This window comes from Melozone crissalis, unplaced genomic scaffold, assembly GCF_028551555.1.
Source record: "Melozone crissalis strain CALT ecotype California unplaced genomic scaffold, PUWL_Pcris_2 ptg000060l_1, whole genome shotgun sequence".
Taxonomy (NCBI): domain Eukaryota; kingdom Metazoa; phylum Chordata; class Aves; order Passeriformes; family Passerellidae; genus Melozone; species Melozone crissalis.
In genome coordinates this window covers 660,171-782,066 of record NW_026535838.1, presented here as the reverse complement: position 1 = coordinate 782,066, position 121,896 = coordinate 660,171, and the positions used below count along the sequence as shown (strand labels likewise).

The 121,896-nt window shown below is 43.7% G+C and overlaps 3 protein-coding genes across 3 annotated transcripts; 2 read left to right on the top strand and 1 right to left on the bottom strand.

The window, feature by feature from the left end:
- Positions 1 to 226: 226 nt before the first annotated feature.
- On the bottom strand, positions 227 to 91,728 carry MSH3 (mutS homolog 3). Its single transcript, XM_054287602.1, has 24 exons — positions 91,627 to 91,728; positions 89,725 to 89,848; positions 88,871 to 89,079; positions 86,267 to 86,479; positions 84,828 to 84,944; positions 83,967 to 84,084; positions 83,300 to 83,445; positions 82,146 to 82,312; positions 60,789 to 60,901; positions 59,063 to 59,177; positions 52,291 to 52,375; positions 51,614 to 51,723; positions 41,599 to 41,731; positions 32,598 to 32,785; positions 29,970 to 30,138; positions 27,324 to 27,388; positions 25,267 to 25,383; positions 23,256 to 23,363; positions 21,882 to 21,996; positions 19,353 to 19,510; positions 5,554 to 5,740; positions 4,033 to 4,162; positions 2,077 to 2,251; positions 227 to 626 (listed from the first exon to the last, which is right to left on the bottom strand). The coding sequence occupies exons 1-24, from the start codon at positions 91,726 to 91,728 to the stop codon at positions 518 to 520; spliced, it is 3,273 nt and encodes a 1,090-aa protein (XP_054143577.1). The 3' UTR covers positions 227 to 517.
- An 86-nt stretch (positions 91,729 to 91,814) lies between these two features.
- Positions 91,815 to 104,079, top strand: DHFR (dihydrofolate reductase). Its single transcript, XM_054287616.1, has 6 exons — positions 91,815 to 91,935; positions 92,373 to 92,422; positions 93,881 to 93,986; positions 94,910 to 95,036; positions 101,576 to 101,691; positions 103,316 to 104,079. The coding sequence occupies exons 1-6, from the start codon at positions 91,850 to 91,852 to the stop codon at positions 103,401 to 103,403; spliced, it is 573 nt and encodes a 190-aa protein (XP_054143591.1). The 5' UTR covers positions 91,815 to 91,849; the 3' UTR covers positions 103,404 to 104,079.
- Positions 104,080 to 117,504: 13,425 nt separating this feature from the next.
- On the top strand, positions 117,505 to 118,989 carry ANKRD34B (ankyrin repeat domain 34B). Its single transcript, XM_054287608.1, has one exon. It carries the CDS (start codon positions 117,505 to 117,507, stop codon positions 118,987 to 118,989), a length of 1,485 nt encoding a protein of 494 aa, XP_054143583.1.
- Positions 118,990 to 121,896: the final 2,907 nt, after the last annotated feature.

The following is a 121,896-nucleotide window of genomic DNA, read 5'->3' as shown; positions in this document are numbered from 1 at the left end:
TTTTGGATTCAAGTCTTTCTCCAGACTGTGCCAGACAGGGGAAAGATCAGGAAGAAAGGGTGCTGTAAAAAAACAGTGAATTTTTAATGCATTATTATGGGAACAAGGGAAAAAGTCTCTCTATAGTAACCACTGTCAGCAGTTGCTGGCTGTATAGCAGTGTTGAGACTCAACTACATTTTCCCAACACACACAAATATATCTTTAGAAATAAATACAATAAAGGTGAAACACACTGTTTTATTTATAAAAAGTTACCTTATAATTTATCAATAATTTTTCATGGTTTTTAAACAAATTAGAACCAATCCCCATTAGGCAGTTTGCATTTAAGGAAAAGGGTGAAAAGGAAGGGATGTGGAGAGAGAAAATTACACATGATGCAGCATTTGTGATCTCTCAGAAAGCAAAAAAGTCAACTCAGTGCACCTGGAACTACACCCTGATAAAATCCATTAAGCTCCAGACATGTATTTTGCACCTCCAGTATCTTCCATCTTTAACCATGATTTGAGGATTAAAAACTGTCCTTTCTTTCATCCGCAGGCTCATACATATTTTTCCATTTCTGTAGTTCCTGAGAATCATTTATCTTCCACGCTTCAGCAAAGGACTTCATTTTTTTCCTGTGGGAGAAAAAAGAAAAAAAACCCTAATCAAAATACAGACACATTTTTAAGTGAAGCACATCAAACCCTGAAAGTCCTACAGTCATCTGCAAAATTTTATACGCCGTCCAAAATAGCACAGCTCAAAATGTTATGTGATCTTCAAACAGCCAGTTAATATTTTCTAAGATTCATGTTCCTGCTGTAGGTCAGCCACTAAATTAATTTCATAACTAACTTACAGCACCAGCAGCACTGACAAAATGATATAAACAAATGGAAGAACTACTTGTTAAAGGAAATCAGCCCTGTTTAATTTTGATCATTCCGTTTGTACAAATTTGTATTTGTAGGACCATAACAGGAAAACACATTTTCAATACAAATGAGTGCACACATCCTTCCCGTTTCTTCTCAGCACTTTTTGATTTGTAAGAGCTGTGACAAATTACAAGACATTTAAAATGGGTTAAAGCACATTGCCCGATGACAATGTCAACTGTCAAATGTCAAAACTGGATGAAGTTACCCAGTGGATTTTCTTAAATAATATGAGGGTGATTTGAAAAAACAAGACAAGGCATCTGGCCCGTGGGTGCTGTGACAAGGGCAGTGCCACCAGCAGGTCCAGGTGTGGTTCCCCTGGTCTCCTGTTCCCACCTCACAGACCAGACCCATTCTCTGAACAGCACAGTTAGGACCCTGCTCCAGATTTGGTTTTTTTTAACTTTTGCCAATTACAGACTGATATCTCCAATTAGCATAAGCCACTGCATTATTTTTCCTATAAACTGTCAAGTTCCTTCTAAAGTTTCTCTTTTGCTTTATTAAGAGGGGATAAAAAAGCGTCGTTAAGCGCCGAGCGCTGCTGAGTTCCAAAGTTTGCACCTATAAATAATTAGTAGTCAAAATGTTCTCATATAAAATTATCCTGTCAGGATTAGGTACAGCCATCAGACAACTAAGATCTTGATTCATTATGTTCCTATAGGGCTATTTGAATTTTGCTCATAGGACTGCCACGGAAAATAACAGCAGAAGAAAAAAAAAAGAAACTGTGAAAACAGTTATGAATATCTAAACTGTGCACACAGTGTTACAGGATTTACAAATCCATTACGCCACTTGATACACACAGGAATTTTCATAACTACTCTAATATATAAGGTACAAACACCCCTGAATGAAAATTGGATATCAGGGAAATATTAAAATCCCAAGACGTTTCAATAAAATTCTGAGTGTTTGTGGGGGCAATCAAAATAATTCACAAATATTTATTTTCAAGTTAAACCAGAAGAAGAATGTCCTTCTACACTTTGGTATGCAAAGACCATTTCTAGTTCCAAAGTAAGTAATAAATACTTTCTAAATTAAAGTCATTAGTATTTTCACTATCACTGATGAGAACATAAGTAGGTATTATGGAAGGAAATAATGAAAGAAAAAAAATCACATTTGTTCTGACCTTTTCATGTTCACTATTCTCTCCAACTCCTTTGATTTGGAAGCTGCTTTCTTCAAGATTTCTTCAGGAATATCTGCCAGTTTGGCAACATTTAGCCCATAACTCCTTGCAGAGACTCCTTTGGTTATTTGATAAAGGAAAGTGATAAATTCAGGATTCTCTTCCACTTCAGATCCTAGAAACATAAAACCAAAATCAAAACCTCCTCTTTGTGGCAAATACATAAGTCCCCTGTCCTGATCAGCTTACAAGGTAAGCAGATAATACAATATGAAGAATTATTTAGGGGAAAGGTTAATGGCAAAAAGCAATGGGAAGTCATTAAAGAAACACATTAAAATTTTTGCAATTATTCCATGAATAGGCCTTTATGATGCCTCTTATAATTCAAGAACTGGGGCCATCACGTTTCAAAAGTTTCAAAACAATCAGATGCATTTTTTCACTCCATAGAGTGCTAAATTTTGGAGCTGCTTGACACAGTAGGACGAGGGCACTGAAAGTACACGATATTAAATTATGGAGCCCAGCTGAAATGAAATCCATGGGAGCTACAAAACACATTGTGCTCGTGAAGCCCCATAAATAGCAGGTGTTTCCAGACAGTGAGATCTTTCAGAGAAGGAGCTGCCATATGTTTGATCCCTAATCCCTCCTCCCTAATCCTTTGTGTTTGGCTGCTGTGGGAAGTTGGATGCTGGGATAGGTGAATCTTTCCCTACCCCAGCTCAGATATCCTCCTGAAACACATGAAGGAATGCATGTCCACTTTTCAACACCCCCAAATGTGTGACTGGAGTGTATCACATTCAGGTGAGGTGTAAATCGTCACACTGACATCCTAGGATTTTAGCTTTTATAATTTCCATGTATTTGTGATCCTGCTGTTCTTTAGTGTACAACTCCAAACTCCACATTCAGTGTCAGCTGCTGCTGTCCCATTTTGGGCAGGCACAACAATTCCTCTCCAGGCCTGCCAACCAAGGGCACCTCACTGCCCCAGGGCCCAGAAATGCAAACAAAAGTGAGTTGGGTGGGCAAACTTGGGGTAAATGACTTCATTAGCTGAAGCTGGAATTGTTAGATTAACCCAAATATGCAAATGGACCAAACATAAAAGTGTGAAAACCCATGGCCTGTTGTCCATTTTTGGGTGTAGCCCCTGAGGGAGGGTTTGCCTGCCCAACATGTACATGAAGGCCCTTTAATGAATATTACTGCTTTTTATTCCCTTAACTTTGTCTGGCCCCTGTTTTTAGGTAGCCCAAAAAGCATCAACAGAACGGAGGGATCCCTCAAACTGCTGGCAGCAGCCACTGGGGACTGCTCCCGTTGGTAGGCCGGGAGGCAGGAAAAAGCATTTGGCAAGGCCTGAGTAGGAAAATGGCTATGGACAGCTTTTTAGAAGTCTGGCTAGTTAGTCTGAAAAGGCATGAACATCAGAGTTACTTTGTGGCTGATGAGAGGAATGAGAAATTTGTCTTTACAAACAAGTTGTGGGTCTGCTGGTGGATAAAACCAGCACTGGGAGAGAAAAGAAACAACAGGGAGGATTTCACTGATTGATGAATGGGAAAAGATATTTGCTTTTACAAATTAACTTTAGGTTGGCTGATAAATGAAATTAGGCATTGAAAGGTGAAAGAAACAGTGGGGAAGAAAAACCCCTGAATTCCATGAGAATTAAAAATGACAAGGGAGGATTGTACATTAGAGGGAAATTTTTGGGATCAGGTGTTCTGGGAAGTCTGAACCTCTCAAGTGCCTCAGCCAAGGGGAAAGAGAGATGGGAAATGTGGCTGGGAAATTGGGATAAAAAGGAGGCTGCATCCTCTAAAAATGTGAGACACCCCAGGGGAATGGGGTCTCCCTTTATTCCAATAAAGTAAAGGACTCCTCTGTCTCCTTTTTGGGCATAAACCTCTGGTGTTTGTGGGTTATTTTCCTGGCACTGACCTGTGTGCTGTGTGCTGTCCTCCTCGCTGAGCAGGAAGGCCATGTGGTAGTTGCCCACGGCGCGGGGGTACAGCCGCTGCAGCTCGCACACCGACGGGTAATGGGTGACAAACAGCGTCAGGGCCTGCACCTGCAGCACACACACAGCACGCCTGGGCCTCACCCGTGTGCCCTGGGCTCAGCCTCGCCGAGCTGCTGTCCTCTCCCCACACCCCTGAGGGGAAATGGCGCCTCTCTCCATGGCTGCGGCCAGCACGGCCTACCCGCGCCACAGTGTGCCTCGGGTGTTGCGGTGTGACTTCAGGATTTACCTCACAAACCCGGTCCCTCCCATGATGATTCCCAGCCAGGTGTGTCAGCCTCTCCTTTCCCCTCCCAGCACTGTCTGTCCCTCCTGGCATTCCAGAAGGGCGTTGAATTCCAAAGATGCCCTCCACCCCTGGAGGACATTGGGCCATCCAGGTGTCCTTTGGCCCTTTGTCCCTCCCCTCCTGTCCCCGCTTGGTGGCTCCCTGCCCCTTCCCTGCCCCTCTCCCCGGGGTTAAAGGAGCAGCAACCACGGGCCCAGGGAGTTCTGTTGGAGCTGGTGCTGCATTCAGAGGCCTGTGGGCCAGAATAAAGCTCTGGATCCAAACCCTCCCTCAGAACCGGCTCCTTTCCTTCACCATCGCCTCAAAGCTTCTCCACCAAGGGAAACCTGAGCTCCTCAAGCCTGGACTTGTCTCCACGTGCTCAGCTGCAGCATCCAGCCAGCCAAAGGTGTCTGTGGGGTGAAACACCACACACAGACCAGGCCAAAGGTGTCTGTGGGGTGAAACACCACACACCCACCAGCCAAAGGTGTCTGTGGGGTGAAACACCACACACCCACCAGCCAAAGGTGTCTGTGGGGTGAAACACCACACACCCACCAGCCAAAGGTGTCTGTGGGGTGAAACACCACACACCCACCAGCCAAAGGTGTCTGTGGGGTGAAACACCACACATTGCACAGCCAAAGGTGTCTGTGGGGTGAACCACCACACATTGCACAGCCAAAGGTGTCTGTGGGGTGAAACACCTCACACCCAGCCAGCCAAAGGTGTCTGTGGGGTGAAACACCACACACAGACCAGGCCAAAGGTGCCTGTGGGGTGAAACACCACACACCCACCAGCCAAAGGTGTCTGTGGGGTGAAACACCACACACCCAGCCAGCCAAAGGTGTCTGTGGGGTGAAACACCACACAGCCAGCCAGCCAAAGGTGTCTGTGGGGTGAAACACCACACACCCACCAGCCAAAGGTGTCTGTGGGGTGAAACACCACACATTGCACAGCCAAAGGTGTCTGTGGGGTGAAACACCACACACCCACCAGCCAAAGGTGTCTGTGGGGTGAAACACCACACACCCACCAGCCAAAGGTGTCTGTGGGGTGAAACACCACAGTGTTACTGTTTGGTTCAGCAGCAAGGGCCAGACAAGCCAAGGCACGTCCCGTCTGGCTATATTGATAATTATTCCCATACTCAGGCACTTACATCTCTGATGAAATGCTCCAGGGTGGCATAAGCAATGGCAATGCCATCGTGTGTGCTCGTCCCTCGGCCCAGCTCGTCCAGGATCACCAGTGACCTCGAGGTGGCTTTTCTGATGATCTCAGCAGTGTCTGTCAGCTCCTCCATGAAGGTGCTCCGGCCTTTGTAGATGTTGTCTGCAGCACCCATTCTGCACCGGCACACAGAACACAAAAACTCATCACAAATGTCAGCTAATGCTGGAAAAATAATCATGGGCATGAAACCATTCTGTTCTAATCTCTGGTTGCTGCTACAAACAGAGGAGAAGAATTCAGGCAGAACATTCACCTTCCAGAACAGTCTCCCAGCTCACACCTGTCCCACCTTCACAAACAGCACAAGGCAGCCTTCTTTTCCCCCCAAAGAGCAGGGAACCCCGGCACTTCAGACCAGTCAGCTCACAAGAATTCCATCAGAGGTAGCTGTGAAGGTGAATTTTACTCCTTTGGTTTAGTTCAGCCCTCTGTTCATAGGGGTTTCTAATGCTAACTATACCCAAAGGGATCCAATATGGCATTCCCACACAGAGTGGAAGCTCCTGTGAACCAGGTGTTAGTGCCTCCAAACAGCAGAGCAGCCACCTCCTTCGGGCACTAACAAAATAGCCATTAGCTCCCCTAATTGCACAGGTACACAATCCTAACCAGCGTACTTAAACAAGATTTAAAGGTATTTTAAGAGTTCTCTCCTCATTCTGTTGAAATACAACTCTTAGCAGCCTGCAGGCAGGTGAGCTCCACACACAAAATCCTCCAAATTCCTCTAGCTGTGATTCAGATCCATGCAGCCCTCAAACCCTATCTTAAATTGTGAATTTGTGGTCTACATGTGAGAAACCTGTTGTTAGTCCACCCTGGTTTTCCCTTTTCCTGCAGCTTTCCTTACCTGGGCAAGTAATACCCATTCTATACTGAAGAAAAAGCATTTCTTTTTTGCATTTCTGCTTTTGAATTACATTAATCACATTAGAGCATCCCTTCTGAGACAGGTCATCACGAGCATGCCACTGAGGAGAGACGTAAAACTGGATTTATTCACGCTTATCAGCCAATATATAATTACATACAAGCCACACTGATTTAAGGAAAACTAACTCATGGGTTTAGTATATTATATTTCCAAATTTAACAGCTGGCCACAACAGTAGTTAGAGCCAATCAGAACCTTTAAAGAGAAGCCAAATATAGTGGTTTCTTTCTCTCTCTTTTGCTGGATTTATCTCTATTATAATTGCTTCTGTGACTTCCTGAGGCACCACCAAGATACAAATAATTTTATGAGGATGACTAAGAGCATTTGACTAAAACCAAGTAGGCTGGACCCAGTATAATTATGATTTGTATATATTCTCTGGTCCCTGCCCTGAAAATCTGTCGTGGTATCATGCATAACTGCACAATAAGCAAATCTTCAGTTATAAATTAACTACTTTGGTTGGAGATGGGCATATGAGAAAACTGAGTTTTTATTTTTTTTGAGTGTGTGCTGAAACACACACAAATTACATTCCCACATATCCCAAAAACCAGGTGATTCTGGCCATAAGCTAATTCAACTGTACATGATTTTTCTCTGAATTAAGTGTATCACTCAGGATAATGAGATTTTGTAAAATTAACATTTCATTAAGCCACTTACTGCTGTAATCCTTTCAAATGCTGGGTTAGCAATGATTTTAGTGAATTTCTCGCAGTGCCCCCCACCACCCCTGTGCCCCTTTCCCAGCTTGGGTCAGGCACCAGGCCCTGCTGTAAAATCAAACAATCCCCCTTACTGCACAGATCCACAGAGAACAGGATAACTTAGACCTTCTTTATACATTAATACATTAATCAGAATGACAAATACTTTTTATGTTTGAACAATCTCTGGCTCCTTAATGAACAACTTCAGTGTTAGCCTCCAACCTTACAATTAGTGGCGTTATTATTTTCTCACTTCTTGCTTGGCTTTTCCTTACAGGGACAGCATCTCACAGGCTGTCTGTTGTGTGCCCGTGATGATTACACACAGAGCTTCCATTTTTCTCTGGGATTGCATCATTTCCACAGAGCCCACAAAATATTTTAGCCTGCTTTGTATCTAATTTGCATTCACAAAAATAATTTCCTGAACTTCCTCACTAAATGCTCAAGATACAAAGAGAAATTAGTATTATCTTTCCCTTGTTGTTAGAGACAGCTGGAGAAGAAGTCTTTCTTTCCAGCATTTTAAAATATTCAAATCCAACTCGGGCTTAACTACAGATTAAAAAACCAGGGCATTTTTAAATGACATAAAACCTCTTAAATGTTATCCTTTGAAAATTGATAAAATTGTTCTTTCTGCCTCTATCCTTCACAGTAGAATAATTATACTTGTTTTTTGAACATACATACTGAGCAGTGCTATCCCAGAAATAAGCAGGAATAACTGTTTTAGTGTGGATGATTGCATTTATAAAAGTAACAGATAATTTGCAGCAAGGCATTGCTCCCTAACTTTATGCTCTGTTATTCCTGATACAGTAAAGTTGTTGAGTCACAAAACCTACTGCTTAAAGATCCCTTTTTTGGGTTTTTTTTCACATTTAAAACAGCCACCAAACTTCTCCAGAACTCCTCAGTGCCTTGGAATCCACATTTTAATGCAGATCTCCTCCTAAATGTTTTTATACATGAAAACATTAAATTTTTCTTCTCCAGTCCTGCCCACAAGGAACGTGCAGACAGGCAGCATGAGCGGCATCTCTTTGGATCCATCACTCCTCAACAGATGCAATTTGGCTGGAAAACACTTGTTTTAATGTCTCTTTGACAGCCAACCAAATCCTGCAAAATTAAAAGCTCTTCATCTTACGGTGTTCAACCCATTTATTATGCAAACTTAAAAAAAAAAAAGAAGAGGATGGATTTTCTGTTTTCAGTGCTCAGTTCAAGTAGCAAAGATTCCTGTCAAAGGCCTCAGAAAAAAACAGCAGAGAGGCAATGTTCTGTAATTTAATTTGCAGAGGGTAAGTTGGAGGATATAACTGCACTGCCTCTCCAAAGAAGTTATCCCACATGCTCTTAGAGCTGGCTTGGGTTTGAGATCACAGTGAGGGCCCCAGGAAGTTCACTCCTCTTTAATTTCACTGTGCATCTCCCTCTCGGTTTGTGGAAATGAACAGGCAGCCCAGGAGCTCACAGTGGGAACATTCCACCGCGTGAATCCCAGAAAACAAGACTGCAAAGCCATTCTCTAGAGCCTTATTTTGAAACATCTGCCAACAGCCCAGTGCTACTTACTTATTCCTACTCTGTAGAATACTTAACGCTGGGGAAAACCCCCAAACTTTAACTATGTTTTCCCATTGATTTTAGTAATATTCATCTGAGTTTAGAAGCTCACCTAAAATACTCACTGCAAAAATTGAACCTTTTGCAGAAGAATAAACCTAATTCAAGAACAATTAACATGAAAAGAAAATTACTCTTTTCTCCAGGAGTAAGATGTAGAACACTCTCAGCACCAACAAAAATCCCTTTCTGTGATTCAAAGATAACACTGAGAACCCCATGAATAAAATAAATTTATAATGTAACTTTACAATTCCACTCACTCCCTCACACAAACCCCTCTGAAATGTCATTTCAAAGATCACTGCATTTGCACAGGAGTAATTTAAATTAAAATACCCAGTTTACACGAAGGGAGGTCTAGACGTGCTGCTGCCTTGCATCCCACCCTTTTCCTGGCAGGGGCCTGCCCTCCACAGCCTGTCTGTGGCCAGCAGAGCAGTGTGGCCAGGGCAGTGGGCACAGGCAGCCCACCAGGGATGGGCAGGACACTGCAGATGTATTAAGTAATTCCTCAGGAGATTGCATGTGCAAATTTGTAACAGCTCACTGGCAAGAAAATAATGCTTCACACTCCCCCACAACCTATGGGTACATCATCCTCTTCGTTTCCATCAAGATCTCACTGATGCAGACCAAAAACTGACAGAAAGAAAAATAATTTACAGAGGCTGTAATTACAGAATTAGGGAAAAAAAACCCAAAGAAGTGTGATGGGAAGCATGGCTATCAGGATAGTTATTATTTTTGCATTATTCATGGGTGACTTCTAAGAAGCGTGCCAAGTTACATGGATGATGACAGGGAATCAAAGGATGCTCATCACATAAACCTGTTTTCAGTCTACATCCACACGTGCTCAACCATCTCTACAAATGCTTATCTGCAAATTTAAATGAAGAAATACCAATGGTATGTTACATAATTAAGGAGAACAGCTGTTGAGAAGCCTGACAGAATGAATTCAATGTAAAATACATTTTTCTTTTGCACGTTATTGTAGATATGTGATGCTCTCAGTCACTGAGACATTAATGAAGATATTAAATGACTCTGAGGGATAAAAACTTTGTACTATCCTAGAAAGAAAAGCGAGTCCAAAGTGATTTCAATGCTCAGTTTCATAGTGGTTTCTAAATCTTGTTTTCCTCCTTCTCAGTATCAGTAGGTAACTGAAGCAGCCAGAATAAATAATCACTGAAATCCTCCTTTCCTTCTAGGGCTGGCCCACAGGGGAATGCTGCACACACCAGCATGCCTGCCTTTTAAAAGAAACATTTCTAACAGGATTAACTTTCAAGATGTGAAGTGCATTGATTTTATTTTTTTTTCCTGAAAGCCAGAGGGAAGAAGAACACCCACTCTATCTTTTCAAAAGCCTCAGCTGGACTGATAGGACAGGGAGGACAGAATCCCTGTGAGTCAATGCAGGCCCTGAGGGACCAGAAGCTACCAGCACCCCTCATCCCTACACTTCATGGACTAACAGAAAAACTCAGGTACTACAAAAGTTTTCGTCACGTTACCTAGGGAGGAACACCCAGTAAATCTGCTTCCTGAAATTCAGCAATGATACTCTCAGTAACATTTGAACTCCTTAAAAATACTTGTTACATTGCTTAGGGCAAATACGTCACTGACTTTGAAATTATCAGTGAAAATGTCACTGGTGGTCAAGAGAAAGACCAGCTTGTGAGGGCAAACATTTTGCTGAAGGATAAATTATAGAACAGATACTCAAATTAAGGTGTTTCTTTGAGAGTCATCACTATTAGCTTAAAGAAGGTGAAAAAACAGAGACAAATCAACACCTTCAAATACGCACAGGTTTGCACTCACTGCTTGGGACACCAGGGAGGGAACTCAAGGTAATTAAGTTAATGTGCATTTGTATCTGAAGGATTGAGGCCAGGGGGGATTAAAGGGCAGGAACTATAGCGACAGAGTAGAGACAACGGCTGAAGCACTCAGCAGAAGTGAACTTTTCCCCTTTAGACCTGTGGGCAGCAAGGACAATCCAATTCCACCTGTGACTGGGTCAAGTCATAGGATGGAAGAGTTTCGGAAAGGTCGATATAACCCCACAGTGAGCAGCTGGTCAGCTCTGCAGGCACATTTCCTCGTGCCCTGGGCCCATCAGGGCAGCAGGAGGAGCCCTGTGAGCGCCCTGGGTGTGAACAGCGCCCTGCTCTGCCTCAGATGGGGCTCCAGGGCACACCTGAGCCCCTGCACACACACGGGCTGCCCGCAGTCGCGCTTCACCCAGCAGCACGCAGGCACCCCAAAGGCCGTCTGGTGAACACGGCAGTGCTCCGTGTGGAAAAGATGCAAACCTCACACTGCAGATGCATGTTTCTGTGAAATGAGCAGAGACACGCAACCAAATTAGCTACAGATACATGCACAGCCTGCCTTAACTTGTTCCTACAGAGCCACAGAACACTGTCAGAAGCAATTACAGCTCAAATGCACTGTGATACGTCCAAGACACAACTTTTCTAGAAAAAACAGAACAAAATAATTCTTCAGTTTAACAACACTAACTACAATTGTAGCTTATTCTTTTTTTTTTTTAATCCAAACCAAAGCTATCTCCACATGATAAAAAATGGTGCAATGTACTTAATACAGCACCCTGTTCTTCCCCGAAAGATGGGAACAATTTACCCCAGAGGTGCAATTACATGATTGATTGTGAGCATAAATGAAAGGCTTAAGTAATTCTTGTTACTCTGGCAGTAAACAAAAATACAATTAAGGAGGAACAAAATGAAGCAAATTACTGTGCCATAAAGAAGTAACATTTCTGAAAATTACTTTGGGGTTATTGACAGCTAAAAGTTCTGTTGGTCTGACTCATTGTGCTTTCAATACAAACAATACTTTCTTGGCATGTCAGTATATAAAATTCTCATGTGGACTTGCCAGTCACTTGGGATTGCTTTGTGAGAACAGCTCTCTTCTTTTCTGCACAATAAATAAATCAATGTGCATGGCAGAACCACTAAGCTTCACCACATATATATAAAATAAACAAAGACCTGGAAAAGTACCTTTGATTTTTTAATTTTCTGACCATTATCTTTCAGAGTCTAACTGCTCAGGCAAATTGAGAGACTTTCTTCTATTTGTTCTAATTTTTTTTTTTCCAAAGGAAGATCTGAATGATTTAAACATTTATTTTCAGGTTTAAAGAACTTTTAAAAAATCCCCAAAGTTCTGGTCAAAACCAGGCTCTGTACAAACAAGTTGTTCAGCTGAGATAAACTCCTCCACAGTTTTGACTCAGCGATCAATCTCCTGGTGCTTTCTGTACACACCTGCAAAACCTGCCAAACACTGCTGTCACCTCCCCACTGGTTTCACAGCCTAGATTTCTCTGATTATGAAGAAGCAGTCTAGATGAAAGCCTTCATTTGTCTGAGGTGTTGTGATTTTAACTGGCATTTCTAGGAAAAATTATCTTCATTATCTTGCCCTGTAAGCTTCAAATAAATCATTAAAGCTTAATAAAGAAATAAATGGAAACAAGGATTTTTTTAAAATGTAGACTCTGGTCTTTAGAGTTAAAACCAGAAAAATTCACAGGTGGTATAAAAATGAGAAGCAATATTTGCCTATTCCTATGCAATTAGGACGATTTCTAATAATGGAGCTTGTTATTTATTTATTATTTTAAATACAACTATTTCCCCCTCTGTGCTTGTCCTGTGCAGCTCCCTTCTGATAAGCCAATGAAACTGGCTGAATGAAATTAAGTGTAACGTGGTTTGCCTAGCTACAAAAAGTTGAGAATTCCTTTTCCCTGAGAGGTTGCATCAATGGAACAGTCACATCCATTAACACTTAGGAGTATTATTTTGCTTTTGTTCTCACATGATGTGCCTCAATGTGTTGCAAAAGCCACTTGGAGAACATCTTCCACACAGTTTCCAGTTTGACAGAACGTTCTTTTCCCTGCTTCACGTACCGACTCCATCCTGTGCTTTCTGATTTTCTCAGGAATTCTTACAAAATATACTCTTAGCAAGCCCTGAAACATTTTAACCTGAAAGTAAATCTAAAAGTAATCTAAAGTAAGCCATTTTTAAGCACCTTTCAGACTTGAATGAAGAAAAGAAAAAAGAAAAAAATAAAAGAAAAAATAAAATACAAGCATCCCAAGTCAGCTTGCAGGTATTCATACAATATTTGCTTTCCATCATGATTTCAAACCTTACTGAAATTTGTGATAATGCCATAGGTATGTACATTTCATCCAGTTAAAATGAAATGTTTGTCTACTTGTTTCTTTCAGCTCCACACACTTGTGAAACAGTAATATGACTTTGTCAAGTTGTCAGAATTAAATAGCTGTAAATGCATTCAGGGAGGTAACACTCACAATACATCTATCATAAGGCCTGACCTTTTTGAGAGTAATTCCACCACTTACAGATCAGAAAAACAGGCATTTTAATAAACCATAAAGAAGAAAGTACTGTGGCTTGTTTGGTACATGGCCTCTCCAGAAGTCTGGAGTAATGAGGACTGAATTTCCTTGGGTTCTTTTCAGTTTCCTTTGAAGAAATCCTCCATCTCTAAACTGTCCTCTAAGCTCTAACAGCAATTCTTTCCAGCTATGGGGAAGAGGGTAAGGGCTCCATTCACCCTGCACAATCCTACAGGGACACAGCCACAAACACTCCCTTCGTTTCTGCCCCATGAATCTCTTTCAGGTGACAACAGTCAAGGCACAGGAAAAAATTGTGAGAGGATCCACAATGCCTGTAGGCAAATCATGCCAGAAATGTCACTTTGGGACACAAATGCCCCTTCCCCTTCCATCTCTGAGCCCAAATGCATGTGACTGTTGAGCCTCTCTGCTCACAGGATGATGGAGATGAGCAGTGCCAGGCACACCACTCGAGCCGGCACTCAAACACTGATTGCGTTTTTAATGCCATCATGCTGTCTTCCACGTGGGTGTTGTGAGGCTTTTACCCCGTGAGGTTTGTGCAGCACTCACAAACCTCGGTGGAACGGGCCACACCTGGTCTGAGCGGGTTTGAGATCAGCTGGAGATCCCACCTGAGCAGTGGCACAGCAAGGGAAGCACAGCCCCCAGCTGGCAGAACAAAACCGAGTTCCCTCCTAGAGGGACTCTGAGGAAATGTCCTGGATGCTCCAGCAGCTTCCTAAAGATAAAAAGAGACTGGATCTCATCAGGGTCACCATGTTCAGCCAGGTGTATGTATCAGTAATACTGTGGGAATCCACAAAACCAGAGGGATTTGGGAAAGCTGCAAAAGGCAGCCCCAGAGACAGCAGAACTGTGATGGGAGCCAAGCAGCAGCCATGAGATTGGGCAGCAGAAAAATTATTGAAACTGTAGAAAAGCAAGGACAAATAGAACAATGGTCTGTGTATTAATGCTTGTCTAGAATAACTCCCTAAGCTACAGAAAAGTTTATCTAGCAAGATATTAGGAAGGTTGAAGCTTAATAACGGAGCTCTGTGCATTGTGTTTGAGGGCTCACAAGCAGGTATTGCATTTGAAATAAGCCAGCATTGTTTAACCAAAGGTACCTGTGCTCACAGTGGTTGGACAGAACTACTGTCAATATAGAATATACACTGTACAGATAGAAATACTGTCAGTGTGCTTTTGCTTTGTGTGATTGGTCACAAAGCTCATAAAGTGAGTTGTGACATTGAGTTCTGTGTCTGCTGCCTGGGATGTGAGCTGCTGGCACCTTCCCATTGCCATAGCCATGGACTGAGAGTGATGCTGGGAAATCAAACAGCTCCAGGCAGTTCCCAACAGCCCTGTCCTGTTTGTGGTCTGTAAATACCCCCGGCTGGCGATAGTGGTTTCCTCATTTTCAACAGGACTTTCACTTGGAAAGGCTCTCAGTTCTGTTGTTCCTTGAAGTGATCAAAATCCCCTCCCTGGACTGAACCCATCAACCAACTCAGAAAAGCCACTCCAAGGCACAAGGTGGGACTGGCCCTTGGTGGCTGGAATTTATGTGACCCAACTAAGGCCATTGGTGAGGGGGATGAAACTCCTCCACCATTTCAGTGCTCAGCTGCCCAAAGATTTCTGTGCTCTGGTTTTAATTGAACAGACTGCTTTTACACATGTTCCACATCATTATACAAGAACAACGGATTATAAAATACCAAAACAGTGATGTAACTTCAGAGCTGGGACAGACAGACCCAGGATTCCATCGTGGCCATGTCTGTCTGAGGGACTCTGTATGCAGACATGTAATACAAGCTACAATTAAAAAACATCCCTCCCTAGCCAAGGTGAGCAATCACCATCTCCTTTCACAACTTTTTCATATATATAAAGGAATCTGAAACAAGCGAGTACCTCCATTGCAGACTCAGCAATTAAAGACGTCCCTCCAAGCTAAAAATACATCTAAATCATCTGTTACAAGGAGAAAATGCAGAGGAAAGTTCTTTACACCTGAATACAGATCCTGTGATGTGACGGAACTATCCTGCACTGTCAGCCCCCTCCATCCCTGCCTTCTCTACATACACTACAGACAATTCCAGGTGTGTTGGATACCATGAGGATTAAAGCCAATGCTTTAACAGCATTTCCAGCCTGGCGGGGATGAAACCTCACTGCAAGGTGTGGGTCACTGTAGTGACTGTGCCAGCTCCCTGGAATAAGTGAAAATAGTTCTTATTTCAACACAGGAAGAGAAATCCAGGCAGGTAAGTGCTCTAGGAAGGAAATTGCTCTGTCCCTGTACCATCACCTGGCACTGGCAGGGGTTGTTCTCCTTGACACGATTCTTTCTGATGGCAGCCTGCAATGTCCAAAAATTGATTCTCAAAGTCTGGAAGGCACTTGGTAACCTGAACTGCTAATTATCTGGTTTATTTGAAGATGTTTTGCCTTCAAAGTGCTGTAGCATTCTCCCTCTCCCTCCCAGTTTTGAACATGGACTCCCATGAACAGCTACTGTTGGCCCACAGAAAATAGGATAAAGCCTCCTAGCAGTGGGAAATTCTATCAATAATTGATTAGAAGAGGGACCTCTGCAGAGGTCAGCTTTATTCAACCACCCCTCCCCAGGGCGTGATTAGGCCAGCAGAACTCTTGTCATTAATTCCTCCATACATGGATGTCCACCCTGCTCACACACACACACAAACAGCATAATAACTCCAGTGTCTGACTGACTGTATTAGAGCTAACAAAAACTGAGGGTTGGTTGTAGAGTGGAAAACAAGCCTGTTTACTGCAAGTAGAAACTTGGATGGGAATTTTCAAACTTCAGAGAATCAAATATCCAAATCCCATTAAAGTCAATATAGATGGGATGTCAACCTCTTCCAAACCCTTCTAAATTTTTTACATATAATGCCACTGATTAGGTTGAAATTCTTTAAGAAAAGATTACAAGAAAACATTATCCCTCATTGGAGAAGAGAAAAAAAAAAAGAAAATACTAACCAGCCAACATCCTCAAAATCCTGGTTCCTCCCCCTAATTTGGGCTAGGCTCAGCCCTGTCCCTGTCTTACCTACCCAGTAGTGAAGAAAGATCCACTCTACCTGTAAGCAATTCCTCTTGCATCTTTCAAAACATTTGGTGTAATCCAGTACGTAAAGTCAATTTAGAGATGCTATCCTATATAAGCACAATATATCACAAGGAATAACCATAGTAGCAACCTTTCAATTTCCATGGAAACCCTACTTGGAAAACAAGACACAAATCCCTAAAACCTATATAAATTCACTCTTGGAAGATGCAGTCCACAAACCAAAAAAGGGACTGCAAAAAGGTTTATCGTGAACTCTTGGTCACCCTGGTGCAAAGAATCCCTCACAGAGCCAGCCTGTACAGCATCACTGGCTGATCCCTCCCTGCATCCTTCCCTGCATCCCTGAGCATCCCTCACTCTCTCTCCTGCAGGGGTACCACACTAACAGCATCCCCCAAAACATCACCACAGCAGGGGTGCAAGTACCTTGGAGACTGACACCTTCCCATGGTAAGTTTCTGAAGTATTAAAAATGCAGTTTTAAAATGAAGTATTAAAATGCAGTATTAAAAATGAAGTTATCAGCCACAAAATGGAAATTCGCACTTTTTTTCAGCAAGACCTTGTGGTCCGGGGTGGCAGTGCAGAAAGGAGGTCTACATAGCTGTTATCATAAAAAATAATTAAAGCATAACAATAAAAAAAATCCAAACAAAATTAACCTGCAAAACAAAGCACAGGAGGAGAAACCAAAAAACCAAAACCCCAGAACTGGGTGGGAGTTAAGAGAAAGTCTCTGATCTCTTCCAGGTCATTCTCTACCAGAGGAGAGGACAGAGCAAAAGCTGAGGCTTTACAAAAAAGCATCAAACCTCAAGCTTTTTGTGGCAGCTGGTTTATTGATTCTTTCCTTAAACCAGGCATTAAAAACTATTTCAAGGGTAACTTCATATGGCTGAGAAATTCCCTGAATGCAACACCACATTAACCTGCCTGACAGACTTAGATAGCTTAGGACCTCCGCCAGAACCCTGAAAAAAACCAAAACCTACCCCAAAAAAAACCCCAAACCAACCAAAAGTGAGGCGCCTCCTTGAATGATCTCTGTATACCTTGAGCAGAATCTTCTAACCCATTCCTTTTCTCCTTTTTTTTCCCTGTTACCTTTTAACTGATGCACGACTACTTCTATCTTAAAAATTATTATCAATTTTTTCCTGATTAATATTTAGTCAATTAGTTTACTCTTAATTGCTGGTGTAATTACAAGAATTTCAGTAATTCTTCCACATATTTATCTGGTGTTTGACACATACCACATTAAATGGGGAATGGCACATCCAGCTGAACTTCCAAAAGTAATATAGACGAGGGGAAAAAAAATCCATCCCTTGTGTTAATATGTGACTGGGCTACAAATTAAATGGTCTGAAACCTCACAGAGTAAAAAACACTCTGTGACTGCTTGGCTGTAAGCCTGAAAGCAGAAGTTTTGCCTTTGCCCATACTATGAGAAAAGTACTTGGGTTTTATTCTAATACAGAGAGAAGTTAAGCAGAATCAGGCAAATACACTGGGGAACAAGTGGAACACAGATAAAAATCCAATTTATTCTCTTTCAAGGAGGCCCAAAACAAAACACCTCTCCCAATGACTGTGTCATATTTCTTTGTATTCTTTGCAGAAATCATCCTTTTGCAATGACAGTGTAGGAAAAGCAGAGGAAAGCAGATGCTCAGCTTGAGTGTGTGCATGATTAGAATTTAAGGCAGTGAGAATCCAAGTGAAGTACTCCATGTCCAGCTACAAACCCCAGAGGAAGACAAAAATAATGTCCAAATGCTCAGTGGTGCTGTAATGCCCCTCCTGTATCACAAACCAGGTCCTGTGTATCTCTGTGTCCACACAAGAAATGCTCACCCCACCAACCAGCTCATTACTTCCAACACAGGGAGGGGAAAAAAGTGAAGCATTTTCAATTTTCATCTCGAGTTACTCCTGGCAAGAGGATACAAATTGTTTGCTGCTGTGCTTGGCACTGACCTGCACCAAGGTGGGATCTTCACTTGCTTTTGTCGTGACACAGCGGAAAGTACAAACACAACACTTTTACAGCATGAAGCAATTGCAGGTGAGTAGCACCTCAGGTTCTTGATTAAAAGTTACCTCTGGAATGCACACTGGCATCACAGAACAGGAATTTCCAGAAATTCCAGCTTAGGCACCTGATTGCTGTGAAACTTATAGCCACACATGATAATCCACCTCAAATACCACTGGTAACACAAGACTTTGACTAATTAATTACTGAAGAAAAAGGGGGGAAATCAGGCAATAAACCCTAGCAATATTAGATTCTAATATACAGAGTTTTGACTCTACAGATAATTTTTACAAATTACTCAGCAATGTCTCAAGAATGAGATAGTGAAATAAACTGTCATTATTCATTCCTAAAAGGACATCAAGTGAGGAGTAAGTGTGTTTAGGACTGATAGTACAGGAAGGAGATTAGGTGTGAAATATATGCAGCTCAAAATTTTCAGTCTGTAATATTGTGAGTGTATACAACAGAGCTTCAGAGCAGAAATTGTGACACGATTTTAAAAGCTGACAACATTCATTGTAGGGGAAACATTTGGCCACCGCCCAGCAGCATAAATTTGGCTGAAATATCCATTCAGGCAGGTAAGCTAGATACCTGGTTGTTAATCAAGACAGACACATTAAAATTCTTGCCCCTTGAAGATTCAAAGGTTACAAAACAAGTACCATAGCTCACCAAAAAACTGAAATCAAAACCTAGCAATGAACCTAAGGTACCTCTAAAATGAAAAAAAAGGGAACTTCAGGCATACATTTTCAAGTTGTAAATGAAAAATTAAGTTATACTTTGATACACACACCCACTGCCACAGTAGCATTTCCAGTTTTGAGAGGTTACCTGGTAAAAATTCCATCCACAATGCCAATTGTGGCCTCTTCTGCAGGAACAAAAGAGCCAATCTGTGCCATGACTGTGATCAGTGCCACTTGCTTGATGTAGGAGCTCTTCCCTCCCATGTTGGGCCCAGTTATTATCATGACCCTTTCACCATCTCCCTGGAAACACAAAACAGTGGTGAAATACATTGCCCTGCACATGGTGCCTCTATCAGGAAGTATGGTGTGCTTAGAAGGATACAGGAAAAGTCTGCAGGGCTAAATTATTATTTCTAGGTGAACAGCTTTCCACAGATGCTGTGAGCAGACCATGCCCAAACTCCATCAGCGTCTCTCATCATTAAAACCAGACCCAAGCAAATGAGATCAGATGCAAGAACTCAGCTGTGAGACTCCCCACAGTACTGCTATGTGTCTGCAGCTCCACAATAAAACTGTGTTCCTCAAGTGCAAGACAACTGCTGATACAAAATTAAAACTTGTCAATGAACCTATAAAGCTTTCTCACAGCCTGAGTCGAGACCAAGAGCTTGAGTTATGCAAGGACACCAAGCAGCTAGAGTATCCCAGGGGTGCATGTGATGAAATGCACCAAGAGATGATCTGAAGAGAAGCCAGCAGTCTCCACTGCCCCGTGGGAGAGGCAAGGAGACAGGACAAGCTGTGCACAATGACATTAGTCACACCACGTGGGGAGCTTGGCACTGATCAGGCACTGTGGTTACAGCAACCAACAGATCTCCATGCAGCAGGTCTCAGAATCCTCACAGACTTGGGTTTCAGACTGGGCTCTCATTCTGTTCACAGGAACACACACAAAACGCAGCCAGCACTGTCATTTATGTTATAAATCAGGTATCGGAGAAGACACAGGACATCACTACTAATATCATGCAAAAAGCTGATCAGATTTTGCAAAAAAACCCCTCAACCATACAGAAGTCCAACCATACAATGCAGTAAAAATCTAAACAATGCCGTTATTGGGAATAAAAGATTGCATGTAATGAAGTGCACATGACTACATGAGAACAAATTTCAAAACATTCCAGCCTCCAAAGTGTAACTCAGAACTGCTACCAAGACTTTGCCAGGGCTCAGCACACAGAATTTACAGATACTCCAACCCAGAACGTTAGGATCCATGAATTTTTTGCATGTGTCTGGAGTCTGTCCGGGCTCCCTCCAGCCGTGCTGTGGGACTGATGCTGCTCTGCTTCTCAGAATCTGCTGCAGCACCAGACCACAGAACCCCTCTGTCCTCACAGCCGATGCAGCCATGAGCCAAAATCCCATCGGAATCCACGGCTGAAGAAAGCAATTCCAAAACAGCCCCCAAATGTTTGAGGAGAACGGGGGGAATGGAAAAATAAGCTGTTGATTTCAGGGGATTAAGGAAAAAAAAAAAAAGCTTTTCCTCAAGTTAGATATTTGACAACATTTCAGCTGACAACGTGACAGGAGATGTATTTTCCTGCTGATTCAAACACATCAGTTGAAAACTGGAGATGCTTTAATAAACTGGTTCCCACCCACCTCTCTCAAGAAAAAGAGAACTCAAAGAACTGTAGAAGCAAAAGTGATTCTGCCATGATCACTTGGTTTTGTAATATTCAGTATTTAGAAAGCCAGCATAAGAATGGGACTAAAGAGGGAAAAGTGCATGATGATTCCTGAATGACATGCTGAATTTTTTTGGAAGTGCCATCTGTCACTTGTTTGGAGTTGACAAATAATTTTGAAAACATTCTCTGATGTATTGCAAAATATCTGCAGCATTGTTCAGTACAGAACACCACTTTAAAATGTTCCCCAAGAAATACACACAAATCTGAATGCTGTTTTTACAGCAATGTCCCACTCTGGCAGCTGTTTCATACCTTTCCTGCATTTACTGCATAAAGAGGAAGAGAGAAGTTGTGAGGATATCTTTTATATTCATTAAGAACAGCTATTTAATATTTATAAAAGTATATGGAGAGATAAATATTTAACAAAAAGCTTCAAACAGGCATGTAATTTAAAAGACAGATTTTAGTTTATCAGGGAAAAAAGACTGTATGACACTAATATTTCCATAGAGAAAGGAAACTGTAGAAAAATACATTTAAAAATACAAGCAATCTTAGAATTAATCTGAAAAATTGAACCTATAGTTTGTATTTTGCATATTAAAAGATACCAAAAACTAGACAAGAGTTTGTCAAAATGCAGACTCCCTACACTGACACTGTTAAAAACCCTGTAATTATTCACTTGTTTTTTGAAAATAACCATTTGATTGAAACCCTCATTTTCCTAATTTTGAGATTACCTTCCTTTTCTTCATGCCTTGAGACTGAGCAAGGCTGTGAGGAATCAGCAGAGGGACAGAACAGACGTGGTGACATCTAGCAACACCTCTCTGAAATGCAGCCCAGCAGGCTGCATGGTTCAAACCACCCATTCCCCCTCCCTGCCCCAGAAGCTCAGCCCAGCCTTCACTCCTGCCCTGCAAGGTTTGGGAGCTCAGTCAGTTCTGGGTACTCACTGAAAGGCTGGTGGTGTTTGGGACGTACTGGTCCTGCTCTCCCAGCAGAACATCAATCACAGGGTGCCTCCCATTTTTTATGGTTATTTCACGACCACTGTCTTGCACAGTTGGCCTGCAAAAGAGGAAAGGTATTAATCTCAGTGTTCTTTGTAACTGTATGTAATAATATAATATAATATAATATAATATAATATAATATAATATAATATAATATAATATAATATTATAATATAATATAATATTATAATATAATATAATATAATATAATATAATATAATATAATATAATGTAATATAATGTAATATAATGTAATGTAATATCATATCATATCATATATGTAAAACTACTGTAACTGAAGCCTGCAGGACTGACACCTGTGATGTAAGTTTTTGTGGAAAAAAGATACAAATTATAAAAATTAATTACTGCCATCAAGTATTGCTAAGGAAAATACTTTCTGAAGAATACTTTCTCTGAGAAAAATGAAGCCACAGAATTTTAGGACTGAAATCCCCACAAACCACACAACATCCCTCCAAAGTAACACTAAAGTCCAGTCTTTCCTTCAGCAGCCCTCCAGAATTAATTATTGACGCCTTCCCTGCAGCTGAGGTTTCACTGAGAAGTCTCCTTCCTGCTAGTTTATGAAGCCACTCTGAAATTCAGTGAATTATTTACATTCTGCACAGTGAATTAATCAGATTTCGGTTTGTTTTCCCATCTCAGTACACCGAAATAAGTGAGCAATTATTTTCAAAGAGATTTTGATAGAGAGACACACAAGATCCCCAGAGCCCAGAAGTGATCAATATTATCTTTAATGATGTATCAAAGCAGAAGTATTTGCAAGTGTATTTCTGTTCACCCCGCTACCTGTCTGTGGTCTGGGGCAGAAGCAGCAGCTCAGCTCTTACACATGAGCCCAGCTGAGGCATCACCACTGCTCTGCTAATATTTACTATTAATTACCTGAGATACACCTTTCAAACACACCTCAGATACCACAGATTCTAAGGTATTAGAAAGATAGCATAAAATCAGAGCTCTCTGAGAATAAAAAAACAGTAATTTTTTACAGAAAGACATAAAAAAAGTCAGGAATTTGTTTACGTGTAAGTAAGATATAACCTACTAGACTTAGGTCAAACAACAAATATTAGGATGTCAAATTGGAACTGCAATATTTACAGATTTGCATTAAGTCCAGAAGGGCTGTTCTGCAAAATCAGATTAATTTGAAACTACTGTAAACAATTTTACTAGTGATTTTTATCACGGCCTACATATTAAAACACAATTTATTTTAAGTACGCTCTTATAATTCCGTATGCAATCCTACGTAAAAAAAATTAAAAATTAAGAATTGATTACCTGCAGTAGTCTCCTTGTTTGGCCACCTGGGCCAGTGAGAACAGGCAGTCCACAGTTGCTAGGTGACAAATGGCTTTAGACACGGGGTGATAATGTTCACTGAAACGGCTGCATAAAACGGGGAAAAGTTACACAAGAACAGGGAAAGAAACAATTCCGCACAAACACAAAAGGATTGTCAAAATGCACCCCATGCAAGCTCCTCACAGGGCTCCTGTGCTCTTTAAGTCACTCTGAATCCAAATCTCCCAGCAGAGCATCAGACAGAACATGAGGACCAAGGTGGACTTCACCTCCCATTCTAACAGTGAATTATTTTTCAAGCACAGAAAATCAGGCACAATTAAATTCATTAGATAGCTGATAAAGGGTCAGCAGTTGATCCCTGCTGCCTAAATGAGGTGTACAAAAATGCCACAATTTATCAGAATTTATACAGAATACCAGCAGCTGGATCCAGCTGTTGATTCAACCTCAGCTGTTGATTCAGCTGTAAGTTACAGTCAAAGAAGAACCAAACTAAGAGTCTCTGAACACAAGAGTTGTCTAAAATTTCAATGAATTATGGTATCTACAACAGAAAATTCAAGAATTCATTTTCAATTTATGGTGCTGCTTCCCCAGCACAATAAGGCCATTATCAGGAGAACAGAGTTTTCAGTGGAGTTCATTCTCTTAGTCCTCTGGAATTTCTTTTTTCCTCCCTCCTAGTCTCAAAGCTACAATATGGAATATAAAACCAGCAGGGGAGCAAAATTTAATAAACAAAGACATAAATAAATGGAGGGGTGGGAAAGAAGGGCACTTTCCTACACACAGGTCTTTCCTTTTTGTCTGCTGCTCTCCTACAGCACTGCAGAGAACAGACAAGTGGACATGGAGACAACTCTTTTATAGCACTGCAAAGGAAACACAACTGGAGAAGTGTCAATTGGAATGACTTTCCAGTTTCTACTCCGTTTTCAGAATTTCTGGGCTCCTAATGGGAAGCAAATCCAGCGAGACAATTTGAGCAGGGACTTGTTAAGGTCTTGCAAGCTGTCACTGCATGACAGGAGGAACAATTTCAGCAGTTCTGCAATTCATGCAAGTAAAAAATACCAGAGGCATTCAGAAGTTCAGGAAGTATTTTTAAACTCCCATTTTGAAGATCCTTTGGCTACACAGGCAAATAACCCCACTGAAAACTGTGATCTCAGACAAACACACATGCCAGACGTGAGGGACAATGAAACTCCCACCACCTTCTAACAAACTCTCATGGTCAAGGTAGCATACAAGATACAAAAAACAATAAAACTACTGTGTAATATTAATAAGTAATATAATAAAACAAATGAAACCCACTGGGCTCAGTTTCACTTAGAGTCGGCTGTACTTTCAGACTTTTAACGCTGTGGTGTTGAAAGCGAAGGGAGACGACCCATCCTTGTTGATCAGCATCGAACTCCAATTTATTGATCTCACTTACACACTTTTATAGTGGTGTTAATTAAGCTCATGCATATTGCAAAATCCAAGCTCATCATAGGTCACAGATTATACATTAACCCCTCCTTTTGTTTTCAATACCTGTGGTTTGTTATTGAATCCAAGATTTATTTTCTCACCCTGTTATTAAAGTTCTCAAGGCCTCCATGTTATTGAAGACAGGCTTGAGAACTTAGCTGTTTACAGAAACAGGCTGCGAGAATTTGCTCCTCACAGCTGCCTTTTAAGCCATTTCTGAGCAAAATTCTCCAACACTGTGGTATTATTTCTCAGAGTCTGGGAAACATCTTGCATACTTAACGGTGTGTTTTCACCACAATTTTAAAAGGCAGAGACACCACTGCTGGTCTCAGCACTGGGGCTCAGTCCTGAACCAGTTTAAATGGTTTAAAGGAAGAACAGCACCGAACTGACTGGTGGCCAGGTTGCCCTGTATACACCTGTTACCGCCTCTATTCACGACACAAGCGTTTTCGTGTCCCTGCTGTCCCCAGAGCAGGGCACAGGGTGGAACACTCACTCCAGGAAGCAGAGCCAGCCCGAGGTGCAGAGAAGGGCCAGCTGCTCGCGGAGCTGCTGCAGGACCCTGTAGCTCTCCGTGACCAGCGGCGAGTGGAAGCGGCTCACGGCTTTGGTGCTGCATGGGGAGACAGAGACACACAGTGTGAAAAATGCATGTCCTTTATGACCGGCTTTTCGCAAATATTCATATTGTAGTCACATTAATGTTCAAATGAATATTATCTGTGTTGTGGTAGAAAGTGATGCTGTCTTAATTCTCTTAAGTAGTGTGTTAAATATAGTTCTAGCTTATAACATAATATTAAAATAGAAACTATGCTATGCAAGATATTTTTTATAAAGAAAGGGCTTGCAGTGAGACAGCAGCCACAGGACACCTGAATCTTTCAGAGAAAGGGAATTTATTGCTCCATTATCAGAAGAAAGGAACTTCTTCCCACCTCAAAGGCGCTGCTAGGATTCAGAAGAAGTTGACGATGACCAGACAGAATCCTGTGTTTGAATGGGATTTATGCACCATGGATGAGGTGTATGAATATGCAACAGGCTGTTGCTTTTAAGGGTTAATCCTTTGTTAACGTGGGTCCTTTTTCGGGCTTATTTTGCCCAGAAAAGGTACCCAGATCATCCGTAACTCTTTGTTTCTATTGTCTCATATTGTCCTAATTCAAATTGTCCAATTATTAACACTCTAATAGTATTACTATTTTTATAACCATTTTATTACTATTAAACTTTTAAAATTTTAAAAACTTTAACCTTTTCAAATTTTAAAAACAAGCGACTGGCGTTTCTCACACCCAGCAATCACCTGCACCGTCCGCATGCCAAATTGCCAAATTGGACTCATTTCCTTCGTGTGCGCCAGCCCCCAGAATGGGTGCGTGCGCTGGAGGAAGGCTCTCCCGGCGGTGGCAGTGACCTCCATCGGGAGTGGAGCGGCGCTGCTGCCCACTCAGAAGGCTCTGGAATGCTCTGCACAGCGTGCCATCACCACCCCAGAGCACACTCTCCACAAAGCTGCTCAGCAACAGCGGCCCGAGCGCGTGGCTGGCTGATACACACCCAGCCAGACAAAAACAAATTCACTGTCAAGAGGAAAACTCCATCATAAGCCTGAAATAAACACAGTTCATACAGGCTTCCTTGCTAGTTTTCACTTGCTATTTATTTGTGTGTTTTTATTAAGGACTCAATTTGGCACATCCAGGCATTCTTTTACAGAATCCAGATTAGCTGTAATTTGTTCACCATGTTAATTCTGTCTGATCTGTGCACTTCTCAGTATTAAAGGAAGTTTAATTAAAAGAGAATTGAGTGTTAATTCTTGCATAACTGAATAGAGCATCACAACAGAGTTCAGCTTAGGGAGAGATGTTTGTGCTCACACATTACACTTTGGGGCTTGTAGAGAATTCAGTTTTTGCATGGACATTTTAAGTTTCAGGTATTCAAACCATAAATTCAAATCACAAATCAAATTACTGAAAAGAAAGAAAGCCAACTACATAAATCAGTCCATCTCTGTTTCACCTGCTGGAAAATTATCCAAAATCAAGCTTACATTAGAACAAGTGCCAAAGCAAAAAGAACTGGTCTGTATGAGTAAATAAAATTATATTTTAAATGCACTGAATTTACCAAGATGTATAAGCAGATGTTGCCACAGCTACTTTAATCTTTCTGAATAGAACAAGAACAATCAAAACTGTATGACAGATTTGCATGTGCAAGCTACAAGCACAACTGAATCAAGGCCATAGATCTGACACCAGCACATGCACCTTGAAGGACTGAATGAGTAATTCTGTGCTTTGAGGATGCACTATGTGAAAACAAATGTTGTAACAAATCAATTTTTCTTGGTTTTGTTTGGTTTTTTTTTCTTTTAAGCAATAGATTTACAGTTTGGTTGGGTTTTCAGCTTTAAAAACCCCCAACAAACCTTAATACATGGGACCATGAGAATAGGTATGTGACGAATTGTAATACCAAAATATCTTGTTTTTTCCTCTAAATTAAACCAGAACCAAACTTCAAAGACATTTTACATACCTACTAACCATCACCCAGTCAGATGGCACAGATGATTTACGGGAATTCTTGACTTCTATCAAAAACTGAAACAACAGAAATGTGATGTTACACACCATGGGAAGTCCGGAAGACCAGGGAAACAGAATCATCATTTCTCCAGAAACTGCAAGCACCAGAGGAAAACTGTGGCATTTACATTCTCTGAAAAAAATCCCTGCATCCAGGATTTTTCTCCTGGGAGGCTGAGAAGCCTCAGAGAAAAGGAAAACAATTCTGATCTCATTTGCTTCTCCTGTGTTTTGCCCCTTGGGAATGTGTTTGGAGATTGTTCACCCACGGGCGATTGTTCCATTGGACTCTGCTGGGAGTTGCTTTCACTCTTTGGCCAGTCAGGGCCAAGCTGTGTCGGGGCTCTGGAAAGAGTCAGGGGTTTTCATTGTTATCTTTTTAGCCTTCTGTCTGCATCCTTTCTGTATTCTTTAGTATAGTTAGTATAGTATTCTTTAATATAATATCATATTTTAAAGCAATAAATCAGCCTTCTGAGAACATGGAGTCAGATCCATCTTTCCTGCCTGTGCTGGGACCTTCCCTGCAAATACAATGGAAAACCACGCTCAGCCTGAAGAGCAGGAGCAGCCCAGGAGGGAAAGCTCTTCTCTGCCCAGGAGCAGCTGGGGTTATGACACACACATCCCCCTGGTGCACCTGCACAAGCTTGCTGCAGGTTGGAGTGGGCTCGGGGTCAGACAGGGACCAGCAGCAGCAGTGCCGGGGTGCTCAGAGCACTGAGATCTGCATGCTCATTTCACACGATTCATGTCAGTTATCTCTGAAAGCACTGCCTGAGGCCCTGGGTGTCAGGGAGTTGAGGCACTCTCACGTCACAGAATTCAGCTGGAAAACAGATTTCCTGCAGAGATTAGGTTAACACAGAACCTGGCCACATTTACGGAAAGCCGCAGGAGCCATGTCTGGCAAAACTTCTCCATTGTGGCTAATGGGATTTAGATAGAAACTTCCAGAGGAGACAGCAGTCATCCCCAAGAACAAACAAGGATAACAATCCTAACACAGGAATAGAGCAAGGACAGGGTGCACTAAATGTTGATTCACCCAAAGCACTTCCAGGGTTTTTCTCTGTAGTGAAAGAGCATTTGGATTTCACATCTATCAGGGTGTTACAAGAACACAGGAAGAATAAAACACACAGATCTGAGGAAGAAAGAGCTCAAATCGAATAAATTCCTATTCTAGTCCTATGTTCTATTCCTCCAGTACAACTTTGTTTAAATTACTTGTACTCCTCTGGCATCTCTCTTTTTCCCACTGACCATATTCTCTGACCCCCCTCTGCTGCCTCTTTTGGTGTCTGTTGAACACTCACACCAGATGTCATGAAATAAGAGCAACCCCCAGGCTCTGCAGCTCCTTTCATCAAGGCACCCAGACATATCTCTGTCTGCAGAGGTTTGTGCCCTGCTGCAAAGGCCTCCTCTCTGAAATGTGTGCAGTGACTGCTGCCTCTGGAACCACTTTTCAGTACCTCCTCTGATGCCCTCCTCTCTTTGATCAGCTCCTCTCTTTTCCTTTACTTCACACACATGGCAGCTATTAACCCAGCTTCCCTGAGAGAAACCTTTCAGATCCCGCTCTTCCCCGCCTCAGACAATACTCAAACACACTTTTCCACTTTTCCTTTGGATTTCAGCCTCTGACAGCCCACCCAACTCCTGGGCCGTGTGTTCCCCGTTCTCAGCTTCACCCTCAACAGGAACATCCAACTTCAGGTCTCTATCAAAGGCTGCTGCCTCTAATTCATCTCTTCCCTCATTCTCAGCAGTGTCTATTTCCTCCCTCCTGTGTCTTCTGGATCTTTCTCAGCTTCCGAAGTGCCCCACAGGCCAATTCCAGCCCCTTCCCTCCCTGTCCTCACCCACTCCTCTCTTCTGCTCATTCTGTTTCCTGACTCCTTCCTTTCCCCAATTTTTTGTTTCAGAGCTTTTCCCAGCTTCCTGCTCTCAGTTCCAGAGGAGAACGCTGAGCAGTGCTACCTGACTGCTCCCTTCAGTTTCCCCACAAACGTGGCAGGGTCTGCTGTCTCTGTTTTTCACCACGGACCCTCTCAGCGGGCTGGATCACATCCTGCCCACACTCGTGCAGCATCCACGAGGAAAAGTTCCAGTCCAGAACACCATTTCTGAGAATTGGAACTAAAACAACACTTATCACTCTTTAATGCTGTTCCCTCTCCTCTCCCATCTTTCAAATTACAGTCTGACTCAGTACTCAGAAATCCTTTCACCGTTCTTCAAATTAACCAAATGCTGTGCTTCCTGCTTCTCTGAGAGTATTCCAGTACTTAATAGCCATACAATTAACCTTGGAAGTATGTGTTTTTACACAGACAGAAAAGCAAAGCATTACTGAACCAAATTCAACTGCACTAATGTGCTTCTATTTTTTAAGTCACTAAAGTGATTGACTTAACAAATAAAGGAGTCACACGGCAAGAAAGCCGCTCTTCAAAGTTATACAAAAGATTATAGTCAAATGCCCTGATGAAGCACCACACTCAGGGAACAGAGTTCCAGCTAGGTCCCGCTTTTAAGCTATTTTCCAGGCAAGGATGGGTACAGTCATACATAACAAACCCCACAGTACCTCTTGACCCGAAACTGCAACATACTCTGCAGAAGGGTTCTTAATCTGTTTACGAATATCCGGCAGATGCAATTGGATTTTAGACAGCACATCCTGGATCTCCTCCTTCTTCTTTCGGATGGCAGGGAAGTCTGTCAGGTCCTTGAACAACTGGGTTTTGTCTCCAGTCCTACCCGTAAGAAACGCAAGGTAAAATAATGGTAAAAAGGGAGAGATGTTCCTCAGTTCTACCAGCTGCATCCTTATTTTGTTTGTTGGAACATTGGCTCAATTCCCTTCTGAGTACAGATTTTCAGGTGCTTGGTCATAGCAGAGCCCATTTACTGAAAGATGCTGTGCTCAGGACAGGAGCAGAAAGGCACCCCAACAACACCTGTGCTGCAGTTAAACATGAAACTTCGGGTGATTTCTGCATGCCACGAACACAGATTTTCAACACATTTAGAATCTGGCCAAATTTGGGCACATTTTTGTAAGGATTGCATGGAAAAAACCTCCCCTCAAGGCCCTCATGGAAGCAGAATGCCATCAGCACTTTCCCAGAGCAGCTTCCTTCTTTTGTCCAGAAAAGATTACCCAGAATACTGGTAAGCACATGCAAAACAATGCCCTTTTCTAATTGCAGTGCCAGAAAAAATGACAGAACTGTTTTGGCAGCACTAGCTCGGGTCAGGATTGAAACCTGAAACAAGCAATGCCATTCAAATGGTTAAAACTGGGAAGCTGAACTAGCAATTAAAATTACAGCTGTCAACAAAAATAACAAAAACTTTAACTTGCCCTAGTAAGTATCAGGCAAACAATAAAAAAAACACTGTGATCAGCCCCAAGTTAATTGCAATATAACTTTGCATTCTAGAGCCAATACAGAACCCTGCAAGTTAATTATATAATTACCTTGAAAACTAATATGTGGAGAGCAAGCAATTATCCAACTGAAAGTACCACAACATGGAAGCAATAAAAAAATCTAATATTCTACTTACTCCACTGCCCCTTGGCCTGCAAATGGAGCTACAGCTGGAGCCAGTGGCAAGGCAGGTGGCACAGAGCAGAGCTTGGGCTGTGCACTCCTTCCTCACTGGGATTACATAAGTGACAGTGAAGATGCCATTTTAAAGTACAATACTAATTTTTAGAAACGAATTCGTGCTAATTAGACCAGTTTCCATGGGAATGCAAGGCAAAAAAAAAAAAAAAAAAAAAGATCCCTAGTAGCCAGCAGCTGATTGTGAAGACTGTCACTGCTATGTGATGGCTACAAAAAATCGTAATGTTGACAGTTTCAAAAATACAAATCCCAAAATCTTAATCTCCTTGCTAAAAAACTCCAAAACCTGGAGAAAGGGATACTTTTCAGAACAATTACAGGATTTTATCCACACCTCATTACAAAAATAACATGTGATGTAGTCTGTGCTCAACTGTGTTGAGCATGGATAGATGTGAGCAGAAGCCAAGATTTTGATGAAAGAAATGTTTTTGAGTAAAAATAATACCACGACATACATTTGAGATATATAAAGGCCAGAAAGTAAATTGGCTTAATCATTCTGAATAAATGTAAATACAATATACCCATTCTACAGATCATTTATATCTCGTATACTATTCTAGCCATTGTTAGTACAGTGACAGAAGAAAACACCCCATGTTTTGAAACTACCTACACTAAATCTGGTGTAATTTAGCTTGGTATGATTTAGATACAGTCTGCTTTGGCACAAACTGTCACAACTATAATTGGGCACCAGGCATCAGCAGAAATCTCATAATCCCACCTTGCCATTGGGCAGAGGAAATCCTTCTGCCCCTCTCAACTTCTAAATTTAAACTCCTTGGGTCCACCTCTAAATCAGAAGCAAATAAAATAAAGTTCTAGGCTTTGATTCTCAGATTTATTTTTCAATCTCAGTTTGGAAAATATAAAAGGTGTTTTATAAATAAAGTGGATTTTTTTTTTAGTCTGTTCTCAATGTAAAAGTTAAGACTGTGCTGCCCCCATATAACAACACACTAAACTTTCTGCCACAACCTCAGCAAAGAATCCAGGGATGACAGTGGAGGCAGCAGGGCTTCAGAACAAACAGTACACAGCAAATTATTTACACATATTCTCCAATTTAATGTGTATTAATTCCAACCCAGCATCTTCCTTCTCTGTCTTGTTTTCCTCATGGACCAACAGTGGACATAAACAAGACAAAAAAAGTGCAGACAGCTTTGATGAATTCTCACAAAAACAGTGGAAAGCATATTGCTGACAGCAGAGCTGCCCCTCTGCTGAAGGTCAAGCCTCTCTTCAAAAGGAGTAGCTCCTCTTAAAAAACAATTAATTAAAAAGCTGTTAAACCAATTAACATAATGCAAAACATATTTTCCTGTAAATTCATCTCCCAAAACAGGTGAGAAACTTTCCAAAACTCATTCAGCCTGAGGCAGACCCCCTCTAGGCAAAATCCTGCCTCACCTAGTTTAACTTTACAAAAGGAACTGTACCCACATGAATAAGAAATAAAAATATAAAACTGAGGTGTATTAAACCAAGAGGCATAATTTGCATAACTGAACACATTTACTCAGAAAGGCTATGAGGCATAGAAGAATCATGTTATTTTCTCTACTTACTTGGCTGCTTCTTCATTAAGGATCTTTAAATACTGTTTTACTGGGGAGAGAAGGTCTGGGATTTCCAACAGTGCATCTTTTAACAGAGGAGATCTCACATGGGACTGTATGACTGGGACAAAAGCTTGAATTTCCAAGTCCAGACGAGACAGGGTGCTGACTATCAAGAAGAACTCCTGGGTAGAGCACTGAGAAGGGAAGGAATGTCTGAATCATTACAGTCCACTGCATTTTCACTTACAGGTTCTTCTGCTTTTTCACAATGTGACAGCATGCAAATAAAATGTATGGACAGTAACAGAGCTGCACCATCTTGCCCCACTGATTAGGGCGGTTAATTAACCATACCAACTGCCCCAATCCCTTGTCCTCGGGATTGTGTCAAGAGCTGATCTCCAGTGCTTCTGTTGCTGGGGGCAAAAAGGCAGGAAAAGGAGCAATAAGGTGCAAACAGCAAAAACATGCAGGTTGGGTGATGTCAGGAGCACCACAACTTGTCCCCATGGCCCTGTGCACCCCAGGGCTGCCCTGGCAGGGCAGGGTCTGAAAGGCACGATCAGGCACAGGCAGGGAGAGACTGGGCAAAAGAACAAAGGGAGGAGAAGAAAAAACACAGAGAAAGGGAAACCCAGCACCCTGTTTGAAGTGCTTGAAGCTACTGACAGCTTGGGCTCTGCCAGCCCTGCCTGGAGGGACAGGGGACACACCAGCCCACTCCTCATCCTCTCCTCGGCACAAGGGAAGATTCTCCCACCTCGGCCAGGCACCCATCCAGGGCATCCTGCAGAAGGGAGCATCCCACCCTGGGGCCAAGCACACACAGCCCTGCCAGAGCCTCCTGTGGCACCCACAGGGCAGGAGCTGCCTCCCTAAAGCAGCTCCTCACCTGCAGCACCAGCTCTGCAATAGAGCCTCCTCTCCCTTCCTGAGCCACCTGTGCTGCCTGTGCTCTGGCTCAGCACTTTGCTGCAGGGTTCTGGGTGCTCCCCAGAGCCAGCACAGTTTGTCACCTTCAGATCCTGTTCAGGTGTGGGAACCCACAAAATCAGAGGGTTTTGGGAAAGCTGCAAAAGGCAGCCTCAGAGACAGCAGAACTGTGATGGGAGCCAAGCAGCAGCCATGAGATTGGGCAGCAGAAAAATTATTGAAACTGTAGAAAAGCAAGGACAAATAGAACAATGGTCTGTGTATTAATGCTTGTCTAGAATAACTCCCTAAGCTGCAGAAAAGTTTATCTAGCAAGATATTAGGAAGGTTGAAGCTTAATAATGGAGCTCTGTGCATTGTGTTTGAGGGCTCACAAGCAGGTATTGCATTTGAAATAAGCAAGCACTGTTTAACCAAAGGTACCTGTGCTCACAGTGGTTGGACAGAACTACTGTCAATATAGAATATACACTGTACAGATATAAATACTGTCAGTGTGCTTTTGCTTTGTGTGATTGGTCACAAAGCTCATAAAGTGAGTTGTGACATTGAGTTCTGTGTCTGCTGCCTGGGATGTGAGCTGCTGGCACCTTCCCATTGCCACAGCCATGGACTGAGAGTGATGCTGGGAAATCAAACAGCTCCAGGCAGTTCCACAGCAGCCTGTCCTGTTTGTGGTCTGTAAACACCCCCTGGCTGGGCAGCACTGTTCAGGAAGGGCTTTTTGGGCAGAGCCACCCCTGCTGCACACTGCCCATGCCCCCAGGGGCAGTGCTGGCTCTGCAGTGCTCCTGGGTTTGCACTTGTGCTGCACACCCAGCCCCGTGAGCACCAGGGCTCCCAAACCTCGCTGCACCCAGTCACGCTCCCAGGACACTCCAGTCTCAGAAAGTTTGAAAAAGGCTGTCTATAAATAAGTAGGCTGGTATTTCTTCATATTTTACTGATTGGTATAAACATTCTTCCTTTAGCCTTCTGAAATTCTCCCATCAGGCAACAGACAACACTGAAAGAAAACCAGTTTACTTTCCTCACCTGGGGAGATGAGGCAAGGAAGGCAGTACGATATATAATATATTTTGTCTGCCATATCTTACTGTTCCAACTTTTTTTTTTTCCTCTTCTACCACAGCAATGTAGAATTTAATTTCTGGACAGGGCTGTATGGTGACCAGCACAACACTGCTCACAGAAGAGGCAGGCTACAGTGAATCACTATTTCATAGCACACATCTACAATTTTATTTTGTCATCCTTTGTCTTTCAATTTCTTCCCTAAAGTAAATGTTTCTTTATCATCCTTCCCACACTCAAATGCAAGAACTACAGCAATTCTCTCATTTATGACACTGCAGTAATTCCCAAGGAATGTCTGTACCCAAATGCAGAATCAAGTATTAGTCAAAATGCAATTTAACCACATTTAGGAATTGAGGAGGGCCACAGACACTGCACTCTGAATAAGCTCCTCTATTTTGCAGAACCACAGAGTTCTGTGGGACAAAGGACACCCATTAGGAGGTTTTCCTGCAAATGCTCCAGTTTTCCTGTGTTATTTTCTTTTTCCCTGCTCTCAGGCCTATATATTTGTGTGCTTACCACTAACCCATAATGCAACAATATCATCATGTAAAAGTGTTACCAGACAGCACAATTTTCCTTTCCATTAAATTATTCCAAATATCTCCAGTTATACTCCTTTGTATTACACTAACTGCAGTGTTTCTTTGCTGTTAACACCCTTCAAACACCTCTAAGCCTTCTGTTCTCCTTTAATCATCAATTTAACAAAAAAATAAAAAAGTCTTTTAGTCTTGCTTCATAAACGATCCATTGTTCTTCCTCATGAAAACTTTGGGTCTCCTCTGCACTGGCTGCAATCTATCATCATCTTTCTGATAATCTGGGACTCTACCTTATAACAAAATTAAACAAAATAATAAAGGAGTAAATATATCAACCAACGGTGTTTGAAGTCAAAGAACAGAGGAAAGGCCCAAACCTGTAAACAAATGGTAAATCCCAGCTTGGACTCCAAGTCAAATGAAACACTTTCTGCCTGAGTGCACCACCATCCCCATGCACACCCATGAGGATGAGGGATCAAATCCTGCCAGGATTTGATCCAGAGTGTGCCCAGGAGGTCCCTGCAGGCAGCAGGGTGATGCACAGCACGGGAGAATGGGCAGATGTGCACACCCAGAAATGCATCAAATCCTCAGCGGAGCCATCAGGGTGGGGACTGTAGTTGTTCTTTTTTTAAAGAAGGAAATAAAGGGCCTTGATCAGTGCACACCTGTAGGAGTGTTGGGAAAGGCAGATGTTGGTGAGAACATCTGGCTGAGGTGTCTGCAACAAGGCTGGTGTTGAAGATTGCAATGCAAGGTGTTTGCCATTCCCATCTGTACGGCAGATTACCTTTGTCAGGTGGGCAGTTTGCCTTATCTCTCTCTTTGAGTGACCACATTCACACCTCCCTCGGGAGGGGACATTGCTGATAACAGACTATTGAATGTCACTGCATGGCTGATAAGAACTATAACATCCCATTGTGAGATGCTCCGCCCAGGGGGAGGAGCCAAGCATTGCTGCCCAGATATAATCCAGGGGGAGGAGCCAAGCATTGCTACCCAGATATAATCCAGAGGGAGGAGCCAAGCATTGCTACCCAGATACAATCCAGAGGGAGGAGCCAAGCATTGCTACCCAGATATAATCCAGAGGGAGGAGCCAAGCATTGCTACCCAGATATAATCCAGAGGGAGGAGCCAAGCATTGCTGCCCAGATACAATCCAGAGGGAGGAGCCAAGCATTGCTACCCAGATATAATCCAGAGGTTTTTGAGACACCAGCACGGCTTTCTCCACGGGATTCCCCAGAGGAACAGCAGCTGTCTCTCCTCCCACTGGATCTTCAGAGGAAGAACACATCCTTCTCTACAGATCCCCCTGCTCCAACAGAACCACCCCTGACACTGCAGGAGGGCTCAGCCACATTTCCAATGGGACTGCCACCAACACCCTGACCCACAGGGTGTCAGGCTGGGTTCTGACTCTGTCACTGTTGTTCTAGTGTACTGCATTGTTCATTTTATCCTTTTATTTGTTTCCTTTCCCTATTAAAGAACAGTTATTTCCTGCTCCCATATTTTTGCCTGAGAGCCCCTTAATTTAAAATTTATAGCAATTGGGAGGGGTGGGGAGGGTTTACAGTCTCCATTTCAGGGCAGGCTCCTGCCTTCCTAAGCAGACTCCTGCCTTTCCAAACCAAGGCAGCTGGTGAGGCTGCTGAAGCTCAGGCTTCACTAAGAGGAGAAAGCTGCATTTCAAGGTACCTAAAACAACTCTTAAAGTTATGAGGTTTGTCAGAAGATGCTTAGTAAACACTCTCAAGTTCATCACAGCAACTCTGAAGGCCCACAGGACACTGTAGGAGTCACCCAATGAGTTAAAACCCATTTGATTCTGTGACTACAGACCTTTAGAGAAAGGGAAATTCACCATGCTTTACTGCATGCTTTACTGCAGTGTCCCCAAGAATGGGGTGAACACAGCTCTTCTGTGCTTATTCAGTGTCCCTGTTCCCCCTGGCTCCATGCTAGGAGCACTGCAGGACTTTGCGTGTAAAATTTAATGTCTCCCCAGCAGAAATCATTCACTAAGCAAACAGACAACTTGGAACAGACACATTCAAATAACTCTGACAATCTGGGCCCCATTGCAGTGGCACTGATTCCATTCAAATCCAAGGTAACCTCACAAAGATACACACTGTGTTATAAATTAGAAGCTTTAAAATACAGTAAAAATTGCTTAGATGAAGCAGGATTGACTGTCTTGAATTCACAAAAGATTCTCACGAACTGATCCAATGCTATTTTTGAAGCCTGCTTTTGAGAGGACAGCAATGATAGCCATAACTTCTCTGGCACTGGAGAAATAACCTCAGAGTTGACAGTGATGCCAAACAATAGTTTCAACCAGCAGTTTATCAAACTGTCCTGAAAATGGATGCAGGAAAGATCACAGAGATCTATCACCCTCTCAGCAACACTGACAGCAATTCAGCCCTGTTTGCATTACTGAAATTGTTTCCAACAGAGACCCACAGCCAGCAGCCACTAACCACTTTTAACTCCAAGTTAAAAGCATTTCAAATTAAAAAAAATATGGGCGTCTAAATGCACTATACACTTATCACTCCTTTAAATTGTAATTCCCACCTTTATCTCTTTAGCGTAGGGAGCAGACTTTGGTTTGGGAGAAATAAGGTATTTAATTTTAAGATTATTAAGTCCCCTTGTTATGACTTTATATTAATCAGCTTAACAGGGAACAGTTTGCTCAAATCAGCATTTAGCACTGCAAACCCAAAAATATCTGTGATGCAGACTCTTTAAAAGATTAAAAGTGTAGTATAAGCAAGATGTGCATGATATTGCCATAGTAAGAAAAAGTAAAAGTTCAAGGTATGTTTAAGCTGAAGTCATGTCACTGTCATATTTTCTGGAAAATTCCCCTTGCCCAGGATTTCTTCTCCTGGGAAGCTTAGAAGCCTTAGAGAGAAATGATAACAATATTATCTCAATGGCTTCTCCTGTGTTTGCTGCTTTGGAATGTGTTTGGAGATTGTTTATCCAACAGGTAACTGTTTCATTGGATTCTGCTGAGTTGTTTTAACTTAATGACCAATCACAGTCCAGCTGTGTTGGACTCTGGAGAGTCACAAGTTTTCATTATTATCTTGTTAAGCCTTCTATAAGTGTCCTTTCTGTATTCTTTAGTATAGTTCAGTATAGCATTCTTTAATATAATATAATACAATACCATAAAATAATAAATTAGCCTTCTAAGAACATGGAGTCAGATTCATCATTTCCTTCCTGCCAAGGGGGACCCTGAAAATACCACAGTAAGGTCTGATTATTGCTCTCCCTCCTTAGGTAAACAGCTCCCCTTTAATCTGTTTTGTACATCTAATGGCCAATTGTTATGATAATTCCTTTGGTGACTGTGCTTTAGTCAGAAAAAAATGTTTGTTGAGTGAAGGGTACAAATAAGATAAACACTTATGGGTTGAGCCTGTGTAAATATTTATCTTCTGAAACACAGTGAAAACACAGGCATGAAAACAGCAAGAAACAGCAGGTTGGCCCTGCAGGACACATTTCTAAAAGTGCAAATGGCATGTTTACTCTGTACTGGTTGTAAAACCTGCTCAAACATCAGTCACTGACCCTCTTCTGCCACACTCCAAGGCAATGAAAGTCTTCACTTTAACTGAGGCAAAAAAAGGAGGGTCCTGCCATTTGCATCTCCCACTGATGCCAGAAGGAAATGCCTGTGGTGTAAATTGTGCTGGGTGATTTGGTGATTCTCCTCCAAGCACCACCTCTGCCACTAAGGTGATTCTGCACCAGCTGAGACAAAACTCAATGTTAAAACTCAACATTCCCTGTCTCTCAGATTCCTCTGCAGTGCTGCCCAGAAGTGCTCACCCATTCCATCTCCAGCCACCCTTCTTTTTCCACAGAGAGGAAAGTGGGGAGTGGAGAGCATTCCTGCCTGGCGAGGTGTCAACTGCTGGACCTGCACAAAGTGAGAACACCAACCAGTCCTTGTGGAGCAACTCCTCTCTCCATGGCAACTGCAATATTGCTCTTGCCTCCTTAACCACTCCCTCAGTCCTCTTCCAGGCTGGGACAAAACCACAGCTAAACTATGACCCCCCAGGCAAGACCTAATTCCAACTGCAAAAACACTGTTCTAATTCCAGAGTGGATGTGCCTGGGCTAAGACAGAAACAGTGGATTGGTTCTGGTGCTTTGGAGATTCTGGATTTGGTGGTTTGAGGCAATGGGAACTCGTGAAGGGCCAGGTTAACAATTCCCAGCTTGAATTATGCCATCAGATATGACTTATTAGCAAGCTTTCAAATAAAAAAAAAAAAGGAGTAATTGAGACCAGGAGAACAGACAGTGATGTCCTTGACCACAAGAGTTCCCATCAGGATGCTTTGCCTTGCAGACCATTGTTCTGCCTTCATTGCCTTCTGTCTTCTGCAGGGGTTACTGGTGCACAGGCCTGTGCACAACACAATTCCTGCAGTGGCTAACCTGAATGTAAAAAACATTCCAAAGAATGTCTGAAATGACTGAGACACCCCAGCCATCTCTGGACACCTCAGAGTCTCCTTGTACAGCACACCTCCTCAAATAATGACTTCACTGAAGTATAAAGGGCCTGGAGGAGGAAATGCTTGTCACATTCACCTATTTTTCCTGCAGCTAACACTGAACAAAGGAGCACATTCCTTCAGTGAAGCCATCAGAGTGTTCCACTCGGAAACTGGGATCCCTTAATGGAATGAAATGGTACTGAACCTCACTTTGAGCATGTGGAACATCTGGAATTAACAGAGCTGGAAAGGGTTCTGTAGTAGGAACTGAAATGGCAGCATTCTCTGGGGGGAAACACAAAAAAATCCATGAAACCCAGTCACTCCATGTTCTTGGATACATATCTGCTTTGCTGGGACCTCTCTTCAGGCTCCACATTCATCAGCTATGCTTCAGAATCAGCTCCCCAGAGTTTGCTTTGGATTCTTTACTGGAAACACACCCTGTCTCTCAGGGACACTGCCATCTCCTCAAAGCCCTACAGGTATTCAGTGCTTCAGGTGCTCTCCAGAGTGCTCTGCACAACCCAGGCTTTTACCAGGGGAAGCAAATCCATCACATTAGAAGTGGGTTCTTAGAGCTTTCCCCCGTCATTTACCCTTCTTAGGGAGTCAGCTGGAGCATTTCTCCTCTCCTGCAGCTTCTTTCCAACATCTGACTCACTAAACCCATCTTCATGCTGCAGTGGCTGTAGTTCAGACAATCTGCATTGTCACCTCATCCCAAAAACCACATGACAATCCAGGGTCTCTGCATGGCTCCACCTAAAAGTGAGCTAAAAGCTGAAAAAGGCTAGCAGCTCTACAGCAGGGAGGGACATCTGATGAAATAAGTACCTACAGAAAATAAAACAAAACCAAAGCAAAAACCCCACAGGGCAGCAGCAGAGCAGTTCCAGGATATTGTGAAATGCAGATGTATTCCTAGAAACAGTACTGTGTATGAAACCTGAAATGAGTTAAACCATTAAAAAGTGAATTATGTCATTCCTGGGCAGTTGTTTGGACAAAGAAAGCCAACAATTTTATCATGTGAATGTGGTACACTCCAGAGGATGGGTAAAGTGGTGCACACTCCTCTTTTCACAACCTTTGTTATGGCTGGACCTCTGTATCCATTCCCTGAAACACACAAGCCCTTCCAAGAGCCAAACACTGCAGGGCTTGGAAAAGTGTATAAAAACTGGGTTTCAGTTTCTCATACACAGGAAAACATTATTCTGTACCATCCAAAAAAATTTCAACTTTGCTCTCATTCTACCCACCTATTCCTTTATTGGAAAAAAAAACCTGTCAAAACCTCTAAGTAGGGCAGTGAAACAAAAGAACACGATGTACTCCACAGGTGCCATTGGCACATTAATGTGCTTCAACTAAGAATTGTCAGTGTCTCATCTCTCATAAGTGACTCTTATTAAAATGTGGACCTGAGGTCCAAACTGGAGAACTTGCAAGCAAACCAACAAACATTTGCAAACAGCTAACAGCAGCCAAGTGGTTCCACTCGCACGTCTGATTTTAGAGAAGCATATGGAATGCAAAGCTTTGGTTTAAAAGGCAAACAACAGTTCAAGGCAGAAGGGTCTATTGCACCATCCCTCCTCCCTGAATCCAGACACTAAATCATGAGTACTGCACATGTTTGCCTGTTATCATTAGCAGTCCAAAGCATGTGCTTCAGAACCCTACCCAGACATTTCTTCTATCAGCACATTACTGATCACAAAGCAAGATTTCACCACATCTGATTTTTATAAACCCACGTCCCTTTAATAGGTCAGCCTCAGTCCTGCTAAGTAGAAAACATTTTTAAACAAACATGCAAACCAATGGAAGCACACCAAGACAGAATGATGCTGTGCAGAAAACAATCAATTAGTGTAATGATGGGTGTACCTTCTTGTGGAAAACACTGCAGAGGCCTCTCTCTAAATCTGGCAGCTTACAAAGAAGATTTTGAATCTGACCAAACACGCTGGATTCTGACAGCAGAATTTCAGACACAGCATCAAGCCGGGCATTTATTTCACTGCAAAAGAAGAAGATCAATAATTAAAACTTGTGTTTCTCTGAGGGGAAGGGGGAGGTAGTAAACCTCTTCCTGTGGTTTGTTTTGGGTTGATTTGTTTCAATCGTTGACTAATGCCACATCCTCATGAGTAGCAGAAGAACTGCGGAATGCAGAGAATCTTGGGATTTCATTCCAGACGCAAGCCAGATCCTGGCCACGGGCTCCTTCTGCCCTGTCTGTGCTCACAAGACACACCTCAGTGCCCGATTCTGCACGTGTTCCTGGTGGCAGCAGCACTGAACCCCGAGTATTCCACCCCACAGGTACAGACAAGTGCAGGAGGACGGGCAGAGGGCTTGGAGCTCACACTGAACCCCACGTACCACACTTCACCCCAGCAGGTTGCAGAACTACAACCTCACCATTTTGCCCCCCTGTCTGCTCCTGACCAGCGACTGGTAAATACCTGGATCAGCACTGCATTGGTTTTTTTCTACCTTTTTTCTTTCTTTTTTGCTAAAACCTGTAATATTTATCTCCCTATTTCAGGACTGAAGTCACAGAAACATCCTCCTGAAGTGAGATAACACTTTTTTAATGAGAAGAGGTGATCCCATAGCTCTTGGCAGGCTCCTTACAATCATTTTGTTGAAAGCAAAGGGCAGCAGAAATGGACAATTACCACCACGTTTCACCCAAGTTTTCAGACAGTTTTCTCGTCTCTATCCTTCCAACATATCCATGGACTGGCTGCAGGTTGCAGAGGTGACTCCATTTCTGCTTTCTATGCAAACAAATTGCCTTCCTGCTGCTTCCTGGGGAGGTACTGAGAGTGGGGGTCCATGGGTGTACCCAAAGCCCACCCACCCAGGCAGTCCAAGGAGAAATCAGTGCTTTGATGCACACCGTCCACATCCCAGACAAGCGTGTGCAAAAGCAGCCCAGCTCACGTTCCCAGGGACCAGTGAGATGCTCAGAGCTCAGCCAGCACAGAGGGATGGGAACTAAGGATGCAATCCAAACTTAACATTTTTGGAAGACTGCCTGCATGCCCGTATCCTTTACTGCAGAGGTTTCAGGCCAGTTGCAAGAGTGACTGCTCATAAATAGCGCCCATGAGGAAATCAAAGAAATCAGGCACCTCCAGAGGCTGCAGACATTACAACAGTCCAGCAGCCAGAGGCCTCTGGCCCTGAAGACAGCTGAATCTCAGAGTCCTTGAAATTTTACTGCACTTCATGTGAAAGGGGAAATCATGCCTGGGTGTGCACTCAGCTAAACACAAATCTAACAGCACATTTTGCAGATCTCCCCCATTCCTGTGGGCAGCCAGGCACCTTGGAAGCAGCTCCCCCTGACAGCAGGGCAGAGCCATGGAACACCCTGAGCACACAATGCCACCAAACAGCTGCACTGTGGCGGTGTGGGGTCCCCAGGATGAGGTGGGAGATGAGAATCTGACTTCACGTTCTCAGAAGGCTGATTTATTATTCTATTCTATTCTATTCTATTCTATTCTACTCTACTCTACTCTACTCTATACTAAAACTATACTACAAAAAGAGAAAGGATACACCAGATGCTTAACAAGAATGATAATGAAAGCTCATGACTGACTCAGAGTGTCCGACACAGCTGGCTGTGATTGGTCATTAATTAAAAACAATTCACATGAAACCAATCAAAGATGCACCTGTTGGTAAACAGTGTCCAGACCACATTCCAAAGCAATTAACGATACAATTACAATTAACAGATAATTATTGTTTTCATTCTTTCTGAGGCCTCTCAGCTTCCCAGGAGAAGATGCTGGGCAAAGAGGATTTTCCAGAAAATATCATGGTGACACTGCAGTGATGTTCTGAGGGGTCAGTGTCACCACCATCTTCATGGAGAATTACTGGTGTGTGCTGTAAGTGAAACCCTGGAACACCTCCCCTCCACATGAGGGAGCACTGAACTAAATTTATACACATATGTATATATGTAAATATGTGTATATATATTAAATTATACACATATGTACCTTAAAGAAGATAAAAACCTTTATTTTTCATTATTAAAGGCACTGTAAGCAGCAGAACTCAGTTACTTTAAACAGCACTATTACTATTACAGCATTATTATGTGGCCAATTGGAAACTGGCAGTAATATGTAAAATAGATGCAGATATTTGAAAAACTCCTCCCTCCAAAGCTTAATCTGCACTTTAATCATCCTCACATATGGCTGTGTTAGTGGAGCTCCAGTAATCTAAAACTAAGCATCCACACAGGTTTTCTGCTTTAATCCCACAAATAAGAAAGGGTCAGGAAAATGGCTTTCAGTACCAAGTGACCCCTTTTTTTCCACCTGTAAAGACAACGCCGTGGGATTCCTATTTCAAAATTCAGAAAGTACAGCTCACAATTGTCTGAAACACCATATACCCATCAGGAAGGAAGGACTGGAACGAGATACCATAAAAACAGATGATGAATTTCAAAGTATGCTTTTAAACGTCAAATATTTAGATATTTAAAATATAAATATTTAAATTAACCAACATTTTATCGAGCGCCAATGTATAAATGTATGCATTGCACCGGCCAGTTGCTAAGCCATCTCAGAAGGAATTTGTTCTGCACTGCACAGCTTGGGGATGCCAATCTCTGAGTGCTCTGGAAAAGAATTCGACCACCAGAAAACCTGGATCTAACATTATGCAAAGAAACCCAACAGCCAGCTGAACTGGCTACTACTTCATGCTGCACTGAGGTGCAGTATTAGCCGGTTCTTTCTCATCTGTATAAACCATGTCAGCAATCTGAGCTTTATCCAATTTTCCAAGCAATCTTCTGTGGAATAATGTAACATAATTCAGTTGACTAAAAGCAATACTCTTACGTCTGCCATACCCTCCATCTAAGAATAGCATCATTAATACAATACTAAAATCACTTTTCAGTGTATTTAAACATAACAAAATCTAACTGTAGAATTGTTATTGCAGTCATTTAAAAGAACTACTTGAAGTGAAATAATGAGATACTCCCCTGCATTATTCTGCTGCCAAATAGTGAACAATACAGAAAATTAGAAAATGTGAAGAAGATGTTTGAATCCTGAGCTAAAAATTATTTTGACAAAGCAGAAGGCTGCAGACACGAAAGCACTGCACTGAATTAACATCTGAGCAGCCTAAACAGGATTGCTGGTGTGGTAACAGAGATCTGCTGGTCTCCCCTGCAGCAAAACAAACCTGACTTTTTTAGATGTGATAATATATCATTACATTTAAATAAAGTGAAATTGATAATGTAACTGCTGTATAAGAACCAAGGACATTCTCATTAATGTAAGGTATTATTTAAACACAAGGTAAATAAATTTATCAGAAATCTCCTAACCTATGCTAAATGCACACAGTATGAATTCATTCATCATGCTAAGGACATAATTCAAGAACAGTGTACACAATTAAGATTATCTTATTAAATCCACTCTAGGACACCACTGATGTACAAAACTGTCAGTCACAGAAACTCAATCCCTTAAAAACCCACAATTAAGGGTATGAAACAGCAAACATTGCTTTCCATGGGCTATGGTATCTAAATCAAAGCCTAACAGCCTCCTAACTGCAGCGCTGTAAAGAATGAAAATGTACCATTTAAATTACTCACTTATGTATTATGGGGCTTTTCCTGACCTCCCCTCAGACCACGGCTGACAAAGGAAGACTTTGGATGAGCTGATTGAGTTAAAGACCATGTTAAATGGCACAGAGCGTCCCCTGCTTGAGACCACTCCCTTTCATACAGGCAATTAATGCCACCACAGCCCAGGCAGAATTACCACTGTGCAGTCCGTAAACTCAGGATGTCCTCCTGAGAGGAATGGTGGAATTGCCTTTACAGACAAGCTGTGGGTCTGCTGGTGGATAAAGCCAGCACTGGGAGAGAAAAGAAACCATGGAAAGGAGTCCACTGATTGATGAATGGAAAAAGATATTTGCCTTTACAAATAAACTGTAGGTTTGCTGATAAATGAAATTAGGCATTGAAGGACGAAAGACATCTTTTATGGAAAATCCTTTCCTTAGGATTTTTCCTCCTGAGAAGCTGAGAGGCCTCAGGAACAAAATGTAAACCGTGATTATCTGCTGCTGTGAATGCAACAGGTGCATCTGGGATTGGTCTCATGTGGCTGTTTGTAATTAATGGCCAATCACAGTCAGCTGGTTTGGACACGGGGCTCAAGCCACAAACCTTTGTTATCATTCTTACTGATTCTATTCTTAGCTTAGCTAGCCTTCTGAGGAAATCCTTCCTTCTATTCTTTTAGTATAGTTTAATATAATATATATCATAAAACAATAAATCAGCCTTCTGAAACATGGAGTCCCCTCATCCTGGGACCCTGTGAACACGGTCACAGATTATTCACGAAGATTCCTAACTACTAATGAAGATTTGTGCCCTTCTGTGGACCCTCCATCCTTCCCTTCACCACGAGCCCCTGCCCATCCTGGCTGCTCTGGGACGCCCCCCTCACCTCTGCCTTTTTGCCCAAGTGCTGGCTGAGCTAGAAACTGGCTCAGTTATGGGATAAATTTCTTAAATTCTGGTGTGACCGCTGGAATTTTACCCATTAGCACCAAGGAAATAGCACAAACGAGTAGTTATAAATAGTACAGTGAAATCTAAGTGAAACCTAAAAAAATTAAGCATCCTTCTGGATCTGTTGACTTGTTTTTAAGTCATTTACTCCCAAAACTCCTGATGTCTCCAGAGAGGTCCAAGAGGAGAGGACCACCTCCCTGAATGGATCTCAAATACTGAGCAGCAGTACACAAGCACCCTAAACTTTAGCTTCACATCTGTTAAAAGAACGTCCAAAATATGCAAATGGCAATCAAACACTTTTGTTTATGTTCACACACAACGTATTTCAGCTATTTGTGCCTAAAAAGGGAACAATTAGCTACTTTAGCCAACATGAATGAATGCCTGATTGCTCCATTTATAAGGAATTAGACACAGCAAAGGGACCAAAACACAGCTAAGCAAAAATGAATCAATACAAGTGATGATGCTGCAATCTTTTTCTTTCCTACAACAATTTTGAGATCTCAGGCATATGCTGTAACCTGCATTTGTGCATTTTATACTGGCACTGATTCTATAAAATTGTTATTCTTCGGAGGAAAATTTAGCCCTGCTGTAGGATCAGTGGATTTTATTCATAAATAACTGCTGGGAAAAAAATATATCTTCTAATCCTGCTCTGGATGAAGATGGTATCAAATGGGAACCAGTTTAACTCCAAAATAAGATGGGACAAGGTCATTTAGACACTTTGTTTTACTGCCCTTATACTTTAATTATGAGAAAAAGGACAAAGTCAAACTTGAAAGACTTCCCTTTAGAATTATACTTTGCGTATAGAAGTATAAATAAAGCAGCACCCAGTACATTCAAAGTGAGAAAATGCAGAACAAGACATTATTTCATATTACAAAACACATGTCATTGCCTATCCCACTGTAAAGGGACCCTCCTCTTCCCAGTTCTACGGTTTATATCCTCCAAGCAAGTCATGCTGCATTAGTAATGCCAATTTACAGTTCCTCTTCTTCAGGAGGAGACAAGGAACTGTCTGCAGTCCTGAACTCTGCAGTTCTGAATCTGCTACACTGCCAGTCATTCTGAGCTCCTGTGGACAAAGCATATTCAGACTAACAATAATTATCAGTACCATCCTACAAGGCTTTAGCATCACAAAAGCATCATCTTGTCCAGAACTGTAAGAAACAGGGGACAAAGTATGCTGGAATCCCTGGGAAATAATGGAAATACAGCTCTTGAGAAGTCATTAAAATTTTCGTTTCTCTGAAGCAAAAAGCAAAGGTTGACATGTTTTTGGCAACTGTCTAAACAGATACAATTTTCTCCTTTCTTGACAATTTACTCCTTTTCTCCTTTCTTAAACATCAGCTTTAAGTAAAAAAAGATCAGGTGATCTTGGCTACAGATAAATGCAGGCACACCATACGTAACACCAAAAATCCAACAGAGACAAAAGAATATTAAAGAAATGCAATCCAGGCACTTGTGGGTCACTCAGTCTGCTTTAACTACTTCAAACACAAAAACACTGAAAAACCTGTGGAGAACACCCAAAGAGAGAGATTACTGTGAAAACTGGTACGTCCACATCTCACACCCTTCCAGTTTATCTCACACACACCCCTAAGCTTTGTAAACTTTGCACTGGAAATCCTTTTAACTCAAAGGAAGCACTTGTGCAGCAGAGGCCAACAGCAGCCAGATTCTCCCCAGTTCCACAGCAAGACCTCTCCCTCTTCCCTGGCACCAGAAATCCCTTCTCTCGTTCCACTCCAGCCAGCCTTGACAAGGCTGTGTATTTGACATATCCAAAAAGCAGATTTCCAAGAAACTGTGCAAGAATGAACATCTGAGCAAGGCACAGACACAAATTAATGCCCATCCAGGGAAAGGATGCAGTGTTTATTGGTGAGTTTGCACTGCAGATGGGCAATCCTGACACCTGGGGAAGGAGGGAAAGGCAAAGAAAATTCTGGAAGGGAAGGAGGGAGGCAGTGGGAACCATGGATAACACAGAGACAGGGAAGGACACATTCTGCAGAGGTCAGGTTTCAGATTGGTCATGTGCAGGGCAGTGTCTGTACAGGGCAACATCCAAAATAAACAGCACAACAAGAGATAAAAACCAGAGCCAGCTTTGCTCAGCCAGGCCCATGTGAACCTTACATTTGTCCTCCTCGTGCAGGTACTGAAGAAGCAGTGACTTTGACACCAGCCTCAAGGGCTCTGAGATCTATTTCCCACTAGGAAAGAAATTATTTGTAACTGTGGCACTGTGATAATTCATTTGTGGGGAGTTTTGGAAAGAATTTGAGATGGAATCTTTGAATTGCTTATCTTGATGTGGTTTATTTTTCCTATCTTTTACATGGGCAGGAAGGGTGAGTTCAGCTCACATCTTCCCCACATGGCTCAGAAGGTCAGAAGACCCTTAGTTACAAGACCTTTGAAGGATTTCTTAAACCAATAAAACACTGCCAACAAGGATATTTATGTTTTTGACCCAATTCTTAAATATTTTGTCTCATGGACCCATACTACAGTGCACGTTTTCTTAGCCAAGGTGCACTGCAGGTTTGTGTGCTATTAACATTAACTCATGTTAATGGCACACAAACCTACAGTGCTGCATCCTAACTTCTTGTTTACCTCTGTAAGTACTTTTATTTTTTCTATATCTTAAACTCTAAAACTCTAAACTTTCCTTTACTTAGCTCAGTGTGTCTCTGCTTTAAACTATAAATCCTCATTCTCACTTCCAGCACCTGAGTTTGGGAGCCTTTCCCAAGGTCTCAGATCAAATCCTGGGTTTAACTCTAAGCTTTGGCTGACAGGCCCAGGGTTCTGAGAGCTCCCTGCATTTCAGCTTCCAGCACTGCGCACAGTCCTGGATGCTGGGAGCTGTCCTGAGCCCCCTGGCTGCTCTGGCCCCTTTCCTGCTGGCACCCCTGTGCCTGAGTGGGGACAGCAGCCTTCCCTCACGCACAGATGCTCCAGGCCATCATCCCCTTCTCTTCCACCTACAGACACCAGGTGAGAGAGGCACTCCATGGAACTTGGATTTCAGAGGTAAGATAACACTTCTATAACCCACAAATACCTAACTTCTGCAGAAAAACAACCTTCCTCATTCCTCCTGAAAAGCTCAGTTGCTAGAGACTGATACGCTTTTATCTCATTATCTTTGTGTACCCAGGTGAGTAACTGAGGACATTACACACCTCCTGGTTAAACTTTTTTCTGCCATTCCTTTTTTTCCCCAAATGTACACATCTTGTCTCTACATCACTGATGATTTAGAGAGTATCTTCAAGTTAGCCCAAATGAGTCTGTACACATTCCATCTTTATTCATCCTAATGTATGGTTTCTTCACAGGAAATTTAGTCATCACCCCAAGTGATTTTCAACTCTAAGGCATAAAGCAGTAATTACACCCTCTCACTTCTTGATACACCTACTCACTGACTGGAAAAGATGCAGTACAGGAGCCTCACTTCCTCTGAGAATGTCACTCCAGGAGGCACAGGTGAATTGCAATTATGGAATGTTCTCTGAGTGCATTTGTGTGCATTACTGGGAACAATACTGCCAGATGCCTAATGCACTAACTATGTAAAATTACAACTTGAGAGTCAGAAAGGGAGAAGCACACTGAGCAAAACAGCTTTTTTAGCCTCAAGTAGCACTGAGGAGCACCATCACCTCCAGCCACGGCAGCCTGAAAATGCCAAGCACAAGGAGGAAGGAAAGAGGGGCGAGAGGAGGAAACAAAACCACAAACCTGTGGGGCTGGTTCTGCACTGAGACAAGGGAGAATTTAAACTAAATATATTGGTTAACAAAGAGGGCCTGGAGTGCTGGGGAAGCAGTTTGTGCCTGCTGTGCTCCATTTCCCTGCGGAGGGGCGGCTGAGCCGCTGTGGTCACTCACTCGCTGTGGTCACTCGCTGTGGTCAGCTCGGGAGAGCCCAGCCAGCTCCTGCCCAGGGCCATCCTCAGTGCTCTGGCTCCCTCCACTGACAGCTGCACACACATGGCTCCAGGGCAGCGAGGGAAACAAACTCGTGTATTTGCATTTATCCCTGCAAAGCAGCCCCGAAATTCCACCCAAATGCTTTTCATGACACAATGCCCTGGTTAACTCCGATGCTGTTTAGGATGGTTACATCAAAAGCCTTTGGAAGTGGGAAAGATACATGAAAGCTATTATCAGAAGAATTAAAAATAAAAAAAAAGGGCCACTGAAATTAACTTATTAGAAAGGGGCTAATAAGAAAATTAAGCAGTGATGCTGCAGAAGTACAGTGCTTTAAAATACTAGATTTGGTCAAGGAAAAAAAAATGCTTCTGAAGAAACAGTTGTAAATTACCAGCAAGAGCAAGATGCTAAAACAAGGGTATATCTCACTATTTAAACTGCCAAAAAAAAGTAAAGAAAATTAAAACTGCTTAATTTATTTTCAACAGTAAAACAGAGGGGAAAATTACTGTGGATAACCAAGTTAAAGGATCATCTCCTGTATGCTACAAGTGAAAGGAACAAAGTGACAACTTCAATGAACTCTACATTGACAATGCTCAGGAAACACCTACTCAAATGAATGGATCCAAAAACTCAAACTGTGGGCAAAAGCAGCCCATGGACTCAACACTGCTATTTACCACACATTCAACCACAGCACTCAAATCGAGTCTGCCAAGAGAAATCAGAAAAGATGGAGTCCATTTCAAAACTGAGACAAGCCAGAACCAGCATAGTACTGCTACAAAACACAACATTTCTAAAGCACAGGTCAAAATACTAGAGTGGCCAAATAATCATCACCTTTCAGGTTTAATAGAAAGGAAACCCTCTCCTGTGCAATACATTGTGTACAGGGGTACAAAGGCATCCACAGCTACTTCAGAAAAAATTAAACACATTAAATGTAAATACTTGTGTAAATGTAAATGTAAATACTTGTGAAGCAAGGAAGACATCCAACATTAATTGGCAAGTTTAAGAACAAAACAACCTCCAATCCCAGGCCATCCTCGTTCATTCTCTGAAAAAGGGTACAGAATTAGAATGGTGCCCACTCTGATTTCTGCAGAGGAATTTCTAACTTGGTCCAAGCTCATTACTGTTTATCTGAGCCCAAAAGAATGGTTTAACTCCTGCGAACCTCAACAGGACACCCATCGCTCTGCTGTGGATCTCAGGTATTCTGGACAAAGAAATTCCCTGGGCATACTCAGCATCACCAGCAGAAAGCAGAGGCTGAGCGCAGCCCAAGGAACCACCTCACCTCAGTTTCAGCAGGGGCTGGGTCACCCATTTCTTCAACCTTCGACGTCCAAACGAAGTTCTGGTGTGATCCAACACCCAGAGCAGGCTTCCTTTTGTTTTCAAGTCGGTCTGAAATAACAAAAATAACTTAATTATTTTCACCTGCTCGGTTTTGCAGTGGGAGGACCTTCACATTATTCAAAACATTGTGTTTGGGCTTTAAGAGATGGCAACTATACATTTATTATTAATTTTATTCAACAATGCCTTACATGAAGAACCTCCAGGAGTAGTAATATATTTCAGTATGCTTTTCCTTTGGCTAGAAAATGGTTTTTAGGAAATAACCAGGATCAATTAAAGAGTTAAAATAAGTCTGTGCATAAAGCTCTGAGCAGGAGCACATAAACAAGCTCTACTGCAAACATAACTGCAGTTGCTGAAGAAATTAAATTTCAGGAAAGTTCTTTGTTATCAAAGTGCAGCACAGTTCCTAACTCATACTAAAAGCTAATACAGATTAACTTCATTTATGCCTCTGAAAATGTTATCTCCCTTCAGTCTGATCCCATTTAAAATAATTTAAGACTTATTTATGGGTCAGATCTGCAAATCTGATGAACTTCATTGGGAAAAGTAAGTCAAACAGCCATGAAAATCTCAGCATTTATTAAAAATTGTTACATTTGTCCTTACCTGATTCTGTAAAATTTCAAGATTTTTCATTGTTGTCCCATTAATTGTCATGTATTCCGTTTCACTGGACAACCGTTTGAAATTGCTGGGGAGAGGAATTTCAGATGTTTTATCTTAAATTTGGGCATGGGCAGAACACTGAAACACTCTCAGGTTTCTCACATTAGAGAATTCAACAGCTTCGCAAATAAATTTTTAAAAGTCAAGCAAGAAATTAAAATCCCTTCACATAAATAAAAGAACTGAACACTAGTAACTTCTTTTAACTTTCTGCTTGGGAAAATAAAATTTCAGACTCGCTTTCTCATTTCCTACAATGACATTAACAAAGCTCAGAACAAAATCCAGCCCTTCTGTTATCTAACCTTTTTCCACTAAGTGGTTAATTTATTCACTTTACAATTTAGCAATGACAGGACTAACAATTAATACTTCAAGAATGGAACAAATTTTTAACACAACTCATCATCAAAATATTATATCAAAATACATATTTATTTTCATTACTACTGCAAATTCAAACAACCTGCAAGTGCCATTATGTAGGAAAACAGAAATAGGGGAAATTGAAAATATTTGATGTTGGTTTAATATGAAATAACCAAAATTACCTGACTTTTTGATACTCCTTAGCAGAACTGGATGGGGCCAACCCAAAGGCTGTGTTGCTTTAGAATCACCATTAATAAAACACTGGTATTAGCTGTGCAGTCACATTAGGCCTGACAATCATTCCAGGCACACACGCAGTAGTCAGGACTGTGAAGAGCAAAATCCTCCCTAAACGCTTCTGACAAATCAAGTCATGATTGTCTGGGTTCATCATCCTGCTGACTGCCCTTTGCACAGAATCTAGGACACTCTTTGCTGTCCTAGACTAAGCAGAACCACTTGCTGGGCAAGATTTAAAACAGTTTTCTTGACTTCTTTGACTCACAAAAAGTTTTCCAGTGCATTCGATTTTAAGCCCTCTGGAAAAGTACTTGAATGCTCTACCTTTTCCTCTCAGACACACAGCTGCATTGCTGCTACACTAAAAACAAGAACAGCACCAAAACTTTCAGAAATATGAAATATTCAGAGACTAATCTTATATATTTATGTCATATGCAGGTGCTTGGGCCTGCTACCAAATTTTTTCCTAAATAATGGGTCAAATTAGAAGTATTTTCCACAGAATTGTAAAAAAAGCAGATTCAACTGAGGGCCCTCAAGAAGTTTAATGACAGCTTGGAAGTACAGCTGACTCAGAGCTGTACCCATAGTCATAATTATTCTGCTTTGTGCGCTATTTCAGAAACCAAGGAAGTTGACCAGCAAAAGAAAACACTGGAGGCAAAACCAGCAACACTTTCCGAATTACACGACATTGTAAGCAACAAAACAATACTTCTTTTTATTATCCTCAGCCACAACTGCTGATGCCGGCAAAAATTAATTGGGAATGGTTTCTGCCGGGCTCCCACTCCCTGCCTGAAGCAGCAAATCCCATCTGCTGTTCCAAAGGCACCTTTCTGCACCCAGGACCAATGCAGTTTCTCAGTTTGCCCCTGCTCCAGCCTCTGGTCCCTTAAACTCAGCTGGGTGGGAGCCAAGCCCTCCCACCTGCTCTCCACAGCCAGGAGGATGCTGCTTGTCGCAGACGTTTTTTCACAGAAATCCTTTCTTTGGGATTGTCCATCTTCTGGGAAGCTGAGGGCCCCAGAAGAGAATGTAAACAATTGTTATCAGCTGCTGTGAAATGCAATAGGATGCACCTGTGGTTAGTTCATGTTCCCATGTTTATGATTAAGGGCCAATCACAGGAGCAAGCTGGGGACAGAGTCCCTGGACACAACTTTGTTCTAGATTCTATTCTTTCTATTCTTAGCTTAGCCTAGCAGCCTCTGCAACTTCTCTCTTTATTCCTATTAGTATAGTTAAAATGTATTATATATCATATATCAATTAATCCAGCCTTCTGATCAAGAAACAAGATTCTCGTCTTTCTCTCCACTCCGGCGACCCACTCAGGCTGCTGTAATAGCTGCTGTCACATCAGAGCTCCAGGATGGTGGGGTTTTCTGGTCCTGGCTTTAGAGTAGCTAGCACAGGAGACGCACTCTGCTCACAGCAGGGCTGCTCAGGAGCGCCTCAAGACAACTCGCTCTGCTCCACTGCACAGTGGATTCACTCTTCTTTCACAGTGTGTTTACAGTTCTTTCAGATCAGACAAACTGAAGTTGTTTTCACAGCATAAATTATGTGTGTCTCACGTTACCCAGGTGTTTTCTTTATCTGAGTTACTTCACCCTGCTATTAATCGTGGTAATTGAGAGTTTAGAGTACATGAGTAACAGCCAAGATCAACTGCAGGCTATGCCCAACCAACAATTCCACATGTCACAGCACAGAACATGTTTTGCTTCCACCCACTCATCTTCCCTCAGCTTGGGATCAGAACTTGATAAAAACGTGAAAAAAAAAAACAAAAAAAAAAACATATTCTTTGTAAGGTATTTAGAGACCAGATGGCAGGAGAAGGTTGCAGGTAACCATTGAGTCAGGGCTGGTTTTGCAGCAAAGGTCTCAGCACAAGCCTGGCGTGAGGCGCTGGTGCGCTGCTGCCAGCCCTCCCTGCACTGCTGACCTTCCAGAGATCACTGGGCAGCACCACGGGGCCAGAACTCCTCCTGCAGGTGACACTGTGACCCCAGCTTCAAAGCACGGCCCCGCAGCTCCCCGAGCGCCCCAGCAGCACAACGCCCAGCGCAAGGCAATGGGCACAGCTGGGAAATCCATAACAGCAGCGTGGCAAGGCAGGGTCAAGTCATCTCTGGGCTTAGAGGAAGGAGAAGAGTAAACAAACAGAGGCTTCCAGGGAGATTTAGGAATCTTACAGGGAACGCTCATGAGAATGAGGTTCCTGCCCATAAAATTACTTTTTCAGAGCAGGACCACACTATGATGAGTATGAAAAGGTTACTGTTCTGATTCAACATATCCCCAGACTTCAGTTATTATTGTAACTGGAGAAACTGGATCATCTGCGTCATTTTTTCAGTACTTAAGGGGTTTATAAAAAAGAGTAGAGCAACTTTCTACACAGGTAGTTAGGACAAGGGGGAACAGCTTCAAACTGGGGTAGCAGAGCTTTAGTTTCATGAAGGAATTGTCCCTGGCAGGGTGGGCAGGCCCTGGCACAGGGTGCCCGGAGCAGCTGGGGCTGCCCCTGCATCCCTGGCACTGCCCGAGGCCAGGCTGGACACTGGGACAGGGGAAGGTGTCCCTGCCATGGCAGGAGAAACTTGAAAGTCCCTTCTGATCCCAATCAGTCTGGGGTTCTATGATTTTGCCCCTCGAGGAGCTTGCAGTGAAAGGTGCTTTTAATGTGCTGTGTTCCTTATTTTCTCCACGTGAGATGGTACATATAACTTCATACTCGGTATCTCAGCCTAAGTGAATGCATGTTATTTAGATCAGGAACTTTCAACTACTTTAATTTTCCAAATCTCTAATGCTTCTGAGTGCAGCTGCAAGGCACCCTGAAAGCAACAGATTTTCTTTGCTCAATTACCTTTTACAGAGCTCCAGGGTCTTTGTCTTTGAGATCTCTAGCGGTGAACAAACCACTAAATAAACTTACACAGACAATAAAAGCAGGAATCCCTAAAAGCTTTAAGAAGTAAAAATAAGTCTCTCCATTTTTCAGAAGGATTAGTTTTCCTTAGGTTCCATAACAAAGACATTTACCACAATCTGTGTAGCAAAGCATGTCAAGCCCAAGACTATGTTTTGTGTTTCATTAACCAGGTTTAAACTCATTCGTGAGTATTTCCACAGGGCTACAACTTTTGATCTGAATCCCTTTTTGTTTTGTGTATGATTTCTTGAAATACATCCATCACTGTTCCAAACTTACAAACCACTACCTACAAAGTCTCTCTCCTCCATATCCAACACGCTGGAAAACACAGAGGTAAAATTGAAACACACCACGACACATTTCCTCAGCAACTAGGGAGGAATGCCAATGATTATTTTTTCAAACAAAACTGGATACTCAAATGTGCTTGAAAACCTCTCCTACCTGTGTACTAACTTCTTGACAAAAGCCTTTAATAAAGGTCTCTCAGTATGTAAAGGCATTAGAACACACTGATTAACAAAAACTTTTACCATTCATTATTAAATGTATTTTTACTTGCTGCTGGAAGTATAGAGCAACCAAGCCAAGCTCGGGGTCCTGCTGTGGCAGAAATCTTTATTTCTTTGTAACGTTTTGCTTGTTTTAGGATCTCAAAAGTAGATTTAAAAGCTTCATCGAAATATGAGAGCAAAACCTGCTTCACCCCACCAATTCCTTGACTCACAAGGTAACTCATGACTCTTCCTACCAAACTGAAATGGAAACTTTTTTTCAGCTGGGAGAACAGTGTTTGTCCAAAGGAGGAACAGCGGTGAAATGGATTTTTCTGTCATTCTTCCTATCAAACAGGTCTTCTTCATGCAGACCTGTGACACGTTAACAAACTGAAAACCACCTCACAACTCCCACTTCATGCTCTCTGACTCATCTGTACATGCTCACTGACCTGAATTCTTCTGGGAATTTCAGCTTCCTTGACAATGCAATGGAAGTTAATTCTCTTCTATTTCCTAATTCAGAACATTAATGAGCCAGACATCATTTGCTTAAAAGTTTTTCACTGTTCAGTATTTCGATAGTATTTCACTGGCATTAGGAAAAAAAACTCAAGTTGAGTTTTTCTGAATATTTGGCTGTTTGTTGATCCCCATGACAGACTACGAGCAGCAAGTGGAACTTGGGCAGTTGGAGCACAAAGGATTTAGAAACAAACACTGCAGAATCCAAGCTCCTGACCACAAAGTTGTCTCAAGAAATGTTATTGTATTTCTTCACAGAACTTCACCAAGGTATTAAGTATTTCTTTGCCTTTTCCCTCAGATGCTCATACAGTCCCCAGAAATCCATTAGAGCAACCTTCAGCAGGCAAATGCCAATGCTAATATTTAGTGCTTTTCCTTCCCAGTCTATAATGTACTTGATTTTAGGATGCAGCTGTTACAAATGTGACTGACTGCTGCCACATAAGCCTCCATGTAATTATATGTGTCCTCTGCAACAGAATTGCTTCTACATAAAAGATGGATTTCACATTTTCTCCAGCTGAAAGAACATTCACCTCCTGTGTGATTGCACACAGGGCACTGTGACAGCAGTGACCCACGAGCTGACCATGAAATGGCATTTCCTTGGCATTCATTTTCTTCCTCAGAAGCTCTACAAGATTTCTCCACCTATGTCAGTGTATTAAAAAAAACATTATTTTTTTTTTTAAAAGGCAGCCAAAGAAGATAAGCAGGCACACCACAGTGCAAGAGCACCACAGATCACACACATCTTGATGGATCAGCAGGGAAGATTGCACAAGAAGTCTTTCCACATCAGTTCCATAAGCACATCAAACCTTTTGGTAACATTCAAGTATAACCTGGAGAGAAGGGCAACTTAAGGAAAGAAATCCATCCCAAAATTCAGAACACATATAATTTCCAAATATTTTGGTGGACACCTGGGAATGTGTTTCAGCAGTGTAAAGCTGGCACCTGCAGCTGATGTTTTAAATGCAGATGGTAACCTGAATTGGTAATGCAGGGAGCCCTTCAAAACCGGCCTTCAAACTCTCAGAATCCCACACAACATGTGAATGATTTACAAATGACATGACATATTTCTAAGTTTCCACTCTGCAGCCAGACTGACTTTATTAAATCCTGCATACTTATGGGACAGAGGAATACTGAGACAACTGGGAGAATATTTTGCAGAGGATCCACGACAGATAAAGCTGTTGTATTTAATAAGCCTCAATGATATTTCCAAAGCTAAGCCAGGTAGGACAGCAATGATTTATACTCATGCAAGACAGGATAAGAGAAGCTTTAACAGTGACAGCAGTGACAATTTGAATTTGATTCCACCTGCATAAGCCTGTCACAAATCTTGAGTTCTCATCTCAGCATATCTAATAAACCCAGGCGCTGGGAGGGCTTAAGAAGTGACAAGGTCACATCCATGTGAGTGTGGTTTTGCAGAAACTTTGCACAAATGGTCGTCCTCTAGCAAGGACAAATGGTCGTCCTCAGCTTTTGCCATGATCCTTCTCCCCACTCCTACTTACCCCTGAGTCCAGCCAAGGGACCTTCCAGGAAGTCAGGATGTGTTAAACAGTTTTCTCTAAAACTGATAATTACATTCAACAGCTGAAACAACACAGAGTTTATACCTGCCTCCAGAGCTACAGAAAGAAAACATTATTTACACACTGCTGGCAAACTGCAATGACATCCACAAAGCTATGTTGCAACAGCAATTTTTTTTTTTTACCTGCCCAGAAAAGCCCCACATTTTGGTTACACAGTAAAACTGAGGCTGAGATGGAACAGCTGATACCAACAAACTATACAATTTCTTCCATAGTATCAAACAGTTTTTGCACCTTGCTTGTTTTCAAATCTGGCAGCAGTGCAGGCTCATTCACATCACTGACAGTAATGTCTACACAAACTACACAAAGGTTCTCCTGAAACACCACTCAAAGGAACCACTTGATTCTTTGAGTTCTGATTTGGAAATCAAATGGAAGGCGTAATTTTTACAAAGACTGTGTTTATCACTAGCAAGTTTTTCATTACAATCAGGGACACTGTCTGCTAAAACTTGCAAGAAGTGGTGCTTTGAATTGGAAATTTATGTAAGGCAACTTACCTTGGATTGTAAAGCATCTTTTCCAAATTAAATTCTTTGAGATATGTAATTACTGCTGCCAGAGAGCAAATAACAGGCTTATCCAAGCTTAGTATTACAGATAGGTTCTGAGGACCTAAAAAAATAATTTTTCTTGTTAAATGTTTATTTTCTGGTTAATCTACTTTGTAGAAAAAGGATAATCTGCTTTTCAATTTATTCTAATAGAAATCTGTCATGTATATACAGTGTTTTATGACATCTATAAATCAACATAAAGCAAGGCCCCAAAATAACACTTATAATTCCAAATAATGCAGAACACATTGCAACAGTGTAAACACATGATGAAACAGAAAACATTTGACTCATGGGTTTTCCTTCATAAAAAATCACTAACTGTTGGCATAACAAACTCTAAATATACAGACTAAGAATGGAATTCTAACATCTTCATTTTTGTGCACAGCGCTCTACTACAGTGCCTGTTCCAGCTGCAGCAACAGTACAACCCACTCCACAGCACAAACTGGTACTTTCAAAAACCCACAGAGTTCAGCTTCTTTCAGGGATGTTTTTCAAAGCTGTTCTCAGGTAACACCTGCGACAACTTCAGAACTTAGTTAACAAGAATGTCACTCCAGTCTTCAAAAAGGGCAAGAAGGAGGGCCCAGGACACCCCTGGGAAGGTGATGGGACAGGTGGCTCTGCAATAATGCACAAAAAAAGGTCACCAGGGGTGGCCAGCAGGGGCTGGGGACGCTGTGCTCACCAAGGGGACATTGTGCTTGAGAGAGCTGGGCAGGGAGAAACCTAAGGAGGCTCAACAAGGGCAACCACAGGTCCTTGGGAGGAACAACCCCAAGCACCAGAACGGATTGGGAGTGACCCGCAAGAGACCAGCTCTGTGGAGAAGGGCCTAGGCTTGCTGCTGGGTGGCAAATTGACCATTATCTGACAGGGTCCTGGGGACCAGGAGGGCAGTGGGATCCTGGAAGGCATCAGGAGGTCAGGGAGGGGATCCTGCCCCCCTGCCCTGCCCAGGTGAGGCCACATCTGGAATGCTGTGCTCAGTTCTGGACTCCAGATTCCAGAAAGACAAGGAGCTGCTGTAGAGGCTCCAGTGGAGGCCATAAAGATGATTATGAGGCTGGAGCACCTCTCATGAGGAGAGACTGGGAGCTGAGCCTGGTTAGTCTAAAGAAGAGAAGGCTGAGAGGGGATCCCATCAATCTATATAAATACCTCAAAGGGGTGTCAAAGGATGGTGCCAGACTCTTTTCAATGGTGCCCAGTGCCAGCAGCAGTGGCAGTGGCCATCAAACAAAGGGCAGCAGGAGGGAGAACTTGTGGGCATGGAGGGACAGCAGAGCCCAGGGAGGGCCTGGAGTGTCCCTGTGTGGAGCCATCCCAGCCCCAAACATCCCAGGATTCTGTGAACCTGAGGAATATTTCAGATGTTGAGTAATCCCCCTCAGCTGTTAAGTATGTTTAAATTTAAATCTGCCTAAAAACACACCTTCAAGCTATGAGAAAAAGTAATGGTGGCCCTGCTTCATTTCTATTTAAATAATGTTCCTTTTCCACCAAGCTCAAAATGACATCCCACTGTGCAGAGAATGAAGCAAAGGTGGCCAAAAGCCTGTGTGACTGTAAAGGCTAACAGGGTGTATGCTTCAAAGATATTTGGAATGAAAGACCTGTAATGTCAGGCACTTCTTTTGCATAAAAATCTGAGTGAACATACCTGCAGTACCAGGCACCTCTTCTGCATAGAAGTCAGTAACCCTCTGGAAAGCATGGCTGTACTCAAAATTGCGGTTTTCCATCCTTTCTAACCTAATTCTGTCATCCTGTAACCTGTAAAGGAAAAAAAAATGACTTTCAGGTTTTTACACTCCATTCATGAAGGAGGTTACAGAGGCGCACTTTCTTTTGTCTTTGCTTTGTTAGGAGTTGAATGGGTAAGGAATTAAGAAATGAGCTGTTACAGTAGGTTGAAAACATTTCCAAGCATGGTGTGTTTTTTTAAATGTTTCTTCTAACCTCTGTGAAAGTGCAAATAAAGCAAACCCAAACAGCAGCAAGCACAGCCACAAGAGAGACAGCAAGAGGTGGTGTAACACACCTGCAAGGTAGATACTAACACATCTTCACCAATCATAGCAAGTATTTGCTTTATCACTTCTTAAAGACTTCTGAGGATCAAACTTAAGCTATTATCCCATCCCATTCCATATTTAATTATCCTTTGGAAGATTTTTTTTTCCATGCTGTAGAACTAAAGGGCTGGATTTCTTTTAGCCTTACTGCAGTCTAGGCAGCTAAGGATGGGTTATTGCGGATAACCCTCTCCTGCCAGCAGTTATATCAATTGTATCAGTTGTATCAGCAGCCCCTCCCACGTTAACAGCACCACCAAACACACCAAACTTTACAAGATGCAGCATTTCCCCACTGCCCGTTTTCCCTAACCGGCGGCTGGAATTAAGATTGTTCGCTGCCTTACCATGGCAATTTGCACAGCTGTTGATAAGCACTGAACAGATAATGCTGGTTAAAAACCCACCCAGGAGAACTCATGGTGGGAAAAACAGACAGGTTTTCTGCCTCACATTCCACATACCCCCCCCCCCCCCCGAAAGGATCAATACATCCAGCTCTCAAAAAGGAGAGTTAATTTCCACAACACGTGTCCAACTAACCTGACTTGTCCCAGCACATGCTCAGTGATCCTGCTCTGCCTTCAACTGGCTGATCAAATTAAGTTTTCAGTCTTTACACTCTCTGGAGTCCCCTCTCCCCAACCATTCTCAGGAGGAGCAAACATCCTTCAAGCAAAGGAAAACACCAACCCCAGTCAGCTGTTTTCCTCCTTGCCTTTTTCCCCTTGTGTTGGACAATACCTTTTCACGACCCAGAGATGGGACAACTTGAGAGGTGTTTTCAAAATTTTTATTCCATTTTCAGTCTCATTTGAACGGTGAGACAGTACAGATGTTATAATTCACTCCATCACAATCAGAAGTTAACTATTTGTTAATTGCAGTACACTGTAAGAGTTTCTTGGCCTGTCAGCTTTAGCCACACTGTGCTGTAGATGCCTTAAAGCAATTATCTAAAATTACCTCTTGTGGGTCCCGCTACAGTGCATCTTTCACAGTTCTGTTTCTCCAAAGTATCCAGCCTTATTTACAAGGTCACCTTTTGAAACTTTTTTCTAGCTCCATTTCTTTCTCAGCAATGTCTGTCCATTCCATGGCATTTCTGAGCCAGCATTTCTTGTCTCAAGGTTTGCACACTGTGTGAGCCTTCTGTCAGGCTTTGAGAAGTCTCTATAAATCCATTTCCCACATTTCCCCCTGTCTCTTGTCAGAAAAAACGCCTTTGATGGCCTTGTTCATCATTTGCTGTGCACAGTGAAGCACGCAAGGCACTACCACTAACAATGCCACGATAAAAATTTCACTGGATGGTTCATGCCACACCTGTTTCCTTTCTAGTGTTTAAACATTCATTGCTGTAATTTAAATTCATTTGATTTTCTTCCCTTTTATAAGCAAATGTATCCAACTCCTCAGCACAAACTCTGGAATGTGATAGTTACAATCAATGTATGTTCAGTGACTTCTGACAGTATTTCTGTTTGCCAACTCAATGAATGAGAAACATTCACAATTATTCACTAACTTAAAATTACTAACTCAGTGATCTTCAAATATTTTAATATTTGTATTGTAGATACAGCAACATCAAATATATATGACATTCTGACTGAAGAGTATGCACCTGATGTTTTAGATAAAGTAAAAAAATTTGGAAAGTTACAGATTCAATGCGTGAAAAAAACCTAAATTTTTAACAAGATGCATGAAAACAAAGTTTGCTGCAAAGGTTTTCATGTGCAGCAAGACGATCACCAAAGGCCATTTTCCTTTGTAATGCAGTAATGTATAACATGACATGTGCATCCTGACCTACTCCTGTTACTGGAGGGACTGATTTATCTGTCACCCTGCTGGCAAAGTGAAAAAGGATCAGCACTGCTGGGTTTAATTCCTCTATTTATCTGACAATTCAATGCATCACCCTAAAATTCGTTGCTTAACAAGTGCTGTAGGAAAAATATAAAGAGTGCTCTTACTTTGACAGAAAGATCTCTTAAGAAAAACATTTATGAAAATGCTAGAAGATAAAAGGAAACAACATAAATAAAACTAATTTACAGAAACTGACTGAAGGTATCTAAAAAATAACAAAATCTTTTATTAGGAATGAGCTTGGTTTAAGCACAAGAGCTAACTGCAGTTTGCTGCATAAAGCAGGAACCACTTCATTGCTGCTCTACAATTCACAATTAAACAGGCATAAAGTGAATAAAGACTTACTGAAAAACAGACACATCCAAACTCAGTTTCCTTAAAGCTCAGTAAGTCCTCCTAAGGCAAACAAGTAACTGCAGAATTTTACCTTTATTCTGCATTGCCCATTTTGATTTAGTGCATTCAAATGCAGGGGTGCACTGACCAAAATTTCCCTGCACAACACAAGGACACCAATGATGCAGAATTTGGGAAGGTGTCTGCTCCTAAAATTTAGTATAAAATTTTTACTTCTGATGCTAAGCATAGACCTGTAAAGCACAAATGACTTATTCAGTTTTTCCTGTACAACTTCTTCAAGACTTATTAGACAGGTCATCCCCACTCTGCAGGGAAAAAGTGCCAGCACTGCCCAGCAAGGCAAGACAACCTGGATGCATTAGTCCTTTCAGATATCCAAGCACACTGTGTCACCTTCCCTTATCACCATGCTTGGCAGATGTGGGAACCCAGGAAATCCCTCTGGCTGCCCTGGAGGGCTCAAGCTCCTGTCAGGGGCCTCAGAGACCTTGGCACAGAGCCCAAGACCCCTGTGCCTTTGATTTAGCCCTTGGTAAAAACAATTACCAACCTTTATATGAAGAATTACAAGCCACAAAAGTTTATGTCGAATGACAGTGAATTTATCACAGAGTGGAAATATCTTTTTGGGGTTTAGGGGGCAAGATGGAGGGATCTGGGCATGTCCAGCCTTTCTCCTTCTTCTTCTTGGCCTCCATCTTCTGGGTGATGTTGGCACTTTTGGATTGGTTTAGAGCAGAAGCTCAGTGTCTAACACAGGTGATGGGTATTGGGAAGTAACTGTAAATATTGCACAGGTAGTTTTTAGTATAAAAAGACAACACTGCCCTGGGGCAGGCAGAGTGCCTCTGTCTGTCCTGCTGGAGGGACCTGGGCAGGGCAGGAGAAAGAATTTTATAGACAAGGAACAATAAACAACCTTGAGACTGAGAAATGAAGAGCTCTGACTCCTTCTTTGAGCCCCGGGCTGGGAACAGAGACTTTCTAACACAGCTTGGGGTCACTGTGAGCAGCAGAAGTCCCAAGAGGCAGAAACTGACCTTCCTTCACTTGTCACCAGTGGATTACCTTTGTTACCCAGCCTCTCCTAGCTCAGGGTGATGCTTTATCAGGGTGATGCTGGACAGAGTTCCAGAATAAAGCTTGGATTTATTCTAAGATCTCCTCCATGGATGCACCTTGGGCAGCACCAGAGCCCAGCCAGGGCTGCACCCAAGATGAACCAAAATGGCCCCAAAATGAACCCAAATGGTCACAAAATGCACTCAAAATGGCCCCAAAATGCACGGCCGGGCACGGGGTCTGTCCCTGGGATCAGTTCTGCTCCATTTGCCCCTTGCAGTTCATTGTCCCATTCCAGCTTTAGCCCCTGCAGTCCCACCCTGCTTGTTTTTCTCTCTCCAGCCCACGGTGTTTGTGCTCTTGGGCTGAGATTTGGGTCATTTGTCCTTGGTGCCCAGCTGGAGCAGGAATTGTTTTGTCTCCCTGCTCTGTGCACAGAGCTCACCATCCCCTGACATGGAGCCCAGACCCACACACTAAAGCAGCACAGAACCTGAAAAATATCAAAGCTAAAACCTGAGGCATCAAGGGGGCTCAGTTCTGAGTGTGTCTGTGGAAATGGAGAACAACCATCCTCCCTTTTTGGGTGAGCCTTGGCACAGAGCTGCAGCAGCTTCTCTGGCAAAGCCTCAGGGACATTTCCAAGCAGTTGTTCTTTTGGCACCGAGCACACACATTTTTAGAAGCACAGCTTTTTCTGCAGGCAGAGTCAAGTGTTTCCCCACGTTTGCTCTGAGCAGCTTTCAGATGCCAGAGATGGGGACTGCTGTTGCAGAAAAACAGCAGCACAGTCACCTTTTCTGAGTATCTGACACAAACGGCTGCTGTCCATGAAAACCAAACAGAAATCAGCACATGGTGTTATCAGAATGTTACATACAACACAGCAACCCACAGCACCTCCAGCTTCTAAAATGCCCCATCCAGACCCCTCCTGAATGCCAGAAGGTGCTGAAAAGCCCAGAAGCAACTCTGACACACTTTATTATACATACACACACATGTGTATCTGCTTGCTCACATGCACGTACACCTACAAATATATAAACACACAGAGAGAAAAACTTGAGAAAAACTCTTTGCTTGCCTTTTTCCATCTGAACTACCAACATTTCTCAACACATTTTCTGATTTTCTCAGGAAGAACTACATCTGAAAAGAACTCCAACCACACTGACAAGCGTGAAGCCTGGAACCAAGGAATTCTAAGAAAACATTCTTTTAGCTTTAGGAACTCAGAGGCAGGAGCTGCCAAAGAAATGGAGTAAGCAAGATAGAGAAAAGCAAAGGGCTGTGCATGAGACCACATCCCTTCTGTCAGGGCAGAACTAGGAGCACAGGACAAAACACAAGCACAGCTGCATTTCCAGCAGCTTCTGCACCCACACACAGAACTCTTCTTCAGGCGTCTTCCATCTGCCTGTCTCAAGAACAGGATGAGACACATTGCACTCATGTCTTGGAAAGTAGAAAGGATCAACAACTGCCAGGAAACTATTTATTATTAGCACCTAGGAGCAGCCAGGATGAGCAATAGTCAAGGCTGAACCCAGACAATCCCACCACGTCACTTTAATTTCCCTCAATTGCAGAGGAGCCGGCTCCGCGGACGGGGAAGACGCAGATGCTGTACCTGCTTGATCTCAGAGAGGCTATTTGCCAGCTCCACGCGTCCTCAGAGTGATGTGCAGAGCATGATTCACAGGCAAGAGCTCTCGGAGAGCCGGCGGGCGAGCGGCTCTGGGGCTGAGCAGGGCGCCCTGCGAGATGGGGTGAGTGCTGTGAGCTCAGCGAGCGCTCGCTCCGAGCAGCCCCACAGAGCACAGCTCCAGCCCCCTCAAACGTGCTGGGAGGCTGGGGCGGCCACAAACAGCGTCAGAAAAACCGGCTCACAACGTGGCAGAGAAACCCCTGAAACGCACTCATTTTCTCCGTCGTGTAAGGCTGTGAACAAACACGGGGAGGGACAAATTAAACCCTAACCTCTGATGCAGAAGTTCTTTCCATTCAATTCCCCACGCTTGTAGAGTTTACTGGTGTCGCCCTGGTTTTTTAAGTTTTTCTAAATCTTCTGATGTTTACATTCTTGCAACAAACTTTCTCACTTTATGTAAATCACTCATTGTTTTGCATTCTTTGATGGAGGAAGAGAAATTTGATGCACTGTTGGTTTGTCCAGTGTCATTGGAGAGGTGGCACTGCCACCCTCCCATCCACTGTCACTTTTGGAAATCTGTAAATGCTGGAGTAAGAAATTAAACTTCCCTCTTTTTTACCTTGAGAGAGCTGCATGTCCATGTTGTGTTACTTCCTGTCCTATAGTGACACGCTAGTTTTAATATGATTGATGACAATCAGTATAACACCCCTATCTTTAAAATCTCTTTCTACCACAGTGCAAGGCTCAATTTATCAAGCAGATCATCCAACCAGTCCCATCACAGTGCCAGCACAGCTCCCAGCCAGTGACCAGCGCTGCTTAACAGGAACTATCTTGTGCAGCTATCAGATCACACCGCTCTGCAGAGCCAGCACAGCCCTCACCTCCAGCAATATTCACTTTCCTTTATATATACAGATACATATTTGTATATTGCAAATGTGTACAGGAACACTCAGCTAAGGCCAGTGTTTATTTTCGGGTATGCCCAGCTGTCTGCTCATTATGATCTACCTGATATGATACTGGTGGCTCTTTGTTCTTAGCTCAGATTGCTTTTATCCAAGACGTGGGGAGGCTGCCACTGAAAAGACATTTTGGGAGGTAAGCTGAACTTGTGTCTGCAGTTAAAAAGTGTTTTGCAGAAGCTGTACAGAACACGATGGATGTTGGGAGGATGCAGCTCGCGCTGGTCTGGTCTCAGCAGAAGCCTGGACCAATCTGCCCTGTGCTTGTCCCACTGCTCCTTCCCCCTGCAGCCTGACAGAGATGTGCCTTATGCTAGGAAATGAATCAGGCATTGATCCATTGTCTTACATTTTACTGAGCTTCATCACAGTAGAATTTACAAAAGGGGAAAACAAAATTCACATACCTAGGCAGGTCCTCTTTCCTTTTTTAAAAGGCAGCTTCCAGAGAGCTAGAATGAGATCTTAAAATCTCTGCTCTATCAATCTGCCTGCTTTGGACAAGGCATTCCAGAAACAATGAATGGTGCACTTCCAGCAATAAAGCAACTTTTGGCACTCAAAAACTAACCTGAATGTAATAATACCTTTAAATTAACATTTGCAGAATATAATTTTCCTCTTTCCAGGTAAATCAGCTGGTAAGCCAGCTGCACAAGGGTGTCCCCAAAATCAGCAGTTCCTCCAGTCAGGATTATGCCAAGCAGAAGAAGTCCCTCTACCCGCAGGGCTTCAAACAAATTAAACAAACAAAAAAAAACATACCAAACCAAATCAAAAACAAACCAACTACAATGAAACAAAATCAAACAGCAACAAAAACCAACCACAAACAAACAAACAAACCAAGGCAACAAGAACACCACAAAGTAAAGCACAGGAAAACCCTGCCCAGGATCTGCCATACTACACGCACACTGATTAAATAATACTCTTTCTATCATACCCCACGATGGACCAACAGCTGTTTCTCAATCAAAGTGGGAGCGAGGCAGGAGAGAGGACACAGAGCCAATCATCTTCTCACAATACCTTGGGATTATCCCTAAGGATAAATACAAGTATTTCTGCATGTCTGTACAGCAAAGATGAAAAACGCACAGGAATGAAACTGCACATTTCTGCTGTGTGTCCTAAAATCAGGTGTGGATGGCTCTCCCCATCTCTCTTTCTTGCACCTCACTGACAGGCCATGAAACATGAGCCCTTCGTCGTGCTTTTGGGATCATTTCCAAATCCCAACCCCCCTTTCTGTCCTCAAGGATGGAGCATTTCACATCCCTATGTCACCCAAGTTTGTGCCAAGTCGTAAACAAAATGTTAATGATCTGTGTTCTTTCCCATCAGGTGGGATCATTCACTGTATTTTCTTTCAGTGTGGGCCTTAAACTTCATACAACAATGTACAGCTGGGCAAGCAAACAACAAAAAGGGAGTATTTACTCATTTAATTCAACACTATCTCTTACTATTGTGTCTTGTCTCAACTGCTGTGCAGCTGCAGCTCTGTGTCCTTACATCACTGCACCTCCTGACTGCCACAGCACCCCTCTCTGATTCTCCATTCTTCACATTACCACTGTGCAGCTTAACGTTAAATCTGACTTTTGCTCACACCCTTGCTGGTGATTTTTTGAGCAAGCTCAAGCACACTCACTGGGGACACCACTTAAAACTATTTCAGTTTCTTTTTGAGTTACCAAACCTTTTAGAAGGCTTTTTTAGCAAAAGGGGAAAAAAGCAAGTCTACAGCACGAGACAATAGGTTGGCAGACAGTACAGTTGAGTTCTGTATTATACATTATATAACTCAAGACTGTTACCACTTTACCTTGCATCACTTAGGAAAAAAAAAGACTTTGAAGTGCTTCAAAAATATTATCAATAAATAGATAATAAGAAGAATATGACCAAAAGAAACCAAGAAGTTTTGGAGAGGCAGAGCAAAGGAAAAGATGACAGAATAGCCTTGAAAGAACTAGTTTTGAGATTCTAACACAAAAGTGTGGACTACCACCTTGCTCTAAACAGCAACACTTCCACTAGCTCTTGAGAAGGCCCAGCACCCTGAGCGAGGCACACAGCCTCCCCAAGTGACTGCACAGCTCTTTGTTCCACAGGGACACGTGCTGTCTGATCATGCTTGTCCCGACTGACAGGAACACAAAACGTTCTCATTTTCAGCAGCAGAAACTTCGGAGCACAAAGCACTTTCCTCTGTCTCTCCTGTAATATTTTTGCAAAGGCTCCCCCACCTACCAGATCTCTCAGTGAAGACGTGCCCATTGTGCTTCTGTCAAATCTCTGCCTACTGCCATCAGCGCCCTCCATCACAACCCCTCTCTAGCATCAAGCTGATGGAGGAAACAGCCAGGAGAAAACATCTTATTCAAAGACCCATCTTCTCCAGCAGCAGAAGCAACAGTCTAAATTCGGCTTGAACAAAGCCAAGCTCAATGCTTAATGATATTTCCCAATTATTTTAATTATCCCCCCTTCCATTATGCTGTGAGTGAGCACAAAAATCTCCCAGGCATTTTAATTTCAACATATCTGAAACTGCACTGGCCTTCAAAACAGTGGAAGTTACGTGGGTCATACACATACATATGCAAAACACACAGCGCTTTGTCCAAAAAACAAAAGCGTTTCCTAGGCAAGGCTGTTCAATTAAAAATTAGAAGCAGACAGCTACAACACAACACACTTCTGGGAAGAATCTTAAATTCCAGTTAATTGCTTTTTCAATAAGGATTGAAGAGAACCTCAAAACGAAGCTGAAAGCTGAAAGGATGTATCAGCCACAGAAAACCCACAATGGTTAGAAAGACACCAGGAGCTGCTGCAGAGGCTCCAGGGGAAGCACAGAGAGGATTTGTGCTGTGCAGCATCTCTGGGCTGGGCAGGCTGCACAAGGGAACGCTGCCAAGGATGCCATCAATGCCCCCCAACATCTGCAGGGGCTGCCAGAGCACGGGCCGGGCTCTGCTCGGTGCTGCCAGTGCCAGCAGCAGCAGCAGCGGCCATCAAAGAAAGGGCAGGGCAGCAGGAGGGAGAACTGGTGTGCATGGAGGGACAGCAGAGCCCTGGAACAGCTGCCCAGGGAGGGCCTGGAGTGTCCCTGTGTGGAGACATCCATCCTGTGGGATGCACCAGATCATCCCCAGACAGCCCTTCCTACCCCAAATATCCTGGGATTCTGTGATACAGGATTACTGCTGAAGGAGGAATCAGATTTACCCCGGTAATGGGTAAAAAGACACTCTACACAGACTAAAAACATCACTAGGAAGTTGAATGGGAGTCACCACTAGCTTATGAAACATCATTTCTAATGATTATGTAAGAAATGAGTGAGATGGTGACAGACACGGTCCATCCATGTCTCTGTTTTAAATCACTCTGAGCTAATCTCCCACACTGCCGCCACTATACCTGCCAAGAACTGTCAGAAACATAATTCCTGTTCTTTAATCACAAGAACTGCTATGGAAATTTACAAGGAGCACTGAACGCCCAACACAGACCTCAGTGAGAAAGCACACTGCCTCTGCAAGGATCTTCCACCCATCACCGCAATGAAATGATGTCAGTTCAGGGGATTTGGGTTCATACCCAGGAGGGGACCCAGGTGCCAAAGAAAAAAACCCCAAACAAACAAACAAAAAAAAAACCAACAAAAAACCCCAAACAAAACCCACAAAAACTACACAAAACAAGTAAAGATAAAAATCCACCCCGCTGAATACTGGTGATAAATGCTCAGGCATCATGTAAGATTACAGACCAAATTAATCAGAAAAAATAAAATCAGAATTAGGCCATAATACCTCATTTTAGTTTAAACATGGAAGGAAAGTGTACACATTACTGCGTTTTTAAGTTATGCTGGTGGGTTATTACACATGGCACGCAGGCAGAAGACCTGCAATTGTTCTTTAATTCTTTATTCTAAGAAGTTATAATAAAAAAAGGAGAAAAAAATCAAAACTATATTTTCAGGATTTTGATAATTTTATCCAGATATTTTTTTCACAGATATTCTGAATTATTATCTTTGATAAGTAACTATATTGAAAACAAGTACATGATCTGTATCCAAATCTGAAAATTCTGGATACCTGCTCCTCTGGGTATTAGCCTTCGTTTAAAAAAATAAAAAGTGGAAAATACATTCATTCAGGCTGTAGAGGAAAAGAAAACCAGCATGGTGATTGCATTCCATTATTAGGGGGCTACAGCATATGTCAGATGAGGACAGACTCAGAAAACAAAAGGATTGTCCATGCAGGAATTCCCTTAGCATGTGCTCCTGTAGAGAACATCACCCACCTACAAGGTAAGAGATATGTTCTTATTCCCTTATCAATGGGCAAGGAACTGGAGGATGTACCATTCAAGACAAATATCCAACCACACTGTGGCAAAAGCCTCTCTTTTTTGGTTTTTGGCATGTGTAACTCACGGCTCACATTTCATTCTCCTCTCACACCATTGACAGAACCACTTGAACCAACTCCAACTGAAAGGATATGATAGATTATGTAACTACTTCATCCTTCCCTTTTTTCTCCTCAATTTGGAGGCTCAGCATTTGGGACACTAGCACATTCAAGTACTCTCTGCTCTACAGAAATAAAAATTTTAAAGCCACAACATGATTTTCCAGACGTCAGCATTTGCAATTACAGACGTCATCAGAGACCATGAAAAACCCCAAGTATTAAACAGCTCCGTCCTAAAAATCAAACCCACTCTTCAGAAGACATTTCAAAAACCAGTATAAATTTGCCTTTGTACATGGACTGGACCTTGCAAAGACTTTTCACACTTTTCCAAGAAAGATCCAGCTGCGTGATGCTTCAGTGCATTGTCCCTAACGACCTCACAGCCAAAGGAGGCTGGAAAATTGTATTGCCCCTGGTTTTCTTCCAGCAGTGTCTCCATCTGAGCTCTCCACCTATGATTAAAATAAAAAGACTCCCAATTCCAAGCTCACAAAGACACCTTCAAATACAAACACAATAGGCAAAGTTCTACTCTAAGCCCCACTCCTTTCTTCTTTGCAATTACTGGAGTTATTCTCCTTCAATGCTATCAAACCATGGCAGCACTTGGAACAAAACTTTTAAGATGTGAGTAGGGGGGTGAATATAACACTAAATCCCAGTCTGAAGTGAGAAAGAAACTCCTTAGGAAGTAATCTGAATGAAAGCAAGGGAAGACACAAAAGAGCAGGAGCCTTTATTGTTATATGTGTTAACCTGGCAATTAATACTGCTTTCATTCTGCACTCAAAAACCAGAACAGGCTTCAGGGTTTTGGGAATGAGCATTAATGGCATGCAGTTTTTAATAATTCTACTCTGCCCATGCAGGAAGATCTGCTCAGCCTCAGCCCAAACAACACCATGGAAATCCCTCTGCTAAAGCAGAATTTGGCACAGGCAACTTCTCATCTCCCTCAGATAAAGAGCTTTGAATGTTTTGTAATGGTTTAATAGAGGCTGCTGGACAGAGAACGGGATACATCTGGCTGGTCAATTACACTTGTAATTAATGTCTCCTTTGATAAGCTGATTTAAGAGTCCATCAAATGTGATGAATTGAACTTGTTAATTTTTCAACAAATCATTTCAGGCTCTCCTGTGAGGTGTACAAAGATGCTTAAACACAGCCACATCTCTAACAGAATAAATACAAGTAGAGTGTTAACAATTATACTCCCTACATAAAATATTTTAGTCTTATTCCACATTCCTGTAATCCAAGAGTGGGATGTTTTCATCAGAAATTGTTACTTAGCTTGATTTCCTGTTCTCTGAAAAGCAAATACAAGAAAAAAAGCAAGGCAGTTCTTCCCATGGGTTAATTTGGCATACAACTTAACACATGCTGTGCACTATGTATTCTTTCTTTCCAAGGATTTACCATTAAGGAGCCGACTGCAAAAAGCCACCTAAATTATTTTACAAATGGAAAAAAAAAAAACAACATTTCAAGGGAGAAGGTGAAAGCAGCTTGGGCCAAGTGGTATGCTTTTAAGGAAAAAAAAACCCAAGAAAGAATTCTAAATTGAAATTCAATTTATCTAATGTTTATGCTTTGGGGGCTGGCAATGGTTCAGCTCAAAATACAGTTTTAAGTATCACAAGGCTGCACATCATCTCTGGAGAAGTGAGCTGAAAACAGAGGTAGCAGACTTTTGTCTTTGTTCTGCCTGGGGCTTTTCAAATAAGTCAAAAATTGGAGAAAAAAACCAGCATCTTAATTCTACAGACAATGGATACTTACTCCAATTTATTAGATTTTGTAACTCAAGACCTAAGGAAACTGAGTAATAAATCCTCTATTATTACCAACAAATTAAATGGTTACAATATTGGGAGTAGAGGCATAAAACTACTAAGTGAAACTGCATTTTTTTGTCACATAAAGTACTTAGGTTCACAAGACACATAACCTTCTTTTTGTTCAATACCTGTCTCTCAAACTACAGGAAGTTATATTAAACCTGAAGTTGTATGTCGTTGTTTTAAAATACCAGAAGTTGTTGGCATAATCTGTCTATAAAGAATGTTCCCAACAAAATCCCAAGAATTCCTTTCAGTCAGCCTGACATGAAGGGCCCTGGTCTAGATTCTGCTCATGGTCAGTGATGAGCCAGAAGTATCTGAAAGCACATCCCTATTAATATACATTAATTCCTTCATGTTTCTGAAATCATTCCTGTGCCTGGGCTGCAGCAGAGGGACTTCAGACCCTGCTGAGTCCTCTCTCAACAGCCAGCTCAGATGTACTACTCTCATCGTGGCCACACTCAGGACAAGTTCTCTTTCTTTAAAAAACAAACAGAAAAAAGGGTTATGTGAAAAGAAAGAGGGTTCTTGGTGTTTGTGGGTCTCCATTTCCTGCCGCAGCTCTCTGTGATGCCACAAAAACTTTTGCCATGATCAGATCAAAAGGGGCTGTGGGAACACAACTCCTTAACCCACCAGCAGCACTCCAGGGCTGCTGCTGAAACTCCATTCTGGGGCTCCTTTCCTCAGTACATTAAAAACCAAACGTGTTACTCTGCAATTAATAACATCTGATAGTGTGCTAATTATACACCACAGGATGATTAATTGATAGAGTGCATGGCTTCCCCTCTGCCATGGCTCAAAAATTACATTATGGCTTTGAGTACTGAACAGCAGATTCCAAAACAAGCATTCCAAAATACAATTTAATTGGAGTTAATCACAAGCGCACTTGATGATATTTATGAAAGCATTTCCTTGCTTAGGCAGCCCAAGGGCACTGGCATTCAGATTCTGGTGCCAGGTCAGGTCTGTGCTCTGACTCTGGCTGGGTCCAAAAGTTGGGCCACGTGTAATTTCTCACATCCAGAGTGCTATTTCCACCTAGATTAACTCTAAGCACCAATCCCAATGCTACCTTTCACAGACAAAACAAGCTGGGTTCTTCTCAAAGCCATCAGGAATAACAAGTGCACTGTACTGGCAATATACACAGGATGCCTTATGGGGAGGCTTAACTTCTCCACTTCAAGATGCAAATTCATGTGCTATCTTTTCAGACAATTAAAACAGCTTCACAAACCAATTAATACTCTAAGTATGGATTTCTGACAGCTACACAACTGTTTCCCTTAAATTAAAGGCTTTTTCCTCCTCTTCCTAGCTCCCTTTCTGTCAAATGAATATGTTTTTCTTTTGGGTTTGGTTTTTTTTGTTTGGTTTTTCTAGGGGGAGGTGGTTTTTTTCCCTTTTGTTTTAGCTTTGAGGTCTTTTGCGTGCGGTTCTTTTGTTGTTGTAGCTTGCTTTCTGGTGGTTTTGGGGTTTTTTTGTTTGTTTTAGTCTAGCAACTAAAAAAAACCCAGCACTGCCCTGGGAATGGTTTGATGGATGGACTGTTCAGGAATCAGCTGGTTGTGCACATCCAGAGGCAGTGGTCAAAGGCTGAGTCCCAGTGGACATCAGTGACCTGCCCTTGGGTCAGGGCTCGCTCCAGCACAGGCTGAGCAGAGGGAGCAGCCCTGGAGGAGTCCTGGGTGCTGTGGGGCAGGGCTGGGACCCCAAAGCCCCGTAACGGGCTGAGCCCCGAGCCCCGAGCCCCGTGCCCAGAGCCCAGAGCCCCGTGCCGGGCCCAGAGCCCCGAGCCCAGAGCCCCGTGCTGGGCCCAGAGCCCCGTGCTGGGCCCAGAGCCCAGAGCCCAGAGCCCCGTGCCGGGCCCAGAGCCCCGAGCCCAGAGCCCCGTGCTGGGCCCAGAGCCCAGAGCCCAGAGCCCCGTGCCGGGCCCAGAGCCCAGAGCCCAGAGCCCCGTGCCGGGCCCAGAGCCCAGAGCCCAGAGCCCCGTGCCGGGCCCAGAGCCCCGAGCCCCGAGCCCAGAGCCCAGAGCCCAGAGCCCCGTGCCGGGCCCAGAGCCCCGTGCCGGGCCCAGAGCCCCGAGCCCCGTGCCCAGAGCCCAGAGCCCAGAGCCCCGTGCCGGGCCCAGAGCCCCGTGCTGGGCCCAGAGCCCCGAGCCCAGAGCCCCGTGCCGGGCCCAGCCCAGCGGGGGCAGCAGGGCAGGGGCCATTCTGCCCCTCTGCCCCTCAGGCAGAGCCCACCTGCAGAGCTGCCCCAGCCCCGGCCCGGCCCAGCAAGGAGCTGCAGCTGCTGCAGCCGGGCCAGAGGAGGCTCCGGCACGGGCACAGGGATGGAGCGGCTCTGCCGGCACCAAAGGCTGCCGCGGCCGCCATCGCTCACCTGGGCATGAGAAACTTTGACCTGAGCTCAGGGTGGCCTTTCAGTGCTTACAGGGGGCCCATAAGGAAGGTGGGGACAGAATTTCCAGTAGGTCTGTTGAGACATTTTAAACTCCAAGAGAGCAGATTCAGACTGGATATGAGGAAGGAGTATTTAACGACGAGGGTGGTGAGGCCCTGGCACAGGCTGCCCTGCAGACATTCAAGGCCAGGGTGGACAGGGCTCTGACCCACCTGGTCTGCCCTGCAGCAGGGGGTTGGTCTGGATGACCTATAAAAGCCCCTTCCAACCCAAGCCTTCTATGATTACACGAACACCACTTGATCTTCACAGTGCTCTCCTGGTTCCTCCTCTAGCCCTGACAAGACCTGTTCAGTAAAAACGAAGAGGCACAGCCACAAAGCAATGGAAGGCATGCAGTGAGAGGGCAGGTGGCTGCCCAGAAAGCTGTTCAGGAGAGTTATCCTTCCTTTCCGTACCTCTGCAGTGCCCAGGGCATGTGACAGATGAGGCAGGTTGGAGGGGTGTCACTTGCACCCTCCCCATGGTCCAGCCTCAGCTCTGCAGAGGGGGCTGCAGGAGCAGGACAGTGCCAGGCTGCCAGGAATGCCTGGAATCTGGCTGGGAATGGGGACAGGGACACCCAAGACACATAAACAGAAGGACAGAGGCAGGAGGAGGTGACAAAGACTCCAGAAAGAGCAGCACAGCTGTAAAACACTAGGCAGGAGGGATGGAGGGGCAAACAGCTATCTTCCACCTGAGAGAAGCCAGCCAGACAGGCACAACAAAAAATAGGAATACACTCAAATATATTTGCTAGGAAATGTTCTTAAGTACATCTATCTCCCTCTGTAGAAATTCTTTCACATAAGCTGAAAGCTGTTTTTTTTACACAAAATCTTTTTGCTTAAAAGAACACTGCGCTGCTATGCAATATATAGTTAATTACAGTAGTAGGGATTCCAAATTCTCTACTGAGAACCTAGCAGATATTCACATGAATTTTGAACATCTAACAGTCATTTGTACTATTCCAAATTCCCAGAGGAAGAGTCCATGCCTAAAGCACACTGCTCAGGAATCTAATTTTCCAAAAGCCTCTTACCTCTGCCATACATAGGAAAGAACACCTAGTAAAAGAGACAAACGTTCTCAGTCAAGCACAGAATTAAACTGCGAAAGACAGCCCAAAAGATTAATCTTGTTCTTTTCTGCAGTTCAGCAGATTGATGGCACTTAAAAACCCACTGCAGTTTCATTCTCTTCAAAATTAGGAAAACCATTACCTTCTGGGTTTATTAAAAATAAAAAAAATCGTGGCCTTTCTCTCTTGCCCAGCTCAGGAGGGGCTGGGAACCAGGACTACAAGAGCTTTACTCTCCTCACTCCACATCACTGCTGCCTGCATGTCAAACATGCAGACAGCCTCAGCCTTCCTCTCTCCCACAGCCTCACTGACATCAGTGCCGTGATTAAAAATGCTGAATTTCTAATTCCTGGCAATTTCTAACTCCTAACAATGAGGAAATGGGGGAAGAAGTAATGTTTGAGAAGTTTACACATCCAAGGTATTCTCAATGGCACTGCTTCACAGGAAAGGAATTATGTCCCAAGTCAGTTTCAAAGCTGAATAAATTATGAAAAAGCAGTCCTTGCTAAAACAAAACACTAGGACTTCAACAAATATGCCAACATTCATAGACTGCTAAAAAAGATTTAAACTTGCACACCAGTTTTAAGAGCTTAAGACTCATTCGCCATTTGAATATGTGAAAAATCACAGCATATGAATATATACTGAAAGAAAAAACAAGAAACAACCAGAGCAGACCAAAAAAAAAAAAAAAAGTACCACAATTTACTTGTCACCTCCTAGAGTTTCTGATCTGTCCTGTAAAAATAAATCAAACAGTTGCCAAAACATGCTAACAAAGGCTTTGCAGTTTTATTTTTCCTGCTTCTGTTTATAAGGTAAGGGGTTTTTCCCTATGTAAAAGTTAACTTCTTCACACCCACAAACTGGACAAGCATCAAGGCTCAAGACTTAATTGTTCTTCATTTAATAATTTCTACCTCACATGGAGGGGAGGGAAAAGAAGTCCACACCCATGAACATTATTAATCGGTGCAATAATGCCACAAATGCAGCTGCTGAACACAGCATGTTTTCCATGCTTTGCAGCCACATGAGAAATAATGCACCTTTGAGCCAGGTGTGAGTCTGGGGAAGCTCATCAGAGCTTTGGCCTGGGGGGAAGTTTACAAAAACACAAGGGCTGGGCAAGGCAGGGCCTGCAGAGGCCTGCTGTGGCTGCAAAAAGCATTGCTAACATTTTTAATCTAATTTATCATCCAGGTAAGAACAGTGCACTGCATTCTGACATAGGGCTTTGCAATTGCCTCTTCAACTGCAGCAACACTTGCATGTGTGTGTGGGGCGGGGGGGACAGTAATTCCACCTGGAGAACATCCTAAGCTGTGAGAGGCAGTCAGGCAGGCGTGGTGGAAAAATACACCTAAACTCTTGAGGAATTTGTCAAACAAGACGCAAGCCCCACACTTCCCTCACCTGCAGTGCCACAGGAAACAATGAATGAGAACAGCAGCATCCTGACTGAGACAGGATCAAACTGCCAAAAAACACCATCCAGCAACTCTTCCAGGCCACTGCAAGAGGTGAGAACACGGTGGGGGAATTTTTTTCCCCTGTCCATTTAAAAGGGGAGAGCTCTGACATGACCACCTCAAGCAGCTGGCTGCACAGACCATGGGCTGGACTCTCAGCAGTGCAAAACACCTCTCTGGTCAGTAAGTATCTGTTCACTGATGCTTTTGGGGTTTGTATTTGCAGAAAACAGTTCACATGCTGGTTTTGCACTTCAGTTGCTTTTTTCCTCCCTGCTGCAAATTTAACTGCGTGCAGCTTCCATTGACACAAAACATTCTCAAGATGGTTGTCACAGCTTGCCTTTCACTTAAAAGTCCATGGGAACATTACAAGCTGTACAAACCATGAAAGCACTGCTTTTTATCATCACCAGCCCTTTAGACACTCTCCACTCCTCTGTTTCACCACTTAATGTGCAGCGCTGTTTACTCCCACCGTAACCCTTTGGGGTCTTGTTTTTGCCACTACAACCCTTCCTGTCCTTGCTGACCTACAAACCTCAGGAGCTGAGCTATGTAAATAAATGGACGCGCCCTTCACAAAAAAAAAAAAAAAAACACCAAAAAAACCTCAGTGTTAACTACATGAATGCATCCTCTGATCTGAACAACCAGCAGTCACATATAAAGACCACAAAATTAAAAGCATTTTGTACACAGTTACAAGTCAAGAGTTCATTCCAGCTGAGTTTCTACTTGACTGACGACATAAATCCATAACTCTGTCCATGAGAGCAATTAGCACTGAACAGCACCATTGACCAAACATAATAAATCCACTACAGCTCGCTCTAAGAGACCATGACAGAAACAGGAGAGGAACAAACCTGCAGAGACCTCACCCAATATAGTTAAAAGCAGAGGCCACTGCTAAACCAGACGGCCATTAGCACTGCACTTAGCAGAAAGAGCTTGAAATTATATTTGCAGAGGTCCTGAAACACAAATTAAAAAAGCTTGTGTTGAACATAATGATGGAAGTTCAGCTACTCGAGGGATTCCACCATGCCCGGAGAGGGAGGATGAGGTTTAGCTCTGAATGGGTCTAAAGGACAAGGGAATTACAGGGAACCAACTCCAAGCCAAAGGCTACTGCAGCACCAGGAGAGAGCAAAAAACCTGAACCCCATATTCGGAACCTTGGGGTTATCACAGGCAACAAGCTACAGACCACCTGCAGCCTCAACCAAACAGTGCAGACCTGGGGGAAACGCTGTGGGGTAAAGCTGCTCGTGAGCAGTGTGTTTCCACAGAGTGTCCCAGAATGCTACAGAATGAAACACTGCAAAAAAAGGGCAAATGGAAAAAAGAGGAAGAATGGAGCACGCTGAAAATGCACTGAATTTTTCAACAAAACAAGGAAGGGCAAACATGAGAGGACCAAAAATATCCCAAAGGAGCCTCAAAGACAATGTGAGGAGACCAATACAGGCTAGGTTTTAAAGCAGCCAACATGTTCAGGAGGGCGGGCGCAGACTCTTGACTAGAAAGAACTGGGAGTACAAAACACTGTGTTCTTAGGAAAAAAATGAAAGTATTTTCTGAAGGCAAGACTTTTTCTCTGCTTTCTAGAAAGAAGGAAATTAAAACCATGACAAGATTTTGCTCCAGGCAGGTCAGCACTTGCAAACAGATGTTACTAACAGTTTGGGAGCAGCACAGTACTCACCAGAACAGTTTGTCTTAAACCACTTTTCGTAACCTATTTTTAAAATAAGCTTTGCTTTTGAGGGAAGGGTCTTCACTGGCCCCCAGCTCAGTGTGCTTGAATAGTATTTTCTAGTCATTAAATCCACCCTAGAAAAGCAAAGAATAAAAAAAACCCTCACAGAAATTGAAGGGAAGCACAGAGAGTTTTGACTCTTGTCAGCATAAAGGGGCACTGAACCAAATTAAGGCTGCTCTCACAAAGCTGCAGCACTTTATCTTAGCTCAACATTTTATTTCATTCATTCTTAACCATAAGCACAGTCTTTGTGCTGGCCACATCACCTTGCTCACTCAGTGCCAAGCTCTGGTACACAACATCCAGCACCAAATCTCCTGCAACTTCCACACTACACTGGAAGAGTAGAAAGACTTCTCTTCTCTTCTCTTCTCTCTCCCAACCTCTAGTCTCCTGGGACTACTTTTCTCTCCCATCTCTACCCCCCATTTTCATCATCCCAGTGTTTTTCTGCTGCATCCCTAACACACAAAGAGATGAAGACCCTTCTTGAACCACAAGATCTGGTTCCCACTGCTTTAGTTCTAAAAAAATTATGGAAATTAAACTTTTTACAGCTCATGGAAGATTCTCAACCACAGGTTTTAGGAAAAAGCTGCTAAAAGATGAAATCACCAGATACTGGGCCAATAACCAAACCTGAATACTACAGACATCTCAGTATGCATTAAAATGAAATTACTGCTGTACAAAACCAAACCTAATTAAAAGCACAAGAAAGCAGCATATTGAAATCACTTAAATTACTATGAAATACTTCAGGGCCCTCTAGTGGTTTAATCTCTGGTATGAGAAAAAATCCACGAAGAATTGTTTTTAAAATAAGGCTACTGAGGTGTATGGCAATAATGTGCTCTATTTTTGTCACACTCACGTAATTAAGGGTATTTGGGCTGGAAAGCTGCATAGCAAATTACCAGAAAGGTGAAAAAACTACAAACTAATGCCTGTTCACAAAATCAGCTAATGGGTAGCATTTTTTGTCTTCATAAAAATGAGAAGTCACTCATTAACATTCTCTACTGTTCACGACCAAAAAAACACAAAGGAAAAAAAATCCCAACCACTCTCCCAAATTCATACCAGAATGACTACTTCATTCAAAACTGAAATGCCAAGCTCTAAACCAGCTCTCTACAGCCCCAAACAGCATGGTTAAAAACAAAAAAGTGGAAAACTGAAATTTCCTCAAAAAAAACGCAACTGCAAGATTTCATCCACACTGCTCAGAACACTGCTCCATCTTTCATCTATCACCCTAGAAGTTACATGCTACTCTGGCTTTACTACACAGAAAAAGTGATGCAGAAAACAGGTAACAAATTTCCTCTAGAAACATGCCAAGAGAACTCAAAGAAAAGACATGATCAGTCACAATACTTCCAGGTGTCTGTACCCCAGTCCAAGATGGTGTAAAAGGACAAACAGTACCAAATACCAGTTGCAAAGGTTTTATACACCTACCTACAGTAATAGAAAAGGAAGTCTTGTGTCTTTTAGAGACCTCAAAACTATGACAAACAGGGGAAAAAAAGCCACATAGCACCTCTTTCAGATCTGAAAAGTAAATTACTGAGCTTGGAAATTATTCCAGCAGATCCTGTGATCAGGAGTGTGGTGGCAGGACCATGACAAAGACAATGTTTAAGTGTACAAATCTTTCACAGGCCAGTCAGAAGCCATGAACTTCAGCCTAAACACAACTCAGGAGCAAGTGCCCAGAACGTGGTGGGATCTGGGAAGTTCTGAACCCAGCAGCAAACCGCAGCCACTCTGGAAAGGGCCACGACAGAACTACAAATCCATACCTGCTCCTGGATGTCAGCTCCACGCTGGCTCTGGGAAAGAGAACCCCACAGAACTCACCTCATGGAGGTTATACTGTGGATGAGCTTTTCAGATGGATCTGACAGCCTAGATGGAAGAATTATCTCAACCGGCTGCAGGCGCAGAACCCGACTCTCCAGCTCCGAGCGGGAAGCACCGTCCCGAAAACTGTCGAAAATCACCTCTCCTGTGGTTGGCTGGATCGCCTGCCAAACAAAAATGTGCACACATATATCCAGTGGATATTCACATTTTCAGGGACTGCTTCAGTGGCTCAAACTGTTAACCGGAAACAAAATCTATGGTGTAAAATTATACAGCACACCCACACGCAGTGAAAGCGGCAGATCCAAAAACCTGAATGTGCTTTTTATTCAAACCCATGACACAACAATAACCTCAAAACACTAGCACAGCTTTGTCCTGGGAAGTGGCAACAATAATTTACAATACCTTAAAATGTAAATGTGCTTTTGTTGTTAGCAGTCCACCACTGCTCAAGTTTTAATACCAGACAAATCTACGAACTGAAGTCCATGAAATGCACATGTAATTCGAACTGGAATTTGAACACTTGCTTCTGTTGTTCTCTCCCAGCAGCAGTATGACATTCAAACAGAGACACAATCAAGACACTTTTTAATTAATTCATCACCAGCTGACTGGGCTTTGCTGTGTGTTTTGCTGGTTAAACAGGACGGGGTTTAATCTTCACCAATACAAATCTGAAGTGTAACTCGAAAGTCTCTTCCTCTAAAGAATAGTATTTTGTAGAGGAAAAAAGTGCTCTCAAGCTTTAAAATATTAACCCTAAAAATGTTTAAACGTTGAAATTTGTAAAGCATCTGAACAAATTATTTCCCTAATGTATTTGGTTAAAATACTAATACATTTTCAAGTGAAACAGGAGCAAAACCAGTTTGATAAATGTTCAACTATCCACTCCATACCTTTTCTGAAGTTTTCAAATATAAAGCCATCACAGTTCACACACAGATATCTTACCTCAAGTGCCTCTTTATACAAAAAAAAAAAAAAATCAATTCCTACTCCCCCGCAAAATAAAATCTGAAAGACAGAACAGTCATGAATTTAACAAGGTAGCCACCCACCTCCCCAGGAAAAAAACAAAACGCACAACAAAACAACCCCACGCAGACCCTAAAATACTGACTCCTGAGAAACTAACTTACCATAATGCCTGCAACAATGTCACCTTTCTTCCTGTCCTTCAGGTGGTCCCCACTTTCACAGATGCAGAGGAGGTAGCTATCGGGGACATCTGCTGCTACCTCTTCAACATCTACAGAATCATCCAGCTTCAACAAAGGGTTCACATGTAACAAATGTTCAAAAAAATACTACACGGATTTGGGTGGACTGTTCACAGGTCTTTCCAGACCTAAGTCTTGTACTCTCAGACATTAATCTAACAATCTTTTTAGCTCCTGGTATCTATTAAGTTTGTTTGAGAAATTAAATTAAAAACATGAGGTAGACAAGACCGGATAGAGCAAAACAAAAAACTGAAGAAATAAATTCATTGGTTAAAAGCTGTTTCTCTCTTATTTTAACATTTTTTAGGCAAGACCTGCAGGACACTGCAGATTTGCTAAGTCCACTCCATGACCTCAGAAAGCAACTACAGTAAACACAACAAACCTGCAGCCAGCCCTGAAGAGACTGAACTGTTTGTAAAGACAGCAGTATGTTTTACCACAACATAAAATTAAAGGAACTTTATTTCCTGCTGCCACTCTTATGTCAGCCACTAGCTGCGCGTGTTCCATCCTGGTGATAACACCAGAATGGAGGCCTCCCAAAGGTTAGTCTGAAACCAAGTTTATTTGAAAAGGATATCTTCTCCAATAAGTGTAGACTTAGTGTAGAGGGCAGTCAGCTTACGGCTGAAGAGAGAGCTTTTATTTTCTCCAGCAGCTTTCAGTGCTGCAGTTTCCATTTGTTTTATTACTCCAACCTACAGGCAGACAAACAAGAAACAAAGTTAGATCTCTGGCAATAAATTATTGTTTTTCATTATTCTATATATCTGGTAATCTTTTAAGATGTGCAAACAACAAATGCATAATTCAAGCTGGAATACATGATCAACAGAAAGGGCTCTCACATCAATCCTACTAATGAGATTATAAGGCAGTGCTTTTCCTGACCCTTTTCCTACTCCTGACTGCCCTCTCAACTTCTGTACCTGTGCTTCTCATCCTATTTTGAAACAATTTAGCTGGACATCACTGCTTATTAGAGAATGGTTGCTTGCATCCAATTTAGAATCAACAAGTCCTTTTCTTGGAAATGGAAGCAGAAAAAGAGGCTATCACCAGAAAGCCACAGAATTACAGGGATGCAGAACAGGAAGGAACAGAGAAAAAAACAGTGGGCTGGGATAAGAAAAACAAGGATGTGAGGAATAATAAAACAGAGAGAGGATATGTACATTTCTCCTTATTAAATGCAAAAACACTGACAAAAATAATTGTTCTGGAACTGTTCGCGAAAAAATGAAGATACTTCTCTGAATCTGCTAATGGCTCATGACACCCCCAGCACAGAGAAACTGAAACAAAGGGAAGTTGGCCATGTCTACTGCGGGAACCAGGGATAACAAGCTGCCCACTTCTCAGCTGAAAACAGGGGCTGGTACAAGCAGTGCAAGTTCTCTCAGGGCTGGTCTGTACTCAATTAGCAGGAGTCAGGGGTAACCTTGTGTCCCTTGGCTACGAGGCGGCGCACGTGGACGAAGAGCCGGTGGCTGGGGATGCTGGCGGTCATGAAGTTGTGGTCCAGGTGACAGTAAATGTTCAGCTCCTTAGCTGCAATCTGCAACAAGAGTCAGCCAAAGGGTCACAAAGTAACATAAGAAGGTAAGGAGCTTATCTCTATGACAACAGTGATGCACAACTGCAATTAAAAGCTCGGTGACAAAGGGAAAACATTCCAGGAGAAAGCCTGGAGGGGCCCCTCCACCTCCCTGTCCCAGCATTGCCATAAACAGGGGATTCACTATCACAGGCTGCAGGTGTCAGGTTTTAAGGTTGCACCTTGATCTTTACCACTGTGAGGTAAACCACCCACACTGCACACACAGCTCAGCAAAAGGTCAAACGATTTTCACGCCACTAGAAACGCAGCAGGAATGGAAGCATTTAGTTTGTGGTCATAAAGACGGGATTAACCTGCCCAATCAACCAAAATACTGAAAAATCAATATTGAACAGCAGTGGAAACTAAATACTTAATAAAAAAAGTAACAACACTAACTAAAATGCGACATTATCATGCGTGATTTGTGTGGTCTTTTTGCCCCAGGTGTTCACTGAGCAGAGGATGGGGTGCTAGGCAGGACCTGCAGGCAAACACTGACCTGTCTATCTGAACTGCATATTTCTATTTCTGGGCTGTAAGTACACCAGCAAATGAGCAGACAAATTACACAGCACAAATATGATGGGGAAAATGAATTCCCAGTAACCAAGCAACATTTCTCACTGGTCTCAAGCATGAAAATAGCACCAAACAAAGGTAGGTAGCAACGACTTTGGGACAGATCACAAGAAAAAGCATTATGAAACATTTACAAACCACCACTTTAACATTATGTTTATTATATAGTCCTTTCCAGTTCCTGCAGATCTGCCCTGTGTAGGTGCCACATCCAGGCATGCACTCAGGATACTCTCTGCACCCAGGCTATACCTGCTATATTCATCTTTTCTAACACCACTTGCCCCACTGCCTTTCAATCTGAAAGATTCCTAGTGTCACACATAACATTACAGTTATGTATTATATAGAGTTCTGAGCCATGATATGCAATTCATCTCAGAAAGTTTTTCAACTTTAACTCTCACAAAACATTATTCTAGGAACTCACTTTAAATTCTTAATATACAAGACAGCAAGCACTACCACGTGATTACAAAATAATAAATGCAATTTTGACCCAAAACAAAAAAAAGGTGTGCATAATGGATAGTCTTGAATTTCAGGGCACAGAGATTTTTCAACCTGATTTCAAGTAACAAAACAAAACAAAATACCCCCTTATGCCCCCAATGAAGTCTCCTTTCCAGAACTGGCCCCAGACCCAGGATGACACCAGCATAATCCAAGTATCTTTCCATAATCTTGGAAAAAATTACCTCTGCATCTTGTCCAAAGAACCGGTATTTGTATCCACATTCCACACACAAAACAGCATCTTTATACTTTTTCTTCATTTCTATAAACTGGAGCTCTAGTGGAGTGTAAATGCTCTTGGTTCTTTTATTAAGATTTGTCTCTGAAGAATTTTGAGAATTTTCATAGGACTTAAGAGACGCAGAGAACTGACTAAGATTACACTGTAACTCCTCCTGTAAATAAAAGGTGGAAAAGTGGAAATTAGGAATCATCAAACAAATCAGTCGCCCCTCCTTGGTTTGCACTGACCACAGAGAAAAAAGATTGCTCTTGCATTGAAGAGCCCGAAGCTGCAGCACAACTATTGCAGCAGGATATACAGAACACAGTATATTTGGAATGAAAATGAATTAAAAAGTCGTGAAAGTCAAAGTTAGTTAGTCCTCAGACAGTTGGGGGGAAATCAGAGCCCTGTTGTATCATAAGCTCCCAAAGCACAGACCAAGACAATGCAGGCTGCAGAGACTGGGCAGTCTAAACAGGCCATATATTGAAATAAGGATGAGTTGCTGCTCCAGTTTAGAGGTGAGAAACTCCAGCACGAAGAGATAAATGATGTTCCAAAAATCCACAGTAAGCCAAGGAACAAACCAATGTGAGTCTCAGTTCCCTGTCTCAGCCACCAAAATCGTACTCCTTCTCCAGTTTGCACTTCCTCCAGTTCAGCAAACCTCTCACAACTTAAACACAGAAAATCAGCACTACAGTTTCTAAAACCTCAAATGTGAAATGCTTTGAGCTCACTCTGTCTGCAGTTTATCATTTGCAATGACATTATGTAGCCTATTCTTGCCAAGCAACTTCAGCTCTACCATGCTGAGCTGTTCTGTATTGTCAGCAGTGATGGGTTCAGAAGTGCAGAGAAAAATGCTGAGAAGTCTTTCACTTACAGCAAAATTCCTCCTCACTTACACCACAAGATCAAATACAGATAGTATTGGTTAAAAAAAATACAAAGACAACACCCTCCAGAATTTTTTAAAGCATATGACTATTCAAAACACAATCAGGTTGTGCTACAAATTCTGCATCTGCAAACAAATCAAATAAACTTCCATTTCTACCAAGGGTCCCATTCAGATTACAAGAAACAAAGTGAACAGACTGTTTAGCAGCAATGGTAATTCAGGAAAAAACAAACAAACAAAAAAAAACAAAACAAAACAAAACAAAAAAAAAAAAAAAAGAAAACCAAAAAAAAAAAACCAACCAGATGGCTTAAATCTTATATATTTTGGGTCATGGGAACGTACAAAGTGTGCAGTCAGAGAACAAGTGGGGAAAAACACACTTAGACTTAGCTGTAACTGCAAAATCCTCACAACTGCACACCACTAAGCAAGAGAACCCAGCCTAGCTCAAATAAAGCTGCCCTGCACGCAGAACTTGGGTGGCCTCAGGAGCTCAGGTGTCCCTGCTGCAAAATCCTCAGCTCACAGACTCAGCACCCTTTGGCCCAAGGTCTGTGCCAGCCAAACAGGGTGACCTCGTCTCATTTTACAGGAAACTGTCATGACAAACCATGTGAAATAAGGGCACGAAACCAGGCAAGAGGAGTAGAAACAAACACAAAAGCCGACTTGGTGAGACGGTCTAAGTTACCAGCTGGAGGAAGATTACAAAGTAAAAAGCAGGACACAAACAGCTAAAAGGATCCCTTCCAAGGAAGGCAAGGAAAATCAAATTTTCTGGGTTCTCCAACTGACCACATCCCCAGAACCTCAAGCCCTTACCACGGCAGAATTATCTTGCCACAAGCTGCTCACTTCAGCATTTGGACCCCACATCCACACAAAGCAGAACCCCTCCCAGGTAAAGGCCACAGCCCTCAGACAGGGAAGGTTAAAATCAGCTTTTCATACAAGCTCCTTCCCTCAAAAAGCCAGATGGAGAACTCCACCGAAGAGCAGCCACCACAGTAAGCCGTGAGATGCATTCTAGGACCTGAGCAGCTGACCCCCAAACCCCTCCCAATTAACTAATGTTAACTACCCCCACAAGTGAAGGGGAAGCAAAATACCATTACTCCGTTCAAGTCTCTTGACTTGCACCATAGATATCACCATGACAAATTTTTGTGTGAGCTACCCCCACCTTCTGCAGATGAAAAAGCAGTGATACCTTTACTAGTTAGATTTACCAGCAACTGGATTAAGCCACATCTCAGTGATAACCCTACACATGTCTCTGCAAAGAATGCCTGCTGGAAGTTTGAGAGCCCACACCTGGAACTGAAAGGAAGCTGAGCAAAGTGTCTCTCTGAACACGTGTTAGTTATTAAGGTGTTACAGCTTCCTGCACAGGCACAGGTGACACCAACAGGGCTTCTGTTCCCTCAGGATGCTGCTGTTCAATGGCATCACTGAGGAGCCAGAGCAGCCAACCTGCTCAGCATGCAAGGAGCTTCAGGAAGACATCTGTACACAAACACAGGTCTGTGGGGTTCTGCTGCACCATTACACATCACAGCGCAGGAGCACAAAGGGCAGCCCGTGCCAGAGTTTGCTGGTTTAACTCATAACAAGCAATCCACACATATCCCACAGGGGCAAAGCTCTGCATACCTTCTGTGCCACCTTTGGGCCGCTGTCCCAAGATGGGAGAGGATTTTTCAGTTCTGAGCTCCTCCCAGTAACACTGGGACATTTTTCCTTCTCCTGAAAGCCCTCCTCCCGGAGGCTGGTGCACTGCTGGTTCGAATCACTGCAGAACTCTCTCAGCCTGCCCAGAGTTTCCAAACAGATACGGGACTTCTCACACTTCTGAGATTCTTCTTTTGGTGAAAATTCACAACAAAAACACATTAGCAACTTATTTTATAAAAGAGAACATCTATTAGAAGAACATCAGTAAGCACAGACACTACCATTTTGCTCCACATCTCTCTTCCCTGTGCTCCCTCTCCTCTCCCACTGCAGTATTTTTGTATTTCAGTATTTCCAGCCTGACAGAACCATGCACTTAAACAGCTTGGTTACCTTCCCTGGAAAACCAATATTCCTCACATGTGTGCTTCTCTGTGAGTGGGAATTATTTTTAGGATTATCAGAGATTATTTTTAGGACTGACAACTGCACAGCCATAAAGTTAGCTAAGAAGAATGGGAATCAAGCAGATTTTCTTTCCATACGCTTCTTTACGCAGACAGAATTGCCTCTTGAGGGTGTACTAGTGATACTTCAAAGCATCACACCAACAAATTTAATACCGTTCCCACTTTGAAACTCAAGAGGCTAATTCTTGCTATTGAAACGTAATGAACTTTATATTCACTGGTTTTCATACCAGCATTACCTTATTAAATTCTCTGCTCAAAGCCAGATGGAACTCAGGCATTTCTGAGGCAACAGAGCAGCTGACAATGAAAAATTTATTTACTGGCTGACAATGCTTGAGGGTTTGCTAACAGTCAACTCACTTTTATCCTGAGTCTTCAGTGGGTTGCAGATCTCTTCCAGAGTAATCTGCCGTGCCTTGGTCTTCTTTTCACATGGCTCGTTGCTTTCAGTAGATGTGCTCCTTTTTGTGCCACATTTAGAAGCCTGAAAAGCAAATTAAGCTAATAAGTTCAGTTACCTTTTCTGTTTGCTCTTCTCTGAAAGGGAACAAACAGCTTCACAATAAGTTAAGGCAAAATTGTCCAACCTCCCATCCCTGGTATTGCTCAAGGCCAGATTGGAGGAGCTTGGAGCATCCTGCTCCTTAGATGTATTTTGAAACATGCATTTAGAACACTATGTAAACAGAAAATTCACCAATTTTGCTGTTTCATCATTGACCTTTTGCAAGAACCTTTACTAAATATGAAAAAGTAACTTGTAAATCCAACAGAACATAAACCCTTCTCACAGAAGCACACAACAGGTGCTTTCAGCAGCTTGCATCCACATTTCATATCGTGACCTCAGATGGTTTAACCATGGAATTTAAATTTCCTTGGAACTAAGCAGGAAGTCCAACCTCACCAACTAAACCCAAAACCTCCATATAACCACAGCCCACATGAGTAGCAGTTTTCAAGCCCACTGTTAAATACCACCAAATTAGCACTAATTAGGAAGTCTCTTCTACAAGGGCAGAAAGATGTAACCACACCTTTCAACATATATTTGGACCAAAGGCAACCCAAGTAGCTGACTTGAGTCACAGGTAAAAAAAGCAAACAGCCTTCCAGGGCCAGAAGGGGCTGGAAACAGGGAGAGTGGAAAATACAAACGCAGAATGAAATCCACCTGCAGAGACACAGCCACTTTTCCCCAGGGGTAACACAGGGAGGATCTGCATCACTGCAGGCTCTTTCGGCCTTGCACCTACCACCACTCAGGCCCCAAGTCACCTGAGCTCCAGCACCTGGGACATGCAGGGACCTACACCAACATCCTCATTTACATCCCTAAAACTTGCTAATTGCAGGAGCCCTTCACTAAGGGATGCAGCTGCTGCCTGTCCCACTGGTCAGGTCTCATTTCTGGCCGATCAGGCTTCAAAGTACACAAAGATCAAACCCCAGAGAACATCCTGACTTATGATAACCTTAATATTATTCCACATTTTGCAAAACTGGAAGGCACAGGGGTTCAACACTGCTGTGAAGCAACAGTGGCATGGACCAACACGCTGGCCTTGCCCAGATCACCAAACCTGGGCCAAGCCCCAGCTCCCCTATAACAGGCACATCCTGTATTACAGGATCCCAAGGGATTTGGGGCTGGAATGTCCCTGTGGAGCTCCCAGCCCAGCGCTGCCCAGGCAGGGTGCCCTGGTGCATCCCACAGGAAGGTGCCCAGCTGGGGCTGGGATGGCTCCACACAGGGACACTCCAGGCCCTCCCTGGGCAGCTGCTCCAGGGCTCTGCTGTCCCTCCATGCACACCAGTTCTCCCTCCTGCTGCCCTTTCTTTGATGGCCGCTGCTGCTGCTGCTGGCACCGGCAGCACCGAGCAGAGCCCGGCCCGTGCTCTGGCAGCCCCTGCAGATGTTGGGGGGCATTGATGGCATCCCTGGCAGCGTTCCCTTCTGCAGCCTGCCCAGCCCAGCTCCCGCAGGCTCTGCCCAGCCCACACATGCTGCACAGCACAAATCCTCTCTGGGGCCTGCCCTGGGCCCTGTCCAGCAGCTCTGTCTCCTTCCTGCCCGGCTGGCCCTGAGGACCCGGGCACCGGTGCCCACACAGATCGTACAGCCGGGAGCTGGCAGCCTGTCCCGCAGTGTCCGTGCCGCGGCCAGGGACACCGGGATGGACGCCGGGATGGACACCGGGATGGACACCGGGATGGACACCGGGATAGCGGGCCGAGCCCGCCCCAACCCGCCCCGCGCACCGTGTAGCGGGGCCCGCTCTCGCCGCCGCTCGCCGCCGCCCCGAAGAACCTGCTCAGCACCGGCTGCCCCGCGGCCCCGCCGCCTCGCCGGCCCCGCGGCATAGCCGGGCCCCGCGGCATGGCCGGGCCCCGCGCCGCGGCACCGCCTCCCGCCGGATGCGCCCGCTCGGCCCGCCCCGGCGCGGCACGGCACGGCCCCGGCGCGGCGCGGAGTGGCCCGGCCATGGCGCGCTCGCTCAACTCCATCGTGGCCGTCAGCCAGAACATGGGCATCGGCAAGGACGGGCGGCTACCCTGGCCGCCGCTCAGGTACCGCGGCCCGCTGCCGCCGCGCCCCCCGCCCGCACTACAGCCCCCAGTGTGCCCCGCGCCGCGCGGCAGCCGGCGGGCGCGGCGGGGCCGCGCGGGGCGCGCTGGGAGCTGTAGTGCTTGAGAGGATGCTGTGTGAGGCGGGAAAGCGGCGGCGTGGCGGGAGCGCCAGTGTGGGGTTGTTTTTTGCGTGGGCTCTCTCTCATGCGGTGGCCGCAGGTTATCGCTCATGCGAGTACAGCTGGGGGACAAAGGTCTCGTCTCGGCCAGGCACCGGCTCAGTTCTGCCCAACCGCCTCTCCCCGGCCTCCAGCAACACATCCATCACGGGGGGATTTTTCATTGAAATTAACGAACTTGCAGAAAAGAAATATATATATAAATTAGAGAACTTATTCTTAAGGCACGTTGTAACGCAGTCCGTGCTTCCCCGGCAGGAATGAGTACAAGTACTTCCAGAGAATGACGAGCACGGCCCGTGTGGAAGGTAACGTGTGGGGCGTGTGGCGCCCCAAGCTCGGCTCCGGCCTTTCCCTGCCTCGGCCCTGGCCTTTCCCTGCCTCGGCCCTCTGCCCTGCCTGCCCTCACAAGTCCCTCCTGTATTTCAACCCTTTCAATCGCCCGTGCTAGGTGAGGAAAGAGGATGAAGCAGGTATTTCAGAGGAGTTGCAGATTGGTCCTCTTACGGAGCAATTTTCAAGTCCCTTCTTTCACCAGAAGAATAGAAAACTTCATCTGAAGTTTATCTAACAAACCTTTACACGAAACTCCAAGTTAAAATGGGAAGGTTTTCACAAGCTGCTTAATTAGCAGAGGTGTTTTGGTGTTTTTCGGTCTGCATTAGCTTATCTCGCTGGTTTGCTGCGGCTCAGCCTTGGCCATTGGACCCACCCCTCTGACCCTTGTTTCTAATTTTGCTGAGTTTTCTGAGTGCTGAGCCAAATCCATGCACCATGAAGTCCAAACCACAGGGCAGAAATACTTCAGTTGTTTGTCAACACGGTCACTTTTTCATGGTTTCTTTAGGGGTTTTTTAATACTGTTAAAATTCACTTGTTTGGTAAAAACTCACTTTTGGGCAGCTTCGTACATTCCTATATTTTTATTAGGTGCCATACTCCATTTTCTGCTTTGAAAGTCTGTTTTGATTAAGAGACTTACTCAAATTGTCTGATTTGAATGTTCCATAATCCACAAGGAATACCTGATCTCATTTTGAAACAGTACTGAGTGAAAAACTTTATGTATGTTTGGAAGACCTGGTTCAACCCTTTGCAACCCTGTGCGTACTAAAAAAGGGCAGAACACAACTGACAGTTGTGACTCTTTTTAGATGTCTGCAAGTTGCATCTTACCTGGCAGAAATAAGCTGTGATCAAGAAAAAAGATGTTTGAAATATAATTACAAAGAAACATTTTGCTCTGTCCTGCCTGCAGATCTTTTGATAAGCTGTGATCTCAGATGCTGGGCAGGTAAAGTGCTTCATAACCAGACTTCTCAATGGATTGTGCTGCCATAAATCTTCACACCAGGGATGTCACCTTTGCCTCTGTTGTGTCTCATCCTGGAAACAGCATGGAAAGAGTGACCATGTTGGCATTGTGGTTTTTTTGTCTGATAACTCCTTTTCCTCATGAAGAGAAACATTCCTTTGCTTAGCAGTTTTACATATGAGTGGTAATCAGGTTATGAATTTTTGGGTTTGGTCAGAAATCATATTTATGTGTGAATATTAGGGTATGATTGATCACCTGTAGCACTTTGGCTTTGGGTTTAATTTGAGTGGTTCTTCTGCTGGAAATTGTTGTGGCTTTATAAATCAGTTCTCATTTGGGAACTGGGGCCTGAGCTTGTGCTTTTGCTCACTGCTGCAGAGGGGCTTGGGAAGGCAGGGGAGGTCCATCAGTGTCTCCAAACAATTCAAATCCATTCTCTCCTGCTCAGGTAAACAGAATGCAGTGATAATGGGTAAAAAGACATGGTTCTCCATCCCTGAGAAGAACCGTCCTTTAAAAGACAGGATTAATATTGTGCTCAGCAGGGAGCTCAAGTAAGTATGATAAATAAGGGCCCTGTAAAACAAATAAAAACCTGCACCAAAAAATGTCTGTAGTGCTACAGCATACAGTAGTCCCAAATGTAGCATTTTTGATACCTGTTTAGAAAGCATTTCTGCTGTTGGTTCTGAGTGTTATGACTACCTTACTCTTAATTTTGAATATTTAAAAATTAATTCACAAGGTAATTGTCATTACTTTGCTTCATGAGTACTGCTTTTCACTCTACTCACAAACCATTTGACAATTTTCAGTAGTATTTCTGACTCATGTATTTAACTGTATTTCTCTAGTTCCTGCATACACTGGTGGCCCAGACTTCATTTTTTGAAGTTAATTTTCATTGGGATTTGTGGATGAACTGTCCTTTTTCAGAATTCACTTCTTGAACGCATCACCCACAGTCACACAAATATTTTTAAACACAAATGTCCATTTGTAGTGCTTTATTGCTTTGGAGGATGTTGGTGGATTTGCAGGTGATTATGTGAGAATATTGGCTTTTCAGCTGGTTTTGTTGAATGAAATATTAAAGTTCTGAAATTCAACTCAAAATCTACATTTTATTTCTTGATTATCTGTATTGAATGACCTATGTTTAATTTATAGATTGTCTTTATCTTATAGATATGTAAATTTCTCAGTCACACTTTCTCAGAGATATGCTGTGAAATTCCAGATTCTTTATTTAGAATGCCTTCTAAATTACAGTTATGCTGTGATCTGTTGAACAATCCTACAGTCAGATGAGACTTCATACATAATTCAGCAATAACAGGCACTTCAAAATAATTAACTGACGTGCTGCATGTGGTTATTTGTTAATTCAGCAAAGCACATTTTGTGTCTAGAGTGTATTGATGATCATGATCAACTGTCCTTGATTTATTTAGTAACAGAGCTTTGCTTTTTCTAGGGAAGCCCCAAAAGGAGCACATTATCTTTCCAAAAGTCTGGATGATGCTCTAGCTCTTTTGGATTCACCAGAGCTGAAAAGTAAAGTAGACATGGTTTGGATCGTGGGAGGCACTTCAGTGTACAAGGTACATTTAGCCTCCTCCTAAATTACTCATTTTCTGTGATGGGATGAGGATGAAGCTCCTGTTACTGCTGCTTTAGGGGGTGCTTTCCCTTCACATTCCCAGCAAACTGCAGAGATTGCCACAGGACAGGTCTCAGAGAGTAGGATCTCAACTCTCAAGCTCAGAATACCTGTCTAGAAGCTGAGCATTGCCCTTGCCAGTGGGCAAGTGTCACACTGTTATTGTGCTTTTGAGAGCTTTTCATAAATACCTAAATTGCTGGATTCTTCAGAAAAAGCCCATATTATTATGTTTATTTTACTGAGCCTGTGTTTTTGTGTTTATTTTACTGAAATTGCTGACTGACCCTGCAAAGGGTATGAAAAGAAAAAAAAAGGAAAAGTGCTCCAGCATGTTTAGCCCAGAGTATGACACTTTGTACATGTAAATGGAGAAGAAAATAGGATTTAGAGAGAGCTGACAGGTCATGGTGTTGCAATAACAGGAGATAACCACACAACAAAAGGTCGCACTCACTCTGCTCTCCCATCCAGCAGTGTTCCTGCTGCTCCCACTCCCTGGGTCAAGAGTTGTAAAGCAAATTCTGTTTAACAGTAAAAGGAACAGTGCTGCTGCCCTGTAGTCATTACAGGCATGCTGGGAGACAGACTGCAGTTGTTGCTGGGCACTCAGACGTGAGATGTGTGGTGACAGTGCCATAATGCACCTGGTGGGGAGTCAGGGCTGATACTGTGCCCTGCGTACAGGGTAGGAAAATGCATTTTTCTGGTGCTTCTTGCCTTTTGTGCTTTTCATGAACCTCTGTGTCTGAGGAAATGCATCTTTGACAGTAAAGGAATGAAGTAGTTAGGGATTGCCAAGATTGTTCGAAGATGAGGTGAAATAGCACTGTTGTTCCTCGTGGTGAAGTCCACCGTGTGTTCCCTGTGCAGATGCATTCAGCCTATAATCAGATGTTATCCTACAGGAGAAATGTCCTTGGCTCTCTGCCGTGGCAGTGCCTGTGCCATGCAGAGGGTTTCTGGAGAGGGCAGAGCCAGAGCCAGCTGTGAGCAGCAGCACTGGCCCCTTCCCTGCCACAGGCTCACCTGTAGAGAGTTGTTGCTTCTGCTGCTTCTTCCAAGAGCATCTGTCCTGGAGGCTTCTGATATTCGGGAGAAAGTAATGCCTTTTTTTTAGACCGTGACTCACCAATGCTCACGTTATAAATTGGCAGTTTTGATCGAGAATAAATTGGAAAGTACTATTTGTACTGATCAGTACAAGGGAATGTGTAAAGTAATAGGAGACCTGGCTATCCTGGACATGGACAGGCATTGAGAGAGATGGGAATGTCCAGTGTGAAGAAGGGAAGGCTCCCTACAACTAATATTTTTAGTGCCTGTATTAAAGATGCACAAAGGATTTTACAGGAATATTTCCATTATACTATGTAGAAATGTGTGGGAAATAAAATAGCAATTGGTAATTGAAGAGAATAATTTTGTTCAGTAGTTGTAGGTATTTGGTTTTAAAGCATTACTTTGATTTCACTAGTTTGTGTGGCTCAAAGGCTGAGACCTGCTTCTATTCATTAATACAGTTCTTGTCCATAGAAAGACCTACCCCATTTTGATTATTCAGGCTGTGACAGGACTCTCTTACAGGGGAAAACCAGGTCTGTTTATGCTTTCTACTGTCAAACTGGAAGAATGTTCCCATGGGGGTTCCTTGCTGCCCTTTTAGACCAGGGGAAGCTCTTGCAGGTGGCAGATTTACAGGTTCCCAGTGGGATCTGCCTCCAGGCTCTCTGTTAATGGTTTTCTGTGTGACCCTGTCATGCTGTGTGCAAGGAGCATGGTGTGTGCAGGGTAATTGTTCTGTGGGTTGCTGACTCCTTGGGGCACAGTGGTTTTCCATCGGGATCGCACAGGCAGCCGTGTGCTCTGACAGCCTATCAGGGCTGCTGTGCGTGTCCGAGGAGGAGAAGGAAGATGTAGGGATCCTCAGGACAGCACTGCAGCTGCTGTGGCCAGGTTGGTCTGTGCTCCTGGGCCATGAGCTCAGTCTGGTGACATTCCATTGGAGTGGGATTCCGGGGAGCAGGAAGCTGACACAGAATGCACAGGATGTGAGGATGTCAGCTTTGCCATTGCCAGACAGCGCTTCCAGGTCCCACATCGTTATTTCAGACAATGGCTTATTGTCCTGTGGAGCTTTTTAACACAACTCCTAGCCTTAGCACAGTATCATCAATCAGTTTGCCTTGGGGAGCTGCACCCCATCAGAGCTGTTGTAGCCAAGCTCTGGGAACAATGCTGCAAGCCTGTTTCTGTGGATGGTGTGAGCAGGGAGTGTGCCATGACCTTCCAGGGCCTGCTGGTTTCTGTTTCCCGCACCCCTGGGGGTGCCCTGGGCTGTCGTAGGAAGGGGACCAGGACACCAGCTGGTTCATCACAGGTCCAGTTTATTAAAAAAAAGCATCAAACACTTACACAGCAAATAATAAGCTTATGAATATTCTGTAAGCCAAGCAATCTATTGGTTAAACTATACCACTAACTCTTCCTCATTCCTCAGGGGTTACATCTCTCTTTTCTCATGTCTCTTTCACTATTGGTTATCATACTACAGCTAGGCCCAAGGACATACTATCTAGCAGGTGCAGGACTTGGAATTAGCCACGGCTTTGTACTTTTCCAGTCTCTAGCCTGCTACATTCTCAACAGACACCCTGCCTGCAAAAAGGCCTCTGCCCTAGTTAGGACATCTTTACCAAATTAATTCGGTGTCCTCTCTCCTCAAGCCACTCTTTGACAAAACTCTCCACACTGGGCTGTTGGGGATGTCTGGGCTGCTGTGCCCTCTGCTTGGCCCAGACCCCGTGCTGGAGCACCGGCCCGACCTGCCCTCATGCATGGGGCTGGGCCAAGGGGCCTCAGCTGCCCGGCTGTCTGAGTGCACCTTTGGGACACGGGTGTCCCCTCAGTCTCAGGTACAGTCTCAGGTGCAGGTGGCTGCAGTGCCCTGCCCAGCCTTTAGGAACTGAGGCAAGCCAAGGTACTACAGCATGTGCTCCAGGGTGGCATTTTGGGACAGGATGCTGCCTGTCAGCAGTGGGATGGAGGCAGGGGTTTGCTGCTGTTCACATCCTTTTCCTCCTCAGACTGCCGGAGAGTGAGGGCCTAAGCTGTGAACACTTGCAAGGACACAGAGCATCCCTCTGTTGGTTCTGGCCATCTCTCCCACTGCCCCTTGGTTCTTAAGGACACGGTTCTCTCCAGGGCATGGGAGGATTGGCATCAGCTGCCTCAGGCCCTCTGTGAGCTGTGGTGGCCATCCAAGCCCTCCTGTAGGTCACACTGATGCTGTGCTCACACAGTCTAGGAAACTGACCTGACCTCTGCAGCAGGGAAAGGGGGAGCAGTGGGAACAGGGAGAGGCTGGGTGGAGTGTTGGTATTGGCAAGTGAGATCAGGAAAGATTGAAAACAGCTCTATCAGTTCAGTGAGGGTTCAGGAAAACTCATGTGGGTGTCATCTTCTGGAATTTGACTGGACACTGGTCCCTCATCAGGTTCATTTTCTCCTAATGTAGCCACAGGGCAGTAGCAATGCCCCCAGGGAAGCTTTTGGCCTTCTGACAGCACAGGCTTACCTGGTAAATTTGCTTGGATATTAGTGCAATGCCATCTGGATCCCCTGTGCACTGTTCTGGATCTCCTGAGCTCCAGGAGCAGCTGGGGTTGCTGTTGTTTGCCTGGATGAGGAAGGAGGAGCCCAGCAGTAGGTTACAGCAGTTGAGAAGCTGTTACACCTCATGGCAGGCACTCTGTGATTTTGTGTGAGCACTTCATGTTTGGAGGGCTGTGTGCTGGCTTGTGAGTGCTTCTTGTGTGCTGGGGGCTTGTGGTGCTGGCTCACTCTTTGGTGCTGGCCCCGGAGTCCCCCACAGCTGTTAGAGCTCATCAGATGTACTGGAGCACAGCTTATGGCTCTGTTTCATCCCCAAGAAATTTCATTCGTGGATTTCAAAGCTGCTCCCACCTACACCTCAAGCACGGTGAGTGGGGAGAGTTGGAAGAATCAGTAGCAGTTGGGCTCAATGGTCCTGGAAGTCTCCTCCAACCCTGGAGATTCTACAATCCTGTGATTTCAAAACCAGGTTTCTGTTCTGAGTCAAGACGCTGCTGCTCCTGTGTGGAGATACTGCCTCTTGAGAGGCTCAGGTCTTGGCCTCGACTCTGAAAAATAGTGCTCTCTGCACACCCTGGAGGGGTCAGAGGCCCACAGAAGGGTTTAGGCTGGTAAGGGTTTAAAGGCCCTTGTCATTCCAAACCTCTTGTCATGGACACCTTCCACTGGACTAGGTTACTCTGAGTCCACTCAGTATGAATTGTATCAGTCTCTTATAACTACATTTAAACTGTGTGGTTTAGACGGGTCAAAAACAACATTGAGGTTTTGCTGGGAATAAGACCTGTAAGTCCATCACATCCTTAAATATTAAATAGGATGTTAAGAAAACCAAACAAAACCACCAACAACAAAAACACACACATACAAATCCACAGAAACCAACAGATGCGAGTGTCAATTTCCTTATGTGTATGGTATGGTTTTATGATGTTGAGTGAGTATATCAGCATTCCACCAGCTCAGCTCTGTGCCTCCTCTAATTTCTATTTGGTCCCAAAAAAATGGTGAAACCGATGGAGTGGGCTGGACAGGGCAAGACTGAATTGAATATCAGTGAGGACCTATGTTATTCCTTGTGGAAAGGACAGAACTATGACAAAACTCCTTTGCCACCTGCCATGTCCTCAGCAGTATTTCACTGAGGCGGTGTCAGAATCCAGGCCTCCGTGAACAGGCTCCTTTGGAGGCTCCACCTGTGGAAAGCTTCGTGTATGACACGGAATTTATTTCTCTGAAGTTGTCTCTGGAAAACAGGTGTTCCCAAAGGAACAGGAGCTGTCCCCATGGGCAGTAACTGGAGTGGCAGGGCTCAGGGTGGTGGAACAGGTCCATGGGGCAGGGTCTGGCCTGAGGGTGATTATGTGAGAATATTGGCTTTTCAGCTAGTTTTGTTGAATGAAATATTAACGTTCTGAAATTCAAATCAAAATCTACATCTTATTTCTTGATTATTTGCGTTTAGTGATCTATTATAGTGCTTTAATTTATAGATTGTGTCTTTATCTTATATAAATTTCTCAGTTACACTTTTTCAAAAACACGTTGTGAAATTCCAGATTTTTAACTTATCATGCCTTCTAAATTACAGTTAATCTGTGATAGTTTAACTTTCTTTGCACCGCCTGTGGTCGGTCCCTCCCTGTGCTCCTCCCTGGCCTGTTGTGGTGGTAGATAGTTCTTGATAGAGCTGAATTCGCCACAGGGATGGATAGGAAGTTGATTTGTTCTTCTACTACAAAGTGTCTCTGTTTACAGAACACCTGTTTTTATTTGTGAAACAGATTATTATTCTGTCATTTTGCAAGTGTGACTCTTCTTACCTCTTACCCCTAAACAAAGAAAAATACTGGTATATGTGTACAAACTGGATGGACACACCAGTTCAGTGCTGTTTGATGCTTGTGTGCTGTGACTTACCTCTTTCATTTCTAACTGTTCTCTAGTAGAGCAGCTTTTCTACAAATTAGCCTCTCAGCGGTGGTTAATTAATTTTATTGGATTCCATTTGTTATTACTTGGTTCCTGTGCTTGTTGGAGTAGTAGCTAATAGCCTGCTGCATGGTGAGTCACCTTCCACAAAAAGCACTGCTTGTTGCCAGTTTAAGCGAAAGAGAGGAGCAGCTACAAGCTTTTCAAAAATGTATTGTAACCAGCCCTAGAGTAGCGTTTCATGGGTTATTGCAATGCCCACAAGGTCTGGAAGAGTTGCCATTTTCAATCTCAAAACAAAATATATATTCCTAACTTCTGGATTTGTTGGTGAAAGCCTCACCTAACAAACATTATCTTAGAACATTTTCATCCAAGGACCTTGGAAATATAAATATCTCTGGAAGTATCCAGAGATGCTGCACCTCGAATGCTGTGATCAGTAAGCCCCTCACAGCAAGAAAGACATTGAGGTGCTGGAGCATTTTCAGAGAAGAGCAACAGATTCAACTTTGGAGTTAAACCAAGGGGTAGATTGATATCTGGAATTCCAAAAAATATAGCACAGATCCCTAGCAGTGATGTTAAGCATCAGAACAAATTACCTTGTGGTGTGGGCACCTCTCACCACTTAAACCTTCCTGTCTCCCAAAGAGGTGTGATTCAGAAATTGCTTGTTGCTACTGGGCCTGCTGTTCCTTTCTTCTCACAGGGCTATTCAAATTTTATTCCTAACTTCTGTCAGATGCCCCAGGCTCTGAGAACAGGGTGTTGCTGCCACTTACCAGGTGGAACTGACACAGGGTGAAATTACCCCTTTAGAAAGTGCTCTTCAGCAGAGTCTAAAAGAGGAGATTCAGAGTGTAATTTTCGCTGCTTTGCTAAAAGCCTGTGATACCTAAAATTGTGACTGAGTTTGTGTTGTTTCTAAAGGCAGCAATGGAGAAGCCAATTCATCATCGATTGTTTGTGACAAGAATCTTGAAAGAGTTTGAAAGTGACACATTTTTTCCAGAAATTGACCATAAAGACTACAAGCTTCTAACAGAGTAAGTACCAAAATGAGTACCAGGCTTGTCTTCAGAGTAATCTAATTTGAATGTTTTAAGGGTCATATTAAAGGCCATGTTGGTTTGAGTTTGAGGTGAATTTTTCCCTCAAAAAATTCACTTACAACCTGGAATGGCACCACACTCTACACAGATTTTCTTGGAACTTGCTGTGTTTTTCACCTTTCCTATGATCTTCACAGTAAAGAATTGTCTATGTCAGTTTGCTGCAAAAATAGCTTTTTCCTATTGTTTCCTGGTTTAGAATTACTCAAATATTTTAAAAGCTTTGTAACTCTCAGTATGTTGTTAGCAAATTGTATTTGGCCTCTGAATGTCTTTTATAAAATTGTCAAAGACAAATTTAATGGACTTGGGTGTAGAGGCTTGAGTTTTCTGTATTTCTAAGGTTATTCCTTCCCTCTTGAGAAAATTCCTTCTTCCTAATAAATGCAGTAGGAAAAGGTGTACAAAAACTTACCATTTCTGCCATTCACTGTGGTTTCTTCTATATTATCTTTGTCATATTTCTGTTGTGTTTTTATGTTCTCTCCAACAAGATTACACCCAACAGGCACTGAGGAGCAGCAAAAAATTCAGACCCCTGAATTTTTGCCTCAAAACCAGAAGGACCAGACCTGTTTTCCTCCTGCTGCTCCTGTTTTGGCTCTCAGCTGGTTACAGAGCAGCAATGGAAGAAATAGAAAGTACGAGGAGTGGAACTCTCCTCGGGGGGCACAGGAATGGATTAGCACAGCTCTGGGGGAGGATAGGCAGGGGCAGGGAAGAGGGATGCAGGACAGACAAGGTGGGTGGGGAGGATGAGTCATCTTCTCCAGCTCCAATATATTGGGAACTACTCTGTGCTCATTTGAGTGTCCTGAGATCTGACCCCAACGCTCCCTCTCAGCTGTTCCTAGCTATACGTTGTTTTTGGCCAATGTACTGAAATGAACATTGGTGTTAGAACATGATTTTGTAAAATAACAGGTAATTTCCTCACTGAAGTGGAAACCTGACTATGCCAAACCTTAGCAAATAAATTTAAAATGTATCTCTCCCTCAAAGTCAGTATTACTCATACAAAATCCTTCTTCTTTTGCGGGGAGATGAAAAGATTTTTGAAAGCATCTATTAATAAGAAGTGGTTTAGAAAACCTGGAATATAGAGGAACTCTTTCTGTGGTAGCAGTCACCTGTTTAGTAATCTCTTGCAAACTTGTAAAAAGCCTTGTCCTTAGCATTTCCTCTAAACCAACTTAGGAAAAGCAAGGCAAGGAAAAAAACCAAAATGTTCCATAATCTTGTCTTCCTTGGCTGACATTTTGAATAACATATTGGAGGCTTTAATAAAAAATGTTGGGTATTTCTTTAAGTCAAAAATAGGGGTGTTGTTGTTTTGTCTCAGAGTATGCCTTCTTGGTCTAAAAGATGTGCATATAAATCATGGATAGTAGTTAGTATAAGTCCTAAAAATGGTGTACCTGTTCTAAAAAACAATGTTTTCTTTTTTTTTTTTCCCAAATAACTTGCTTTTCTGGTTGATTGGATGAATTACAGGTGAATCGTGATGATATTCTTACCCGCTTGTTGGCTTTTGCTTTTTCTTCTCCTCTCTCCCTAGGTACCCAGGTGTCCCTGCTGATATCCAAGAAGAGAATGGGATCCAGTACAAATTTGAAGTGTATGAAAAAACTGTCATGGCACAATAAGGGAGGCATTTTGTACTTCTGTGTAAGGGCAGGTATTTTAAACCATGAAATTGTACTGAGTGTAAAGATTTAAAATTAAAATTTTGAAGAAAATCATGCCTGATGGTAAAATACCTCAGTAGTGAATGGTTCCAAAAACCACACCCCACACTTTGAAGGTACACCCTGCAGAAGGGGGTTTGAGCAATTCCGTGACAAAGGTTGCAGGAGACCTTGCACTGATCCTACAATCCATGGCAGCATCCCTGACAATTCCACAGATAAGGAAAGGCATTAGACTGTGTTAGAGCTTTTCTGCTGAATCAGAGAGTTTAGTGTCTCTCTCCTTGTTGAAAACGTGCTGCACTGAGAAAGCACCAATCCTCCCAAGTTTGGCTGGGGTGCTGTGTACATTGATAACAGCCTTATTGGTGTGGGGGTAAAGGTAAGCAAGCCCAGCAGGGGAAGGGGGATCAGGAAGTCTCATGCAGCAGTTGAGGGGTGCACTGATCCAGGACCTGTTGTTAGTGTTCAGAAACACACAATCACAGAATGATTATAGGCAGGTGCTTTTATTGAAGAGCTCTGGGTGTCAGGGGTACAGACCCAAATCTGACTCCGACGTGGGTTTGAGATGAACACCTTTTTATACCCTTATCATTACATAACTATATATTAATTATTCAGCTTATATTTTTCTATTTCTATCAATCTATGCATTGATTTCATCTGAGCATGGATTCTGTAATTTCCATCAAGCCCCCCCAACATCATTTCTCATTATTTTTGTTACGATTAAACAATAATTATATCCAGTTAAGAAACCGTCATCACATCTAACAATCATATCATTTATCACAGTCATTAAATTATTATACAGGTGCAGCCTAACATTTTCCCAGGGCCTACCAGGCCTAGCCTTCCTTTGCTGCTCTCAGAAAAAGTCACTGTCAGTTTGACTCCAGCCCCTTCGAAGTGGAAGAAAATATACATTGATTTAAAAATCTGTGTTCCTATGTTCCTGTCAAGCATTATCAGTAAAGATACAGTGTGTTTATCAGTGTGATTTTGAATAATCTATGTGACAAATGTGGATTATAAGCAAGAGTGGAGTAGTTCTCTTTCATCTTTAAATATTAGATATAGTTAAATACAAAAATACTAAAAATATTAAATAAACTGGTAGAATTTACACTGATGTTCCCTTAGAATATCAGCTGTGAGCACCCCTTGAATTTCCCATGGCACTTTACTACAACACCTAGCTGATCAAAAACCTATTTGTTGCAGCACCTGCTCTGAGTTGTCTCAGTTTTCTCAGTGTTTCCTTTGGAACTGTAAGCACTTCCCTGTATTGATCTTCTTGTTCCATGTGCTGATGTTACATCAATCGATAGAAACATGTTTATGCTTACATAATGCAGCAAGTAGTCTCCAGAGTTTGAAATTGACGGCACATTGTTGAAGGGGAGGAAAGAGACTGCTGCCAGGGAGATGTCATTTGTTTTTTTTCAGATACGAGTCACAGTGACCCTGGCAAGAGAATAACCTCCCGAAAGTGTTTAAAACATACCTGTTATAGGTCAGTGTTAAAAGCTCTGACAGTTTGCAAAGTACTGTGTTTAGGACAGCTGACATTTATTAAAAGGGGGAGAAAAGACTTCATGCAATGTTGGCTGAGGCCAACATACATTAGAAACTTTGTGCCTAAGTGCAGAGATAGGGTTCACTGAGGCCAGGATGTTTTGTAGCATCATTTCAAAGAACTTTTACCTTGGGTGCAAAAACAAACCTGCTGAGAACATAAGTGGTTACTCTTGATTCTTTGTGGACTCACTCAGTCCTCTCCAGATTTAACCATGTCCTTTGTCAGATACAACAACAAATTAAGTTAATTGACGTTTCGTGGAAATGCGAACTTCTGTCTCCTGCTTGAAACTTTTCAGAACATAATGCTGTTCATTTAGTGTGGCTCTCTGCCACAAAGATCCGTTTTTGTTTGGTGTGGTTTTCAGCAGAAGCCCTGCATTGGGCCAGCACAGCTTTTCAATATACAGAGCCCTGTCAAGAGCTAGGAGGATGCATTTGACTGCAGTGAAGCTGAACCCAAAATCATGTTCACCCCACAGACGGACAGCCCAGGCACCACTCTGCACCCACACCAAGGTGAAAGGCTTGCTCTCTCAGGGTGGGTGGGCAGAAGGGTGTGAGCCTGTGTGCTCAGCAAGCACACGCAGACTGTTTGCTCTCAGTGTATTGTGAGCGTGGTTACCTGGCCCCTGTTACTTGCCCAGGGTAAAAATAAGTCTCTCATACTGTGGCTTGAAGAGAAAAAAACCTGTGTTCCAAATGCGCCTTCCCCGTGTTTTGTTTACTCCACCTCATTGATGAATGATTCCTTGAAAAGCCATAGATTCTCATTATGTCCAGTACAGGGGGAAATGTCATGTTTTTACCCAGTTGCATGCAGCTAAGTGCAATGAACAGCATCATGAGTGACAGTGTAATTACCAATCACCAAGAAAAGTCTATACAGGTATAATTTAATCCCCCTCATTCATGCTTTACCAGGAACAAACTGTTCCAAACATATTAAAATCTTAATTTTCAAAGATAATACTAGATTTAACAAGATAGCTAAAACCAGAGGGTTTGCATAAAAAGTCAAAAACAAACATAAATGTTTTTATTGCTTGTCTATTACTCATTATCTCTTATCTGACAGTGGACAGCGATTTCCATTTGGCTGTAGAAAGCTGATGTTTTCTGTAGTGTTAGAGCCACGGTGTATTCAAGGTCAGAGCTGGGAACATTCCAACAACAAATCTCTATCGTGGACAGCAATCCGTGGAAAAGAAAGGTACACTCTGAAAAATAAGTTAGCTAATTTAGCAAATAAAATACTATTAGTATTTATACAGAAGAGCAGGGGAAAAACAGGAAGGGGAGAATGGCAATGATTACCTTATTCAGGTTATCTGAGGAGAGCACTGATAGCACTTGACTTGACATCTTAATGGGGAACAGACAATTGTGTTGACTTCATCTGACAACAGCTAATTTGCTGGGGACTTAAACCTAAACTTAGCCTGACTTTAAAAGTTTTGCTAGCAGAAGACGGTGGGAGCAGGCAGAGACAGCAGCTGACTTGGAGGGAAGGGTTGTTCTTTAATCAGGATAGAAAATTTTTGGTGACAGATGAGGCGACAAAGCCTGGTAAAGTACAAAACTGGGAGATGCCTCCCTTGTTATTCAGGTGTGCATTAGCTGTTTCTGCTTGCCCTGGAGGGTTGTAGGAATAAAGCCAACCAAGTTAGGGTAAGGCTGGCTGAAAAATCTGAACAGGCAGATCCTGAAACAGAAAAGTGGAAGAGGAGAAAGAGAGCTGAGAAGAGGAAATTGATGTTTCTTAGAAGGATACATGGTTTATGGTGCTAGTTTGCCCTGTAGCTATAATTACTAAGAAAACACTGTAAGAGTGCTGCGGGGTTTAGCACCTTGAAGATGCTGTGACAAAGAATGTCATTGGAGAGGGATTTTCAGGATTTGGGCGTTTGTGTGGCTGCCTTTGTCAGCTGCACAGAAATCCTCATCCGGAGCTGCTCTCCGGAGGTGCCTGCTGTACGCCCGGGAGCGAGAGTCCCGTGCCAGAGCCTCCCGTGCCCAGGGGCCGTCGCTGTGCCCAGCCCCGTGCTCTTCTGCTTCCGTCGCTTCTGGGACTGCATGTGGCAAACCTGCTCTTTTCCCTACCTTCACTTGTTCTCGGCTGGCTTTGGGGTGATCCTGGGTTACTCTACCCTCTGCTTTCTGCAGATCGTTGTGTCTCCTTTCTCTAATCTCAAAGCAAAATTCATATAAAGAAGCCTTTTGTTAGATTAATTGACATGGTTGGAAAAAGAATAGATGAGCTCTTAAGCAGAGGTCTATTCTGATTACATTTTCAGGACTTTTTTCCGAGTGACTTGGACAATGGCTTACATTGCAAAAGTTGTCTGTTCATCTCCAATTAAATTGCGTGGGTTAAAGTAGATTATCTTTTCTCATATATCTTGTTTTGCTCTTTTTATCATTTGATGGTTTAGCTACAGCATTTCTATATCCTCTTCAGTCCCTGAGCTGTAGTCCTCACCATTCTGTTCCTTATCTCTTCAGTTGTCCCATTGGACGCTGCATTGAAAATTTACAGAAATTCAGAGAATTGGGTTGATCAAGAGAACTAGGTATTTCAAATAGATGTCTCTTAAGTATGTGCTTATTTCTGATTAAGTGGTGGTGAAGTGGTTTTTTTTGAAATTGGGCCTTATATTTGCCTAGGCAAACAATGCTGTAGGCATGAAAATAAATATTTTGTTAAGTGATGTCTGCTGTGAAAAAAAAAAAGGAAAAGTAAATGCAGAATAAACAGAACCTGAGAGGGCAAGAAATGAATGATACGCCATTACCCATGGAGCCAATCAATCTCTTTTCCTTCCTTGAACAGTTCAGTTTAACAAGTTCCTAACACCAAGCAGAGTCTTCTTCAGTAAGCAAGCCATTATTCAAAGCCACAAAATCATTTATAAATTATGTCATTGATTTAATTGAGATGGACACTTGCATAAAAACAGAATATTTCATGCTTCCTCCAAATGCAGTTTTCCACACAAAACCCTGCTGGGAATACTCACATTGGTTTTGGACAGCTGACCCAGTGGATGGATTACCAGCCCTTCTCTGGAGATCCCTGCTTCACCTCAATAACTTAAAATGGATTGGGCCACTGAATTGCACTAAAGCTTGTTCAGTTGTACTAAGGAGCACTTTAGAAGCGTTTAGTCTTTTTAGTTCTGTATCAGTAGCTCATTGAACATGTCCAAAAAAGCTCCTGGAAATTATTTCTTGTGAAAACAGCTGGAAAAAGAGCTTCATTTTCACAAGAGCACTTTTAATCACTACACCTCCTCTTGTTAGGTTTTGCTCAAAAAGATTAAAATTTAGATCTGGTCCCATCAGCGGTCCTAGGTGGAAAACCTCATTAATGTAACATATCTAAGTTTAGAATGATTTTTTTTTTCTTATTAATTTTAAATCCTTTTTTTCTCATTCAGTTGTTTATCATGGTAAAAGGTAATCCATTTGACTGGAGTTCTTTACTCACTGAGTATTTTTGTGCATATTGCTATTTCAGGCCAGTCAAAATTGATTTCTTTAGTGTTGATTCTCAGTGGCTCTCATGAAATTATGGTTATCTTACCAATGGAATCATGTAAATTCTGTTCCTTTTGTTGCAGACCAGTTTCACCTTTTTTTCTGCACAGTTCACTATATTTTTTTCGTAGTATGTAATTGAGATTCTTTTAGAAACTGCTCCAGACATAGAAGTACAGCCGACGTTCTGCTGCAATCTAAACAACCATTTATAAACGTATGCATGAGAAAGGTTCTGCTCTAAGGATGTTCACAGACTCTGGGAGCTGGCAAAAGATAGTTATTCCCTGAGCCTGCTGATTTACAGCAGACAGGAAGGTAGCACTTGAATTGTGCAGCCTTGCAAAGGCTGGTGCCTGTGGAACAAGACATTTATTGCAATATATTCCCTAAAGCTGTTAGAGGGAGCCCTGCTTCCGTCACCAGCCACAATTATTCCTGCAAGTGTCACAAGTGCAGTTCCCACACACACTCAGTTTTTTAATCGAAGTACTTGGCAATAAACCACCAAACACTTCAGAGAGATTATTTATCCAGGCAGAAAGCTCCACGTCCTAAATAGCTAATCAAAGCATGCTTGATGGAAACCAGGAGATACCTGGGCACTGGCATGATCTGCCTGGAGGCAGAGGGTCACACCAGAGCCTGGCGGGCCCACGGAGCAGGGACAGTGCAGTGCCACGTGTGCCTCCAAATTGCCTGGGAAACAAACCAATAACATAACAAGGCTCTTCTCTAGATTTTACACCGCACACATGGGGCTTTTGTGAGACACTTCATAGACTCCTAATTCCTTCTGTTTGGTTTTGGTCATTATTTTTGAAGCACAAAACATACCACTCCACTTCTCTCTTAGACCTCTCAAATGATGTCTCTACATCACTACCATAATCCCCTTTCAAGAATTTGAACAAGCAAGCAGCTGTGCCTGTTACATTTTTGATATATTTTTAAGAACACTGTTGTTTACAACATGAGCGCGTTCCTCTCAGCAAACAGTTCTACTACAATAAATATCTGCCTCTGTACCCAGTGGTTTAGAATGTGTTTAAGTATTTAATGCATTTATTTTTATGATATACCAAATTAGTATAGAATAAAAATGGTTTCAGGTTCTGGGGTTTTTTCAGTCATCCCAACTAAACCAAGTTAATTTAGCTTCTATATTTTTCCATTCATTCACCATTTTGAAAATAATTCTATGCACTAATACCTAATAAAGTAACTGAATTACTAGAATGGCTTATGTTACATCATATCAGGTTCAACAATTTACAGGACAATGAAATAATATATAAGTAATTACATATGTAAGCAATCATGGCTCCTTTCCTTGAATGAGTTCTTGCTGGTGTAGGCTGAGGCTGGCCAGTACCAAACAGACACGATAGAGTGTTTACAATTTCTCATGGGAAGCAAAATCCCAAACTAGGGGAGGGGGTGAGGATGTCAGATCAAATTTAACTATTTCCATTCCTTTCCTTTCTTTTATCTTCCTGTGAACAAAGTGGAGCAGCTGACCTGGCTGATTGCCGGGATCCCCAAGACGCAGGAAAGGCCCCACTGTGGCTGATGGCACTTGGGCCCCACAGGTGTGCCTCGACTGCCAGGTGCCAAGCCAGGGCTTTCAGCTCTGAGACTGCCTTCCCAAAGCACGCTCCTGGGCTCCAGGCTGCAGTCCAGCACTGGGCTTCCTGCAACTTGCTGGCAACTGGCATCCAGAAAACTAAATATGTCATTTTCCTGCCTACCTACCCATATTTGGGCACAGTTAATCCAGAATCATCCACCTGGGGCCATGCTGTGATCTCAGAAATGCTCATGAGGTTGTGGCCTTGACGAGCAGCACCTCAGGGGCTGAGCTCCTCCTGAGCTACCAGAGACACTGCCTGCTCCCAGGATCTGGGGCTGGCTGATGAGCAAGTGCAAGTGGATGAACATCTTCCTTGTTGAACATTCCGAGAAAGTTCCCGAGCAGAATTGCAATCCGGACGGGACGTTACTGTGACTAACACTGTGAACCTACAAAGATTGGTCCTGGCGTTGTGACCCTACAAACCTTGGTCCTAAGTGAGTCCTTCCCTGAGCTGGGGGGCATTTCCCACAAGGATGAACCTGTAAGTTCAAGGATTGTGCACACCTGAGCAGGCTCTGGCTCCATGAGTGTGTGACTGTGAATGTGCTACAGCAAATGGAGTAGGAATGTTGCTCTCTGATTCCTGAATGCACTAGATGCGCAAGTCAGGCCTGTGAGTTACTGTCATCCTTCTAGTAAATTCTACAGAGTCCTTTGTTAAATTCTTTGAATTAGGGTATTAATTCAGTGCCACTATGTTTAAGTGCTGTTAAATCTTTAGGCCTAAATCTTGTGTAAAGTCTGAGGCTACGTTTTGCAGGGAGGTCCATTCTGAACCCTGTGACTCAGTGACAGGGTCTCCCTTATCCCTTTGCATCCTCACCCTTTCCCATTCTTACTCTTTCTCCTGCTCTCAGCCTCCACATATATCACTTTCATTTGATTTTAATTTTAGATTGATTGACTGTCTGCACTTGAACTATGAGTAGTAGAGTGAAACATGTCAATGAACTGTGCTGCACCTTCACTTTTATGTTAAACCTGATTTGGCGATACCTTTTCCAGTGATTCTTTGAGCAACCTAAAAATATCTGTTTGTGACAAACATTTTTAGTTAATTAAAATTGTTATTAGAATTCTGCAACCATGAAACTTTCTCCTGGTACATATCCAGGTAGCCCAACTGTCGGTGAAATACAGGAGAGGGTTATCAAGAAGTATGATAAACAAATATGCCATGTGCATATGCAAACATCTTCTGTGTTTTATAATAAAATTTGTGCTTCATAAATGTGTTGCCTGCTCTGGCTTTCCAGTCTCCTTCATTTTTAGCAGGAACTTCTTCATTCCACAGTTGTTTTTCTATCCAACCAAGAGTATCCATGGTGATGTTTATAGGAAAAAAATCTAATTATCTTCATAAAAGTGTTCTTCCAAGAGCTGGTTTGATATGCGGGGTTTTTTGGGGGTTTTTTTGGTCAATGATTCATGTTGGCTATCAAGCTCAATAGCACAATGCAGGCAAGGATGGAACGAAGAATAAGACAGGGGACATTTAGAGCTGCAAGAACTACAGAAGTGGTACTGTTTCAGCAGCAGGAGTGCTGGTATATACACAAGTGTACAGTGCCTCTCCATCTCACAGAACTAACCCAACAACAGGACTGTGAAGAGCAGTAAACTCCTCAAGAGTGGGTGCTCAGTACACAAGCTTTTCTGAGGCTGCATGGCAAAGACTGAGTATTAAGAATGTGGATGAGGTAGGGGAGAAAAGAAAACAACAATTGTTAGAATCTTACCATGGGCAGAAAAAGCCCCAAAACATCTGTGGACATTCTCCCAACTCAGTTTTTGAAAGAGAAGGTTAAAGAGCAACTGAGGAACCTGCCCTTGGAATGTTGTTTGTCTTAGTGGCTTATTCATACCATTTATCCAGCTCTTAGTCATGACGGCTTCTCATTGATCCTGACGTGCACTTTTAAAAAATAGCAAGGCACAAATCCCCTTCACACTGCTCCTGGAACCTTCTCTCCCTGCAATGCTGAGCTCAGTGCTGTGCAGCTGGGTGCTGTGGCTAGCTGCCCCTTGTACGGCCGTGGTGGCTCCTTTGGCCGCCAGCTCACCCTCACCTGCCCTGCTGCACTCACCTGTGCTCGCACAGCTCGGCGAGGCAGCCGTGATGGGGTCTCACACAGCCCATGTGAGCAGCGAGGACGCCCTGCCAGGTGCCCTCCAAGGAAACCCCCCTGGAGCCTCTGGGGACCATCAGCAGGGCCTGTGGCGCACGGATGCGTGGGAGAACACACCGTGAGCACCACCAGAGGCACACAGCAACTGCAGAGAGCAGAGAGCAGAGCGCAGCACAGGGATGGCAAGGGTCAGGCTGGCTGCTCCAGGGCAGCCGTGCTTGGGCGACCTGCAGACCTCCTGCCACGAGCAAGGAAAGCGTGGGCGGGCCCCGCCTGGATTTCTGCAGAGAACATCCTTGCTCTGTGTCCCAGAAGATGCCCACAGGCTCTCTGTCAGAAGCGAAGAGGCTCAGGCAGCTGCTCCTGGATAGCCTGGAAGGAACAATGCCCAGAAGGGGTCTCACTGCCGTACACCAGAGGAGAATGCACGCACACAGAGCTGCATCCTTCCAGCAGTGCTGCGTGACAGGGAAAGACCCAACAGGCACAGAGCTAAGGCTCTGAACCCAGGGAAGCCTGTGAGGGTTGTTGAGCACCAGCACAGGCTGCCCAGGAAGGCTGTGGAGTCTCTGCCCTTGGAGGCATTAAACAAATGGTGGCAGGGTGTTCCTAGGCGATCAGGAGGCTTGGACTGGATGCCCTCCAGAGATCCCCTCCAGCCTCAGCCAGACTGTGTTGTTGTGGAGGCGTCCTAAGCTTGCCTGGAAACCAAGAAGTGTCTTTGTGCTTTGAAATTTCACAGGATTCTAGCCTGTGAAACTAACCAGGAATTACTTCAAAGTCAAACTTGGTCACACCTGAGGGAAGCTTCTCCTTGGGTTCAGCTTCCTCTCAGCCCTGTTAAATCCTGCCCGGGTGGCTGGAAGCAGTGTGGTGGTGAGGAGGTAGTTCGGTGTGTCGTTCCTCCATTGGCTGCACCGACAGGAGATCACAAAGCACGGCCAGGGACCCTTCGGTGCTGCCTCTGTCCGGAGCACCCACCCGCGCCAGGGCGATCCCCGGAGGTGCTGCGGGCTGGGGGCAGACAGGGGACCGGGCCGGGGGTCAGGAGGTGTGGGGTGACAGGGTGTGTGGGGCTGTGAGCTGTGGGATGATGTGAGAGGACGGGGGGTGCAGGTGTGAGGGTGTGGGGAGTGACAGGAGGAGTGAGGGGTGGGCAAGAGCAGGGTGGTGTGGGGTGTATAGGGTCTGACAGGGCTGAGGGGCGTGTGGGGTCTGAGGGGTGTGAGGGGTGGTGTGGGGTGTATGGGGTCTGAGGGATGTGAGGGGTGTGTGGGGTCTGACAGATCTTAGGGGTGTATGGGGTCTGACAGGTCTGAGGGGTGTGTGCGGTCTGAGGGGTGTGTGGGGTCTGAGGGGTCTGAGGGGTGTGTGGGGTCTGAGGGGTGTGAGGGGTGTGTGGGGTCTGACAGATCTGAGGGGTGTGTGGGGGATGAGGAAGGTGAGGGATGTGAGTGGTGTGTGGGGTGTGAAGGATATTTGACATGGGAGAGGTTTCAAGGCGTCTGAGGGGTGTGTGGGGTGTGAGGGGTGTGAGGGGTATCTGGGGTGTCCGGGGTGTTCAGGTGTGGATGTGGGGGGGCTGAGGGGCAGCAGGTGCGGGCAGCCGTGGGGCGCTGAGGGTGTGAGGGGGCACAGCCGGGTGTGAGGGGCTGTGGGGCCGGCTCTGGGGCTGGGGCACAGCCGGGTGTGAGGGGCTGTGGGTCCGGTTCTGGGGCTGGGGCACAGCCGGGTGTGAGGGGCTGTGGGTCCGGTTCTGGGGCTGGGGCACAGCCGGGTGTGAGGGGCTGTGGGTCCGGCTCTGGGGCTGGGGCACAGCCGGGTGTGAGGGGCTGTGGGTCCGGTTCTGGGGCTGGGGCACAGCCGGGTGTGAGGGGCTGTGGGTCCGGTTCTGGGGCTGGGGCACAGCCGGGTGTGAGGGGCTGTGGGTCCGGCTCTGGGGCTGGGGCACAGCCGGGTGTGAGGGGCTGTGGGGCCGGCTCTGGGGCTGGGCAGCGGCCGTGGGGCACAGGGCGGGCCCGCGGGGGTGGGCCCGGGGGTGGGGGCTGCGCGGGGCAGCGGCTGTGGAGGGGCAGCGCAGCCCCGCCGAGGCCGAGGGCGGTGCCGGGGGCGGTGCTCGGTGTCCCGGCGCTGCCGAGTGTCCCGGTGTCGCTGGCGCCGCCGGGAGCGCCAGGAGCGGCGGCTCCGTCCCGTCCGCCCGCCCGCAGCAGAGCCGAGCGCGCAGGGAACGGCGCTGCCGCCTCGCCGCCGACAGCGCGGTAAAGTATTTAAACTAATTCTCGCAGCCTTCTTCTCGTGCTCGTGGTGTCTGCGTGTTGCTGCTGTGTGTGCTTGTCTCTGCCGAGAAGTTTGCGGTCCCTGCTCTTTCCCGGCTCCGCTCGGGGAGCCCTTTAGAGCCGTCGGGTTGCGAGTTGCGGTGGAAACTTTGGGGTGGTGGTGGTGGAGGAGTTTTGGCAGCGTTGGAATGGGAATTTTTGTAAGTCAAAAGTAACTCGTACGTGGTAAATTTAAAGTAGCAAAACAAGTTTTTGCTGCCCTGACTGAATTTGCCAGGTTTAATGTGTATATGAAGAATCATAAAAATACCGAAGTCCTCATGGTCTTTGAGTGTGAAAGCTTTTTTCCGAGATGAGAATCAATGACAATTTCACTGGAATGATTCTAGACTCTCTAAACACAACTGTGAGAGCTTGTTTAACAGTAAGGGTGCTGAGGCTCGGAGGGCAGTGAGGGAAATCTGGCTCTCACATTAGACAGGTGAGGAATAGTTTGCAAGGACTCCTTCATTCCTATCACGCATTCATGACACTGTTGCCTTCATTTGTTTATTTGTTATAACGTCGATGGGCTCTTTCCCTCAGTGCTGTGATTAGACTATTAGATTCAGAACCAGGTTTTCATACTATGAGGTGCCTGGTGCTATTTTGTCTCAGAGTACTTTCCAGGACAATATTGCTGTTTGAAAACAAAGCTAAGCCCTTTCTAAACAGCACAGTGCAGAAATATTATTTGCACAAGAATAAGAGGAATTTGTGGGTGATTTGACAGACCAGCTCATGATTCAGTGTTACACACTGAGTTCCCTAAGTTCCTCATTCCTCAAACTGCTTTAAAGCTTGAAGCTGCTTTCAAAGTTTACCTCCACAGGTGAGAGGCACCTGTGTCAGTCCGGATAGCTCAGGAACTCATGGAGTGCCTCTGACATGGCAGTTAATTAAATTTAGGAATGCTGTATAGTCCCAATCTGCAATGAATTATCCAATGAATTACTATTTTAGGGAATCTGCTTGGCCGGCGATCTTTCACTTCCAAAAAGCCAGCTGTGGGGCTTTTGGAGCAGGTTGTAGCCAGTCCAGGTGTGATATGATTAACAGATGAAACTGTGGCTGTCACCCAGCCCTCGGGAGTGTGTTCTGCATTGTGTTGTTCCAGTTGTGAACCTGTAACACTTTCTTGTGATGGTAGAGTATCTGATTCTGAAGAATTTGTGTGTTTCTCTTCCCCATTTCATGAATCTTCTCTTCACTTTTCTCTGCACAGAAACATCTCAGGCTTTCTTCAGGCAAGCTCATACCTGCCAACCCCATTTACTCTAACTTTCCAACTTCAGCTATTGTCTTAGGTCAGCCTTCCCCGCCTCAGACCTGGTGAAGTCGGCAGAAACAGCGAATTTCAGCAACAGGAGGGGTTAGAGGAGATGCCACAGAAGCAGCCTCACCTTCAGCCCTGACCTGCTGCACCACTTCAGGTAGCATTATTCTCTCTCCATGCCTGTTTAATATTTAATGTTCTTTTGGCCATACAAGGGATTTCTACAGATGGAAAGGCTTATGTAATAAAAGCTATATGTGGTCACTTAAGTAAAGTAAGCAGTTAAGTATCAGAGGAGCTTTAGATAAATAGGAAAGAAATGTAAAATCACCAACAACTTCCAGGTAGGTCAAAACCTAGGGGAGAACACAACCAGAATTCCAACATGTGTGTTATCTACCAGGTATTTCTCTGCAGTTTCCTTCTGGAAATCTAAAAGCACAAATTGATTTGATACATTTATAAAAGACTTTACAATAATCATGAATACATTACTTGTCAAAAGCACACATGAAAATCATAATAATGATTTGCACTTCAATGAAAGCTGAAATAGACAGTACTGAGTCCTGTACTTTTATTATAATGGAGTGAATCCCTAAAGTAATTTTGATGCAATTACCTTTTAAAAATGTTTTATCAAGATAGAGGGATGAAAAAAACAAGCCACCAGTCAAAGTCAGATTTCCTCCCCGGATTTCCAGGGAGTAAATGTGACTCTTATTTTTTTAGCTTGTTGGACTTTTGGAACAAAGTATATTGAGATCATCCTTCGATTTTGGCATTCACAGTAAAGCTGAATTAAATTACTGCTTTTCAGTAAATCACCATTACTAGTGTTTTCAGTGGTGAATAAAAGTATTAATTAATTGCCTTTACAGTTAAACCAGTTAAACATTTTTGTTTCTCTAGAAAGACATTTTAAATAAATTCATGTAATAATTTAATGCATATCTAATCTTGTATTGGAGTAATATTGCTCTGCCAATTATTAAAGACTGATCTTTTTTTTTCTCTCTAAAGGTTTTTCCTAGACACAGGTAAACAAGCACATACAAGACAAAGAAGTTTAGGTTGCACGTCTGGAGGTATACATTCTTATATGACTGTATATTGTTATTTACGAATGTATATTGCTATGTATGTTATTTATGCTTAATGTTATTTAAACTCTTAATTTTTTGTGTGAAACCTCCTGATTCTCTTTGATGTTGTCAAATGTTTCTTTTGTTGTAGAGCTGATACTGTCTACTCAGGCAGAGGACTGTGTAAAGGACAGTCAAAAAGTAAGAAGGTGACAGTCATGCTTTAATCTTATATAAGCGCTGTAATTATATTGAAGGGTTTTTTTAGTTTTCAACACATTTGTTGTAAGTCTAAAGGGTGGGAAAACCTTTCTTCTTTTCTTCCCTTCATATTTTTTTCACAAAATAGGAGGGCGTTTCCAGGCGCAATTAGCGCAGTTAAACCCTCTGTTATTTTCTCCCCATTTCCTCCTCCTTCCCCGGGACCGTGTGCTTTCTGAGGCAGCCCAGCGAGGCCGCGAGGGCAGGGCAGGTGCCGAGGGCAGGGCAGGGCCATGGAGGCAGCGGACGTGCCGCCCGAGGGCTACTCGCTGATCAAGGCCGTGTACCAGCGGCGGCTGCGGCTGACGCGGCTGCTCATCGACGGCGGCGCCTACGTCAACGAGAGCAACAGCCGCGGCGAGACCCCGCTCATGGTGGCCTGCATGACCCCGCACGCCGACCTGCAGAGCGCCAGCAAGGCCAGGATGGTCAAGTACCTGCTGGACAACAAGGCTGACCCCAACATCCAGGACAAGTCGGGCAAGACGGCGCTGATGCACGCCTGCCTGGAGAAGGCAGGCCCCGAGGTGGTGTCGCTGCTGCTGCTGAGCGGCGCTGACCCCAGCCTGCCGGACCACTCCAACTGCTCCGCGCTGGTGTACGCCATCAACGCCGCCGACAGAGACACCCTGGAGCTGCTGCTGAAGGCCTGCAAGGCGCGAGGCAAAGAGGTCATCATCATCACCACCGACAAGTCCGCCTCGGGCAGGCAGAAGACAAAGCAGTACCTGAACGTGCCTCCTCCAGACCTCGAGGAATGTGCTTCTCCAGCCGACTGCACCTCCCCGTCAGAGATAGAACCAGATGAGGGTCCAGAAGACCCATTCAGCTTTAAAGAGCTGTATGGCGGGCAGCAGGGGGACAGCTCCTCTGAAAGAGTGCCACTGATGACCAAATCCAGCTCCGCACCAGCGCGGTTCAAGCTGACACAGGTGCTGCAGTGTGATCCGTGGCTAAAGTGCTGCCCAGCAGTGTTCCAGCAGAGGAAACTTGCTTCTCCACAAGAACTCCAGAGTATCAGTCCCATGGAAGAGCTCTCCTGTAAAGTCGGTGGCCTTGACTTATGCAAGAGTGTCGCCTCCAGCCATGAAAGTAGAGACAGGAAGGACACTGCTCAGGTGCTGAGAACCTCTGATGAAACCATGTCAAGGAAAGCACTACGTGATGCAATAAACTATCAGCCTCCTTTTGTTGAAGAGAAACACAACCCCAGCGAGATTCCCATGGGCATGGATGCCAGTTTGGGACAAATCAGCTTACTTTCAAACCTTGGCAGTATCATCAAGAAAGGAAGTGGAGAAGCAAATTATAACATCTCCGGTTCTCAGTTAACCAACAGTCTAATTCCTGCAGCTGATACCAAAGGTGGTAAGTCACCAAAAGGAAATAGAGAGATTCTTCCTACGTACCAGACTTTGTTACGAAGTCCCAGAAGAGGTCTAGAGATGCCTCCTCTTTCCCCAAGAGGCAGAAATCAGGCTCCTCTAGAGGAAGAGGCCTCAGGAGCCTCAGTGCTGGATCAGACGAGGCCAGGTTTTCTGCCTCCACTGAACGCGAGCCCCCGCCCCCCGGTCCCAGAGCTCACCGTCATAAACACAGTGTCTGGAATGATTTCCTATGGACAAACTCACTTAGCCCCCCCAGGATCTGCTTTCCCTAAGGGCACCAAAGAGACGAATCTGATGCGGAGGAGGCCCTATGAGCAGATCACAGTCTGACCAGATTCAGCAGTCTCTGAATCTTTAACAGGAGAGCAAAGGGGATCTTAATGATATGTAAATATTCACTGCAGTCCTTAACTGTAATGGTATGTATCACAAAATAGAGCAGGTCTGTGATGTAAAGTAATGTCTGCCTCAGGATTAGTGGTACGGCCCAGAAACTAAATGAAAAGACATCTAATGAGGCTGTCCTCTGCAATCTAAGCAGTGTTTATTCTGCTGGTTTTGTAAAGTTTTCAGCTTGTCTGTGACAGACAACCCACAGCAGTCCTTAAGTGTTGCAGTTCTCATTGCAGGTTGTAAATGCTACCCCTCCAGGCTTTCCCCAAGCACACGCCCTTGCAGCGCCCAGACAGGCGCTGCGCACGGAGTCTGGGCCCCCGGAGCGTTTGACGGCGCTGCCGGACCCGGACTGCCCGTGTCCAGGTTGTACATACGCACGCAGCCCCCCGAGACAGCGGCGTGCCGCGGGCGGGTGGCGGCGGGCGCGCCGTGTCTCCCGGCCGCGGCAGCCTCGCAGAACGTCGCGGCTGGTGACACGGGTGCCGCAGGGCAGGCGGCGCGCCCCGGAGCCCGGCTGGCCCCGGAGCTCTGCCCCCCGGGCTCTGCAGCGCTGCCGGGAGCCAGCAGGGCGAGTGACCGCCCTGCCCGGGGTGCGCCACAAGCCAGCCCCGCTCAGGCTGTGCCGGGCACCGCGGCCGCGGCCTCTGGAAGCCGCTCCAGAGGGATTTCTTTTATTCAGGAAAGCGAGAAAAAGCGCTTTTATTTGGGAGAAGCGAGGGTGCCGGGGGCAGAGCCTGCACCTGGAACAGGCTCTGTAGCCTCCTGCAGTTGTGGAGCCCCCAAAAGGAGACCTGCCCGGCAGGCTGGGGCCATGTGCCCCGGTGACAGCGCTCCTCAGCGGGACACACCCGGAGTGTCTGCACGGGCAGGGGCACTGCGCACGCACACACTCTGGGAGCAGGGAGGAGCTCTGTCCTCCTGCTCAGACAGACCCAAAACAGAAAACCCAACAGCTCCAGGGACGGTGAGGTCCTGGCACAGCTTCCCCAGAGAAGCTGTGGCTGCCCATCCCTGGGAGTGTTCCAGGGGCTTGGAGCCACCTGGTCTAGTGGAAGGTGTCCCTGCCATGGCAGGGGCCTTGCGGTGAGATGGGCTTTTATTTCAGATGGTTTCCAACCCAAAACACTCTGTGATCCTGTGAGTCTAATTATCAAACTCACCTGGGAGATGGAAACCCACATTCTGCCTAATTTGAAACAGAGGGCTGAATTTCCCACAAGTGGAAAGCAGTCCTCTGCAGCCTCCGAGCTACTGTGTATTTTTAAGTATCTCTATCTAAAAATCTTTCTTTCCTTTAGTGTCTTGTGGTTCCAAGTATCTCCCTTGTCTTTGTGTGCATCCCATAGATGCTGGGATTCTGGTATTGCGTTTAGATCTCATCTTCTAAATTTTGAGAAAAAGTGGATGTGTTCTGTTTTGTTGTAATTTACAGAAATTAGTTGTGTTGAAATTGTGTCTGTGTAATGTGAAATTCAATATATGGAAATTAGATATTTATTTCCTGAAAATACTCAGTGGGTATGTTGCAGCTTCAGTCAAAGTTCACCAAATCTGACATTGCATAAAAGAAGCCTGTAATGTTATTTAGCTTTGCACTTAGTAGGAGACAATGTAACGGGGATCTTAACCAAAAAACAGTGGTAAGGGGATCTTAAACACAAACCAATTCAAGGAGGATCGGAGACATACAACAATTAGAAGGGGATCACAAACACACAAATATTTAATGGGGATCATCACCATGAAACAATTCAATGGGGATTCTAAACATTAAACCATTTAAAGGGGATTATAACATATACTCTCTGTAAATTACTTTTTGGGAGTATTTGTTTCCATTCAGGTTCTGCCTTTTCCTTGAGGAAATTTTCCTGGATCAGGCCCTCTGTACACCAGGTACAAAAAAGGATTATGTGGACATATTTTTAAGATACAGAAATTATATGGAACAACATATGTCAGTATTAACTGAGTACAAATTAGTCCCTACACTGATTACACTTTCCTAATGTTTTTATGATAATACCAAAGGAAATGCCAAGTTCTCAACTGTCCATCTCATGGTGAAGTTAAATATTTGAAAGGGAAAATAGATCTTTAAAAAATAAAAATTATTTCTTAGAAGAAATTGCCTATCACCAGGTATGCCAACCGGTAGCTTTGATAAGGGTATAAAGCCCAATTTCTGCTGTTTTGATTTTAAAATTAATTATGTATATGGGACTATGGCTCCCTTAAATAAAACCATAATTTTTCTATTAAATGCTCAGACAATGGAGGGAAGTGGCAAGTGTCTTGAAAAGGGAAGTTTTTTGGTAGTATTACCAGTATTGTGTGATTAATTGTGATGCAAAGTAGTGTCAAGTGTTGATATTATTGTTTGTGTTACTGTTACAAGTGACCTTCAAAAGAAAAAGCTTTGTTCTCTTGCTGTTGTTATGCTGAATAAATAAAAGTTATTTTTCCCCCTCAGAGGGAACATGGAAATAAGCACATGCTTTTATTCACTACTCAGGAAATGATGAGTCATTGCAAAAGGTACTCATTCAGAAGTGTTTCTCAGGCTCCCTCTGTACAAGAAAATGGGAACAGTTACTTCGATTTAATCCAATACTGCTAAATTTGTCCAGAGCGCGGTGCGAGAGAGGCTCTCTCCAGCTGCCGGAAGCTTCCTGCGGCTCCACTTGCGGAGCAGAGATGCGCTCGTGTTGTCTTTGAAGCCCCAGTCCATGACATTTCCCAGCCACGCCGATGTTCTTTTCGGCCAGCACGGTCAGCCCGACCCGAGAGCCTGATGTTAGAGCCTGGCTGACAAACAAGCCAAACGAGCCTTTCGGTGTC

Bases quoted from the DNA above. Each gene is read 5' to 3' on its own strand.
- MSH3 (XM_054287602.1), bottom strand. From the start codon at position 91,728: ATGCCGCGGGGCCGGCGAGGCGGCGGGGCCGCGGGGCAGCCGGTGCTG. The intron at 89,080-89,724 runs GTGAGTTGACTG...TTTCACCAAAAG, and splicing joins ACTGAAGACTCAGGATAAAA to AAGAATCTCAGAAGTGTGAG. The intron at 59,178-60,788 runs GTATGTTCACTC...TTATTTTTTTAG, and splicing joins AGAGGTGCCTGGTACTGCAG to GTCCTCAGAACCTATCTGTA.
- DHFR (XM_054287616.1), top strand. From the start codon at position 91,850: ATGGCGCGCTCGCTCAACTCCATCGTGGCCGTCAGCCAGAACATGGGC. The intron at 91,936-92,372 runs GTACCGCGGCCC...CTTCCCCGGCAG, and splicing joins CTACCCTGGCCGCCGCTCAG to GAATGAGTACAAGTACTTCC. The intron at 92,423-93,880 runs GTAACGTGTGGG...TCTCCTGCTCAG, and splicing joins GAGCACGGCCCGTGTGGAAG to GTAAACAGAATGCAGTGATA.
- ANKRD34B (XM_054287608.1), top strand. From the start codon at position 117,505: ATGGAGGCAGCGGACGTGCCGCCCGAGGGCTACTCGCTGATCAAGGCC.